This window comes from Botryllus schlosseri, chromosome 3 (genome assembly GCF_051294905.1).
Source record: "Botryllus schlosseri isolate E-star chromosome 3, Bs_hap1, whole genome shotgun sequence".
Classification (NCBI taxonomy): domain Eukaryota; kingdom Metazoa; phylum Chordata; class Ascidiacea; order Stolidobranchia; family Styelidae; genus Botryllus; species Botryllus schlosseri.
In genome coordinates this window covers 2,390,767-2,493,621 of record NC_137238.1, presented here as the reverse complement: position 1 = coordinate 2,493,621, position 102,855 = coordinate 2,390,767, and the positions used below count along the sequence as shown (strand labels likewise).

Genomic DNA, 102,855 nt, shown 5'->3' with positions numbered 1-102,855 from the left:
TATAATTTGATTGCCCCAGTTGATACATTTGGCGACATTTAAAACGTCAATATGTCTTCAGCATTGTAGCATTATGTGGTTCGAGTCGTCGGTAGATATCGTGTACGTTAATATACGGTATCACTTCACTGAATGTGGGGTTGGAATTAGCAATATGACGTCACGTGACGTCATGAGGTTCACGTTCGCGTTCACACAGAACCTTCAAAAAAGGTTCGCGTTCAGAGGTTCACACCATCCCTAGTATCTACCTAGCCTCACATTACGTGGAACTCAGATTACAACTCTAGCAGGTTATCAGACGGCATACGCATTCCATAGCCGTAGTAAAAAATTGGTGGGGGAGATGTGGTACAGATGGATCAAAAATTGCAAAATGATCTCTGGCCCTCAAATCTTCAGCCGAGAATAGCCGATATTTTTTTGTCTCAACACTTTAATACAAGCTCTAACAATCGCGGGCATTTACATGGATATCCTCCTTTTCCAAATAATATTTATAAACGTTTGAAATTTGTTGCTCGAACGTGTCATCGGTCCCCACCCGGTGGGTCCAATGGCACACGACCATGGTACCTATGCGACTTAGGCTCAAAACTCAAAATTTTTCAACTTGTTTTGTTGTGTACTCTAATCTAAGCTACAGCATGCCAATGAAGAATGTTTCGTCACCTACAAGAATGAAATAGATTATATCAACTCGAATGTTGGGATGAAATCAAGTTTTGATTTCCGCCGAAATTTACAAAATTAATGCCACATACATATTACCGGAAAACCGACATTTTGACTTTCATATACCTCGTAATAGCGATAACAAGCCACAGGTAACTATAATTTACAGCCTCTGCATATGTGGGCGTGTTTCTGTTGTTAATTGATTAGTTGGTCCAACTATTTTGCTTGATTTGGCTATGGTACCATAGGTCCCCCACCCTACAAACATTGTAATTGAATTGAAAATAGTCCACTTGAGGATGGTATTGATTCAAAAAATATGTGCCATTATGTGCCCTGATACAAGCCCTATAATTAACATCAAAAATTATTGCGGGTTTGTTAGTCTGGAAGGTGATATAGAAAAATTTATATGTCGATCCAAATTTACTTTGCACCATCTAAAACGTAAATCATTTTTCACAGACCCCATAACTCACGCAGGTCGAAGTTTTTTGCATGTGAGGAAAGATTCTGCCAGCATGCCATTGTAGACAAAGTCGCGTATTGTAATCATGGGATTATCACAGAGAATTTTTCAAGTATTTTCGGTCCCAGTGTTTCATCGGTACCACATCTCCCCTATTCTAGGATTAGTTTTGCCTGAAAACTGAGGACTGCCAAGTAGTAGTAGTACCACAAACTACTACTACAACAACAACAACAACGTGGGTGATTTAATTCCTATTCACTCATGGAGCGTCAAGTCGAACATATAGCTCATTATAATTTCTTAACTGCAAGAAGTACTTGAAGTGTCCAAACACGAGATGGTTATGGTACCACGAAATAAATATTGCCAGTTAAACGTATTTACACTAATCAATTCAAATTTGCGAACAGCAATATGTCATTGCGATTTTTTACAATACTACAGTTCGGTCACTACTGTACATAAGGCTCGTAGCTATATACCCTGGCAGCGTTCTGCTGCATGCATTGAATGTGTTGATCTCGTGTATGGAGGCATTCGATGTGGCAAGAAAGTATTTTAACAACAAATTTAGCACATAAATTGAGTACCACAGAACTTCGATACCAAAACACAGTGGATCTCGTCACCAGATGTGGTCTAAGTAGTCAAGAACGCTACTCAAGTACGAGTAGAAGTAGTCCTTCTAAGAGCATCCTAAAACTACTTCAGGTAGAAGTAGAGGTAGCGACGCTAAAATCTACTCAAGTAAGCAAGTAAGTAAGTAGTTGCGAGAAGCAGTCGTAATTACGCACTCATAGACTGTCAAAAGCCGGAATGTGAGCCCTTCGGGCGGTACAGAGAACTGAGTTCGTGGTGCTTCTCAGTTCAAAGTAAGTAGTATATACGATCGGTCGCGAACTAGCGTGGGGTTCTTATGGGCCCGCTCGCACGGTGCCTCGAAACTCGTGTTGGCACGGTGACCCTTTTGACCCCCCCTATCTCTCGCACGGTGCCATTGTGTCTTATGGAGCCTCTCACACGGTAACCCTTTTCGGTATAGGCATCTCTCACACGGTGCCTCGAAAACTCGTGTTGGTGAGTCGTACTTTCGAGTATAGGCATCTCTCGCATGGTGTCATTGTGTCTTATGGAACCTCTCACACGGTAACCCTTTTCGGTATAGGCATCTCTCACACGGTGCCTCGAAAACTCGTGTTGGTGAGTCGTACTTTCAAGTATAGGCATCTCTCGCACGGTGCCGTTGTGTCTTATGGAGCCTCTCACACGGTAACCCTTTTCGGTATAGGCATCTCTCGCGCGGTGTTGAATATGTACGAGTCACCAACAATAACCGCGCAAACGGAAACGTGGCTTGTTGTGAGGATTAAGCAGTGCGTGCGACAGACGGTGATTCGAATATCAACAATAGTCGCGTTCGCAAACTAACACTTCAAAAAGATGTGAAATATTTGTAAAATCCTACGATCGCTCACAAGATACCACTTCCGGCAAATCGATCTATCACTCAATACACAACCGAAGTTGAATTGTAATTGAATGCGTAAATTTATCACCTCGACATCAAAATTCGAAAACAACAACTTGACGCTTTATGTTCTCACTCTAATTTCATGATAAGTGTAATAAGTGCCGAATAACAGATACATCACCGGCGAGACTTGAATACCAACAAATTGTCACTTATTTCTATTCTAGCCGTAATCCTTTGTGAAGTTAATGCTTATTCAAAAAGGTGTGAAATAGTTTGCAAAACCCCGCGATCACTGACAAGATAATGTCTCGGACATACCCATCTTTCGCGACTTGGTGTCATAGCCATACCGATCGCTCACGCGGTGAAATTTTAGTAATCAGTTTGTCACAGAACTAGATTTCACTGGTAAGATTTAATAAATACCGACTATCAGAACCATCAGTGTGGGTAACTTGAATAGCAACAAATTGTCACTTATTTCCGACGAGAAATTCACTAAACCGCAGTACATTGTGTGATTTTGAAAAACAGATGTTTGCGCTTGCGTTTTGATATGTGCGACCCACTAACTACATCCGTTTTGCGAACACGGCTTGTTGTGAGGATTACGCGCGCGCCCTATATTTCGAATGACCTGCGCGCTGAAGTGCGAAATAGTTTGCTAAATCTAGTAATCAGTCGCAAGGTGTTACTTTAGTAATTAGTTTACCATAGAACCGGCGTAGCCGGTGATTCGAATACCGACAAATTTTCACTTATTTCTGACCCAACCCTAATCCTCTGTGAAGTTGACGCTTATTCAAAAAGGTGTGAAATAATTGTAAAATCCTAATCCGAAACCGATTATTTTGACTTTGGCGTAGTGTGCATTGAAATAGGATTGACAAACATGACTAGCAACTTCCCCACAGTCCCGTTTCGATATTATACACACATTGATTTGAAACAAGTAATGTAACATTACAACTCTATTCCCGATCCAGCTTTCCGTTTGTCAAAGAGACATTTTAACATCTTACCATACTCAAAAGAATTATTCACAACATTAACAAGTGTTTAAAATCTAGTTTTCACTTACTTGGCTATATCAGTACAACTCGCAAACTTGAATTAATTCATCTGGTTGTATTCATAGGACCGATAATTTTTATCCAACTGTAAAGGTCGTTATACTATTCTGTAAGACAGAGTATTTACTAATCGGTGCATATACGATTTGACTTGGTCATATTATATTTTGAGTATACGAGATTTGAGTGTCAGAACAATAACTGAGAATTAAATTATCACAATTGAATCCATATACGACAGCGTGAATTAAATTATCACAATTGAATCCATATACGACAGCGTAAAAGATATTGGGATGTCAGCATCTCTTTACGGTTATAGTTACAACCACATTACCTAATTTACCCGACCAACTCGTCATGATCATTCCCGAAATCAACACAAACATGACTACTGACTTGAGTCAACCACAAAACAGCATCAAGTTTTAAATCCACTTGTAGCTTACGGCTTATTTGAATGCGGGTTATGTTTTGTTGTAATTGAGTGTACGGAAATAGTATTACGTCTCGACATCTCACCATCTTACCATACTCAAAGAGTCAACCACGAAAACATTGTCAAGTAAATCCGTTTGTAACTTACCCAACCAACTCAAACAGTATCAGTATGAAAAACAGCCAAACATACACGAATCCATACAATCACTAAAACCTAAAATCCATAACAAGCTTGGTTGTATTCATATCCCTACACATCTTTTTTTATTCAGCTTCACATCCTTGCGTGCAGGGTGAGGGTGAGACAAGGGGGAATCCCCAAAAACACGCCCTATCGCTCAACCGGTGCCTTGTAAGTATAGTGATCGTTGATGAGGTGACGTCTCACCCTCACCCTGCACGCAAGGATGTGAACGCTTATTCAAAAGGGCGTCATATATTATTTTAAAATCCGACGACCACTCACCGGATAATGCTTCACATCCTTGCGTGCAGGGTGAGGGTGAGACAAGGGGGAATCCCCAAAAACACGCCCTATCGCTCAACCGGTGCCTTGTAAGTATAGTGATCGTTGATGAGGTGACGTCTCACCCTCACCCTGCACGCAAGGATGTGAAGCATTATCCGGTGAGTGGTCGTCGGATTTTAAAATAATATATGACGCCCTTTTGAATAAGCGTTCACATCCTTGCGTGCAGGGTGAGGGTGAGACAAGGGGGAATCCCCAAAAACACGCCCTATCGCTCAACCGGTGCCTTGTAAGTATAGTGATCGTTGATGAGGTGACGTCTCACCCTCACCCTGCACGCAAGGATGTGAAGCATTATCCGGTGAGTGGTCGTCGGATTTTAAAATAATATATGACGCCCTTTTGAATAAGCGTTCACATCCTTGCGTGCAGGGTGAGGGTGAGACAAGGGGAATCCCCCAAAACATACCGTTTCGTGGTCAACATATTTATTATAAAGAGGCGTTACAAAATTTACAATCACCACCCTCATAATTGCAATAACCATTTTCTTTGACAAACATATCATGATAACGTGAAGATCTTAAATATTTGGCATACTCTCTAACCAACATATCATTAATAATTTCATCAGCAATCATAGGATAACCATTATTTTTTAAAAATTCAGCAGTTTTACGAGTACTATAATTATGGACACAAGGTACTTTATGAGAGTGTCTAACATGCTTGTGTACTCTACCACCAATTTTACGAGGCCGTTGAGCCCTAATACCTTGGATATAAATAACAACACGCAAATAATGCAAAAATGATGTAATCTTTTTACGCCTACCCCACCCTTTACCACAATTACGCCAAACAGTCGAGGAATTTTTACTCTCAAGACTGATATAATGGCCGTGATCAATCTCAATATCATCATCATAACAACACTCACACCAATGATCATTGACTGGTACAATATGTTTTTTTACTCCATCCTCTTTTTCTTTGGTATAGATGACATGATAAGCGTGATTAGCCTTGATGACCTTTTTAATAGTGTCATAGTGCCGACAAGTCTCAAGGATGAGTCCTTGTATTTGGCTGTCTTGATCTTTATCCTCATTAACGTAACCCCAATCTAGTATAGGTAATTTGCCCTCGGCAGCTTTGGGTTTATTTGGTCCCTTTAAACATTTTTTAATATGGCGAGCAATACCAGATTTGTTGATCTCTTTAACGCAGTGAGGGCACGACCTCTCTGCCTGTATTGTTTCATTGGATGCGTAATTTGTTAATTATTTTAATAAAAAAAAAAACTCAAAAAGTATATAAGGAGGGTGATTTGCAATCATTTGTCATTGCCAAAAAGATTGTCAAAGGGTGAACATCATGAAGATTACAAAAGTATCGTGCCCTCACTGCGTTAAAGAGATCAACAAATCTGGTATTGCTCGCCATATTAAAAAATGTTTAAAGGGACCAAATAAACCCAAAGCTGCCGAGGGCAAATTACCTATACTAGATTGGGGTTACGTTAATGAGGATAAAGATCAAGACAGCCAAATACAAGGACTCATCCTTGAGACTTGTCGGCACTATGACACTATTAAAAAGGTCATCAAGGCTAATCACGCTTATCATGTCATCTATACCAAAGAAAAAGAGGATGGAGTAAAAAAACATATTGTACCAGTCAATGATCATTGGTGTGAGTGTTGTTATGATGATGATATTGAGATTGATCACGGCCATTATATCAGTCTTGAGAGTAAAAATTCCTCGACTGTTTGGCGTAATTGTGGTAAAGGGTGGGGTAGGCGTAAAAAGATTACATCATTTTTGCATTATTTGCGTGTTGTTATTTATATCCAAGGTATTAGGGCTCAACGGCCTCGTAAAATTGGTGGTAGAGTACACAAGCATGTTAGACACTCTCATAAAGTACCTTGTGTCCATAATTATAGTACTCGTAAAACTGCTGAATTTTTAAAAAATAATGGTTATCCTATGATTGCTGATGAAATTATTAATGATATGTTGGTTAGAGAGTATGCCAAATATTTAAGATCTTCACGTTATCATGATATGTTTGTCAAAGAAAATGGTTATTGCAATTATGAGGGTGGTGATTGTAAATTTTGTAACGCCTCTTTATAATAAATATGTTGACCACGAAACGGTATGTTTTGGGGGATTCCCCTTGTCTCACCCTCACCCTGCACGCAAGGATGTGAAAAAGGTTTCTTACTCTGGGAAAAAATAGATTTCCAAGTGAAAATGATATGTTTAGCCAGGTAAACGACGGACTGCCAAGTGAAAACGGTATTGGTACTCAGGTAAATGATAGTTTTCCAAACGAAAAGGGTTTGTTACCCAGGGAGAAAATATATTTTTAAAAGAAAATGATTAGTTACTCTAGGTAAAAGTATTTTTCCAAGTGAAAATAGTTTTTTGTTGTAGGAAAAAAAAATAGATTTGTAAACGACAAGGGTTTGTTACTCTAGGAAAGGATAGATCGCCAAGTGAAAATGATAATTTTACACAGGTAAACGTCAGTTGTCCAAACCCGTATGATATTTTTGACTTGGGTAGGTATCTTGCGTTCAACGCTGGTAGTGTGATTGGTCTTGTTAAACGTAGTTGCCGAGTTGTACAATATACTTTTCGTGCGTGTACAATTACGAAGGGGTGGCAAATGAAATTGCTATTATGATCGTCAGAAGATTGTTGTTGTTTGTTGATTTGATTTGTCGGAGTAGTAAACCTATCATTCGCATATGACAAGAAAAATCATTACCGCGAATACATGTAACTGGCTCGCTCGGTCTCGACCAATGCAAAATAGATGATGCGTTTTTTGAAGCCGTAGCGAAGACCACATGTAAATCGATGCGATAGACTTCTATCCCCTTACATTCAGTCGTGTCGTGTCCGTTTTAATATTTCTTGACTACATCGGAATGTCTATGTTGTAGAAAGTAAATACTTTTATGGAGTTGTGTGTTTAATGAAAGCGATTGGTTACAAGTATGTGTTGGGGAAAGAAAATTTATTTTTCTGTATGTGACGAAATGAAAATAGATTCGTGGTTTTAATTGAATTGTGACTGTGTTGTTTTAATGCACTTTTCAACAGGTAGACTTGACACTGAACAACAATTCGACTCACAAAAAATGTTTGTTGTATGATTTGTCACCGGTGTGCAAAGGGTTAGGAATATTTTTGATTTACTGCTATGGCATTGACATAACCCTCTGAAAGTGAGTATGCTTTTCTTTCACGAAAGTTTACGTGGCTCTGTTGTAATAAATTTGTGTTAACTAAACTCGGATGGATACCACAATTGTGCTGGCCTTGCACCACCAATCATTCTACAGGTTTGTAGCATGAGCGAATATTTTCGTGCATCATGAATATCTTTCGTAAACACTTAGTATGAAATGAGATGTGTGGAACAATAACTAGTGTCGTACAAAGTGTTGTGTTTGATTGCTTACTTTTTATCAATGTCTTTGTGATGTTAAAAGACGACTGAGTTTTCATTTACATTAAGCGGAGAAACTCATGTAATAAATTTTACTCATTTGAAAATCGACTCGCGTGAAAATACCGATCAATGGAGTAGCAATATCAATATGGGTGGTATATTATTTTTCGCGATATGCACCAACCTTCTAAGTATAACTTTTCAAAAATTTATCATGTCATAGAAAAGTTGGTTTTTATGAAATCGAAACAAATATACTTCGATTATCACGACAAAGGAATTGAGATCAACGCAGTATTTCGAAATGGTATGTTCTGCAATCGCTAAATATCAAACTGTGCATACAACTCGGTTAGGTAAACGACCCAGTTACAAGGTGGATGTATTCTTGATGTACAGATGGCAGTCTGATGATGTAAAGCTCAACCACTCTAGCGATTCGAAGCAATTGTACTTCGATTATTATGATGATGGAAATTACGATCAACGGAGTATTTCGAAGTGACTGTGTATCGTTCGGTATGTTCACCAATCGCTAAATGTCGGTTAATTAAACGATACAAATGACAGCTTGATGATGGCAAAGCTCAACCACGCAAATGTGTTCATTGCAAAGTATATTTGACACAAACAAAATATCGAATGGAGACCATCACATTGGTTTCATTTCGAGTGAGTGAAAATTGTTTTCTGTTGGCCAGGTAGGACACATTTGACAATCATCGTGCACATTGTATCTTCGTGATGGTAACGACTTTCAGCGGCTTGGTTTCATGTCGGGAATTATGATTTGGGGGTTCAAAAACAATCAATACTACAAATGAACAACAATGCAAAACACGTTTAGCAAATAACAGTGTGGCAAGTACTTTTTCGATATTACGATTGTTGTGTACCAGACACTTCTAGTTGAATTGAATGCATCTAACAAACATATCACAATTTACTTTTGTAATGATCAAAGTATGTGAAATGGTGCGAACGGATTAGGTATTATTCAAGCGGCGGTATGTCAATTCACCTAGTGTGATATCTTGACACCGGGTAATGCGCGAAAGTGTTTCAATTCTCACCGCGGATTATGATGATAAAGTATTGTACCGGTTGTTAATCAGCAAACGAAATTGTCGTTTCATCTTTAGTCTTGGGTACTGGAAATATTTTCTGATATCCGCAATACGCAGAGTGATTTTTACCAAGGTGGAGTAATTTTCCTATCAAGAACATTTCAGACATACATAGTTTTACAGCTTAATGTGTTAATAACATTGGTACTGAAAAGTTTGTTGCTGTCATAACATTTACCATAACGCCGGGTCTAATTAACGCAAATAATTTAATAATAAAGTAATGATCAACTATTACAAATCTCATATGTCAAATCAATGTGTCAATCTTATGTTCACAGCATGATAACTTTGAATATAACACCGTTGTTCGATTGTAAGAAATGAATTCTCAACTACGTTGGTCGGACTTTCAAATCTCGTATACTCAAACATATTATGTTAATCTCAAGTCGCCGACACTGAGAAGTAATTACTTTTGTCTTACAAAATATACCGAGTAGTAATTAGTTTGTCTTGCAGAATATACCGCGTAGTAATTCCTCTATCTTACAGAATAGTAACGACTTTTGAAGCTGAATAAAAAAAGATGTGTAGGGATATGAATACAACCAAGCTTGTTATGGATTTTAGGTTTTAGTGATTGTATGGATTCGTGTATGTTTGGCTGTTTTTCATACTGATACTGTTTGAGTTGGTTGGGTAAGTTACAAACGGATTTACTTGACAATGTTTTCGTGGTTGACTCTTTGAGTATGGTAAGATGGTGAGATGTCGAGACGTAATACTATTTCCGTACACTCAATTACAACAAAACATAACCCGCATTCAAATAAGCCGTAAGCTACAAGTGGATTTAAAACTTGATGCTGTTTTGTGGTTGACTCAAGTCAGTAGTCATGTTTGTGTTGATTTCGGGAATGATCATGACGAGTTGGTCGGGTAAATTAGGTAATGTGGTTGTAACTATAACCGTAAAGAGATGCTGACATCCCAATATCTTTTACGCTGTCGTATATGGATTCAATTGTGATAATTTAATTCACGCTGTCGTATATGGATTCAATTGTGATAATTTAATTCTCAGTTATTGTTCTGACACTCAAATCTCGTATACTCAAAATATAATATGACCAAGTCAAATCGTATATGCACCGATTAGTAAATACTCTGTCTTACAGAATAGTATAACGACCTTTACAGTTGGATAAAAATTATCGGTCCTATGAATACAACCAGATGAATTAATTCAAGTTTGCGAGTTGTACTGATATAGCCAAGTAAGTGAAAACTAGATTTTAAACACTTGTTAATGTTGTGAATAATTCTTTTGAGTATGGTAAGATGTTAAAATGTCTCTTTGACAAACGGAAAGCTGGATCGGGAATAGAGTTGTAATGTTACATTACTTGTTTCAAATCAATGTGTGTATAATATCGAAACGGGACTGTGGGGAAGTTGCTAGTCATGTTTGTCAATCCTATTTCAATGCACACTACGCCAAAGTCAAAATAATCGGTTTCGGATTAGGATTTTACAATTATTTCACACCTTTTTGAATAAGCGTCAACTTCACAGAGGATTAGGGTTGGGTCAGAAATAAGTGAAAATTTGTCGGTATTCGAATCACCGGCTACGCCGGTTCTATGGTAAACTAATTACTAAAGTAACACCTTGCGACTGATTACTAGATTTAGCAAACTATTTCGCACTTCAGCGCGCAGGTCATTCGAAATATAGGGCGCGCGCGTAATCCTCACAACAAGCCGTGTTCGCAAAACGGATGTAGTTAGTGGGTCGCACATATCAAAACGCAAGCGCAAACATCTGTTTTTCAAAATCACACAATGTACTGCGGTTTAGTGAATTTCTCGTCGGAAATAAGTGACAATTTGTTGCTATTCAAGTTACCCACACTGATGGTTCTGATAGTCGGTATTTATTAAATCTTACCAGTGAAATCTAGTTCTGTGACAAACTGATTACTAAAATTTCACCGCGTGAGCGATCGGTATGGCTATGACACCAAGTCGCGAAAGATGGGTATGTCCGAGACATTATCTTGTCAGTGATCGCGGGGTTTTGCAAACTATTTCACACCTTTTTGAATAAGCGTTAACTTCACAAAGGATTACGGCTAGAATAGAAATAAGTGACAATTTGTTGGTATTCAAGTCTCGCCGGTGATGTATCTGTTATTCGGCACTTATTACACTTATCATGAAATTAGAGTGAGAACATAAAGCGTCAAGTTGTTGTTTTCGAATTTTGATGTCGAGGTGATAAATTTACGCATTCAATTACAATTCAACTTCGGTTGTGTATTGAGTGATAGATCGATTTGCCGGAAGTGGTATCTTGTGAGCGATCGTAGGATTTTACAAATATTTCACATCTTTTTGAAGTGTTAGTTTGCGAACGCGACTATTGTTGATATTCGAATCACCGTCTGTCGCACGCACTGCTTAATCCTCACAACAAGCCACGTTTCCGTTTGCGCGGTTATTGTTGGTGACTCGTACATATTCAACACCGCGCGAGAGATGCCTATACCGAAAAGGGTTACCGTGTGAGAGGCTCCATAAGACACAACGGCACCGTGCGAGAGATGCCTATACTTGAAAGTACGACTCACCAACACGAGTTTTCGAGGCACCGTGTGAGAGATGCCTATACCGAAAAGGGTTACCGTGTGAGAGGTTCCATAAGACACAATGACACCATGCGAGAGATGCCTATACTCGAAAGTACGACTCACCAACACGAGTTTTCGAGGCACCGTGTGAGAGATGCCTATACCGAAAAGGGTTACCGTGTGAGAGGCTCCATAAGACACAATGGCACCGTGCGAGAGATAGGGGGGGTCAAAAGGGTCACCGTGCCAACACGAGTTTCGAGGCACCGTGCGAGCGGGCCCATAAGAACCCCACGCTAGTTCGCGACCGATCGTATATACTACTAAAGTAGGCTATCCACATATAAGAATTAGACCGTATCCTGGGACGCAAATGATAGTTTTGTTTTGGAGAAGCGGCCCTTAACTTTGTTTGCCCGACAGCTCCATATCATAACATGTTATGGAGTTGTGCTCTCCGCTGTATTATAAGGCTTGTAGCTCAGGCGAAAAGCAACACCGAGTTGTATCAGAAATGACATTGCCGTTTTGTGTGATGATTGCTTCGTGAAATAACGATATAGTAACCCCTAAAATACAATTTGCATTTAATTTTACTTCGTATTTTTTAAACTTCTACGTGAATGTGCTCCAGACAAAATTAATTCAGATTAATTAGAATACTTCTCTGCAACGATACCGTGCATAAAAAATACTACTGCAATAATTTTAAAAGGTTAATATATTTCAGGTATTTTGACCATACAGTTTCAACTGTGGTTGACGCTCAACGGTCTAACGGTAAAAAGTCAAGTACCACTTTTTCCCTATTTGAACACCCGATGTGCGGCTAGAATACTAGGTTACGATTAGATAGTTCCAAATATTTTACCGAGTCATATTGACCGTGATTAAACATGTCATATGGACGACAATACGGTATGAAAGGAACCTGTTACCTAAATGATACTGACCAGCAATTTCGCGAAAACATATTGGACCCTCAATATCTACTTCGCGCGAGGCACGACGAAATTTCTGATTTTGTGTGATAGATAAATTACACTGGTCAACACATATTTTTAGGCAGTCAAAGTAAGAGTGGTTTTGGGGGTTTTGAAGGGCACTGATTCTGAATATGACCTTAGTTTTTTTCAAATTCGCTCTTGTTAAGGAGATAACCCATGGGGCTATTTTGACCAAAACATCCCGTTTTCGCGGTAATGACTAAATTTTAAAATCGGCTCAGTCGTACTATAAAGTTTAGAAATTAAATCTACTTGTTATTTTTACACACAAAAGACTCTTTTAAATCAAAATACAGCAACAGCACTATACTTAAAGGTAATAGATTTATCATAGTTACATACTTTCACGGATATCATGTACATAAATATAATCCTGTCATGTATATCAATATTTACCTAGATACTCAAGTAACGTGGCATTAATTCAATCAGTTTTACGTCAACCACCTATTGTAATTTTGAAATAGTCAGTTGGAATATAATATTATTAATTTATCTGAAAGCACTATTATTTTTTGTACGATTTTTGCCTGTTAGTGCAGTTTGTCGAAAGGTTCCGACAATGGTTTGCCATAATATGTTCAATTGTTCGTCTCATCTGCCCTGATATCGTTCTTTTGTTTTTCTGGTGTCTTGGAAAAACTCCCCTTGCTAATCAACAAGATTATCAGGAAGTATATTAGATGAATGAATAGGAAGTGAACTTTTATGCTCATGTTTGTGCTCAAGTTTTCGATATGCAAATACGAATTTTCGGACCAACTATTTGTAGTTGGGTGCTCTGGGATCATTTAAAAAGTTTCATTGACTACATCTTAGGAGAAAATACATGCAGTGAACTCCTTTCTAATGTGAAATTGGAATCTTTCATCGGTATTCGAATATACCAGATACCAGATTTAGCCTTCTCGTTTGATAGGGTTACTAGGTATACCTATACTTTGTTGACTCAGCGGAAAATTATCCATTTACCAGTCAAAAGGAATAAGACGCATATCAGTATAGTATACTTATGCTTTTTAAGGAAAAATTGTGTAGTTTTTTACTACTCTTTAGTCTTGGTAGAATGACCATTTGATAAAGGAGAATATGTATCTCCGTTGAACTAGAGTACAATTTTTAGGCTTGACAAACTGCTTTTTTGACAAACAAATATTTAGCATCATGCCATGTTAATATTGATAGAATGACTGAGAACGACATTAGGGCTATCTATTTATGTGCAGTAAACACGTAGAAAAAACAACGATTTTCTTACTACCAAGTGAAATATTTAAGGATATAAATATGGGGGTAGGGGTATAAATATATTTTGACGAAGAGCCACCCGACAAAACTAATGTGATATTCGTAATAAGGAGAGGTTTCGGTGCATTGCCGTAACTAGGAACGACAAAAGGGGCGATGCCCTCCTCCCCACATTTTCGTAAATATCTGTAAATTAACATAACTTAAGTATTTGGAGGCAGATTGATCCACCTATATTTTTTTTCGCGCTTGGCGCGATTATGTACCTCTGTAATTCTTGCCTTTAGTAACCACCCTGGAAGATACGTCGAATATACAAAATTGAGTTAGGACCTACCAAGAAATATAAAATGTCACCAAACATGCGACTCCATGAGTGAGTCCTAGAAGGAGCGTCAGTTATGAACTTTTGGCCCAAATGATCGCTTAAACCTGTCGCATACTCCTACCATTGCAATCTGAGGGCTGTGGTACAAATGGGACCCGCAATACATGCAATATAGGCAAGTATAGGCCTACTGATATTATTGACCTGTAATTCATTCGTTCACGTTGAAATAGTGCCGTCCATCACGCGGATAGAAAATTGATGTACATGTACATTGTACACTGATTCTTGATGTCCTGTCAGCGGAGCTCTAAGCGAAACTTCATCAATAAGAAAGTGGCCCGTGCAATGGTTTGGAAAGCCGTGCGTGACTCGTTGGTCAAAAAGGTTGGCCACCCCTGATTTAGTCTCCAGTCTAATTCTGGCACAGCTGCCGTGGTTCACTGGTTAGGGAGCAATGGTCTCGCAATCCTACAAATTGGGTTCAAACTGCATTCCGCAGCGAGTCCAGAGCCAGGTAAATGGTAGGATGTGGTCAAATTACTATGTAATGTAAGTGATGAATTATCACAGTCTCCGTAAGACTGCGTTTTGCAACGATTGTACACCAAAACAGTGTATACGTCTTCGTAGAGTCCTTTACCGGCACTAGTCTGATGATCCATATTGATTCTAAAGAAGTTGTATTACAGAGGCACTTTGAAATCAGGATCACGAGATCGACTGTCATATATTCAACGGTTGTGGCATCTTCATTGGCGATACTTTCTACACAGTATCGAATTTCTTTAACTCAACTACTGACCATGTCTTACCAAGTACTAATCTGGCCCATGATCCCGCAATGTAATATTATAATCCTCAACCCCAGGCAAATGCAAATTGTGCCACAGTATAACTATGGTAGTTTTTCCTCATCTGTATTAACCCGCGAAAAACTTACGCAAATTTGCAAACTTTCGCGGACCCCAATTTTTGCAAAATCATGGAGACAGAAATCTAACGACAATGCACGCCATACTTTACACCTTATGCAATCAGCACCGTAACTGCCGCACCCCAAACCCCCCAATTGGGGGGGCGAGCTCGATGAAGGGCCCGAAATTATTTCGTGAATTAGCATAAATCATAGAGTATTTTTTGAAAATTTATGCAATTTTTTCAAAAAATTTTCGTGCCCTGCGCGAATTCAAGTAGCCATTTATCTTTATTATTGGGTATTGGGCCATTACCGCGCCCCGACCCACCAAGACATACAATCAAGTTTTAGGCCATATAACATGCGACTCCAAGAAGTGTGCCAGAACGATTGGCAGCGAGAAAAGCTTGGCCGAAAAGGGCTATGCCCTTATGCAGATCAAAGACTTCGCTATATATACAAAATACATATAGGTTTAATTGTCCATAGGCGTCTACATGACTGGCGCCGAATGTTCCTGTCTTTGCAATCTGAACCAGTGAAGAAATACCAATTTGAAATCATGTGCTTCTCTTAGTTTAGAAGCCTACGTTTGGGCGGGTCTATATTTTTTGATATAGCAGACTGGAAGTCACGAAATAACATCATGTAACGAAGTCATATCAACGGTTCTGCCCGCCCGAAGATGTTTAATCATTATTTACGATCCCTCCCATTTTCAAGACACTTCACTCAGCTCTACCGGTAAATCTACCTACGTGAGTAGAGAGGACAATAAATTGATAGCATATTATATATGCAGTCGCCGATCTGATTGAACGATTTTATCATAAATTATCCAATATTTTCGCGATTCGCGCTGGCTCACAATACAGTACGGGTAATTTCGTGACAAACGCGAACAACGTGATGAGGGGGGTCGTTTTATCACCCTATGGGAGCGCAAGACCCACGTTTTGGGGGCCTGACGAGGTGCTGTTTTGTTCCTGCCAACGGGTATACGCCCGAAGATGTTTATTTATTATTGAGTTTTCCTACCTTTTCAAACACACCTCACTCAGCTCTATCGGCTAATCTGATTACGTGAGCAGAGAGAAGATAAAACTTGATAACAATGTATGCTATTCCCGATCATACTGACCGATAAAATCATGAATTCTAGAAATTTTGCGCCCTTCGCGCGCTTAGGCGACAAAGGCCGAGTCACTAAAGAAACACCCAACGAACATGATGAATAGTGGTAAACAGTGTATCGCCGGAGTGGGGTCTGGGGGGCTAAGCCCCCCAGACGTTCGGTCTATAACCGTATGGGGGGCCCAAGACCAAAGTTTTGGGGAGGCTGGCGAAGTGCTGTTACGGCTCTGTATGCAATACTATGGAGTACTGCTGCACAAAGTGAGCCGTGTATCAACAGAGTGTTGAAAGAACAACCATGAGTACCATGACATTCAATAAACAACAGCACTTAAGCGATCAATTCGCTTTCGAAACTTCAAGCCGGTGACGTCATATTTGATGATGCGATTGTTGATGTACAAAGTTATTTCCAATTCTCTATTAGTTGGTTACGGTTACCCCTGATAAGTGTCATCCGAAAATATTGGGTTTATTTCAATGTGAATGTATTATTTCATTGTATATTGAAGTTCTATACTTCCAAGAAGCTCTTCAACAACGCTTTCAGCAGCGTCATATCGCAACGGGGTAGTAGGAGCGACTATTCGTGGACAGAGGTAATACCTTTGACGTATCCCATATATGTTTTTAAGGCGGCATGGGAACGGACTGAAAACCATGAGTTTTTGAACATCGGCCAGTTCTAAACAACCCCGGTGATTACCTTGATTCATTTTCAATTTTTATCAGTGGTCCTGAGCGCTATGCAAAAGTATTGTTACCTCTTCGCGAACTAGTAGTCTGAAAAATTTCATTGTTGGTTATTGAATATAAATTAAGGAGATATACATTAGAAAGAAATGAAAATTCAATATGATAATGGAAAGAAGTCAAATTGTGATTTTGAATTGCATATTAAGGCCTTATTAAAAAAAATCAATCACGTTCATAAAAACATTCATTTCGTAAGTGAACAAGCAACGTCCCCCCTCAATCACTCTAACTCGCAATTTGGCAGCTTGTGTCTGACAATAAATCTTTTTTACAGTTACGTTAAGTGTCGTCAAGAATGCATTATCCCCAAATAAACTTTGTGAATTCACTATTAAAGCTTTAATCACCTTCAAATTCGAGCATAAGTTGTACAGGTACCGAACTACCGATCCTCACTATTCGGTTTTTAATGCCAACATTGTAACTCGCCTTACACTCAGCAAAAACAAGGCGAAACCGAAACGATAGAAGTATTACATAGCCATGTATTATTATGTAACCGTGTACGAAAAAACATTTCGAATCAATATTCTTCTCACGTCTGTAGTCTTTCACTAGGAATTTATCACCAGACGATTGAACAGTTATTGCTACAGACGCATATATTGTGCTCGCCAGTAGCGAGCTTCAAAGTTTGACATTGTCAGTCGCATTTGAGTAAGGATGCACATGCCCCATAGCCACTTCGTAACATCGAACCTAGATAGTCACAAGCTCCATTCCACCACACGCGCGCTCACAACAGCTACACCAGCCTTTTCGAAGTGAAGCGACCTCTGAAGTCTTCAAACTTCCCATATCGATGAACAGCTGTTTAGTAAATCGGTTCAGATAGGCAATGCCGTGATCGATTTCCAATCCATGTATGAAAACACAATCCAGGAATCTTCCAAATTCAGCCGAATTAACGTACACTGTAAAAAATAAAAACCTCGATTTACCGCGAAATGTTTGGAAGCACGGTAGCCAGACATTTCGTGGTAATCTAACATCACCGTTAGTCAATGCAAATTCAACTTACACTCGTCCGGTAATCTCACTTTACACGCCAGACTGTAATGTTACAGTTCCCTCCGGTATACCCAATCTACATTTTCTCCCGTACATTTGCGACCGAGACTGTCATTTTACCGCCTACCTACCTACCTACATGCTGTCCCTGTAAATCAGGCTTACATACCAGCTTGTAAATTCACATACATCCATACCTATCGCAAAGCAACCCGATGCTTAAATATTGCAAAATTTTCTTCACACTCCCAAAACGACATTGGAACAAACTGTATATTCATTCATGATATCACCATGAAGTGGTAATCGATGGAAAAGTATTGCTGCTGGAGGTCGAATTCTTCTTTAGGAGACATGCAGTAACACGAGTGGTCGCAAGAAAAGGTGAATTAATTCCATCACCGGCCAAACTTTCAATTGTTTCTTTTTCTCTTCCTCATTCCTTCTGTGTAACTAGTATCTTGCAGTTCCACTAAACAGAATTCATGAGTAAGTCGCTATATAAAGCAAAGTTCCTAACCTAGACATGACATTATAAAGACTACTAAGACAAATAGGCTAACAAAAATATACGGTAACATGTTTTGAAGTACCGGTACTGGTACAATATGTGATGAAGGCTCCGCCTTGTACATGATGTAGCAGAGATTCATGACTTACTCTATCTAATGTATTGAAGCAAAAGGTTCCTCATTTGATGTGGCATGTGTGCCGAACTAATCCAGCAGTGGATGAAAACATCTCTATGCTATGGCCCAAAAATGACATAAACAAGCTAACAGTTTCAAGTCCTCGGCGGCGGAGTATGTGGTGTCACAGGTCACTCTATAAGTCGACTGATATCCCAAAATAGAACAGAGAATGCGGAGAATGAAATATTTCAATCATGAAATCAAAGTGGTGTGCACATTGCACAGTCGCAGATAGTCACGGTAACAAATACTATGTCGTACTGTACCTTTTACGATGCGTATCCCATTCAGCGTTCCTAGGAATCGTCCACGATCGTGTCCACGATTGTGTCCACTTTCTTCAAGTACAAGCTTCGCTCCACCCTTTGCTCAAATCTCAATAATGGCCGGACAACGATACGACACTCGAACGATTTCGAAATAAGTCGTATTCATCCGCTGACATGCCGCCAATAATATTTGCAGGACACGTTATAATGTAAGACTTAGGTTATTTCTCTTTCATACAGAAACATTTATCATTACATATAGTTCCTTTCTTTTCCATCTAATTTCGTATAAATTGATATTTATCCCAAGTGTTGTTCACTACTTACCGTACTTACTAAACGCGACGCTGCTTGTGATGTCACAGTTGTGCGTTGGCTATTTACTACGAATCTCAGAAAACCAGTAACGCGTAACGGTAACCTGTTGTAACCTATTACAGGTCGCCTTGTCCGCCATTAGCAAATGGTCAACTGAACATGAGGTGCTGATATTTCTAGTTTCCCGAACGATATTATACATCCTAAACTGATTTTCCAACTTATCAGCCCTATCCGTACCAACGAATGTAACCAGCGAGAATGGTCGTATAGCCATATAGCCTTATATTATAATATAATGGCTATGGTGTAATCACATTAGCTACGATTGTCAGTTGTTTCTTGTGCCCTACTATGTATAATACTGAAATTGGTACTAGGGCCAACAATTTCCGTATGACAGATCCCAGTATCGCGAACGAGGTTGAATCAAGTCAAATCACCACGAGAATGATATATCAGTAACGTTCATTTCCACGTATATATTGGCTGCAGCGATTATGAAGCTAATCAATCTTCCCAATAGCCTGGTAAACTGCAGTTACGAGTAACTGTCAGTAATTTTGCGAAGAAATTCTGGTAACTTGATTTCACAGTTAAACTAAGGTAATATTACATATCAAAATGTAAAATTACAAGCTACGCACAGTTATTGGCTGCGACTGGTAATTCGTTGTAAAATTTACAGAGATTTCCCAGTAAATCTACCAGATTTTTTACAGTGTAGAAACGTTTTTAGCGTGCTCGTCATCATTAAAGACGCCTGTGTTTGATCACTCACAACACAAAATCTGCAGCGGATACTTTACTAATCGTCCGTCCGTCGAATCGGCAGGACACCAAACAGGCAAATTCAACACAAGATAACACCAATATAGCTGTCACAGGGAGCAGCATAGAGCACGACTCCAACAATTATATTCCATGGTTTCAACAAACAAGAGGCCGGATTGCCACGAAATGTTGAATTACACTATTGTAGAGTCAAATGTCGTTGTTAATTTTGCAAGAATAAAAGGAAACTGCGTGACTCTCGTTTGGTTGACTTGATAAGTTCAGTTTGGAAATTAGCATAGCGCAACTTAGGGCCGGCCCTATAGTATGATTCTGTTATAGAACAATATTACCATAAATTTATATTGTATTGAGCATCGGTTCTTACTTGGTGTTCCATGTAGCACTAGGGTAGGTTTCCATAAGCCAGTCTCATGGGATGCGTTTAGGTCAAGACGAACAGTCAACTCATACATATGATTTGTGATGGTACGCCCGTGTTGGCCATCATTGCATGGTTGCTGGTGAATGTGCCCAGTCAGTAATCAAATTGTGAATCCGTGTGGTCAGGGTTCCCAGACATCTTTTGAGAAAAAGGGCCAAACAGCGCCGAAAAGGGGCCAAAAGGACCAAATTGTTCAATAACGTTAATAACGTTGCAACATTACCCAGAGACCGTTTGTCAATCACCAGGAATTCCAGTTTGATATTGTTGATACTATCATAGGACACCAAACCCACTACTTACGACTACACTGGATCCAACTTTAATACCTGCTAATATTTCAGGCCTTTTCCAACTGAATACAAAATCGTAAAATAAAGATTTTTGTGCTATAATATGAAAGTGAATAAATATCATGAATTTCAAATATAAATTGTGAGAATAGTTTCTTTACATTTGAAACTGACTCTACTTATATACCTAATTTTTAGGTTTTTCACCAATAAACTCTCGGTTATGTTGAAGTTTTTTCTTTCAAATTTCTATCAATCATTAAGCATTTAAAGGTCATCATCTTCAGACTGTCTCAGCTACTCAGTTACAAAAGCAATTCTAAATCTATATCATCTACACCAGGGGTGGGTAAATCCGGCCCGCGGATAGTTTTCCGTCTTACATGATAGTGTGGCCCGCGGCCCCAGTCTTCCGAGATTCCCCACTACTTGCTTACATAGGCCTACGTCAAATTTTAGTGACTGTATGTCATTATACAAATGTTGCAGCAAACAATACGTTCATATTGTTAAATTTATTCCAGTGGAAGCTTTTCGACTGGCTCTCTTCAGCAGTGAACGCCAGTAAATGAGGTTAACCAAATTCGAACTTGGTTAATCTCATTTACTGGCGTTCACTGCTGAAGAGAGCCAGTCGAAAAGCTTCCAGTGGAATAAATTTAACAATATGAACGTATTGTTTGCTGCAATATTGAAGTTCTGTACTCCGAAAAGCTTATACACATGCATGCGCACTTGCGCAGCGAGCGAGGGTGGAGCTTACGCGTAAATTCGTCGAAGCGAGAAGACTTGTTGCATTATCGGCATTTACGATGTACTCCACCCTATTGTCATTTGTGGTGATCATGATGGTGTTTGTCGACTACAATGGTCATTTACACCAGGCCTATATTTCTTATTTTTAATTCCGTAACCGTCGACTTGTAGCACGGAACACTTCTAGGCTTCTGTAAGGCACCGCTTATGCCGTTGTCGCCAACTGAAAACGGGTCGGGGACCACTTTCAAATTTCGTGGAAGCCGCGGACCGCATGAATTCGAGATAGAGATAAAATTTAGGCCACATAGTTGAACATAATGAAAAACCACGCCATCTCGTCACGTACTAAACCCTAATTATCTTGGTAAACTTTGGGTACCGGGCTTATCGAACGCCTTGAAATCTTAATAAAGAATTGCACCGTGTGTTGATTGATCAGAGAGAAGCAGGCATGGTGGTGCCTGTATTACAATGCTGTTCTCAAATCCACACTATCTTCGTCGTTATTGGCGGGAAATGGCTTTGAAGCTACATTGCTACATTCATTAAATACGATTTATTCCTTGTATATATGGATGAATGGGCGAATAATGTATCGATTCAGCAATCCGGCCCGCCAAGTTCCTAATTTTCCTATATCCAGCCCTGATCTACACTGTTTCCACTCGAGTCTTTGACGTGGCATAAACATTGTCAGGTCCATTTGCGAAATACATTTATTTGAATAGCTAGTTTGATGGTATGTCTCAACTGCTATATATTGAAAACAAAGAGACAAGGCTCCAAATTATTTTGGGGGGCCAACTGCCTCTAAAACGGTCAAATTTGTGAAATTTGGCCCAAAAGGGCCAATCTGGCAACCCTCACCTGTAGTGGTTCGTCTTGTGCAGTGGCGTATAAGGAGTTAGTTTTGGATTCGAAATCGGTACCCCGTCTTTTTGAAATGTCACTTTTATCTCCAGTATTGAAAAGCTCGTTGACAATTAAACAATTGCTATCACGTGTAGCGCTTCGACTGAACAATACGATGACATTTTCCAAGACAAAGGCCTCTATTTCTGAACTGGTATCTGAAAGGAAACAGCAGAAGTTACACTGATGTGCATAAATACTCAATATAAGGTTTTTCTTTCGTGTAAATATTAAATGTTACTTGTTCTTTCAACACTATGATTATGTATAACTGTTCAAGTGTTCATAGTAGGCAATGTATAAGATGTTGTGATAGATCTGTGTGGTGATGACTCCGCGAAAATGATGCTGCTGTACAAATGAACAAGATTACTAACTTAGATAGATTTTAGATGTTAATATTTTTCGCCGTCACTGTATTCTCCAAAAGTCTGCGAAATAAATGAGTGGACTACGTACGATAATTTTTGGTTTGAGAGTCGAATTCCAAACTGATCACCTTTCCGCGTGATATCGACTTCTTACTTAGATGGTTATTTCTCGCGTTAATTCTAACAAAATGACTATACCCAAAAAATATCTATGGTATTTAGATTTACGTCGCGGCACTCCTACGAGCCTTTCACGGCCAGCACTGTGCGGCGGCATGCTGGTTGATGTGCCCTGTTGTCGTGCGACCACAATGAAGTAACATTTTCGTGTCATAATGCTCCATTTTGAAAAAAAATACTGGAGTTTATTCCCCTGCCTCCTTCTTTCGATCTTGTGACGAGCCGTCACTGTAATACATCACTGTAAGATGCTACGAATATATGTCTGGCATAGGATTACCTAACAAGTCGGTCTGTTTATGTCAAAACTCAAATCAGCTATTCAGAATAGGTGCTCAATTACCTTTACGGTCACGAAGGTGATACTGGCATTTAAAATGTCCGTGGTGCCCGGAGGACTCAATCGACAAATGTCCTTGGTACGAGGATTGATAAACGATAGATCCACGCATTCCATACTGCATTGTTCCGTATGTAAGTGGACAATATCAGATGTTTGTGATCATAATCAGATGTATTACAAGTAATTGTATCATCGTTTGAAGCAATATCTCATGGTGATTACGTATACAGTATTAATGGACAGCTTAAAGTAGATAAGACGATTGGAGCTAACATGCTTCCAGGGAATGGTATCAGCTCTCATAAGGCAATATGACCCAGGTGCATGTTAGCCAAGTATCGCAAGCGATAGCTAGTGCGAAATCGTTGGAATGACGTAAATCCGACTTTGGAGTCAAAAAGAAGTCGGTGAATCATTGTGAAATAACACACTTGCGCGATGCATTCCGCATGAGTTTGACTTTTATGATCTTCAGTCAATAACTTTTATGATATATTCCAGCATCGCGTAAGCACGTTGTCCGTTATCAGATGTTTTGTTGTCGCAAATTTATTATTGAAAGATTTCGAAAGAATTTGCGTAACGACACAATATGGTTTTATATTATCGGTTTTGCATTCAATCGTCATACATTTGTGTTACATCTTTCCGATTTGCATCTCAAATTGTGAGTTTGTATTTGATTGGCTTATCGTACGGCTCTCCTACTTTTGCTAATACTATACATTCTCCCGGTAGATCTTATTTTAAAACCCCAATCTGTAGCTGAGCGAGTAAGCATTATTGTTGATCTATAACGTGAACTACCTATTAAATTTCATTATATTCCTTTATCCAATACAATCCGAATTCAAAGTAGTCCTGGATTCGGACGTATTGGTTGTGCAAGGTAAATATCATTGTTCCAGCGCCACAGAAAGTTTATGAGGAACAGTCGTGAAAGTAGAATTCGCGAAATCGCTACTGATTATCATTGCGGCTGGGCGCAGCGAGTCGAGTATTGGCGTCAAGTATTGACTGTAATGATTGGCGCCTGGTCACAGGAGCTGATGTTTTCGAACATTGACACGATGCAATCTCAATCATTTCGACAAGAATTGTTTCAACGGCTGGAAGTATGTGTCTGTTCACATTACGTTCCCATCATCGATATCGAAGCTTTGAAAACTACGGTTGATGGTATGATATCACTCATATCAGGCAAATGACGCACGATGATGCGCAATGCGCATGTTCGCGGGGACACGAACATTTTGAGCATTGTCACATACTGACAGTCTATGCAATAATTATTGGTAAGATAAAACACGAAATACATATTTGTACTTTAAAAATCACTCTTACGGTGGATGACGTCACATTGAGTGGTGCTCGATTCAGTTGAATGCTCGATTTTGCCCAACCCAAATTAGCATTGAAGTATCGTGACGAAACCCCTATCTCAATCACATGCAATTATTTAATCTTGCACATGCGATCAGATACCCCTATACATTCACTAGCATGTAGTGTCGATTGAAAGATTTTGTGTCTCCGCATCGTGTCACTGAGCATGACATTGCAATCTATGTCCGGGAGCATCGATTTGCAGAGATATCAAATGATCTGCATTACGGAATGATCAGCATTACGGAAAAGGGATTTCTCCGTCCCCAACTACACAATAACATCATCATCCGAGATTTACAATCCCACGAATCGATAATTGAAGGCTCCAAACTGTTGCAAGTTCTCTCCAAACAACAACTCCCCAGCAAAAAAAGTTGTCACGTTTGCGTTACAGGACAAGACGGTTCTGGTCGCAGTACGGTATTAGCAGAGCTGAAGCACGATCTGGCGACTGAACCACCACGATCGTTGAACCGTGACGTTGACGTCATCATATCAGTGAGCTGTGGTTTCCGTCGATTCCCCAGCAACGGGCACCAAACTGTATCTAATATAATCTTCGACGATATAGGAGACTCGGATACTCAGTTCTTAGTTGAATGTCCTGAAACTACCGTATATCAAAACGACAAGTCTCATCCCGACGAGTTTGCAAGAAGAGCAGCAAATTGGATTGCAAAATATCCTTCGAAAGTATGCTTCATATTCGATGACATAGATCGTATTTTACTCGGACCCATCACTCGAGAAGAAAATCAGTCCCGCGAGACTTTAATTGAAATATTATCGGGTCAGAAATATCCTGGGTGCTTCGTCGTGTCCTCCTGTCACGAGGACAATATGAACTCCGTTAATGCGATTGGAATTGATATCGATAGATCATACCATGTACAAGGATTAACCGTAGACGCGGTACAGGCGATTGTTAGTCAATTTCCAAGTGATGAACTTAATTTATACGAAACCAACTTTTCCAAAATGACACCATATTCAACGGCGCTATGCGAAAATCCAATGATATTACTTTACGTTCTTCATGCTATCAAATATGATTCCGAAAAGATTCTTATAGGAAAAGCGGGCATATTTCTGCAGCTTCTCAGCGCGATCAAGCGGAAAAATTTAATCCAAGACTTTCGTAAATTCATGACCGCATGCTATGACGCAAGAAAAGATGGTCGTTCGACATTCACCGCCGAGGACTTCGCGAAACACGGAATAACCAGTTCGGACACAAAACGATTCGAACTTGATTCTCTATTCTTGACGAAAACTATTGCGATTGGGGGTCAAATTTTGATGTCATTTTGTCATCCGATTATTTTAGACGGGTTCGCGGCGCTGTATCTTTACGATTGCGATAGATCAAGATTAAAAGATGAGTATGAAGCTGCAGTGGACAATAAGAATTTCCATGGCGCCTGGCAAATACTGAGTGGACTTTTTGCAGATAACGAAATGACAGAAACGGCTTTTGACCTGATTGATCCCGGTCAGAAGAAACCCATTTTCATTCCTTGTCTTTGTGTAATAATTTGAAGTTATATTTAGATTGCGAGAAAAGAGCCGAACTGTTAACTGATCACTACTACAAAAAACGTTATATCATTGGATTTAGTGAAATATTGATTCGTCGCTGGCTAGAATCAGCGAAAACCATCGACGATCAGCTTCGCGCCCTGCATTTGTTTGCGGAGTCCAAATGCCTTCTTGGGGATGGTGTCATTGATGAATTCGAAAACTTGTCCATGATTCCCAGCAACTCCATCAAACTAAATCGAGCAGATGCCAGCGCTTTATCGTCTTGCATACGTGCCCGTGGTAGGGTGGCGCAATTGAAATTTGACGGTTGCCTTATATCGAGTCGTTTCCTGGAAGCACTGCATGAGCAACTATGGAATGTAGAGGATATTGTCAAGGTGAAATTCTGTACACCACTCAACCTGTTACACTTCGCGGGCTGATAAAAAGTTTTTCCAAGTTATATTATAATTAAAATTACAGAATTCTCAATAACTTTGAAATTGAATGGAATTGTGAAACGGAAATAAATACAGCTAAAATCAGGTCGATTCAAATCATGAGAATGGTCAACTTCTGTACACCAAGACTGGCACGTTTTGTGCTAGGGTTCACCGCAATCGCGACCGGCGATCTGGTTTGTGTTTTTGGAAGAACGCGAAACAAAGTATTTTGAAATGCTAAAATTGATTTCAGTTTCAAATTATTAATATTATTGTTGTTGTTTAAAAATAAACTATTCGCCCACAACACTATTCCACACTAGCTGAAGCGGCTTCCGCGATGGAAAAAGCATTCCATCGATGGAGAGTCACCTTATGTCAATAAGCATATTTCCTTGACGTGCAATGGCCCAGACACTGCTAAGACCGAGGCGCTTAGAAAACGGCCTATAGAAAGTCCCCACAGCATCGATCTGTAGGTTGAGATGGTCTTTCAGCTAGTAACATGTCTGGAAAGCGTTGTCGGGTTTCGTGCTCAGCTCATAGTACAAAATAAAATGACGTTATGATCATGATATTTCCTGTTGTATATGTACTACTTTAATAGGTTATTGCTTTTTTGTGGTAACCATGAGTATTACCCATTTTCGTCAGAACGTCGTTGCACAGCTGTAATCTTTATTGTTCTGACAAGAGTCGCCTAATTGTATTGTTCGTTTAAAGGTCTCGCCAGGTTGAACATATAACTTGTCCGACCCGAGCTGTAGGCTACTTCTTATCAGCCTCGCACAACACTTACAAAATTGATACGTATGCCAAAAATAAACTATGACCTATACTACGACATCATGCAAGAATACGTCAGAAACTTTCAATCAAATTAAAATTTGAAATCATATTTCTCTACTTAGTGGAACATCGTCCAACTTCTGGCATTTTCGAATTGAGGTCCAAAGTGCTAATATATTTGTCGGGCCCGCTGGTGACTTGCCATGGACCGGCGGTCAAGAACCACCGCTATAGACTATACTAGAGGTATTTATGATTGCGAATATTTCAAATGGTCGACGTTCTGCACGAAATTCTTGCAAGGCGTATATGCCACCTTGGGTTCATTACAGGTCAACTGTACAACGTTCCGCCAACATCGCAGAGTGCCAACAGATGAGGATATTCAATCTTTAACTCACTTCTTGCAAACTGTATCGGAGTTCTGTGATTGCACAGGCTGGGAATTTGGCGAAAACGAATTGCAAACGATACAACGAGCTTTGAACAATATAAAAAATCCGGTAAGTATGTTTATATTAAATGGTTAGGGTTACAAATGAACAAAATAGAGGTCGCATAAACTGTTTAATATTATGGAGAAAATAAATCTAATTGCATATAAGCTAACATAACTGTTATCCTAAATCACCTACGGTTATTGCAACAATTTCCAAATATCCAACGTATTCGATTAACAGAAATGATAGAAAAATTCTCATTATGAGTTTCAAACACGGAAATCAAAATTACGCTTCTACCTCCGTTTATTCTGTTGATTTTAGTTTTGTTACTAAAAAGTTCCAATTGTTTTCGTCGGCAGAAATTGAAAGTACAAATTAATGATGGTGAAATCTTGGCGTCGCAAAGTACGTGGGTCGACGTAACAGGTATTGGTAGTACAAAGTGCATAGTGCTTGTCCAACCCATATAATCTGGTAACTTCTTTCCTTAACTACTGCAGAGTCGACCATCAGGAACACGGGCGATACGATTACTTTCCGAAGCTGTAGATTTCAATTTCCTTACGACAACTCGCTGCCAAACGAATGCCAGGTGAATATATTATTACTTGGCATGCCGAGAATGGTGATTGGTAGCGGACGTGAGTAATATGACTTTCGGCTTCTGATGCATATAATCGATCATTGCTTAGTAGGACATACACAATACGTAGACCTCTGTAAAGATCTAGGGTTACCTATGTTCAATGGAGTGCCTCTGTTTAGGTCACATTCAGACACAGTATGCGATCAATATACCTTATCACGTGTTGTTGTATAATGAATTAGCAGTTTATGATTGACTGCGAGAAATAGGCCTGTGAAGGAGACTCAACTCTTCAGCACTTAATGAACGCAGCCTCATTTCACCAGTATATGCAAACAGAACATACTGTGTCACATGGCATACTTTTAGATATACGTTTTTTACGATGCTTCAGTGTTATAGTTCATAATCTGTTGTTGCCTTTTCATATTCAAATAAACCCGAATATACCTGTCAGGATTAAACGTCAGCAAAAGGACAGCAACTAGTGGAGAATCGAAAAAAAGATGAATAATCATCAAATCTGACGTAACCTGAATGAAATTTTGAATATTAAGGACGTTGGAGTTATTTTTTTCGGCACAGTTTATCGACTTTTGAGTCCTGCGCATGTGTTACTTGATATCCCCGTGTCAGTCGAATACCCTGATAACGTTGAAATAAAATTTATATTATCGTAATATCAAGCGAATAGTGGTAATGTAATTTATATGGAGGTTTCAAAGGAGTTACCTATTTTACAGTTAAAGCATTTTTCGAATCATTACAATCATTACAGTAAAATATCTAATGTTTATACCCAATATAATCGCGTACCCGTATGAAATCACATTGAAACTAATTAGTCGGTGCCTCATGTAATAAAGATAACGATATTACAATAATGAATCAGATGTGTGTCTCCTGTGAATTCCACTACTGCAGGATTACCATAACATTGACGAAGTCAACACTTGTATTCAACCAATCTCTGTCATATCCTATGCAGGTTTTCCTTCGTGTGAACAATCAAGCCCCAGAACATTCAGCTGAATACATACCTATCACACCGGCGGTAAGTGTGTATCTCGACGCCGATCCCAAGAAAAGCATCACCATTAATTTGGTCACATACCAAAAGTACGATGAGAATTCAATAGCCGAGATATTTCAATGTGAAGATGGATTTGACGCATGGTCACTAGTCAAGAAAGCTGCAATGAAGAAATTGTTGAAGTTTGAATGTAAAGCGTCCGGCACCATTAGAGCGTTCTGTAAATCTGTACGTCAATCAACGAACATCCGGATATCCGGGTTCATATGGGCAAAGAACGATAAGATCGTTGTCACTTTTCATCAATATCATCCCTACTTCGAGATGGATGTCGAAGCCACGATGACTCATAATGGTTACAGCCGTCTGTGTCGCTTCGAGCCTATTGATATGAAAATTACTAATGATGTTACGGTCAACATGAGAATATTAACCCCGGATGATCAAGTATCATTTGATGGAAAAAATAATGTGTTGTCGAGATTTACGCTCACCAAAATGTTTCTTCGCACCGGTTCGTTCTTCGTGTCCAGGATATATCGACTAAGATCACGGCAAACGGCAGACTATCCAATTAATGTTATGTATGTTGTGAGTTCAAACGATGGACAGACATCAAACAATGTCGACATAATTTCTCATCGAGTGACATTCAAGGCAAAAAGCGTGTTAGGTGAGTAACTATAATTCAAATGCCGTCAGTTAGAACTGGTGATGCGTGTACGATATTCATAGTATCCTATATGGTGTCGACACAGACAAATATCACGCCTCAATGAAATTGTATCATGTCACAATTTCCATTTGGTACGCAACAATGCTATCTGGCGAAACGAGAGAGTAGCTCAAGAGAAGAAAAAAACAGAGAGCATTGTTCAGCATTGTTGCGTTCCAATGCCAATCTGATTGTGGTAGTTCCAGGGCCACGAGCGGAATAAAATGTATATTTTCGTAATCAGTGCAGAGTCAGCTTTCGATTGATACCCGTTTCACCAAATTTAATGGTCGGCAAGCCGGTCAAAAATGACCGTCAAATTGCTTGTAGTCAAATGGAAATGGTGACGTGATACAATTTCACTGAGGCGTGAGATTTGCCTGTGTCGACACCATATAGGACACTATGCTCGAACCAACATAACTTTCCATGATTTAAGTATTGCGTAACAATACGTTATTTCGTATTTCAAATTGGATTTCAAGTTAAACAGCATTTTCTTGATTATTTTATGATGTTTTGTTCTGCTGTTGCGTAATTGTTTATTTGTTTGATATCGCCCGTCTGCTAATGGACTTCACATACCAAATATTGAAAATAACTAGGGATGGTGTGACCGTGAGGCTCACGTTTGCGTTCTATGTGTGAACCTCAAAAATTTAGGCTCTCACTTTCACAAACGAACCTTGGTACGTTCTGCACTGTGAACCTTTTTCATATTTTACAATTTTCACTTCATTAAGATATCTTCACTTGAAAGTTATTGCATTTCAACTGCTGGCCACTCTATGCACGGTGCTGGCAGCATAAAAACTCAACACTAAACGAGCATGCATCTTGCGTGAAATATCCAGCTTTCCGTTTGTGAATATTTAGTGACTCTCTGCTGTGAGCTTGACCCCCAATTACTGTCATTCACACAACATCAAAAGAGAAATACTCTACATGTAGGTGCAGTCAGCGAATGAGACTTATTCAACCATTCAATCAAATTGATATCGTTGTCTGATAAAAAAAATAGCAGGCGTAGGTAGCCAATCTTGATACCATATGTTCATTGTACCATAAAAACCAAATCCATGCGATTGGGTTGCTGGTTACTGCTGTGTAACTTGTTAATGGAGTAATATGATCAGCAAGTAGAGAGGCAGACGCCGAAAACATTGTCCGGTCTGGCCTAGACCGTTAAGGGGTAAGCTGATATTCCCTTGCAAGTCCTCGTCGAAATTGTTGGCAAAGCGACGGAATATATTGATTTTATGGGATTAACATATCATTTGATTGCCCCAGTTAATACATTGGCGACGTTTAAAACGTCAATATGTACTGCTGCGTTGTGATATTATGTAGTCGTCGCTAGGCATCGTGTACATCAATATTGACTATCACTTCAATGAAATATACGGGTTGGAATTAGTAATATGACGTCACATGACGTCATGAGGTTCACCTTCGCGTTCACACAAAACCTTTCAGAAAGTTTCGCATTGACACGAACTAGAAAGTTTCGCATTGACACGAACTTGAACCTTTAAGGGGTTCACACCATCCTTAAAAATAACATCATATGGCTGGAATAATTCATCCAATACGTGTTCGAAAATGAAGTATTGTTGCGATTTTCCGACTCGGCCGAATACCGTAGATTTGCGAGTTCGTTGGATGGATTTGGTATACATATATCAGAACAGAAGAAGTTGTTCAAATTTCCATCGGTACGGGAACAGGAATCTGCAATGTTCGAATATTGGAAGTCTGTGAACGGTAAGTTATGGAACCTATCTGTTTTTCACCGAGTACAAAATGAATGAAATCCCTGCAAAGCCTAATGCATTGTATAGTTACCGATGCACTGCGGAATTCATAGGTCATGACTTGCATTTCAACACGGAGCTATTGCCTAGTTCACTCTGAGACAATGCAGTCAGTTAGACAACATTTAGTGTATAAATTTTACGGGCATACATAACAGAATCAATGTATAAGAAACCATTTCACTTTACAGTAATTTGAACTGAATATGCCAGACCTGCCGTCTACGCCAAATATTCCGACCTGATATTTCTAACATCTCGTAGTAATCAAGGTTCGCTAGCTATATTAAACCATCGTCTATTACACTGGACAACAATTTTGAACGAAAAATTTGATGACTTTTATTTTGCACTTGATCTAGGCTGATTTGGTATGCTGATTCCAAAAATGCCGATGGATTTGTTCCATCACGTCAATTTTTTATTCTACGACATATGCCGGAAATATCAAAATTTTCACAAATTTAGTCATATTACTTTTCCCCACCATATAGAAATCCACACTTTTATGATATAATAAGTTATATAGTCAAGGGGTCAATTAAATTATTGTGAAAAAATGGTACTGGTATCGATATAGGCCAGTGGTTTCCAACCTATTTCGACTCATCGCCCCTTTTCCAGTTCCACACCGACCATTGCCCTCAAAAAATTAGGAACTGAAAAATGTGCATTCAAATTGTAATCACCGGCGAGTAGGCTTTAAAAAAGAGACCATTTCTCCGACTTGACTCCAAGATAGCCGTTTTAACGCGCCATCGCCCCCCTATCGCCCCTTCGTTATTTTCACCCCGTTAGACCGCCAAATCGCTCCTTGGTTGATGATATCGCCCACGTTGGGAACCACTGATCTAGGCCGATGCTTTCACTCATTTTCGGTTAGAGGATGCAATCGTACGAGGATATTTCAGACATATATATGATGCAAACTGCAGGATATGGTAATAAAAAAATACCATTACGTTTACCATCAGCTATAGCTCCATTCAGCATATCCAGAGCAACTTGAAACTTCAATAAGTTCGATAATTTGGATCAAGATTAAGATCTCAGGGATGGCAGGCCTAATAATGAAGATTTTGAAATTGAAGATGGTTCAGACGCAGAGCAGTCCTCAACACAAACTAAATGATCTGACATAGGCTTTGGGACTTGGAAGAGAAATATCCGGAACTTTTAGCATCCTTGCGAATTGAGAAAAGATTACGTGACAAGAGAGCGAATATATCTTACTTTCGATAACAAGAAATGGCGTTTTCATCGTATATGGTTACTTTCGGTAGATTTTTGTATTGCTGTAACACTGACATTGGCATGATACTGTGACCAAGGGTTGCTGGAGGGGACATGAATCCCGATTTACAACTCAAGCGAATGGAAAATATCTATTGGCAGCCCGAAAAGGATTCTAAAGTTTGACATTCTCCAGAATGGCAACGTCTTAGGTGCAGTAGCAATTGTACACTCAGTTAGTCTTCGTAAATGATACAGAAATATTGAATTGTTACACTCATTGCAACCACGATTCGGATTGGATCATGTGTGTCAGCTTTGAAATATTGTGTTTTCTTAGTGGTCAGACAAGAAGAATGCACATATAACCCTGATACACATGTGCCACTACTACATGTTTGTGTCGGACAGCAGACATTCAAAAAAGCTAAAATATATAAATAATTTCCCGGAAAACCTTGGCATAGACAGCGATGGGCAAGGAAAAATTATCCCCCAAAATCTGAAGATGATGGAGGTAAGATACCAGAGTAGATTGGAGCTTACATATGTTAGCTGACTATTGCTCGAGTATCAAACAAGACAGCCCGCAGAATTATGGGTTATTAGCGTAAATATGGCCCTGAAACTCACACTTTATTTGTCCTTCAGAAGCAATATCAGTTTAAATCAACCAAATAAGGCAGTGCAAATGTTTATTTCGAGTCTATTGATTTACTTTCGAATGCTTGTGGTTTTTGAAACGTTTTATACAATAAACACAAAATATTACAGGTATAGTACTTTTATGTGCATTATGAGACAATGGGGTGGGTGCCTACCCCAACAACATTACGTGATAGAGAAAAACGGAAGTCATTTCTGAATTCAGCGCCCTAAAGTTAATCGAAATTAATTGTCTGATCAAAGTCAACAAAAATTGTGTTTACCAGTGTTATGGGTTATTTATGAATGTGTTGATCAGCATTGTAACTATACACGTTAAGAAAACTCCGCCACCGCGAACAATCTTCACAAATTGGTGGTACGATATTCGAAGAGAGAAGAGCTCCTGAAACGTCACAAGCAAAAAGCATCTGACGAGGCGTTCAATGAAATATTTGCGAGGCTAATTGACTTGAAAGAACGGAGTGAATTTTTCAAGTCTTCAATTGGAATGAGAATCCCGGTCGAATTTCTTGATAGCACAACCGGCGAAGATCTGACAGAAACGCCGTCTCAGCAGTCGCTTATATTTAACAAATGGAAACAACTGCACGGTAATACATTTGTTGACGCATTCGTATTCGGCGTATAATGGTAAAACGGGTCTGGGAAATGATGAGACGTCAGATATCTCGGCAACATTTCAAATTACTTCAAAAGTACTACTTACACTGAATACTAGGGATGGTGTGAACGTGAGGTTCTGCGTGTGAACCTCCGAAATTTAGAGGTTCACGTTCACAAACGAACTTTGGTAGGTTCTGCGCTATGAAAATTTTGGATATATTACAATTCTTCACGTCATTATTAACATCTTTGGTTGGAATTCTTTGCATTTAAACTTCGGGGCACTCTATGTATGATGGTTATTGCACAGGTAGCCTAGGAAGAAATCAACACGAAACCAACATGCTCCATGCCAGTCTCAAAAATTTCACTTGCTTTGTTACAAAAGTTTGCTCAAATATTCAGCTTTCCGTTTTTGAATATTAAGTGACTCTCTGCTTTGAGATTGACCAGAAAGCATACAGCAACAAATTTTATGGGATTATTATATTATATTATTGGTCCAGTTCATACATTTGGTGACGTTGAAAAAGTGTGGCCTGTGTCGTCTCTAGGTATCGAGTCCATTAATATATCACTTCACTGATATGTGGTCGGAAATAGGAATATGAGGCCACGTGACGTCATAGGTTTACAACATCACTACTAAATAAGTTTAAAATATTTTAATTTAAGTTATCAACATTTTTAGTATTTTGTCTATCAGTTCGGGTATATGTACAATAGTCATGACCTGTATTACTGTCTTACGAATGCGATGCATTCGATAACACTCTAACGAAGTTGTGAAAAATTGAGGTGGGTCGGATTTGAACTCAAAACTGAACAAGTGGACACAATGACTTGAATTCGGGCTCGAGTATCAAAAATGTGATCGGAATCGGCCCTTCGAAATGCTATAAAAATGTTTTGTTTGGTTCATCCTGTTTGGTATATTGTTGTATTGTTGGTCGCACAAGCCGTAGGTATTTTTTTATTTTTCCCAGGATATAATGGGTCAGTAGACGAAGTCCGTCAGATGGTCGATCGATATCAGAAGCAAAGACATGAAGACTGCTTCGAGAGAATATATTCACAGTTCAAAGGTTTTGAAGAATGGGTAGATTTCTTGACGTCGCGAGAAGGGCTTAATTTGCCTAAAAGCTATGTTGCCAAATATGAACATCAAGAACAAAGTCTCGCATCGTTCCGGGAATGGATTCATCTCAGAGGTAGAAATAAATATAAATGATTATCTGGATGTGACGTATCTGGTTTGCAAGTCATCTTCAGATGTAACTTAATCACCGTGATCCGAAAATAAGATGGCATTCGAACTTTTAGGCAGAAAATTCGTTCGACTACCTTGGAAATCACGTCCACATACGGTCATCATTTTTTTGTTGTTGCAGGTAAAAATGTATCACCGAAATATGTGCGTAACAAGGTTGCGCGGTATTTCACCAGAAAAAGAGAACGCCAGGAGCTTCACGAAGAACTTGATAACCTGATCTTATCGCCAAGATTGTGTGACGACAAGGGATGGCTAAACTTCGCGCGATCTCCGGAAGGGTTAGACCTGCCACAGCATGTTATTGATGACGTGATCACGGAGCCAAATGATGTAGGTTTGGTCAAAAGGTGGAAACTGCTTGACAAGTATCTTGAACTCGCAGGTGAGCTCACACGCTGAGAGTGATCTGCGTTACAAACAATGCCTAATAACAAATAAGACATGATACGACGTGTATATATAAGTAGCGGATATGTACATACGTTAGAATTATTCAAATCTATAGGAGTACTCAAGTAGGATGATTCTGCTTTCACAACTTACGACCTAACAATATTTGACGGCAAGATAGTTTCGATTTACAATTGGTCTATACCTAGTTCGATACTAGGTATGTAGGCCCTACTTGACAAACTTAAGGCGATGGCGAAAACAAAAAGGCCGCTAAGCGCAATGCTAGCCCAGTCGCTTTTCCCCATTATCTCGCCTCACTAAGTTGGTAACGAGCTTTATTATTCAAACCCGTGTTCTCGTACAACTCGCGCAACCACCAGACTCGCAAGAATATTTGCATGCACAATTCATCCCATTATTCAGTGAAGGCTAGCATACCCTTATTAAGAATACGTCTACAGCAGAGGTCTAAAATACGCTACTCGCAGCTCGCGGCTTGCGGCTCGGTTGTTAGTTATTTAGTCACGAAAGTCACGCTTATCCATAAAGATTCTGACAGTATCAGAAATTATTTATCATGCTCCGGCAGTATCAAAAAAGTACTTATCCGGCTCCGGCCAAAATTGAAAAATATATATAAAATATATCCAATCCGGCTCCGGTTCATACTTCGCACTAGTGCGTGTGTGTGTGTTCTATGTGTGTGTGTGTGTGATTGTATGAGTGTGTGTGTGTGTGTATGTATGTGTGTGTGTGTGTGTGTGTGTGTGTTTGAAATTTGTGCAGTCGGTTTCCAAAGAAGAACATAGGAACTTCAAAGTTTCTTAGAAAGTAAACGTGACTTCATTGCTATTATATGTTGATCAGTTTTCAACTTCGTATTGATTCGTCGAACTCTTTGGATATCCATTCCGAATCACAATTTTTGCAACAGTTGGATTTTATTTTACTTCAAGCGTCATTGCTAACTCCTATCAAAAGTGATTTTTTAAACATCTGATTTTGTTTAAAGGGGAATTGTCAATAAAACATCGTTTAATATTACTGATTCCAGTGAGTCACTGATAATATCACTGTGGAGTTTGCAATTTTAGGCGCGGTAAGGGCGAAGACACTTATATCAACTCTACAAGCTAAAGACGTGAAAGAAAACGTTAGAAAAGTACCAACTCAAATCAAAACAGTTAACGTAGGAACGGACGGTTGTGAAATCGAAGTGGGGGGCTGCTTTGTCTCTTTCCCCCCCGGTTGTTTCTCTGAAGCTCAAACCATCACCATAGCTGCGGAAATAGACAAAGAAAAATGGCCAGAAGGGAAAGAGGCAATTACTCCGACTCTATACGTGGACGCCAAAAGGCTGCGTAACTCAGCAACTGTAAAGTTACACACTTGGTGTCCTTATGAAAATGACAATCAAGTCGTGGATTTGATGCATTACAATGAACGCTTCAAGAAATGGGAAAACATCGCAGCTCTCCCCGCGGAAAATTCCAGATTTGTCGAGCTCAAAACCCGCCATTTTAGTCCTTGGGTCGCCACGCTGCGCAATATTTTCAACCAATCCTATATGATATTGCCAGTAATTTTTTTCAAGGACAAAGAGTTTGTGGTAGCGATGGTTCTTGACACTCATCTTGCCAAAACGCAGTTGCTGAACGACATGAGACAAGACTTGGGAGATGATGTGAGGATGAGGAAACTCAGTCCACAACCGTGCAGAAGGAACCAGAAAATCCGAATGTGTATGACGTGCGATAACCATAAACAGGGTTTTCGGTTTGTCGAAAGTGGCTTGCTCACGCCTGATATTCGCAAAATCGTTAAGTATGCAACCTCATCATTCCGACGTTGTCATTTAAGAGGCGACGAGCCTATGTCAAATATCGAATTCACTATTCGGGTTGAACTTAAAGACGGAGAAAGGGAGTTGCGAAGTCCCGACTGCTTTCCATACAGAATTGATCCAGGTGGGAGATATTAAAAGCGAATGCACTACCACTATTATGATGATTTTGTAGGAGTTATGTAGACTTCAACTGCTTATTGAATATCAATGCAGTATTTATACGATGAATTGCGGTAATTTATGTGGCCTAGCATGAACTTTCCTGTTTCGTTGGTTCCATTCCACTATGGTGCTACTGAATTTTGACTGAACGGTGTGCAGTTTCACAGAGCTCTGCACACTTATTTTTCAGCAGATTAACTTAACACGTTCCAATTTTACTGATAAATTTATCCACTGAGTTCTCGTGTTAAGGGACAACCATGTATGTCTGGTTGTTATTTTGCCGGGATAACCATCAGAAATATCATTGATTGTAGGCATATGCTATAACTATTTGTATTATCGTTAGGAATGGTCTGACAATAACCCCGATTACCAAGAATAGTGTTAGGATCCGGTGCCAAAATACTCCATTGTTACAAGTACCTTACAATGATATATTATATCTTTTTGTTTCATAATATCAGTGATGGCTCGCCATATTAACGGGTAGGCGGCAATTTGTTGTCAAAATCCCGCTACAGTGACGAATTCTGGTATGAAATTATGACTTCGTGTTAGCCACATGAATCCTCCAAATCAATCATTTTCAACTATTTTGCCGTGAGATGTAGCCTACCTTCGAGAGTACCTAACCCATTGATACTGTCTCAGTATGATTCTTGCTCGAAACTACTGTGTTATCAATTAAATTCAACAATACACCCCTACTGAGAGAACGGTCCTTCTCGTCGTGGCCACGAATGATCAATTCATGAAATCCTGTAAATTGAATCATAAAATTACCTGAGAGTGGGCATGTCGATTCAAATTTATAAAGTCATTTTGCCGGCATAGATACTGTGAAGCTGGGAAGTGATAGTGATCAAGTTATTCTCACTATAGGTCAAGACCATTCAATTTTCTCAAAATTCTCTCAAAAACGACTACGAATTTTTTTATCTTCCCCTTAAGATGGGACCAGTGAATAATATTTAGACTGATAAGGACAGAGTGTGTTAACCTCTAATTTCCGCTATAAGGCACCTGCTTGATCGGTGTACGGGTCAAAGATTCCATGCGATTCATGTGCTCTCCTGCCGGAGATCACAAATACTTGAATAACAATCCTAAGAACTTGCTACAGTAACTTGACGATTCGGGAGATAATAGCCTAAAAAAATAAAAGCCAAAACTCCAGCAGCAGACGGAAACTATAGCGATATAGAATTAAGACCGGTATATTGTTATATTCTAATTAGAGTAGGTAAAAATCGAGTATACCTCGGCGATTCGATTACGAACACAGCATTTGGTTTGGAGTCATCTGTATCAGACTATCATTCATTACGTCGTAATTCCAGTATGGATATACAGAGTGTGGAATTATATACACTTTATGCGTCAACAAAGAAAATACTACCATGTACTATGCGCAGTGTACACATCATATTAAAGAAGATTTGGTATTTATTTCGACCGTACGTTGATCATTGTACTTGTTGCTGTGCGCTGATGGTGTGGACCTATGAAAGGTTCTGGTTTGCATGAACCCCAACCTTTTTGAAACATCCTGTCTGAACGCAAACGTGAACCTCTGTCGACTAGGGTTCGATTTAAAACAAACGGTGTTTTAAAACTGTTTGTTTAAAACATGCTCTAAGCAGTGTTCTGAACATATTCCTTGTTTTGAACATTTCTGTTTTAAATGCAACCGTAATCATGACACGTGACGTCATATTGCCAATTCTAACCCTACAATCCTACATTCATTCATCCATGTTTCTTTTCTGACTCCCAGCACAAATGGTTTAAATGGAATGAAGTTTAACAAAAGATGTTATAATGACCTGACAAATTGTAATAAATGAAAAAGGTCCACAGTGCAGAACATACCAAGGTTTGTTTGCTAACGCGAACCTCCATATCTAGAAGGTTCACACACAGAATGTGAACTTGGTCCTCACGTTCACACCATCCCTACTTTGCTGCCAATGCTGACGGCTTGATCAAGATTTCACATAAACTAGATGCCATTTACGCACCTAGGCCTATGCTTCTCGCCACATGCTCTTTGTGATATGACTAATCGAGGCTGCAAGGATCTTTTGGTATGAAGCAACTATCGAATATATAATTTCCGTTGTTTATATACATCTGAGTGAATACGATAGTATATATTTAGTGATCGAGAAAATTGTCACACCTTCTACCGCTAGATCATTACAATTAATACTCGATTTGGAGTGGAGCATATTCGAGCCAATATGCTTCGCCCTAATTATAGTAAAACTATATAAAGTGGATCGTAATTGATGAAGATGTCTGGTTCATTTTAGGATCTGATCGTCCAAATCAGGATCAGCCACTCAGCCATGTACCAGTGTTGGTGCGGGGTGACCTGCATATCAACGCACGCGGTATCGAAATGTTATCTGTGATTGTAAATAACACGGAGTGATATATTTAACCTTCACACATTTCTTCAATCTTCTGCCATTGTCAATAAGAACGGATAATGAGAATTATTTCGCCATATATATACAATTATACATCCAATATTATAGTTATCAATATTGATATATACTAAGCTGTGCGAAGATTGAAATGAGCTACATTGTTTCAAATATTGACTTTTGTTAATTAATGGTGACTGTAAAATAGATAGCATCGTAGTGAATCAATGTAACAATGTTAGGTAATATCCTGCGGGGAAGATGAATTGAAAATATGACGTGAAAGCTCGTCAGGAATTTAATGGGAATGCATATGAAATGATCTATATAGTTATGGCTTTACTTTTGTTCGCATGACTTGATAATTACGTGACGGGTTGTAATTGATTTGATATTGTCTAACCCTGAATAAATTTATGTTACAGAATAACTACCGATATTTGGAGCATAGTGTTATTTTTTTTCTTTCTATAATAATCAATATAAATATTAGAGCATCAATGTTGTACATATTTTGCCTATCTTCGTCATCGGCAGTGCATAGTAGACGCCGCGGTAAATCCAGGCTATAAAAAGAGTGGTACGCAGTGATATTTGGAAGGGTAAAGTCGAAATATATATTGTTTTCAATATCAGGAAACCGAATGATAGAGTAGCCGCCGCAGTATTGCACGTTAGGAATATAGCTGGAATAGCATAAAAATAAAACAAGTTGTACTTTTCATGAAGCCTAAATCATATAATGCCAGCACTGCGTTACATTAGCGATATTAACGACCACTAGTTTCATTGCACTTTTCGACAGTGTAGTAGTTGCATCCTGACTTTACAACTAGATCATTTACACTAACGTAGGTATGTTTGTACCACATGATCCTATATATGCTACAACACAGTGCTGTGGTGAGATGGTACGTTCCACAGCTGCAACACCAATGGTTTGTGGGTTCGAGTACGACCGAGTTCGACTCCTGAATTCCTACCTAAGTGTTGGAGGTTTAAGTAGATCAGGGGTGGCAATCTTTTTGCTATTCACGGCCGCATTTCGAGTAGTCATGTAGCCTTAAGCCGCATTCCAGGACATAGTTCGTAATGAACAAACTGGACGTCAAATACCCAATTTAAACTGTCCGTGTCCATTTTGGGTGAGCTCAATACTAACCTATTTATTCATATCGGCTTACTATATAGCAGTGGTCGGGAACCTATGGCTCTTTTGGGCATAAAGTATGGCTCTTTGCAAAAATTTTAATTTTGTGCATAATTTATCAATATTGCAGCAACTTGTTATTAAATCCTCAGCACGACCAGTATAATTATTCTTGTGGCAGTATAAACATGTCTTTGAGAGGTGAATAAAGTGGCGTATTCAGGGTTACGGGCTCGGACCCCATTTCAAAATCCTCAAATCTAAGTTGCTGTCTCGCCTGCGCCACGAAATCTCGGATTGCACGATGCGTTGATTGCTCAATGAGAATAGCAGACAAGGCGACGCCTGTATGACAATGTAGTTTTCAAATACACATTTTCTTCCTGATCTACGGCGAGAAATGAACTCCGTGGAAGTGACATTCACAATTACAAATTCAAATTACAAACAACGCCATAGTGATCCACGTTCTTGATTGACAACGTGACTTTGCAGCTGCCGTTCAGATGTAGGCGTGTGGCACAACGTTGTGTTACCGCCGAATACTTTGAGGATTTAGAAATCGAATCGGAATCGGTGTGGCTATTACATTCAATTTTGTTTGAAATATTTTATTCCGCATGGATTCATGAAATGAAGTATGCGATACGAATAAATATAATCGCGACTTCGGTCTAAGAGCCGTTTCTGGGGTTTTCGAGGTTGCTGATTGCGAATATCACATTAGTGATTAGAGATTGGCTCTTGTACCCCTAAAAAAGTCTAAAATTACTGTATTTACCATTGAATATTTCCCTTGGCAAGAAGAAAATCGTAGTTTGTTCCAATTTTATACTGCACTTCAATAGATAATAATTGACTATGAAGAAACCTCATGTCGTCCCCATGAGTTATCTCCAAAACAAGAGCCAATTTGAAAAAACTAAGGTCATTTTCGGAATCAGCGCCCTTCAGAACCACCAACCCCACTCTTACTTTGTATGCCTAAAAATATGTGTTGACCAGTGTTATCAGTTATTACAAATTCTCTGATATTTACGAAGAATTGCGCTATGCTAATCCCGGCCGTGCCTCACCAATGCCTTACCTCCCGTTTCACGCTATATTTTCGAACAATAAATAGGTAAGTTGCGTGATTTTCGTAGTAAAAATGTTCAAAATCTAGTAGACAGGTAAGGCACTGCCTCACGTGCCTCCCCTGAAACCACGTCACTGACACATCACACATTACAGTGGGTATGCATTAGGGCTGTTCAAAAATAACGTTTTTTCTGAATTCCATTCGGTCAGTCATTAAATTGTCAGGTTACCCTAAAAAACGCTGTACACCAAATTTGGTTCAATTCTAACAAGTATAGGGCTCCGCAGATCCAATAAATTTTTTTAATTTAACCAGGAAAATTGAAAAAAAAAATTCAAATTTCTCTGTCAACCCCATAAAATTGTTGAGCTGTCTTCATGGACGATGCAAAACAAATTTGACTCAATTCCAACTAGTAGAAGTGGAGTTATTGGAGTTTTTCGTCGATAATCCTCGTATTATCCACCAATCAAGGATAATCCGAGAAATATCAACGAAAAACTCCAATAACTCCGTTTCTACTAGTTGGAATTGAGTAAAATTTGTTTTGCATCGTCTCTGAAGACAGCTCAACAATTTCATGGGGTTGACAGAAAAATTTGAAATTTTTTTTTCAATTTTCCTGTTTAAATTAAAAAATTTAATTGGATCTGCGGAGCCCTATACTTGTTAGAATTGAACCAAATTTGGTATGTAGCGTTTTTTAGGGTAACCTGACAATTTGATAGCTGAACGACTGAAATCCACTAAAATAAGTTATTTTTGGACAGCCCTAGTATGCATGCTGCTGTGTAGTGACCATCATTTTTGGCTCCGCCTACTTATGTCCCCATGGGTCCTCGCATTTAAAAATATCGTGAAGACGAACCTACGATTTCGTACAACTGACGAAAGTCGACGAATTTACGCTACCATGTCGTCACAATTTTTCAATTGTGACGTATTAGCTGATTAAAACGTATGGCTCTTTGGAAGTTAAGATGGAAAATATGGGGTCACTATGGCTCTTCGGACAAAAAAGGTTCCCGACCACTGCTATATAGGCTACGCACCAAAATCGCATGTGATCATATTATGAACGGATTCTTAATGGTGACATGGTCGCGCGAAGCGCCAAAAATCTTGAGATTCACGAATAAATTTTTTCATTAATATTCGTAGTGTCACATTTTACTATCAAACATTTATCTTTTCTCAGCCAATGTGATCAGATTCCCCGGTAAAATTGATGGAGGGGGTATTTTCGAAAATTTAGGCCAATTTATAAATGATGATGCGCCTACGGATATCGAAATCGCCAAAACGCACCATAGAAACATTACTTCTTAAGTGAGGAGGACACGATTCCAAGTTGGTATTTTTTATATGGGGCGCATGATTTTTCGTTGCTGTTTACATCTGTAATGTGGTGCTCAGGTTGCAAAGAGCGCTGCTATATTAAAATAATAAAATAAAGTCGCGTGGAATCGCGCGCAGCGTGAAGAAATTATCAAGGTTGATCAAAGTCTCCTAAAAATTTGGGAGTAAATAAGCCAATTCCATTTTCATGTCGACAGCCGCCAACACATACTAATGAAAATACGTGTCCATGGCCACACAAATTTCCTTCTGCGGCCGCAGGTTGGCCACCACTGATCACTCCCTGGTCAAGTTATCCACGTAAGCGGTGTGCTCAAAAAGTATAAAAGTTGTCTTCCTTTTACAAGAAATCGAAAATGTCCTCCGAGGTCGCCTAAGTGCCCGCTTTCTTTTAAAATACGCCATCGTTTACAGATTTGACAACAAGGCTAATGGCCAGGGTCAAATGAAAATCGCCATAAATGACGCGAAATACGTAATGTGCCAGTTCGAGCAGATGACATCCAAGAATCGAGTCAGATCGATGGCCCTTTTTTTAAGTCAACATAAGGTTTACAAAAATATTTCAAAATCAGCTGTTTCAAATTCTGGTAAACCAACTTTCATGATTTACCGAAAGTGTCATCCTTTCCCGATACCAAAATATGGTAACCCTAGGTAACAGGGTTGCAACTTCGAGTCCGACCGACTCCACAATATACCTTCCTAAGCTTTGTGGGTCATTTTATGTATATGCTCCGCATCGCCATCAGCATCGCATGTGCGGTGACGTATAAAAGCCTAGAACTAACGAGGACCGTGCTACAAGACGGCACCTCAGGAATCATACAAGCAATATCGGCTTGGTTTAAAATGACCAATTGACCATAGATGTCGAAACACCGCGAATACAGAACAATAACAACATGAAAATACGGTTTTGTCGCGCATTAGTGCAAAGCACTATCCAAATGGCGCATGTTGTATAATTTTGCGGAGAGCAATACTACCTATTTTGATTGAGTGAATGTTTTCAGGCGCAATCTCCCAATCTTTCCTCTTCAGTTGTTGGGTGCAACGGCTAACTCAACTTGTGTCGATAGTCATAATGTATGAATTGGCCAAGTCATATGGCCCGAGACTCGGACGGCCCCGATAGGAGTTTGAAAGTAGCTTCGAATAGTAAAGTCGCCACAATATACGTAGCCTATTTAGTATGTCACTATACGATGGTGATAGTGAAAATATTTGTATATTACGAATACGAGACATTCAATATCACCCAAAGTCGGAAAAATGGTTGGGACAAAGGAATATGACTCTAATGCGAAATTGAACAGTGAACATGATGACCTGGACTCTGACACAAGTCTCAACACTATGAATGAATCGACCGTGTGCTCCCCAACTTGGACTTTGACATGGCTCGTTGATGAGATGAAAATGACTCGACGTGGCTCGTTATAAACTATACCAAAGTGAGATTTACGTGTGACTCGGAACCTTGTGACTTGGTAACAACATGGGTAAGCTATTCACGTCTGATGAATTTGTTTACAATACACATTGCAGCCCGCTTTAACTCTGGGCGATGGTAATCAGTAATCAGGCGCGGGTAGATTATTATCTTGGTTATGTGCACGGAGGTCCCAATCTTACTTCAGTACCAGTAAGGTCGACTCCAAAATTCCTATCCATGTGTTGGAGGTTTGTCTAGGCTGCTCCTTGCCATCTCCTCCGTGTAAGCGATGTCTCAAAAAAGTCTAGAGGTGGGCCGTTTTACATGTCGGCCGCTGCGGAATAAAAAAAATGAAGATAACTGGCCTTGTGTAACTGACCATAGTCGACAAACACCATGAATACCACGAACAACAACAACAAGTAGCGGATGAATTCTGATTTCGTTATCTGATGTAAGGGATTGAGGATTGTCAGGGCAGCAAGCATCAGATAGATGGACATTGCACAATCAACTCGACGTCTCCAGTCATAGGCGCCGAGTTACGGGGTGGCGGGGTGGCGCAGCCACCCCATGACATAATTATGGGGTGGCGGCCACCCCATACAAAATGCTTAAACGCCCGCCGTCTGTGCTGTCAATTAGCGAGTCTGTGATTATCGCGTAAATGCCAACTATTTACTATTAACCGATACGCGCGCGACTAATTGTATACGCAGCTTAAACTAGTGCTTAACGGCCAAATAAATTGTAATCCGTGATTAGTAATCATACAATCGACGCGACCTCGTTTACGACGTCGATTTCGACACGCGTGCTCTGAGAAACAACAGCTCTCTCTACCGGACGAACGAATTCACGTTATACTTCTCTCAATTAAATTGTATTTATACACATATTCGTTTACAAAATAATTCTTCAGTTAGTTTTGTGATAGCCTTTCACTAGAACGATCAAGTGGCTTTTTTGACGCATTTTCATTTTTGAAGAGCTGGCATTCAGTCAAATCTTACGCTGTTCGGCTGAAACTTCTTGACTTCTATTTATTTTATGTAGGCCACCTTACCCATGATTTTCATCACTCATCTAGTACAAATGAAAAAGTTATACACAGAACTACCTAGAACTACCGAGTGGCTTTTTTGACGCATTACACTTTTTCTACCTTCAGGCATCGCAGTTTCATATTCTTGAAAGTGGTTATGTATCTGATAAACGCAGAAAAGCCGTTTGTAACAACAGAACTTTGTTAATATCGACTCGGTCTAACTGCTGTGTTAGCAACAACATCCCTTGTAATAGAAGGCCCTGGATCTTCCTCGTTCCAAGTCACCAAAGCTCTGTAATATTATATTTCTGAAGCTCAGCGTGTTACAGGACATGAAATTTGAAATGTACCATTAGACCAAGCCGACATCTGTATTGTCCATACTAATATACTAGGGTTGTACAAGGGCAAAGGGTCTTTGCTCCGGTCTACGAGATGGATCTTCGGGGGGAGAGTGAGCTGAATCTAGTGAATTGAATGCATGTGAGGACTGAGGGCATGGGTGCATTATGTTTAGTCAGGCCCTCTCGAAGAACATATTTATGGAAGTCATGATCATTCCATTGACATAAGGAGTAAAAAAAGGTGTGGATTCGATAAAGATAATATGGTTTCCGTTCATTACATGGTCGAAATGCCAGCAAATAATTGGGGTAAAATGTCAGATGGTGGAAGCTGCTGCTACCAAGTATCTGTACAAGGGCGTCTCATATTTAGGCAAGGATAGGACAGGACACCTCTTGCATAATCTATACCAGTGTTGGGATCAAGTCACTACCTTCGAGTCACGAGTCATTTCGAGTCATTGCACATTTTGACTCGAGTCAAGTCAAGTCAATCGATTTTCAAAGGTGACTCGAGTCAAGTCAAGTCACTCGATTTTTGGAGGTGACTCGAGTCAAGTCGAGTCAAGTCAAGTCAAGTCACGAGTCAAGTCACATTTCAAGTCAAGTTGCCTTTTCGATGTATGTATGAGGCATGATTACGTCATTGCAATTTGCTAGCTGTCTGAAATACAGTTTGAGTGGTCATTGGTCATTGATTCCGAACCGATGAACGAATATAGAGTTATACACGCAAGAAGGCGCTTTATCGCTCACATATACGTAGAACTGTGAAACTACGTAATTGCATAGCCTCAGTTTATAGTCACCAGCCAAAACAGAGAATAGGGAAACGAATTGATAACATGCAATACGTTACCCATTTACAAATAGATATGATACCATTCGAGCCTGTGCCAATGGTTGGGGACTATATAAACTATATTCGACTTCAATTTCAATAAAACAATCGGTTTGGTTAAGGTAAGATGAGAACAAAAATAGACATTTTGCTATTCTATTACTTTACCACTAGAGTTACGACAGCGTAAGCTTCGATCACTTCGTTTGCAGACAATCTATTTGTGAGAGAACAATCGAGGCTCGATGAAATGCACGCTTATTGAATGATTGGTCGCTCTCACGCGTTACACATGCATTTCGCGAACAATCCGAACATATCCAAGATACAGTGATTTTTATCGACACCGATTACTTGATGACTTGAAATTGACTCGTGAATTTTGCTCCGAGTCACGAGTCAATCCACATTTCTGATACGCCGAGTCAAGTCAAGTCAAGTCATTTTGGCAAAGTGACTCGAGTCAAGTCAAGTCATGCGAAAAAGGTGACTCGAGTCTGACTCGAGTCAAGTCATGACTCGAGTCATCCCAACACTGATCTATACATTTGCCAAGCATAGTAATGTGAAGAGTCTGATGTAATCCATCTCGAAACAATGTTACATGAATGAGGCTGTATACGCTTGGAGAAGCAAACGAAGTCTCAGTTCACACTATTGTCAAAAGTTGCTTGAAGCTACCCAGGACCAGAAGTAACACAGGCAGCTTCATGTAGCCATACTTTTCAAAGCTATCATCTTGTTGATAAGCGTAACGGCGAGATACCAGTGTAGAGATCGAAGTTGTACACATATATATTGAGTTCACTGCAACCTGAGGTAACTATTTCCTTCGGAAACAACACAAACAAGAAACCAGTGACGGTTAAATGTTATAACTAGGGCAATTTTTTTTTGACATGTCAAAAAAAGTCAAAATTAGGTCAAAATTGTAGCGTTAGGTCAAAATTTGTCAAAATTGTTTACAAAGTCAAACATTTTTTGACATCTGCATTTCGTTTGTATCGTAGATTTTGCGCCGTCGGTGAACTTATCATTCGGTATTTTACAGCTTGTAGCCTACTTTATAGGCCTACCGTTGTAAACGGACCATCGTCTGCTCATTGTGAATCATAAACGGTCAAATGAAACAAATAGTGACATGGTTTTATGGTCAACGTACCGCAATATCCTAGCTGAAGCAAGACTGCTTGGACATTGCATGGTTCTTATACCATGAAGCGCAAGCTGAAAAATTGTGATATAGACAACATTGTCAGAATGAAGCAACACGGTTTGTCACCAGCAGTGTGCACACAACTTGAGTGTTGTCAGCCAACAAATGCTGCTGTTGAACGTTCTTTCTCCGTTCTTGGCAAGCTACGTAGTAAGGACAGACACTTTCTACCCGAGAATGTAGGAAAGGATCTTTCGTTGTACTACAACAAATTTTAATTATTTCCACCAGAATACGTAATGTAACTACTGGAATTCTTCATAGGGTCAGATTTCGTTAAAATACTAGTTTTTCATGTAAAAATCTGTCAGTTTTTGAGCCAAAAACGTTTTTTCAGGCCAATCTACTTTGTAAGGACAGACAGTTCCAACCAGAAATGAAGATAAGTAGTACAATTTTAACATTATATGCGAAAACACCTAATTTGCATACGTGAGGTCAAAATTTGGTCAAATTTCAGTTTTTTTAGGTCAAAAAAGGTCAAAATTTAGATTTTTTAGGTCAAAATCTTCCGTTTTTTAGGTCAAAAAAAAATTGCCCTAGTTATAACGAAACAAAACCAGGGGGATATTATTGGCCAGGTTGCAAGGCAGTATTCTATGAGGGTACCAACAAGTCGACGATGGTCCGTGCATGTTTTCTTAGAATGTGAATGATCGTCTACTTGCCAAAATGCCGATAATCTAAAAATATGCAAATCGAGGATTAGTTGCAAAATTGAATTATGCAAATCTTATGTGATAAGCTTTATGACATGTCAGCAATAACCAACAATGATGATGTGGCTAGCGGATCTGGAACCTACTCTAAATTTATAAATGAACGTGCTCAAATACCAAATGCGCACCAGAGCAACACTTATATGTTACACCTAAAAACGGCGATTTGTTTTATAAGTGTTGACTTAAGGTGTATGTAAAATATTGCAAGTAGCTGTGAGCGCAATAAACAATGGTTTCTGATACCGTTTGTTGAAATTTGTGCTGATTTTTAGCTCTGGTAAATGCATTTAATCGAAGAAGATTCAACATGCGTCAAAAAAGCCACATGGTAGTTCTAGGTAGTTCGAAGTTCCGGTAGTTCTAGTGTTAATTGAACCGCGAAAAAGGACAGTGTGTTTGTGTATGCCTGCGAATTGAAAGTCATTCCTGCGCTAAGTGCGCATATTCAATTGCAAAGAATTGTCGCGATGTCATAGGCTACTCGGAACTCCATTGTGCCATACGCAAGTTGAGGAATTACGGATTAGATGCGCGCTTTCTCGTTTGCTATCATCTCTAGGCTACTAATTCTTCTCTGCTTTACACACTCGCATACCCTCGAAGACACTTATCAGTGTTTGATCTGTTATTAACACTGCACATTGTGCAGTGCACGGCGTTGAATTATGTTGTCAAATATTGATGCAACAAGAGATTCTCGGTGGCGGAAATTACGAATTTATTCGATTATTTTGAGCGGGAACCTTTTAAGTTCCAATAAACTTCATTGCTGGACGGACTCTATCGGGCACAGCTATATGTCGCGGATCGAATTTCAAACCATCGGGATTTGTATTTCCATTGATAAGGTTACGGCATGTGCTTGTGCAGCCATAATGCTCTTGCAGCAATAACACCTGAATAATTAAAATCGCATCATTTCACGATCAAATTCGACTGGCTGATCGGGACTTGCGTCTGCCGTAGGTCCCGGGCCGAATAACCAGCGCGTTGTCGGTATTAAAACCCTAGGTGCGTAGCCAGTGAGTTTCTCACTTAAAACTAGAAATCCAGTCCTTTTGAAATGCCAATTCACTAATTCGTATTATCGATGCTGCGTACTCAAATTTAGCGAGAATCATTTGTATGCGAAATGGGTCATCGATGTCTCATTGGTACTATCGGCGGTGGTATGATTTAGCGCCCCCGCATGCAGGCCTGCTACCGTCTGCAGAATCACTTTCGCCAAACAGTAACAATATCTGAGTGTAATATTGTTAGTGTTTATGTATCTTTTTGATTGAAACTTATGTCCGCGTCTGAACAAATTGTGCTCGTTGTCATTGCCGAATCTGGGTATTTAGGTATGACTAGCGCACCCTGTAATTGTAATTGTTGAAGGTTTGCGGCATGTCTGCAGTTTCGTTATCAGCGCAACCTTGCCGGCCGATTGTACGTACAGTCCGATAAAATTGATCATATACTAAGTATTTCGCGCAGCGTACTGATGCTGATTTCAGCATACTGACGATCCTTATTAGATGTACAAATTCGACCTCATCGCTAGAAACGTAGATTTCATCGCGCGCTCTGAGACACACCATCTCCTATCGCGATTTGACGACCAAATATACGTTCACCTTCTACAAATTAAAGTGCATTATTTGCATCGTTGAGGGCCGCAAGCCGCGTTTAAAATATTTTGTGAACCATTTTTGTGATAAATATTCTCGTAGCGCGAAGTTGAACAGTGTTTTATTGTGTGTGCCTGCTAGTTGGAATTTATTCCAGTGCCCATAATTCCAATTATGATTTGCGAACGTAAATCGGGGAATGCAGCAATGCAGTCAAAATCGATGTTTTAATCAGCAACCAATTGTAGCGATGTGAGCTAAAAACCTATTGCGTTAGCGGTAAGGGTAAGGGATAATTACTGATTGGCCGCGCGCGTTTGTAATCATCATTCTTGCCTGTCTTTTGTGTTCCAGAATTGTCGCGTCGTGTTACTGCTCAGTCCAGCGACGAATGCCGAGTGCGCGACAATCAATGACCTACTTTCGCAATAATCTCAGCGGAAGATCGCGTCGCGTTACACTGTGTGATGCGATATGCGTGCACAGAATAATCTCGCTAATTGGCCCCGCGTAACACTGATAACACGGCTTGTTGAATTGCAACTGAATATTTGCGTCAGAATGGTCATTTCAAAAGGAAGGGGTTTTGCGTTTCAAAAGGAGGGGTTTCGACACTACCCTGGCCACGCGCCTGCCGCCACCCCATGCAAAAATAAAAGTCGGCGCCTATGTCTCCAGTAGAATCTGTATTTTGACTTGAATGCCGTGCTATGACGTCACAATTGTGTCAAAGATTACATGGGCAATAACCTTATGACGTCACAACCATCGGATCGATTGTAAGACCGTTTGTGAACGGAGTCGTTATGACCCTATACTACACTATACGACACTATATGTCAGGGGATATTAAGGTATGGGTCGCTACCCAAACATGGGTTGCGAAGGGTTTAGATTTAGGTCGCGACCGCTCCGGAGTAATCGTGTACAAATATGTATGTGATATTTCTTGGATTTATTGCAACAACAAATTTTCACGCGACCCCTTATTGGTGATATGTATGTATCCAAGTGCATTGGGATGTGTAGGCTTCACCATTCCATTAGGATGTATAACTACGCACCAAAAGATTTCGAAGACACCGCCCACATCAGTTCCGCCGTTATCTGTTCATGCTGAATGAGTCACTTCATATTTTGTGGTACGATTGTTGATATACAATGTTCTTTCCAATTCTCTAATAGTTGCTGACGATTACCTATGACGAGTGTCAACCGAAAAATTTCTGGCTCATTTCAATATGAATATACTATCCATTTGTATATTGAAGTTCTGTACCTCCAAGAAGCACTTACAGTTGAACGTTCTTTCTCCATTCTTCTTGTTGTTGTTTGTATATTCATGGTGTTTGTCGACTAAAATGGTCATTCGCGCCAGGCCGATATTCCTTATTTTCGATTCCGTATCTGCCGAGTGTCTGCCGACTTGTAGCACGGCCCGCTTCTATGTTTTTTGTAAAGTCACCGCTTACGCGGATGAGATGACGAAGAGGTACCTAGATAAACCTTCATCACTTGGGTAGTAATTCTGGAGTCGACCTCGGTCGGACTAGAACCCACAACCCATTGGTGGATTATCCCACTAGGCTATCTCGCCACATCTCCATCCTTGGCAAGCTACTTAGTAAAGACTGATACTTTTTACCCGAGAATCACGGATATCTAGAATAGATATTTTGATATTCCTACCGAGAATGTAAGAAAGTATCTTTCGTTGTACCACAACAAATTTTCACCATAGTACGTCATGTACTGGAATTCATAATAGGGCCGGATTTTGTTGAAATAAAATTTTGTTATGTGAAAATTTGTCAGTTTTTAAGTCAGAAAAGTTTTTCCAGGGAAAACTACTTCGTAATTACGGACAGTTCAAACCAGAAATCAGGATAAGTAGTACAATTCTAACATTTTTTGGGAAAACGCCTAATTTGCATACGTTAGGTCAAAATTTAGTTTTTCAAAGTCAAAAAATGTCAAAATTTAGATTTTTTAGGTCAAAATCTTTCGTTTTTAGGTTAAATAAATATCGCCCTAGTCATCATCCTCATCATTATATTTGGTTTGATGTTTTATAAGAACAATCTGAAGCCTCCACGTCCGGCTATCTGAAGTAGGTTTCTGCTGTGAGTCCGAAGATTTGTCGCGGCACCGGCAGCATGTTCCAATGAATATAAGCATGTAGGGGCAATGAGGGAAAATTTAACTCGACTCCAGGGAGAGTATTTTTATATGATTCAATTGTGTATCCAGCACGATTGATAGTCAGAGATATTGAACTTTGGTATGAGCACAAAATTGTTATGCAATGTAGACGGATTTTTAATCATTACATGCTCGGAAATTTCACGGAATGTAGCCTACTGATTATCCAGTAACGAACCTCTGATTGGAATATTTCCTGAAATCAAATTACCTTATATCATTTTGCAGTTTTGGAAATGATTGTTGTATGCTTCTACATCAACATTAGATCGGCCTATGCGAGCACACCGTTATCCAGCCCAATCAAGCTTGAGAATTGGAAAAGATCCAAGTCTTAATAAATCTCTCTGATCTACCACTGGCTCATTACTGACTCCAGACAGTGCCATTTCCCCCTTGATCAGATTTCATCATTTCCGAAAAAGGATATATTCGACTCATAAAACTTGATGAATAGCTTATGTCCGTCAATTATAAGCGATATCTTTTCTCGCAACCAGAACTATGTTGGGACAGGGTAGCATCAGTGTGAATATTTCACGATAGTTTGAAACAGAGAGTACAACTGCGGAAGGCAGTTTTCCGTAAAGCCATCGCACCTAACTGTGCAGCAATATAAGTGTTCAAATCAGGACAGTGAAGTCGGTAAATTTTACCACCGACTCCAAATCCGACTCCACACATTTTCAATGGACCGACTCCTACTCCAACTCCAGAGTCTTTAATCCTACCGACTCCGACTCCAAACTTGACTTCAACAGTATTACCAATTTACTTCGAAAATCATATGCCACAGCGACGGTTAAATGACTATATCATATAACCATTAAACATATTCAAACATATAATTCAAGATGGCATGCAAAATTGTTTCATTGTTGCACAGCTCGAATTACTCAGCATGCATGAGAGATTGCCTTTCTACATATCTTATCAGTCTTTATAACATGGACTCTATAATACCCTTATATGTATGAATCATTCAACAGCGACATATATCCCATACTGTATACTCAAAATGTAGTTAAAGCAATCGAAGTTTGCCTCTTGTGTATGAGTCAGCAACTAATACAAAGACGCATCTTACTAATTTCCTCATTACACACTGTACTGATTACAAGCACACACACTCTCACTACTAACACACATCGGACATACACGAAATTTAGGAAGTAGTCAAATAGAATATGTCTAGTATACATGCACTTAGTCAAGTATTCAAGGACTAGGACTTGCAGTCTTTTTCAATCATTTGTTCGGCCCAAGCAGTTAAGCAACACTACACATATTTATAAATTTGTCAAGTGGGAAGGAGCGCTCGGTTATATTTACATCAATTTCACAACCAGGCGATGTATTTGCTCTGTCACAAGATCATGGTATAATGTTAAAACTTGCATTAATTTGTGACTGCATCGCAAAGATGCAGATTGCTTTTTTCTTCCTCTATGCAACTGAATTAAAATTTCCAAAAAATAACTTCCAATTTTATCTCTATCAGACGTGGCCAACTTTTTCGGCCAAAAGGCCACATGAGATTTACGAACCATCGCGCGGGCAACTGGAATGTTAATAACCTTTTTTAGTCGTCCGATATTAGGTAACATTGAAAACAAGACTTATATGACTACGCTTTAAAATTGATAACAAATATGTCATGAAAACTCCGTGTCCAACTGTACAGTGTGCAGTCATGCCCTGGTCGCGCGAAGCACGATGTTTTGTCAAAGGTAATGAATGAATTCGATCAATAAATATATCACTTGCATATATTGGGGGTCGCCTCTGTATAGCAAGTGGCTCGTTTGGCACGGACAGGATTATTTGGCGTTTTAGACATAGCAATATCGCCAGTTTTGGGGAACTCAGTCATTTTGTGAAAGTGTTTCAATGCGGACGATCTCGCTGCGAGCGCATAAGCGAAGTCGCATGTTGGACGACGCGTTATCTCCTAATTGCGAGTATAGTTGGACTCAATCCTGTAAATTACGCGTATTTATAATTTCCAAGAGGGGTTCCAATACTAAATGCAAGAAATGTGACAAAAGATCATGCGAGATGCTAAGAAAAATTTCAAGTCAAATAAATCTGCTACGGAATAATCTACATTCTACTTTATGGTTATATGCCAAGATGTGCGATGAATGTGGCTTGGCCCTGGTTACGTCAATGCTTCGAAAACGATGTTTTGGTCATCATCAAATTTCGCGGTTAGGCTAATCAAACTTTGGTTCCCCATGCAATTTTACCTGATGTTATATCTAATTTCGATAATTACCTCACAGGCCACAAAAAACCTTCTCGTGGACCACATTTGGCCTGTGGGGCACGGTTTGGCCGTCCCTGATCTGTAACGTTACTAATAACAACGATTGATGATACAGAATAAATCCTAACATAGTTCTTATTAGAAATTTAAAGATACCTTTGAAATCAATTGTTTTCATTATAAAGAAGTTGGAGTCGGAGTCAAAGTCAGGGTCATTTTTACAAACTTCGACTCCGACCCCAACAAGCGAAAATAAGCCAAACTCCTACTCCGACCCCATCAAGCGAAAATAAGCCAAACTCCGACTCCGACTCCACCGACTCCGACTACGACTCCAGAGTGCAAATACATCGTAGTTTTCCCCCATACAATATACCACGCATTCTTGTAATTCTTCCGACTGCTGAATCAGTCTTTTGATGGGCAGGATATTCGGGTTCATTTCAATATTATTATACTATTCAATTCTATATTGAAGCGCTGTACCTCCAAGAAGCTCACACTTTCATCTGTATGCCTTGGGGTCGACCTTTATCAAAATACATCAGCCGAAGCTTGTCTACAAAAGGAGTTCGTGTACCATCTTAAAATAGTACATTGGACGCTCTGTTATTTGAGATCTCATTTCATGCTGGTGACGTCTTATTCTGTGATACGATTGTTGACATACATTGTTCTTTCCAATTCTCTACTATAGTTGCTGACGAGTGCCACCCAAAAACATTCGGGCTTATATCAATATGAATACTATTCAGGTGAGAGAGGAATGAAAAATATAACAGTAGTTTAAGCGAGAATCTTTTTTGTAAACAGAATTCATATACTGAACTTTAAAAAATTTGCTCCTGACGCGACTAGAGAACCAAATGCCCGCTAAATTAATTAATTACAATAAAATAGGGGATTTTGATTATAGAAACAAATAACTATGTCTAATGTTCGTAATTCTGCCTGTTTAATCCGTCTCATTCGTGAATCTGACTGTATTTAGTACAGAAAAACCGTGAGTGTATGTGGGTGTGTGCTTACTTAATTTTGTAATAATGATGTAATTTCAATGACGCTGGCCAACAATAAGTTTATTTCCGTCATTGATATGAGTCCGATTTTAATCCGTCAATTTGGGGTTCTCGGTATTCATCCATTCGATTTAGCCAGGTTCGGTCTTTTAGGAATTCACCCCATCACGAAGTAGTTCTTTGTGTTAAATATTTTGTCAGTAGGGACAAATCTACTAAAATCAATTTTTTCTGTCAACCCCATAAAATTGTTGAGCTGTCTTCAGAGACGATGCAAAACAAATTTGACTCAATTCCAACTAGTAGAAGTGGAGTTATTTGACTTTTTCGCTGATAATTCTCGGATTATCCTTGATTAGTGTATAATCGGAGGATTATCAACGAAAAACTCCAATAACTCCGCTTCTACTAGTTGGAATTGAGTCAAATTTGTTTTGCATCGTCTCTGAAGACAGCTCAACAATTTTATGGGGTTGACAGAAAAATTTGATTTTTTAAAAATAATTTCCTGGTATAAATTAAAAAATTTAATTGGATCCGCGGAGCCCTATACTTGTTAGAACTGAACCAAATTTCGTGTGCAGCGTTTTTTTAGGGTAACCTGACAATTTAATCACTGAATGGCTGGAATCCATAAAAAAAAAATTTTTGAACAGCCCTAATGTACGTACATATTCGGATAGCTTAATGCAGTGGTTCCCAACCGGGGAGGAATTCCCTCCTTGGGGGGAATTTTGCAATTTTTAGGGAGGAATTCCACTTTAGAATTGTACCGAATTTCCCAAATTGTTCATGTTCGAACTGTCATGTAGTCAACCAGTTATATTCGAACGTATTCTCCTTATGGCTGTTTTTTTGTTTGCTGAAAGTATTTCCAAATGCAATTTGAAATCTCTTTTGCACATACAAATCCCCCCCACCCCTTTTTTTGAAACTAGTTCCGATGTGCTGCAGTTCGCAAGACGCAATTTTGTAGGCCAGCGATGGCCACTCAATCAACTACGCGAGTAAATGTCGTGCCGAATCTATCACAACAAGGCCTCTAGTGAAAGTATTTATCTTCTATTTTCAAGTCAACATTTTCAGACAGTGACTAAATATTCCAACGTCATCGATTCAAATCAAAGAGATCGCTAGCCTTGGTTTATTTTTAGTGAACAGCTACCCGATCGAAAAAAGACTTGGTAAACTTGGTGCAATGTTGCCGAAACGTAATGGGTTTCCTAAATTTCAATTAGCTCCAGCAGGGAATCTGATCACGTGTATGGTATATATCAGAGCTGTAACCCAGTCACGAGGCTCTGAGTCACAAGTCAATCTCACTTTCATAGTTTTGACTCGAGTCAAGTCGAGTCATTTTCAATTCATCATTCAGTCAAGTCTGAGTCCAAGTCACCGAGCAGACGGTCGAGTCCGAGTCATGTTATTATGACTCGAGTACGAGTCCAAGTCACATTCAAGTCAACACTGTTGGGTGATATTGGATGATTTGGATTTATGATATACTAATTTTCCTCACTTTGAGCAGTTTCTTGTCGCATTGTCAAGTACCAGGATCAATAGACGAAATTCCAACAGAGTGGTCACTTTACTGTTCTTCGAAATTACAATGAAATGTCGGTCTTGGCCGTTTTATAGTCTTGAGTCATATGGCTTGGTTCGAGTCATGCACAATGACTCGAGTCGAAGTCGAGTCAATACCCAGATTGTCTCGAGTCGAGTCGTTTCCGTATTTTGAGAAAATGACTCGAGTCAAGTCGAGTTATCAGAAAATGGTGACACGAGTCAAACTCGAGTCTGGTCAACCCTGCTATATATGAAAGTACCACTATTGTTGGCCAAATGCATACGCAAACTTGACAAAAAAATCGCGCGAACAGTAAATTTATGGATACTGATTTTTCACAGCTGTTATATTAGCGATTGGTGCATGGTAAGCCGAAAACACAAATGAAAGTGTGGGGGTCTGTTGAGTCAAGCCTTCCATAATTTGTGTGATTGGGACCATGCAAGACCATGGTTTTTGGAGGTATACAAAGTGTTATTACAGCACTTCTAGAAAAAACACTCGGTACCGCTCGTCTTATTCTCTCAGTCAACAGGTGTTTGCGCGGTAAAAATGACCATTTTTATTCATCGGGCAGATTTATCCCAAGGGGGGAATTTTGACTAAAATTTCGGCCAAGGGAGGCACGAGATGAAAAAGGTTGGGAACCACTGGCTTAATGGAATTGCCGCTCAGGTCCTTTTATGCCCTTCCGTATAAATCGAGCGAATGATGCGGAGCTGGTAGTTCTTTGTATTTCATTACCGCAGTAATATGTATACAATCTATATGGAGAATCATTCACAATCATAGAATCACTGTAGCATTGTGGTAATGTGATTATTTCGCTACATTATAAAAGGATTGTCGTTGTTTGTGAGATTCATGGTGCTTTGCAAGTGCAATGGTCATTTACATCGGTCATATATTCTTTATTATGTTCCTGTATTTACCGACTAGTAGCACGGCCCACTTTTAGTCTTTTTCAAGACGCTTATCCCACGCAGATCAGATGAACAGGAGGAGTAGGATTGCATAGAAAACTGTGCTTCGAAACACTTTGTTTAAAACACTTTTTAAATAGTGTTTGAAATAGAGGCCTTTTAAATTTCTTTTTTCAAGTTGTGAAATCATACCATAATTGTGAGAATACTTTCCAAGCACATGTTGTGTGAGCCTAGAGGCAATTACCACCCGATTTATATACGGCGTATGCGATATGGGATGGTTGCAAACCTCAAAATAGTATAGGTTAAACCAGTGGTTCTTAACCTTGCCTCAAGCGCCCCCCAACGGGCGCTGGCAATTTTCAAGGGGGCGGAAACGCTCAGGGGGCGGAAACGCTCAGGGGGCGATATGGGGGGCGCTGGGCTCAAGGGAGCGATAAAGGGGCGCTGAAGAAAAATGGCTTCGCCGTAGATGATGTGGTAGTAGGACATATCCTTAATGACTATTCCGAACAAATGAACATCCAACAAAACATGTCAAATCCCGATATTTTTGGTCGCGCTACGCAACGATGTTACCTACATATGTTTTCATAAATGTAATGGGTTATTATAATTGTTATAAAACGAATTGAGCGTACTTTTAGATCGCCAATTTTCCGTTATGTAAAACACTGCCGTCACGCTTGCTAGGGGTATTTTCAACAAAATGTTTCGCATTAGGTATTATATCCCGCAACGCACAGCATGTGGAAATCGAAGAATAGGGCCATGTATATCACTTTTGATAGTGAGATCCCCTTGTACATAAAATAAGTTTTGAAGCTTTGTGCACGAACTGAATAACGAAATATACTTGTATTCGATAGCTGCAAAATTAAATCGTCAGAATATTTCTTCATCGTGTCATAAAGGATGATATACGATCTCGTGTTGTGGCTCACAAACTCACATGAACGTTATATAATATGAGTTGCTTTGTTTGGAATACATTCATGTTAAAATTAATAACTGGGTACAGTACTATATTCAATGTGATCAGATATATGCATCCCATTCTCAGTTGACTTAGTTATAGTTTCACGAAGCGCACTAAGACAAAATCCAATACCCTTAATTTCTCCATATTGCCAATCGCCGATGTGAATTCGCGAGGGTTCGAACCACAGGGTATGAGACCGTACTCTATTGTTGTCATAACAACCTTGATTTGACCCTGAATATACCACACACAATTATTAATGGTTTATTATAGTCGACTGGTCCTCGAGCGCGATTAAAGCGCGAAATATTTACAATACCAAAGTCCCAAAAATACCGACTGAACGTTGTACTCGAGACTGCTGCAACCCAAACCCCCAATCGGTTAACTCGAAGGGTACTCTACATTATTTCGGTTAATGAACATAAAAATTAAACATCATGTTCTGACGACTCCCCCACTGAAGAACACGCATAATTATAGAAAATAGAAATTGGCATTTCGGCGTCGGCCATTACCACGCCACGACGCACGAAGACATATGAAGTTCCGGTGAATATGGGACTCCGAGAAGTCTGTCAAAAAGATCGCCACCGAGAAAACCTTAGCTGAAGAGGATTGTCCTTATGTTGAGCTTAAACTTCGATGCATATAAGTCTAATTTTCCATTGGTGGTTAAATCGCTCGTGCCGAATTATCAGGTCGTCGCAATCTGAACCCCACAGGACAAATAACATCCATCAGAGAAAATTATTTGCCAGTGACAAAATACCAATTTTGAATCGTGTGCTTACTTTAGTTTAATACGTTTATGCGTTTCAATATCTTTTGACTATATAGCGGACCAGAGGTAACAAAATAACATGAAACGATTTAATTGTACCAACGGGCACGCCCGAATATGTTCAATTATTAATTACGTGGCCTTCATTTTCCAATACAACAGCTCACTCAGCGCTACTGGTAAATCTGATTACGTGGGCTAAGAGGATAAAAAGTTTATAGCAACATATATACGCATTTACAACCTATTTCATTCATGCATTATAGAAAATTTCGGCCCCTAGGGCGACCTGGCCACATAAACTTTGCTGACCGTCGAAATCACGCGACGGGGTTTTTGGGGGGCGAGGCCCTCATGAGTTTGGTTTATCACGCTATGGGTTCCCAAGATAATCGTTCTTTTAGGGGGCTGACGAAGTGCTGTTACGGCCTCCCTCTCACCCATTGTCTTTATTGCAGTCCTTGCAATATGAGGTGGGGGGCGCTGGAGCACGATAATTTTTGAAAGGGGGCGCTGGAAGAAAAAAGGTTAAGAACCACTGGGTTAAACAGAGGTTCGTCAAAGGAGCTATATTTACGCTATGTTTTCAATTGCGAATGTCGATCCATTATGACATCACCATTGAACATTCGGGACGTCATGGCTTAAAAAACAACATGCTTTAAATTAGGGCCTTGTTTCAAACGTATTTGTTTTTAATTGGTTTTTGTTTTAAATGCAACCCAAAGGAGGAGCCTAGATAATCCTCCAGCACCCACAACCAGGGCAAGGTATGGTATGGTAAGATATGGAAGTATGGTATGGTACGGAACGAAATTTCGGTATGGAATATGGAAGAGCGCAAGTATGGTATGGTATGGAAATTTGTCAAGTATGGTATGGAACATTTTCCCATACTTCCATGCTTTTTCCATACTTTGACAGATTCACCTAAAACCATGACAATAATCCTACTTTCGATTTGTCAAATTGATTGCATACGACAGAAAATCGCTCATTGTATGTGTTCAGATCTCATATTGTGATTCATGACTCACCCATCTCGGTCGACATTAGGGTTGGATTATCCGGATAATGGTTAACCGGTTAACCGGTTAACCGCAGGTATTTTCACTATCTGATATCCGGATATTTTTCTGCCGGTTAACCGGATAAAAAAAGAATCGTTGCTAATGCATTTTACACGTTTTAGTAAGCTTCAATAAGTCGTATTCAGTGTTGGCGCGGCCGATTAACGAGAAGCGTGTTGCCAATTAGCGAGATGCGTCTGTACACATTGCACAATTTAATGTGACCAATGTTCCCTCTAAGCTGCGCACGTGCGCAAATGCGCAGTGCTGACACGGTCTCTGCGCACAGAAAATCTAAGTTGCGCACAAAAAATCCGCAGTGATGACCTTTTTTTTAGTCGTTTCGCACTGCTGTCCAAGGGTCTGCGCAGTAAAGGGCGGTGTACACTGAGAATAAGCTAAGCTAGGCTAAACTAAGCTAAACTATGTGAAGCGAACCTGAGGTTCACACTGGCAGCGTAAATTGTGCTCAGTCAGGCGTCACTGAGATCAGCTGATTGTTCGCGCGCTAACAACAAACATTCCCGGCACGATGTCTATTACGGCTGTGATTTTGCAATCTGCATTAATGGATCCGGAGGTACTGATCGAATTGGTAAGGCAATTCCCAGCGCTGTATTTAAAGTCACACAAATCGTAAAGGGCGGTGTACACTGAGAATAAGCTAAGCTAGGCTAAACTAAGCTAAACTATGTGAAGCGAACCTGAGGTTCACACTGGCAGCGTAAATTGTGCTCAGTCAGGCGTCACTGAGATCAGCTGATTGTTCGCGCGCTAACAACAAACATTCCCGGCACGATGTCTATTACGGCTGTGATTTTGCAATCTGCATTAATGGATCCGGAGGTACTGATCGAATTGGTAAGGCAATTCCCAGCGCTGTATTTAAAGTCACACAAATCGTAAGGCGACAAAGTGGCTATGCAAACTGCTAGGAACGCGTGAGCTGGGATGTACAATTTCCAGGTAATTATAAAAAAAACGCGTACAGTACTTCGAACTACTCACCAATTGCTTTGCTTATTTTTTCTCATAGTTGATGAATGTAAAAGAAATGGAATTATCTCCGTGATAAATATCGACGGGAGAAAAAGAATATGCAAGAACAAACCAGATCTGGTTCGGGAAAGTCAAAATACAGGCCGTGGCAGCTAATGCCAATGTTTGATTTTCTGGATGCAGTTGTTGAAATCCGAAGGTAAATGACTATTAGTTACGGTACTGATTAGATACGATTTCCTATCATGAAATAAATTCATATGTTTATTCCAGCACATATTCAAACGTCGACGAATATTGTAGTGAAGAACAGGATTCCCTGGAGGATACACATAATGCCGTCGATACATTACACATGACCCCATGGATACACAAGATCCTCTAGATCAGTGGTTCCCAACGTGGGCGATATCGCCCCCCAGGGGGCGATTTGGCGATCTAGGGGGGCGAAAATTACGAAGGGGGCGATAGGGGGGCGAAAATGGACAAAGGGGGCGACGGGGGGCGAAAATAGCGAAGGGGGCGATAGGGGGGCGATGACGCGTCAAAACGGCTGACCTTTTTTTTTTTTTTTTTTTTTTTTTTTTTTTAGTCATCCACCTAGCCATTCGGAGAGAAAAAACGTTATTTTCAGCTCTGAGCAGAGAAAGATGACCTTTTTTTTTTTAGTCAAACCGCCGGTGATTACAGCCTGTATGCCCAATTATCGGTGCACAAAATTTGGGGGGCGATGATCGGTGTTGACCTTGAAAAGGGGGCGATGGGTCGAAAAAGGTTGGGAACCACTGCTCTAGATACACATGACCCACTAGTTACTTTGACCCTGACTGAAGTTCTGAATGGCGGTTTGCAGAATCAAGGTTAGTACAACATTCAAATTTCACGTAACATGAAAGACGTTGGTCAAGACCAATGTTCCCTCTAATTTTTGACGAGTCTGCGCACACTCACCAACTCACTGCGCATACCCTTGGACAACAGTACGTAAATACCAAAAAAAGGTCATCACTTCGGATTTTTTGTGCACAACTTAGATTTTCTGTGCGCAGAGACCGTATCAGGATCAGCGATGCGCGTTTGCGCAGCTTGGAGGGAACATTGGTCAGGACTTTAGTTACCAGCAGCTCAGTTCAGTTACAAATATTAATTGTGAACACCCTGTCAAATTGTATTTCGTTATGTATATAGAATAGATGTATATTATGTGCCTATCACTCTACAGGACCATTGCATTCTGGAGATCCAGCACCACCGTTGCCAAGTGATTGCAGCACGCCATTAAGCAAACTGGTTCCAGGAAAGCAAAACAAACAAGACTCACGGTCGTCAGATCGTGAGCGAATCATTCTTTCTGCGATTGAACGCCTTACTGCAGGTAATTATTACAATCTTATTTATGAAAAAATATCCTGAATGCATCTAGTTTAATTTTTGTAGATGAGAAAGAAGACGAAGTTGACTTATTCGCACGCATGCTTGCACCGCTCTTGGAGAAGTATGAATCCAGAGAAAAGGCTGAAAGTGGAAATTGAAATTATGAAAGTAGTTGCAGAAAATAGAAGTGAAGATTAGTTGGAGACATGGAATATGTAGTAGCCTCATCCCTTGCCAGTTTTCATGGTTTTACTGGGATGCGCAAATATAATGTCTGTAAATAACATGCAGTTCCCTTCTTTGACTGTTTACTTATGTTTCAATTGTGATGCACCCATATACTTTGTGTATATTGGCATGCAGTAGCCTTCTTTCCTGTAAATAACATGAACCATTTCTAACCTGTTGTTATTTGTGTCAACCTGCAGAAGGTCTTTACTGTGCAAAAAGGCCCTTACGACTGATCAAGTATTGGTGTCCGGCTTTCAGCTTCAGTGTAAACCAGGGTCCATCACTCGACAAAGGTTAATAGGAATACATTTATTCTACAACACGGAATGTTTTCGTTCAGCTCACAGTATAACAATCAGATAAACTCATATTAGTACGGTCGTGCAGTAGCCTACTTCATAGGAAATACAACATGAAAATGGAGACCAGCATGCATTCTACTAGAGTTGCATAAATGTAGGCAACTTTCTCAATGCCACACATACAGCAACAATTCCGTATATCGTAACAGTGGAATCAAAGTATCTATTTTTCAAAACTTGAAGAAATACAGTTTTTGAAAATTTACAATAATTTTCGGCAATATCTTAACCATGCTAATGTCTGTCTCACTAATTCAAAGTTGATCATGGTGAATATATGTCTGCAAGAAGATGAAAACTTTACTTCAAGTCAATTTTCTCAAAATGTGTTAAATTGACTCAAGTCATTTTGATACCACTGTTCAACATTAATGCGAGAGTGAGAGACAGTAGATACAATTACCAATAGCAAGATGATATTGCACAGGAGCATACAACAGTGTTTGACAGCAAGACGCCTAAAAACTTCCAACGTGGCAATAGTTTCAATGTTCTCTCATTAAGAACAGACTTCGACAACTTGAAAATTTTCAGCTTCTACAAATTAGATTAGAATTAGATTACCAGCATTTCATTCTATAATTTCATTCGATAATTGTATACTCTTTTTGAGTTGTCTAGATCACAACCAGGAAAAGGCCTTAGCAAATTGGTTTCAAAGGGAATGCTTCATCCGCAATGAAAACATGAGGGAGAGGAGCAACTTCCCCAGGAAGCGGTTTATCTGGGGGTACACTCAATGTCTTTCCCAAAACATGTTTGCCAAAGGCCGAATTCGCAAATATCGAGCTGTCGCATTGAGCACCGTACGCACCAATGTCAACCACTCTGAACTTGTATGAAGCATCAGCAACTGCTAGTAGCACAATACTAAAATATTTCTTATAGTTGAAGAATAATGAGCCAGAGTTGGCTGGTGCTTGCGACATGACATGCTTCTCGTCTATTGATCCGAGGCAATTTGGAAAATGCCATATTCTATTAAATTCTTCAATTCTTCTTCTTCATTATTGTGCCGAAGCTCTTGAACAAGTCGATGATATTCGCCTAAAAATATAATAATACATCAAATGGTTTCTAATCAATGATCTGTTTTTCAATGTAAGCAATAGGAGCGTACAAATTTTTTTTTCAAATTTCATCGGCTTAGTCGTCAAATCGTCATGTTACCAAATTTGACTCAATTCCAACCAGTAGAACCCGAGGTCAGTCAAATTGGAATTTCGTTCATTTTACAAATAATAGTATTTACGGTGACCAATTGCATCACTCGGTCATGACTAAAAATCATGTTCCAGGCAATGTTACCTCTAATTTTTGACGAGTCTGCGCACACTCACCAACTTACTGCGCAGACACTTGGACGACAGTGCGTAACGACTAAAAAAAAAGGTCATCACTTCGGATTTTTCGTGTGCAACTTAGATTTTGTGTGCGCAGAGACCATGTCAGCACTGCGCATTTGCGCACGTGCGCAGCTGAGAGGCAACATAGGATTTCCAGGTATGCCTGTAGAGCAATGATTCCCAACCGCGGCCCCCAGTTAGCCTTCTTGCGGCCCCCAGAAAATATTAGGAAATCGAGTTATGACAACAAATAAAATTTATATTTATAAAATATACTTGCTTGGCTTGGAGTCTGGAGTTTTTAATTAGGATTGCAGGAAAGTGAGTAGATTGCTATCGTCACTAGGTAAAGACAGGACCATAACTGCCGCATGTGAAACCCCCAACGGGGCAAAAAATTATTTCGTGAATTAGCATAAATTATAGAGTGTTTTTTCAAAATTATGCATCTTTTTCAAAAATTTTTCACTCTAGGCGTGATTTCATGCTGCCAAATATCGAGATTTTTGGGTAGTCATCCCCAAGAAAAAATGCGTAAAATTTATAAAAATAGGCATTGGGCAAATCGGCGTTGGCCATTACCGCGCCACGACGCACCAAGACATATTAAGTTTTAGGCCATGTAACATGCGACTCCAAGAAGTGGGTCAGAACGATCGGCAGCGAGAAAACCTTGGCCCAACAGGACTGCCCTTATGATGACTGAAGACTTCGTTATATATACAAAATACTGCCTAGGTAATCTGAACCTCACGGGACAGGGAAAAATTATATTCCAGTGAAGAAATAACAATTTGAAATCGTGTGCGTCTTTCAGTTCAGAAGCCTACGTTTGGGCGATTCTATATTTTTGATATAGCAGACAGGAGGTCACGAAATAACTTGTTACGGAATCATACTAACGGGCCCTACAGTTTCCAAGACACCTTACTCGGCTCTACCGGTTAATCTGATTACGTGAGAAGCGAGGACAAGAAATTGATAGCAATATATATGCAATTCCCGATCATATTGAACGATTTTATCATCAATTATCGAAAATTTTCGCGCTTCGCTCTGGCCCACTTAACAGTACCATTAGTTTTGTGGCAACAGCGAAAAGGTAACAGGGGTAGGTTTATCATCCTATGGGAGCCCAAGACCCAAGTTTATTTTATTTTTATTTATTATTATTTTTGGGGAGGGGGCTGACGAAGTGCTGTTTCGTACCTGCCAACGGGTATACGCTAGTAGATGTTTAATTATTTTTGAGTAGTCCCACCTTTTCAAACACACCTCCCTCGGCTCTACATGTAAAACTGATTACGCGAGCAGAGAGAGGATAAAAATTGATGGCAATATATATTCGATTCCCGATCGTATTGACCGATTCAATCTGAATTATAGAAAATTTTCGCGCTTATAGGCGATAAAAGCTGACTCACAAAACTGCCCCGAAAGCAGCATAATTGGTAGTCCTACAGCTCACGACCGAAGCGTCCGAATAATTTAATAGGTCTGGTCATTATCGAAAGCTAGTGTTGCAATGAATGCAAAAATACGAATTGAAATCTCGCCAGCGCAATAAAACTACTCCTAAATAGCCACCAAGGGTCGATTGTTCTGAGCACTGGGAGCGCAGCAGCACAATGACCATAACAATAACGATTGATCAGAATACTGCCGATTTTCATATATTGATGACTATTTTGGGTATGTTTCATTGCCCTGGTATTGGTGCGACCCCGACCGACTCTGAAATTCTAAATTTGGCCCTGACACCGAAAAAGGTTGGGAACAACTGCGGTAGAGGTAGGGATGTCTTTCCTATTTGTTTTGATCTTGACAAGGGCCTATGGTGGTGTTTGGATGGAGACATCGCCAATAAACAAAAAAAAAAGATACGGCACGGATTAGCAGGAAATTGGTCCACCTCATTGAAATAGCCAAGTGGAAAGGATAGTGAGATAATTGAGAATTGGCTATGCCATTGAATAGTATTTATGAGTTGAAAAAAGCATTTATGGTACTTCACATAAGTGCTGAGCAGTGGTTCTCAAATTTTCACCTAGTGGACCGATAAAATTTTATAAGGTATTTGGCGGGCCGGTGAAACATCAAAAATTGAAATCAGCCAAAAATGATATCGCTTTTGGCACGGATGGTTCTAGAGCAGGGTCGTCAAACATACGACCCGCGAGTCGCATCTGGCCTGTCAGACAACTTTTTCCAGCACACGAACCGATTCTGAGTAGGTTAAAATTGGTACTGGGAAATACTTCATTTCATAAGAGTAATATAAAGCATTAGTGGTCTACCTACCTAAAGTTTCTCTTTTCTTCAATATTGGGTCAACCCTCAATCTTTTCTTTTCTTCAGTTTCAGTCAAAAGTAACAAAGTCAACGCCAAGGAGTCGTTTTTTCTTTCCGTCTCTACTCATCAATACCGGCATCGCGATATACTGATTCGACTACGACCGCGAGTCCGAGTTGCCGCCGCTGTGCGCTTCCCTACGCCACGAAAAAAACGCTCGGAGATCGATTTTCGAGCGCAGTGAGGCGAAGCGTAATGAAGCGTATTGAGGCGTAATGAGGCGCTCCAAATTATAATAAACAAACAGAGCCTTCGCCTTCAATGTAAACTAGTGTCCATCACCCTTAAGTTGGTGAGTGGTCGCAGACTCGTCGAAAATTAGAGGGAACATTGAATGTGATGCGATCTCCTGCTGAGAAGATCGTTAAATTAGGTCATTGATTGCCGCGCGCTCGGCTATCGTATCTGACCTGATTTATCGCGTCTTCAACAAGCCGATAGTTCCACTGGATTGAAGAATCGCATCTGCAATAGGCCATGTGCATTGTGCAGTGTACACACTATTCAATCGCTGACCTGCACAATCGCATCTTCATTGGCTTGGTGCTCACGATATTATCGTTGACCTACACCAGGGGTCACCAACACGCGGCCCGCGAGGTCATATTTTGCGGCCCGCGAACCCATTTGAAATTTTGAATGAACACCGAGTAAATAATATTGAAATGCTGAAATTAATTCCAGTTTCAAAATGTTGTTGATCAAAATATTCTATTCTCATGTGACCTACATTATTTTCACTCACTCGTTGAAAACACATTGGCGATGGTAATTCCACTCCCTCGAGAGATGATCAGCTGATAGGAAGTGGTACACTTTGTGACGTAATAATGGACCAGACATTGACAATGATCGAGACGCATAGGCCTACAAAACAGTTCGATACTTCCTCATACGCGTACTAGGTGAGTTGGAGTCTGGAATCGTGTTTCTCGCGATTTTTCTTCCCTACATACTTACGATGCCCAAAAGAAAGATATCGGACGAGAACAGGACATTTCAGGAAATATGGGAACTGAACTATTTCGTTTCAGAGTGCAACGGCCAAATACAATGTCTCGTCTGCTATTCTACCATTGCTGTCCGAAAGGAATACAATGTTCGTCGCCACTATGAGTCTTTACACAAGGATAAGTTTCAAGACTATACTGGAAAACACCGTGAACAGAAGTTGACGCAACTAAAGAATTCTTTGAATAAGCAGCAGAGCCACTTCTCAAATCTGAAAAAAGCAAATGAACTGTCAGTTAAAGCCAGTTTTGCCCTATCTGAAATGATTGCGCAGGACTCGAGACCATTTGTCGAAGGAAATTATGTGAAGCGATGTCTACTGAAGGCTAGTGAAATATTATGTCCAGAAAAGATCAAGCTCTTCGAGGACGTCAGTCTTTCAGCCAGTACAGTTGCTCGTCGTGTCACGGAATTGGCTGCAGACTCGTATCAACAACTATCCTCAATTGGAAAGAATTTCCAATCATTTTCATTGGCACTGGATGAGAGTACCGACATCACCGACAGCGCTGTCTTGGCTGTATTTGTCCGAGGAGTCGACAGAGATTTTAACGTCACGGAGGAACTTCTGGAGGTCCTGCCAATGAAAACTACGACGACAGGGCGAGACATATTCCGCGAGCTAAACAAATGTGTCGACCATGCCGATTTGGATTGGTGTAAGCTGGTCTCAGTAGCCACCGATGGAGCTCCAGCCATGAGGTCAGAAAAAGTAGGCCTAGTTGGGCTTCTACGAAACAAGATGACGACATTAGGCGTTCCTATCCATGCCATACATTGCATTATACACCAAGAGGCATTGTGTAGCAAATATTTGGGAATGAGTGGTGTTATGAACGTAGTAGTAAAAACCGTGAATTTCATTCGCTCGAGGGGCCTGAATCATCGTCAGTTCAAAGCTTTCTTAGAAGCCACCGAGAGTGAGTATGGCGAAATATTATACCACACGGAAGTGCGATGGCTCAGTCGTGGTAATGTGCTGAGACGTTTTTTCGCATTGAGAGATGAGATTGGTTTATTCATGGCGCTGAAAGATGCAGACGTGCCAGAGTTGGGAGACGCACAATTCATTTCTGATCTTGCGTTTTTATGCGATATTACGGCACATCTGAACGATTTAAACACCACATTACAAGGTCGAATGAAAGTTGTAACTGCGATGTACGATTCAATCAAATCATTTAGGCGCAAACTGATGCTATGGACAAAGCAACTTGAAGTCGGAAACCTTGCTCATTTTGCAACTCTCCGGTCGTTGACAACAGTCGAGCTCGGGAATATGAAGCAATATTCTGATAAACTCATGTTGTTGAATACGGAATTCAATTCAAGATTTCAGGATTTTGTGACTCTGGAAAATGAACTTGCTCTTTTTGCTACACCAATGACTATTGATGTCGGATCAGTCACCGAGGAATATCAAATGGAATTGTTGGATCTCCAATGTGACTCGGCAATGAAGGAAAAGTATTCGGAAGTAGCCTTGCCTGAATTCTTCAAGTACTTGCCGCAGCATTAGTTTCCGAAGCTTTCTTCGCACTTCCGGAAGATCCTCGCAATGTTTGGCAGTACGTATGTCTGCGAGCAATTTTTCTCGACCATGAAGATCAATAAATCAGCCTTACGCTCGCGACTAACAGATGAGCATCTCAAAGCAATTTTGAGACTTGCGAACCAACGCTCCATCAGCCCTGACATCGATTCTTTAGTCGCTGGAAAGCGTTGTCAGGTCTCAAGCGCAGCGTATAATTTAATCATATTTGAAGTGATGATCATGATGTTTTTTTCGTTGTATTGAAATTTCGTTAATAAACAATGTTTCTTTTGTCGTAACTATATGCCTATGGCCACGTTAGGAAGTGCACGATGATGTAGTAGACTCAGTAATGTTTCATAAACATGCTTTCTAAGATGTATGGCGTGTTTGTCTCGCTACTACATTATTGCGGCCCGCGACCTCGTGCAAGTCTAAAAAGTGGCCCGCGACCCCTTTTGAGTTGGCGACCCCTGACCTACACAATCGCATCTGCAATAGGCCTACGAACGATATAGTCGCTGGCCTAACCATCTCGGACCCAGCATGCATTGGCTCCTATCTCTCGATGGCTTGTTGACGATATGCCTTTAAGTGTATTCTAATTAGTGATTCCGAGAGTGACACCGCGAAACTGAATGACATCGAATGTTCGCAAAAATGTGCGTGCGTGCAAGCGTAATTGATTTCCGCTGATGATTAATTCGAAAAAAAAATCGAAACCCCCTGATTTTATTTCAATCCCCCTACATTTTCGGCTGGCTGCGTGCCTGATCACGTGAATTAGAGCGAGGTATCATGTCGGCATCAATTCCAGTGTCAGCTAGTCGTCCTTCTAGAACTCCAAACCTAAACATAAGGATGGTCAAAAGGATGTAAAGCCGTTGAAGTTTCCGGCGTACGACCTGCCAACCTTTTGACTCTCTACGAAGCGCTGCTTTCTATTCAGCCCACTTCTGTGGAAGCTGAAAAAGCATTCAATGAACGTGGACTCTTTGTTACAAAATTCCGGTCCCGGCTACAGGATCCCACAATTGATGCATCTGTGCTTTCAAAAGAGGGCATTGCAGAAGCAGTGAACATTAAATTTGCGTGGTTTTTCTCGTATTCGCTCATACTGCGCGCGTAGGTACTTAGGTAGGTACTCTACAATAACACTGTGTAATGATTTTGCGATCCGTTTTACATGCAGATCTAATGAAATCGATTGTCTCACTTAGCAGTTATTATCCGGTTAACCGGTTAGATAAATTCCAAAATATCCGGATATATCCGTTATCCGGATAGTGAAAATTATTGATATCCGAACTAACCCTAGTCGACATCTATTTGAAGACAACAAAGTTGCGCGACGCGCATACGAATGAAGATGACATTATGGATGATATTCATTCCAAGTTAAATAGCATAAAATAAATGATATTCGACCGCTGTCGCGTTACAATTGCATTTGCTTATCTTAATTTCCACTACGTAAATAACCAATGAGATTTTAAAATCGTAGACTCTAAGAATGTAGAAGTCATATGAATATTTTTATCAATTTGTTGAACTTTGAAATAATTTTCTGTGCTTTGGCAGGATGATCACCAAGCAATATCAATTTGACAGAACCATAATTGTAATTCAAAAATATGTAGCTTGTCCTGAGGCGATATTACGATATGTCGGCCTACAACACGCATTGTTACTTCATGAAATCAGGTTATTTCTGATATAATGGACCATTGGACAGCGGACACCTTGATGTTGGCTAATGAAGCTATTGAGTGTGGCCCATGGTTATAAACAAGTCACATGGCTCCGAGTCACAAGTCACTCTCACTTTTATAGTTTTGACTCGAGTCAAGTCGAGTCATTTTCACTAAACGGAGAGTCAAGTCCGAGTCCAAGTCAAATAAGCAGAAGGCCGAGTCCGAGTCATGGTATTATGACTAGAGTCCGAGTCCAAGTCATTGTGTTGACTGTTCACTTTCCAGTTAAAGTCGTGTTAAACTCACTTTTTATAACTCTGTTTGGTGATATCGAAGGGTTCGCATTTATAATATACTAATTTTCCCTACTTTGGGAAGTTTCTCGTCGCATTTTCAAGTACCAGTACCAATAGACGAAATCCCAAGATTGTGGTTACTTAATTCTTATAAAAATTACAATGAAATGTCGGTCTTGGCCGTCCGAGTCTCGAGTCATATGACTTAGTTTGAGTCATGCCCAATGACTCGAGTCCAAGTCGGGTCAATGAAAAGATTGATTTGAGTCGAGTCATCAGAAAATCGTGATTCGAGTCGGTTTCCAGTGAGTCATGACTCGAGTTATTACAACCCTGGTGTGACCCACAAATTGGCGGGGAAAATATACATTTCATCAGCTGTCGCGAAATTATTGTAGTGATGTAAAATTATATTTAAAGATATATTCTAATGCAAGTGTTTCCAACCGGTGGGGAATACCCCAATTGTGGGGCTTCAATTTGATAATAGACTCACTTGAAAAACAAATTCTTTACATTATTAACTTCGTTTATTAAACGCCTGTATGAAATGCCGATCGTATATATCTCTATATTTCTTCGCTCATTTGTAATTCAGCAATTCGTACTATCAGTGCCACCAATTAGTGAGAATCGATTGGACAGCGGCACGAGATCCTACGGATAGATACGCAACAGCCGTCGACACGGTCTCTTGCCCTGAGGAAATCAGTGCTCAGCAATCTGAACGCAGCATAATTGCTATCCCATTTCAAATTACATTCCCCGTTATGTGCGTGTGCTGCATGTCGCTTCACGATAACAGGAATTCTAACGTGAGGTATTGCAATCGGGTTTCCGGTTCATTCTATAGGCAGATTAATCACTCTATCATGCGAGTTGCTTGGACCATAACTGCTTGCGTAGCACAGTCCGTGTTCGATAGCCCGTTCTTTTTAGAATATTCACCTACGCAGCTTGCCACCCAACTGATTGACCTCCAGTACTCACGCTGAAAGTCTACACTACAGGAGTTCTGTAAAGTCGTCGTGCCATTATAGCGCAGAGAGCGATTAGAGTGCGTAATATACCAACAGTCACAGAACGTTTTAAAAGTACGCCCCTTTGCTTGTTTGTTTGTTTATTCGTCACTTCATCTTGTTGGTTCTCCCCTAACAACACGTATTTGGAACTGCACCCACGCAGATATATTTGGTTTGCTGTGCAAAGGGGTGTTCAGACACCGTTTGGCGTGACCCTTCCAAATATATTGTAATTGAACATTTGGGTTAAGCTCGTGAGGACTGGAAGAGGAGGCGAATTAACACTGAAGATGATTCATTTTTTTCGATAACATGAAAATAATCCTCGCCCCACCACCGGCTTCCCTTTGGGTATTTAAGATTTTAATGTGCAGTGATAAGTTTTCCCGGCATAACATGAAAGGTCCCGCTATCGCAATCTGCGTTTCGGTCCACCTTTTGCCTACCCCTGATACCGTTAGCTCATAGTTAGGTGTTTTCTCCAACATATATTCAATTCATATTATTAACTGGACATTAGTAGCAGAATTAGGCCATCGAGCGTACTAGATTGTTTGCGGGATAAGGGCAGTATTCTTCATTGACGAGCAGGACCGTAACTGCCGCACCCCAAACCCCCCAATTGGGGGGGGGCCCGAGCTCGAAGGGGGCCCAAAATTATTTCGCGAATTAGCATAAATTATTGAGTATTTTTCAAAAATTTATGCAACTTTTTCAAAAAATTTTCGCGCTGCGCGCGCTTTAAAGTTGCCAACTTTCTTAGTTATTTGGTAGCCTACTCTTCCCTAAGACAAAATACGCAAGATTTATTGAAATGGACATATCGGCGAGACATTTAAGGTTTTAGAACATGTAGCATGCGACTCCAAGAAGTGTGCCAGAACGATCGGCAGCGAGAAAACCTGGGCCAAAAAGGACTGCCCGCTTACGCTGACCGAAAACTTCGTTATATATGCAAAATGCATATAGGTTTAATTGTCCATAGGCGCCTAAATGACTGGCGCCGAATGTTCCTGTCTTGGCAATCTGAACCTCACAAGACAAATACCATTCCGCATGGAAAAATTGTATGCCCGTGAAGAAATACCAATTTGAAATCGTGTGCGTCGTTAGTTTAGTACATTTGGGCGATTCTGTATTTTTTGATATAACAGACAGGAGATCACAAAATGACATCATGAAACGAAGTCATACCAACGGGGCCGCCCGCCCGAATATTTTTAAATTAATATTTACGGGCCCTACAGTTTCCAAGACACCTCATTCAGCTCTACCGGTAAATCTGATAACGTAAACAGAGAGAACAAGAAATTGATAGCAATATATATGCAATTCCCAATATTATTGACCGATTTTATCATGAATTATCGCGCTGGCTCACTAAACTGGGGACCTTATTTCGTGACAAAAGCGAACAACGTGATGGGGGGTGGGGGCGGTTTATCACCCTATGGGAGCCCAAGACCCAAGTTTTATTGGGGGGCCTGGCCAAGTGCTGTTTCGTTCCTGCGAACGGGTATACGCCCGAATATGTTTAATTATTATTGAGGGGTCCTACCATTTCAAATACACCTCACTTAGGTCTACCGGTAAATCTGATTACGTGGGCAGAGAGAGGATAAAATTGATAACAATATATATTCAATTCTCGATCATATTGACCGATTCAATGATGAATTTTGAAATTTTCCGCGCTTCGCGCGTCTACAAAGCTGGCCCACTAAACGGACGCTCAACACACACGATTAGTAGCGGTAAACAGCGTATAGCCAAGGGGGGTCTGGGGGGCGAAGCCCCCCCAGAGGTTCGGTTTATCACCCTATGGGGGGCCCATGACCAACGTTTTGGGGGGGGCCTGACGAAGTGCTGTTACGGCCCTGTTGACGAGTCTTAGTAACTGGGGACAAAACGATTCCGTGATTGGCTTGTCTATAAGCTACTCTTCCGTATATGCTCAGTGAGCATATACGGTGAGCATTGCTCACCATTACTTCGATATTACGCATTATAGTTTAAAAAAAAATTAATCACTTTTCCACGTTCACGAAGTTGTAGGTACGCTAAAAAAAATTATCGACTGCTGCTACAACATAAAACATCAATAGTCGACACTCTGCGCGTAAAATTTACAAAGGGATCACAATACTACTTGTCGTACCAACCAGAAGGGACACCATGGGATCACAGTCTTCACCACCTAATCTAGTGGTTTTCAAAGGTCCCCCCTGGGGTGTTAGCGACCTCGAAGATGCACTATAGCTACTAGATGCTGGGCGGCTGGGGTTTTTAAACAAAATTGGACGTTATATACTCACTGCAGAATTCAGAGCGGTAAATCCATTAGTTAGTATCTATATTTGTGCACCAAAAATAAATAGATGGATATATGGTGACGTCGCTCCCTGTTGTACGATGCATGTATTCAATCTGAAATCATGACGTCGCTCACGCACACGTAGAACTACTAATAAAATACGTAAGTTACTGTATAGCTACATGCTGCAGTCCGTTATTATCAGTTAATATAGAGGATCGAATACGAAGCCTCGAGAAGTTGAGCGAATTGATGTGGTACAATACACTACCGGTTCGTGAGAATATAAGCTCATAAACCATATTCGTTCGATATAAATCATACAAGAGTATTGGTAAAGGTGAGCACTGCGCAACGTAAGCACTGGGCCGTCTAAGAATCAAAGATACGTTGCTATTAGATTAATCAACTGCTAGTGCTAGTACGACAACGGAAGCTGTGATCGTTGCGTTTGCGGTCAATTTATTTGCGATGTAACAATGGAGGATCAGTGAAACGTACAATCAATCAGTGAATGACTGGTTGCTCTCGCGAGTGACGCCGGCGTATCACGTAACCCCGACACCGACATACATAAGATAGAATGATTTATTCGACACCGTTTACTTAATGACTTGAAAATGACTAGTAAATTTTGCTCCGAGTCACGAGTCAATCCACATTTCTGAAGCGCCGAGTCAAGTCAAGTCGAGGCATTTTTATAAAGTAACTCGAGTCAAGTCAAGTCAGACGAAAAAGTTGACTCGAATCTGACTCGAGTCATCCCAACACTGGTGGAATCTGATATCTTTGTTGATCAGCCAACTGCAACCTCAGTCCCGCGCACACTGTAAACAAAATAGGTGTCGTTCCGTAGTATTACTTCTCACATAATCATGTGAATGGGTGATTTGCAGTCTATAAATGGTTTAGGGGTCAAATGTTGAAATTTTACTTCAAAATTTTGCGTGATAATTGTAACTGCAGAATTTTAAAGCCTATTCTTGGTACACGACCACGTGGCACTGTCAGCTGCCTATGCTTCGGTTGTAAATAAAGTACGTGTAGTGGTGAAATACAGTAACTTATTCATGCGTCACAATCACGAAGCAGTTACGTATGGCGAGAATATTAAAGGGTGAAATTCTGCGGCAACAATAATTGCAACTATACACACGTAAACCGACAAGGGTTGCGAAAGGTTCACTAGAACACCTACTAGGTGTTCAATAGCACCTGTCTGGTGTGTGTGTGAGATTCGTCAACGAAACCCGGTCTATGAATTAACTAATTACCTCGATTACACGCTTCCTTTATGTAGCTGTGAAAATGACTAGTGGATAAATCGATAACGTATGGAGTTAGGTGTTTTCACAGCTCTGGCATCTGGTTCCTGAAATACCAGACACGTCTATGTCTGATACTAGGGAACTAATTTGAACATGCATTTGGCTTAATCGATTTGAAACGCTGTACAGCAATCATACATAACAGCACCAATAAAATCATGCCCATCTCGATTCCAGAGGTGCAAATGAAATCCAGTGGCAGCGTCATAAAGTTGTGAAGTAGCGACCCGACGAACGGAAAGAGTAACGCTCCAATACCAGTAGATAAGGTCCAAACTCCAGACAGCGCGCTGTGCGACGCAAAGTCACTCTGTAAGTTGACATCGTCCCCAACCGTTTGATATATCAACTCGCCGAACCCGCTAACCAAAGTGAGGGCAGATGAAAACCCACACATACTAAGCCCTGCAAACATGCCAACCCGTGTTTGGTTTGGAGTGTATATCACTGGGTGCGATATTAGACCAGTCAAGCCAATGGCCAAAAGTAAACGCCTTGAATTACGACCAGTACTGGCGATGATTCCAGCGATGGGCGACGTAATCCCGTTCGCTACCGCCGACGCTAGAACCGCCAACGCAATGTCTACTTCGGTCAATCCGCGATAGCATATACACGCTACCCAGAACAACCGACAGCCCGGCGGTCCCGTCCGCCAGGCAAGTACATCCCAGGATTAGAATAGAAGCCGGTTTGTGAATGACGTTCATTATTCGTGAGCTTCTGATTCCGCCAATTTCCGCACAATATCTCCGGAGAAGAAAGTACCCACATGGGATGAGAGGAGCCATAACACACCCCGCAATTGCGAAAGGTAGCAACAGACCCTCGAAATTACGGTATAGTATACTCCCTATCAACGGACCCACGATATAACCGATCGCTGTCATGGATTGGGCCATCCCATATACCTGAGTTCTATGTTCGGGGTACTCAAGACAAATGATGGTAAGTTCGGCGACGAAATAAGCCGCTTGGGCGATTCCTTGTAGAGATCTGATCGCGACAGCCCCCAAAAACATCATGTCAACGCTCTTCGTGTAATCCAACAATCCGAAACAAGCTTCTGCGATTACGTAACAGGACAATCCACAGAGGAGCAAGCTTTTGCTGTCCATATATATTTGGTATTTTCCAAACACCAGACTACTGATTGCCATCGCCAGAGGAGTGATTTGAAGTGATATGGCAGCTGCACCTCCGTCCCCCCTCTCTCTAGTAGTGCTTTGGGCATGAATGGAATGGGGAAAGAATCGCAGAGGTAGACAAGGAGGTCACCCACGAGACAATACAGAAGTACAAGCCTTTGACGAAAGTTGGTGTACTTCCACAATGTCCATACCACGAGCTTTGGTCGCGTTTGTTCGCTTGAGCTGATGCGCCATCGTGGCCAGTCAGAGGAAGAGTCTCTGAGATATTTCTTTTCTCCTCCATTTTCACAGTAGATTCAAGCAGTTATTAAAGTTAGAATATCGCTTATATCAATAATTGATGAATATTAGTTCGCCCACAATAATTTTGTTTAAAAGAGATTATCAAATCGCTCGAAATTTGTAGCCCCCATATTTAGATTATAAATGGTGGCTGTTCAACATCACCATATATAGTAGGGCTCTTCAAAAATGACTTTTTTTCTCAAATCGCACTGGCTACTTGATCAAACTGTTAGGTTACCTAATTTAGGCCTACATACCAAATTTGGTTCAATTCCAACGATTAGCCGCATTGCTACAGGAGAAAAAAGTTTCTATTTATTATGTAAAAATAAATAACAAAAAATTTGAAAATTTTCTGTTCACCCCATGAAAGTGTTAGGTTGTCTATAGAAACGATGCTCACCAAATTTGGTTCAATTCCAACCAGTAGAAGCGGAGTTATCGCCGTCGAAAAATTGAGATTATGAATAAAATAGTATTTACGGTGGCCAATTCTTTAATTATTAATTATAGTGGTACTCGTTTGATGCTGAATTTCTTTTCATGCTGCTAGCGCGATACAGAGGGTGGTCGGAAGTTCAGCTGGAAAGAATTCCAACCGAAGCTGTTTATAATGACTGAAAAATGTGTAATGTATGAAAAGGGTTCACTGTGCAGAACCTACCTGGGTTCGTTTGCGAAGGCAAACCTCTAAATTTCTGAGGTTCACACACCAAATGCGAATGTGAATCCCACGTTCACAACATCCATAGCATATGCTATGCATGAACTGGAATTGCATACCTGCGTTTTGAGGGTATGGTACTAAAACATCAGAATAATATAGAACACCCTAATTACGTTCTGCTTTCCAAACTCTTATAAGGAATATTACATCCGATATGCTATGCTTTTCACGTCTCTGGTCTGCTGCCTATACGATAATCCCGATGCGGGGCGTTGTTCCTCTGCAGTAACATTACTTCTCCACGACTAGCACTTGCGAAAAGTGACGTGTTACAGTATTACGAAGTAATCAAAACTAGATCGACGTCCTGTGGATTATAAAAAACGGTGATAAAACGTGAATCGTGTCTTACTTCCTATTTCAGGAGTTTTTTTGCTTCACAGCTGTTCTTGTTTAATGCGCACACACTGTTCTTTCGCAAATTCATGTCATCTGATTCCAGTGTTGGGATCAAGTCACTACCTTCGAGTCACGAGTCATCTCGAGTCATTGCAGATTTTGACTCGAGTCAAGTCAAGTCACTCGATTTTCAAAGGTGACTCGAGTCAAGTCAAGTCAAGTCAAGTCAAGTCACGAGTCAAGTCACTAGTCGAGTCAAGTTGAATTTTCAAAGTACGATACTGTACATGATTCAAGGTCATTGCATATTGCTAACTGTTTTAAATACGGATGGAGTCCCCATTTATTCTGAATCGAGGAACGAATAAAGAGTTGATTATACACGCACGAAGGCGCTCGATCGCCCATCATATGTAGAACTGTCAAGCTTCACAAGTATAGCGGTATAGCCTCAGTCTATAAAAGGGGAGGGAAAACTGCGACTCGCGAGCCTCATGCTGCATGCTCTTTGAGTCTTTGATTGCGACTCTTCAATGAGTGTGCAGGTGATAATGAACGTAACCCACTGTGCCTTTTCCGTCAAGATTCGCCCAATAATCACACAGCTAGAATTGAAACGTCACCAAACACCAAAACCTTAATTTCCAATTCCAAGAGTTACCCAAAAAAGACATGTTTACGAGTTATTATGATTACCGAGCTCCGCACTGTTTGACGTCATATCAGTCCGATTTCAAACACCTTGCAGCGTAGGTGGAGACGCATCGTCTGATACCACACAATAATAAACTTCATTCGATACCCTACATTCCCTCGTGACGAAATATAGTAGTATATATCAATTTTTGTGTTGTGAGTCGTTTAAGGCAACGATTTTTGATATGCGGCTCGCGCGTGAAGCAGCTCTGCCCACCTGATCTATAATTTTCAGCCAAAATATAGGATAGCATATGAAGCATCAGACGGTTCAATAAAATGATATGGAGCAATACCCTACCCACATATATATATCCATGATATAAAACTATAAACGTATGGACAATATTCGTTCGACTTAAAGCACGCAACAGGGTTGGTTTAGGTGAGCAAGATTACGACAATGTAAGCTATAAGCTCCGATCACTGCGCTAACGATCAATTCATTAGTGATGTAACAATGGAGGCTCGGAAAAACGCGCAATCATTGAGTGATTGGTTAACAATCCGAACTTATACAAGATACGGCGATTTATCCGACATCGATTACTTGATGACTTGAAATTGACTCGTAAATTTTGCTTCGAGTCACGAGTCAATCTGCATTTTTGAAGCGTCGAGTCAAGTCAAGTCAAGTCATTTTTGCAAAGTGACTCGAGTCAAGTCAAGTCATACGAAAAAGGTGACTCGAGTCATCCCAACACTGTCTGATTCACGACAATGAATATTGTATTGCTCATAGATATTTGTTTTTGTACGCTTTAAAGACGTCTTCCACTCGCGCATTCTTTAGAACTCGCTTCTGCATCAGTTTTATTATTAATATCATAACTTGAAAGCACCACAATATTGCGATACAATGAAAGGATAGAAAGGAGAATCTTTGAAATCATACACCCACTCCTGCCTAGTACAATAAAGCTGCGCACAGTGGTACAAGCGATATTTCGTTAAAAAAGAGGGATCGTCATAGTCATCTCAGAAAAAGTGGCCGGAAAATACCACATTCTACGCAAAGTATTGTCACCGGTAATATATTATCTCCAGTCGACTAAACTTTGCATCAGTGATTCCCATACGTGTGAATCCTTTTGTAATTAAAAAAAGAAACTGTATATATTTGAGGCATACAGGCTTTGCATATGCGGCTTGAAAGCTGTCTAACTGCTTCAAAGCTGATAAATAAGAACATGTGAACATTACAAGGTAATCAATCGTGGCATTGCCGATGAGTTGCGTAATTGTAACGTCAAAATTGGGCTGGTATGTGTCGACGAAAGTCTTTAATCCGTTTCACGCTCCTACTGTATCTACTCATAAACAAAACATTGCTCCGCAAAACATGGGATTTCAACTTACAACGCAATACTACTTCTCTGGATTCGGTGTTCACAACTGTAGATGAGTAGTCTATTTGAAAGCAGTAAATCAACCAATCTCTATGCCCAATAGCAGCTCATTGATTAACGAAACGACCCTTTTTTTGAATCGCTGTTTCCATAAAAATGAATGAGGTATGGCTGTCTTCTTCCAAATCCTATACCATGCTAGATGCAAAGCAATCATAATTTTAGTGTCATATGCAATATAATGTAGATTATGCATCTCCATGACTACGTGAACGGAGTTTTTTTCTTGTTTTGATTGAAATTAAAAGCTGTAAATGAAAGAGACTGCATGCTTGGAATTAACGACGAAATGTATGTTTGACAACAATCCAATGCCGTTTCAGTCGTATATATGTTCGTATAAATAAGCCTGGTCACCGCATTACCACGTGAATTATTTTCAAAAAGCAAATTTCTTGATAGCGTGCCGCGGGTATTGTGATAATTTTTCTAGTGTGCCAAAAGCCAAAAAAGTTTGTGAACCACTGCGGTACGTATTTGAATTCATTCACACGGATATGACGTCATAATGGGTGACACTCGTAGCGCTCGAATAATCGAATCGAATCGAAGCTTCATACTCGATTCGAAAATCGAGTCACGCAAGCCATTTTGCGTTAGTTACGAAGATACCGCTCCACGAAACACCAAATCTATTATTTGAAAATACTTACTTTACTCGCGGTATCATTTTTATATTACTGATTATATATCTATAATGGCTATAATTTGTATCTGAAACAAATTCCGTTTGAAAAAGAACGTACGTTAATCATTACCTGAGCATTTACACGGAATTTGCGAATTACTCATTTCTGGCACACACTCACCTCAAACGTTATTAATGTTTTGAACTATATACTTCAAGGTTGGATTTCGTATGGTTGACTTGACTATAAAATGACTTGACTTGATATCTTTGTAGTGACTTGAATTGACTCGATTCAAGTCGTATAATTTGCAATCATAGTACGTTCGTGGCTCGATACGAGTCGTGTTCGTACAGTATTTGGCGAGAAAAGTGTATGTATCTCTCGATTCAGAATCGGACCTCAATTTCTTCGTCTCTACGCGCAAGCGTCGCGTAAGTGAAATGTTGTGTTTGGTTTATATCACGAAGTATGAGGTAGGTTTTAGTTCGTGTACCTAGGGGGTATATATTCAAATTCACACACTTTTGTTCGCTGAGAGTGTAGGATGACCTTCTATCGCGATGGTATTTGCGACAATTACTTCTATCGGATAACTGTTGACGGTTACTGAGTAGCAAATTCCGGTCTTATTCTTAACACCAGACTACATTCTCAAGTGATTTCCTGCCTAATTCGTCTTCAAGTATGTCATCAAAATCGTAATATTCACTTCTCAACAAACAGAAATATGCGGCAGTGTGTCAAAATTTCGCACTTGCATATCTACAATGGCTATGGTTTGACCAACTATGCAGTCTTTGTAGGTATGGTTTGTATGCGTTTAAACCCGTACAGACCAGAGACCATGACTGTAATGTTAATCTTCCTAATATTACATGCTTACTACCCAACGTTATCTATGTATTACAATGCAAGGCCGCATTTATACATGACACTATTCACAATGTACTACGTATTCTATATTTAGGGGATATCGGACTCGTGGGAGAGGTATTGGAAAGTCTTAAAGAGAGCGCATTTGAAGCCCACCCGCTCCGAACAGTTGGTATAAGACAGACGAAATGGCGAAAGCCATTCTCTTTTTGGCATCGGATGACTGCGCACTGTGACAACCCGAACTCAGTTTTTTAATTGACGGTGGCAGGGCTCTGACCATGAAATAGATGTGTTATAAACTCGCAGATTCACGAGACACGTGTTTTTTTAATAATTGTCGCGAATGGACGGCAAAACCATATGTCTAAGACCAAATTGACGCGAATGTTACCAGACACACCGGCACCGTCTTCCATTTATGTGATTGCCGACATGACCAAATCACAGACGATCCCGTTGATGGCGTAGAGTGGTGTTGAGTCTCGGGTTACAAGAGTTTACGACTTTACGTAAGTTGAAAGCGCCATTGCGTGACCTGGAGAGAGATGTTTTGAAATTTCAATGTCTGTGTGGCGAGATAACGTAATGGTATGATCTACAGCTGCAACACTAACAGGTTTACGATTCGATTCCCAAGTGTTGGCAGTTTATGTCATGTTGGCTCCTTCTCGCAATCTGATCAGTGTGACCATCGGGATAAAGAATAACGGCCTGTTGTATATGATCATTGAAGTCGAAAAACACCATTAATACAGAAAATATTAGCAACCAATGTTCGCACTATGCGGTAATCGCTTTTAAGAGCGGTTATTGTGGATGGCGGGGATCTGATTTAGCGCATTCTTGGTAATGCTTATCCCGATATCGACATGAAACGCTGCATTGCTTGGTCTATAAGGTATATTTTCACGTCTCGTGATATCTTCACGCTTTCAATAATTTTGTTGTTTTTATTCGTCACGCGACACGCGTCTTCGTAGAATGTAAGCTACAGAATAGTTAGGTCCATAAAACCGCGGTTGTTTAGTTACGCATTATGGTAGGCTTACCATATTTCGGAAATGAAAAAAGAGGACACTTTTTCAGAAATTTCAGACATGCAAAACTGGAGAAGAATTCTCAAAAACCGGTAAATTTTTCCCACTTCATGATCGGTTGACTAAAAACAAAAAAAAAAAAAAGGTCTTCACTTCTCGCTCAGAGCTGAAATCACCACTTTTCCCTCCGAAATACCCGCCGGAGCTTCACTTCTGCGCTAATTTGCGGCATATCACTCGCAATTACCTCTAAATCTGACCTAAATTTTCAAAAAAGAGGACAAAATCTCAAAAAAGAGGACAAAAGGGCGTCCTCCGAGGACACTTTCAAAAAAGTCAAAAAAGAGGACAAATCCTCTTAAAAGAGGACGTATGGTAAGCCTACATTATGGTATGTTGCATAGCTATACCTCAAAATTTGATATAATACGAAGCTGTACACTGTACAGTGTACATTGTACATTGTACATCAGCTGTGTCGATGCATAGAGTCATATGTGATATATTCATAAAAAGAACCGACTTGGCCCCATTATTTCAATTCATTCTACTTTGCTTCGCAGTTTACGAATGGATATCATGACATATAATATGACCGGATCGCTGATATTACAAGACACGCGTTAACGAGATCAGTATGTCGTTGTGTATGTTTCCGCTATTATTCACGTATGATCTAGAACGCGATAAGGTACGAAATACGAGCAGAATACTTACTGAAACGAAATTGATCATTCAGGACGCGCAGTCGTATCGATTATATAGCCTGACAGCGCTTGCGGCCACCGTATCGGCTCGTCAAGTCTACACAGGCTCGTAAACAGCGCATATATCATACGCGACGTTTCGTATATAGTCCGACTGAACACAAGAGCAGATACGCTGACTGAATAGCTGCGGCGACATGAGTTTTACTGGCAAGGTTGTGTTAGTAACTGGCGCGGCAAGCGGCATCGGTCGCGAGACTGCAAAACGTTTCGCGAAGCAAGGCGTCGCTTTAGCTATCGTGGATAAAGATGAATTGAACTCCGCAGAAGCAGAATGTCGAGATAACGGAGCTAAGGATGTTCTGCAAGTACGCGCGGATTTCAGAAACCAACAGCAAGTTGAAGGTGTGGTGGATAAGGTTGTGACAAAGTATAATCGTCTGGATATACTCGTCAACAACGCCGCAGATTGCAGGCTAGGGGATCTACTGACCTCATCCGCTGGGGATTTCGACCTGCTATATACCGTCAATGTGCGGGCAATGTACATTTTGACTCAGAAAGCAATACCGTATTTGGTGGCGTCTAAAGGGAACGTTGTAAACGTTTCCAGCGTTGCCGGGCTACATCCGGTCTCTGGTTCTCTTCTGTACAACATGTGCAAGGCTGCCGTGGACCATTTCACCAAACTAGTTGCTCGGGAGTTTGCGCCGAAAGGAGTTCGTGTTAATTCAGTCAACCCCTCCGCCGTGGGTAACACAAATATTGCCAGGTATGCCTTGTGTTATTACTATTGTCCAGATGGGATCAGTATCGAATTACTACTGTTCTGGAGTACTCCGGCGGACTTTGCGTGCATGTACTATTTATTTAACGGGTGCTCCGTTTAAGCCACTTCCACTTATACCGTAACAGTTTAAGAGACAAAAACTGCTTCTATTTTACAACTAAGATTTTGAGAAGTAAAAATTCGTTTTTGCGTAAGTGTACATTAGGGCTGTTCAAAAATATCTTTTTGTCGGATTCTACTGATTCACGGATTAAATTGTCAGGTTACCCTAAATAACGCTGCACACTCAATTTGGTTCAATTCTAACAAGTAGAAGCCGCCGTAGAGCCAATTTAAATTTGTAATTTATTATGGAAAATTAAAAAAAAAATTCATATTTTTTTGTCCATCCCATGAAATTGTTGAGTTGTCTTCGATAACGATGCAAAGCAAATTTGACTCAATTCCAACCGGTAGAAGTGAAGTTATTGCAGTTAAAAGTTCTGGATTTGCAAAAATAGCATTGACGATGGGTAATCTCAGAATTATCAATGAAAAACTCACATAATTCCTCTTCTACGGGTTAACATTGTTTCAAATTTGTTTCGCATCGTTTTTGAAGACAACTCAACAATTTCATTGTGTTGACAGAAAAGTTTGATTTTCTTTTAAATATTTCATTTTAAAATAAAATTGGATCAGCGGCGGCTTATGCTTGTTATAATTGAACCAAATTTGGTGTACAGCGGTTTTAGGGTAATCTGACAATGAATTCAGTGAATCACTGGTATCCGAAAAAAAAGTTATTCATGAACATTGAACAACCCTAGTGTACATCCCTTTTGTGGTTCAAATTGTCATGAGTACCGCATGAGAACGCTACTGTGCCACAGTAAATGAATATATATTCTTTGTACTATATTAAGGCTATGCAAATTGATTCGATTAGTCGAATCTGAATCAAATATTCATTGTAGCGAACTTAGTCGTGTAGGGAGAGAAATAAATTATAACCCCTTGTCATAATTTCTTATTGTATATGTTTTATGGCCCCCATAATTTGTTCCTGTCGTGAAATCACCCCAGCATCTAAATGTCGTATAAAGCGGCGTAATTTGGCGAAAGCTAGATTTCTGTGAAATATTGTGATTACATGAAGCGATAAGAAATAGATAAGGTACGAAAAGTACCATTATAAATGCCAAGTAATTTAACCAGTATAATATTAATTTCGGTAACTAAAATATACGTATTTGAATGGATTCATACTGTTATGAATTGATTCGAAATATTATGCCCTTGTATATCTGCAATGGCTACGCGGTTTCCGTATTACTTGTAAACCGAAATAAATCATTCGGTCTAACCCGACCATTACATGCGAGCGTTACAATTTTAGGTATAATAATGTTCAAGACCACATTTCGAGAAGACAGCGTTCACAGCGTACTCCGCTTTCTATATTTAAGGGCTGCCGGACTCGTGGGTGAGGAATTACAAAAGCTAGGACAGAGAGCCATGGAGGCCCATCCGCTCGGAAGAGTTGGTACAACGGACGACATTGCAAAGGCCATTCACTTTTTGGCATCTGATGACTCATCCTGGACAACAGGAATCAATTTTTTGGTTGACGGTGGAAGAGCTCTGACCATGAAATAGATGTATTATAAACTCGAAAATACATGTATTGATTTTCTAATAAACTGTTCCGGTGATCAATATTCATTCGAAAGAAGTTGTTTTATCTGGAGAAACTTGGATTGGGAATTATCACGTCGGCTGTCATAGATGCAACGGTTGTGTCATCTTGATCAGCAATACCTCCTGCGTGGTACCAGAGTTCTTTAATTCAACTATATTGCACATCTTTCACCAGTTTCCAAGTTTCCAGTAACCATGTGATGTAATAATATTATACTCCCCGGCCAAAGTCAGAACTACAGTACGAGCCTTCGGTGAAAGTACCTTATCACAATATGAACCTGGTGATGTTCGCTTTCACAAATGAAAATTTGTAGAACATTTCCACAACAGTTCCGCATTTTATAGTAAATCTTCGATCTGAATCTCTTGAATTTCATGTTCCAATCACTAGCTGCATCTTGGCTGTAGAATGAAAGGAACTGTGATAGAAAACTGGCGAAAAGAACCTTTGTCGTCAAGAATCATATTGCATTCTAGAAATATCATCAACATGAAATATCACGCTTTTCCATTTGTGAATTGTAAAATGACACTATTCCGTAATTTCTCGAAACTTTGGTCTACATTTTATTCATAATTAGCTCTTGAATGCAGAACAGGAGCAACATCACGCGCGCTGCCGTCACATTCAGTCTATCGGGCAGCTGCAAGGGAGCTCTGAAGTGGTCGCTATACGGCTATTCGTGTTTAGCATCTAATGGCTTTTCCTGGACCAAAAACACTATTGTATTGATGGATGACGGCAGGGCACTCACACTAAAAGCCGCAATATGACGCCGTATCTATACTCAGCTTCTCGTTTAGCTAGCTATATTTGCGACCTCTTTTGCGGCATTCAATAATCCATCAATGTTCGGACGAATATTGTTTCCCCTGCCATCGATTACAAGTGAAACCAAAACTATATTGTGGCTATGACCCAGGAAGGTCATTTTATTTTTCAACAACAACTTACAACATTTACAACTACCTAGCAATAAGCACTACTACAACAGTAGAGTAAAAGAGTAGAAATAAAGAATATTTGTGCCAAATTCAAGTGACAGAAGGCGCTCAATCGGTAGCGAGCGCTAGCAGGCCTATTATAGTCTTTGAACATTGTCATCATTTACAATAGGACAATCAATGCCATGCTGCACAAGAGCACATGCAGCTGACTCAAAATATTGCCACGAATGTAGGCCTAGCTCAGCCTATATGGGTATCAGTTTCTCACGACACCGTTCTCGTGGCTCATCTTCTGTTTATCGGCGCATGGTACGCACGTCTCAGGACAGAAATAGAATCATCATTTCAAAACTGTACATATATTGTTGGCGGTGATATAATATAAATATACGCGGTGCTGATTTCGGCGTTCGAACTTTCCAAATAGCTCTGCGACCAACTATAAGAACCATTAAAATCACGCCTATGTATTAGCCGTGGGATATACTTCATGACTGGGTTGCTGAAGAAGAATAGAACTTTGTATGTTTTTGTCCTCCATGTTTTTGCGGCATATATAATAAAGACATAAACCCACTCATAATCTGCGCATATGAAGATCTGGGAGCATGATGTGCGAATGCCGCTGAACAAGGAAGATGCTGATGAAGGCTGTTTTAATACAGCACACCTTCATGCTATCATGGAAACGCTGAGGGCCAAGCGTGCAACCCACAGATACCAGTTCTATTGATCACGTCTTTGTCCCAGTATTTGATACCACGACCTACCGACCAATAATCCTGTCGCTCCACCAATACGCCACCTTACCGGTGCTGATGTTACAACACCGCAGTGGTTCTCTGCTTCCTGTGTTCGTTATTGATCGCGTTTGATACAGGATGCGACAAGATACGAAATACGAGCACTAGGCTCTTATCACTTGTCGGTCTCGCTGCAAGCCGACTCAGTCCGTCAATGAGATCTCATCGAGCGTGACGCACGGTAATCGAAGTTACATAGGCTGCATCCTATTTATGTAAACTAATTCAAATATATGACGAGGATTTTTGACAATACTACAAATGTGCCAGCTGTTATGAACAATTAAATTCAAATTGTACTGACTACTCGATAAATTTGTTAGGCTATCTAATAAACGCTGCACACCAATTTTGACTCAATTCCAACCTATAGTGGCATTGCTATATTAAATTGTTAGCTTGTCTGAATAAAAAACGACGCAGAAAAAATTTGACTCAATTCAAACTGGGTTTTTTTTTCGGACAACCTAGCAATTTCATGGGTTAGCCAGTACAATTTGAAAAATACATATATTTATTTTTATAAATAAATCCAAAACTTTTATCTTTTATAGCAGGGGTTCTCAACCCGCGGCCCGCAGACGTTTATTTTGCGGCCCGCGAGATCTTTCATTATGAACGCAATTATTACTGACATTATATTACTGACATTACTGACACGGTATCGAAGACCGTTGTGTCATACTTGTCGAAGAACAGTTTTCGTAAGTCGTAACGAAGCGTAGAAGTTTAAAATACGACAGTTTCGTCTGGAGTTATTCATATCGCCTGATCTTACAAATAACGTTGCTAGATATGCGTAAAACCCAGTAATCCATATTTCGAGGCATTGTAAAATTGCCGACGACGTTGCAGACACATCGTTCAAAATTGCTGGGAATATCGCTAAACCCACAAAATTTGCTAGAGAAGGTGTGATTTCAATAAAACTCTGGGAGTGTTTGATGTTTCCGGAACTTAGCAGCAACGACAACATCACCTGACATATTTCGAAGCTACAGTTGTCTGATTCAACCGTGACCAAAAGAGTAACCGCAATGTCGGTCGATCTTTTATCGCATGTTCTGAAACACGTTGTCAAGTAGACTACTTCATCATCATCATTGGTTTATTAGCAATTTTATCAGTTCAATACACCACAAAAAAATGCGATACAATGAATAGACAGGAAGATGTCGAAGCGACTTGGATTGTCTATGGAATCAGACACCCACCTTGGCCTAGGCGATGTAAAGAGGAGGCATGCACACTGAATGTAAGTAAATAAGACAGTATAGAAAAAGAAAGCGACAAGAATAGCGCGGCATGTCATGGGAAGCGACATCCATTGGTCAGTCGTGGTCCGGTAATCTTGAGGATGGACTGTATTTATTTAATAGTAATTGCTTGTATTTCGACTTGAATGTGGACATGCTCGTCGACTGTCGGATGGCCGGCGGGATACTGTTCCACACATCAGGTCCGGCATATTTTATAGAGCGCTGATCTTTTCGGTCGATCATATGATATTTGGACGACGTGGACGCGCGTATGTTGTATACAACATACCTGTGCGCTTTTGATTCCGAGGTAAAGAAGTCATTGAAATATTCGGGGCAACGACCGCAGTGGAACTGATACATAAACTTGGCGATTCCTAGCATTGGTGAATTCACCAACTCTACAGACTTTGCATAGCTAATTATCTGGGTGCAGTTTGTCAGAATGGACATATTTACAGAGAAAATGCAGGCTGGGCCAACGTGGGAGGGGGACCAGCGAAAAACATCAACTTGACAAAACTAACTTATGTAACTAATGATGCAGGGCCCCCGCCATGGAATGAAAGGAGAAGAGTTGATCGGTTTGCTCAGAAATCACCCCGAACGCCAGACTTCTTCTCATATCACTGAAAGCTCAATGTCATAATCGCTTCTGTAACGAAAAAGTTACCGTAATTTTATACTTGCTCTCTTCCGCTTTGAAACAGAGAGTTCGGTTCTTTGTTGAAAAGGTTTAAAGGTGCATATACTGGCCTGCATACGACTGGTAAATAGGCTACAGTAGCCTAAATTTAATAGTAGCCCACAAATACACTGTGATAATGTTCTGCGGCCCGCGGCGTCTTATGTTGTTAAAATGCGGCCCGTGGCACAAGGGAAGTTGAGAACCCCTGTCTTATAGCAATGCCTCTATAGGTCGAAATGGCACCATAATTGGTGTGCATTTTTTTTTGTAACCTAAAAATTCTATCAAGTAGACAGTACCATTTGAGAAAAAAGTCATGTTTGAAGTACCCTAATGAGCAAGGGTAGTCCTTTGCGGCATGTATCGAATAGTTTCATACTTCGTATCGAGATTTCAAGGCATTGGCTGCGACTAAAAAGTATAGCGACACGTATTTTCGTTCATATATTAATTAAGAGCATATAATTTCGGTACTAGGAAACAGTGACCTTGTTATAAGATGACCATGCAATGCGAGCATAGTTATCTGCAATGACTCATATCAGTTTTTCAATGCCACCGAAAACAAACATTAACCTACCAACTACGCAAGCCCGTTGCGACGGCGGAATGCAGATAAAGACTGAACAAACAAAACACGACATCGATCGTGACACTTCGTACTAGCAGTTATATTATCTACATGCTGTGGGGGCCAGTGCACTAGTTGATCAAACATTTACGAATGCGTTAATAGCGCATTGTAGATAGACCACTGCAACACAAGTGCATATTCAATGCGACGGAATAGGTGAGGAGGCACCATGAGCTTTTCGGGCAAGGTTGTGTTAGTAACTGGCGCGGCAAGCGGAATCGGTCGCGAGACTGCAAAACATTTCGCAAAGCTTGGCGCGTCTTTAGCCATTGTAGATAAAGACGAATTGAACTCAACGGAAGCGGAATGTCGTGATAACGGAGTCAGGGATGTCCTAAAAATACGCGCGGATTTCAGAAACCAACAGCAAGTCGAAGATGTGGTCGGTAAGGTTGTGGAAAAGTATAAAGGTCTGGATATACTCATCAACAACGCTGGAGGTTGCAGGACTGGCGATCTACTGACCTCGTCCGTTGAGGATCTCGATCTCCTATTCACTGTCAATGTGAGGGCTATGTACATTTTGACCCAGAAAGCAATATCGCATTTGGTGGCGTCAAAAGGGAATGTTGTAAACGTATCCAGCATGACCGGGCGTTATCCAGTCCCTGGTATGCTATTGTACAGCATGTGCAAGTCCGCCATGGACCAATTCACCAAACTCGTGGCTCGGGAGTATGCGCCAAAAGGAGTCCGTGTTAATTCGGTCAACCCCGCCTACGTGAATAACACCAATATTTTCAGGTATTCGTTGTATTGTTTATTACTATTATGCAGAGGTGGGCAGTAAAAAACTACTTTTCATATTTTGAAGTAGATACGTCGAGGGATTTTGCCCATACGTGTGATCGGGGAAATGTAGTACCGATGAGACACTGGGACCGAAAATACTTGGAAAATTATACATGATAATTCCACGATTACACTCAGTGAATTTGTTTACAATTGCATTTTGGCAGAATCTTTCCTCGCATGCAAATAAATTCGACCTACGCGAGTCATGGGGTCTGTAACAGATGTTTCCTGTTTTAAGGGACATAAAATGAATTTCGATCGAATTACACAATTTTCTTCATTCACCTTTAACGCGAACAAACCAACAATCTTTTTGATGTGAAGTGTAGGGCTTTTATCTGGCTACGTAACGGCACGTACATTTTTCATTCAATGCCATCATTGAGTTGGCTTTTTTGAATTCAATTACAAACTTTATAGCGTTGGGGGTCGGTTATAACGTGGCTAAATCAAGCAAAATAGTTGGACTAACTAATCATTCAACAACACAAACATGCCTACATACAGGGAGGATGTATGTCGTAATTACCTGGGGTATAATATCGCGATAATGAGCTATTTAGAAGTCAAAATGTAGATTTATGGGCAATAAGTGTGTACCCTTAGATGTGTAAATGTGGTAATGACTCGAGTCAAACTCGAGTGGCGATTTTTTGGTGACTCGACTTGATGACTCGATTTGCTTGTTGCTATATACGTTGCATTGTTGCTATGGTTGAATTTCCATTCATGTTATTTATAAATTTTCATTAATGCGTCACAATTGGACATTTGGTTTTAAATCCAACTCAGTTCTGTATCCTCTATCGTGCCGGTAGCTCTTGATAAGAGGCACGCGAAAAGTTCTTCGTATCAATAAAAATAGGAATGTTCTGTTAACATCTTTATTCGCTTTCATTCCAGAAATGCTCATTTCATTCTAAATTAGGCAGCGCCACGCTCTCCACAATCCCACTATACCACAAACACTGCCATGTTTCCGGATAATAGTGGAGCAGGGAAACAATAAAGCGTTCTCTAATGTTTGTCTTGTGTGTGCGAGGAGGATCTCAGACAAATCTCCGACTACATAACATAGTCAAAACAGGAATCCTTGCAATATGGTACCTGTAGTGCTGGCAATATGCGGTACTATCCATCCCGTATCAATTGAACCCCGCATCAGATTAGACCTTGATAAACGGCACTCGTATGGCATGTATACTTCTATTTCGTGACCTCCTATCTGCTACGTCAAAAGATATTGAAATCGCCCAAACGTACTAAACTAAAAGACGTACACGATTTCATATTGGTATTTATTTACTGCCAAATAATATTTTCTCGAGATGGCATTTGTCTTGTGGGGTTCAGATCGCCAGGATAGGAACATTCGGCTGGACAATTAAATATATATGTATTGTGTATATATTGAACTTTTCGGTCAGAACAAGGGCGGCACTTTTCGGCCAAAACCTTCGCGCTGCTGGTCGTTCTGGCACACTTCTCGGAGTCGCATGTTACATGGTCCATAACTTCAAAGATGTCTTGGTGCGTCGTAGCGCGGTACTGGACGACGCCAAAGTGCCCATTTCTCTAAATCATGCGTGTTTTGTGTTGGGGGAAGGGTACCCAATAATCAAGATATCTGAAAAGATAAAAAGTTGCATAAATTAACAAAAAATACTCTATGATTAACGTTAAAACCCGAAATAATTTAGAGTCCCCTTCGAGCTCCCCCCATTATTGGTGGTTTAGGGTGCGAAAGTTACGGTCCTGCGTTCTAGGTTCATATCCAGCAGTGACCAGGAGTCGTCGTTCTACGGTCGAATGAAAATTCGGAGCGATTAGAAATGTTTTGTTTTATACCGACTAAATGTGCTCACACGTGTCAATAGCTTCTCGACGTTAAAAGTCGCACCAATTTACAAATTTAGTCACACAAGAAAGTCTTCAAAAATATGGATCATATACACGGCATACAACCTCAAACACTAAAAGTTTCAACATTCAGTAGAGTCGTTGCTGGTTGGAAAGTTTTATTTTAATAAGAGCTGAAGCTAGTCCTTACATGACCGTGTCGACGTATATCAAATTTCACGTACATGCTCAAACATTGTTTGTCTTCCACACATGTGAGTTTGGCATTGCCCAAGTGCCTATAATCTTTATGCATCATTTCAACAACACAGATCGAAAATATTAGGTGATATCGCTTGGAATCTCTTGAAATACTTGAATTGACTCGAGTCGAAATGACTCTTGACTAGAAGTTAGTGACAAGATTTCAACACGGTATCACAGTAACAGAATGGAATTCCGAAGAGTACACACATATTTGGAAACTGTTATCGGAGTTGACAAACAAGAGTCCGGGACGACTCGTTCCGATCTTATGCTTCAAACTACATTACATACACGTGTCATTTCCTGTCTGCATCTATTACAGGAATGTCTACAAAATCGGAAAACTTTTACTTGCAATTGAGCAGACATTTGTGGTAGTACCCAGGGTTGGAATCAAGTCACTACCTTCGAGTCACTAATCATCTCGAGCCAGTGGACATTTTGACTCGGGTCAAGTCAAGTCAAGTCAAGTCAGGAGTTAAGTCACAATTCAATTCAAATTGAATTTTCCAAGTATGGGGGATGGTTCAGAGTCATTACATTTTGCTAGCTGTGTGAGAGACAGATTAACTGGTCATTTATCGTGAATGAAATAACGAATATAATGTACACGTCAGTGTTGGGATGACTCGAGTCATGACTTTGCTCGAGTCAGACTCGAGTCAACTTTTTCGTATGACTTGACTTGACTCGAGTCACTTTGCAAAAATGACTTGACTTGACTTGACTCGGCGCTTCAGAAATGTGGATTGACTCGTGACTCGGAGCAAAATTTACGAGTCAATTTCAAGTCATCAAGTAAACGGTGTCGAATAAATCACGCTATCTTATGTATGTTCGGGTTGTTCGCGGTACGCCGGTGTCGCTTCTGAGAGCAACCAGTCATTCACTGATTGTACGTTTCACTGACTCCATCGTTATATCACAAATAATTTGACTGCAAACGAAACGATCACAGCTTACGTTGTCGTAGTACCGATAGATTAATCTCATAGAAACGCATCTTTGTTTCTTAGAGTGCTCAATGCTTAGTTGCTTACCTTGCGCAGTGCTCACCTTTACCAACACTCTTGTATGGTTTAAATCGAACGAATATATAGTATATGCGTTTATATTCTCACGGATGTGTAGATGGGTAGTATATTGTACCACATCAATTTGTTCAGCTTCTCGAGGCTTCGTATTCGATCCTCTATATTGGCTGATAATAACAGACCGTAGCATGTAGTTATACAGTTACTCATGTATTTTATTAGCAGTTCTTCGTGTGCATGAGCGATACAACACCTTTTTGCATGTATATTCAACTGTATATTCGTTATTAGATTCAAGATAAATGGCCAATTAATCTGTCCTTAGCCCAGCTCGCAAAATGTAATGACTTTGCATCATCACTTATACTTCGAAAATTGAATTTGACTTGAATCGTGAGTTGACTTGTGACTTGACTTGACTTGACTCGACTTGACTCGAGTCACCTTCAAAAAACGAGTGACTTGACTTGACTCGAGTCACTTTTGAAAATCGATTGACTTGACTTGACTCGAGTCAAAATGTGCAATGATTCGAGATGACTCGTGACTCGAAGGTAGTGACTTGATCCCAACACTGGACACGTACAACTGCTAATAAAATACTTGAGTAGCTGTATAGCTAAATGCTATGGTCTGTTATTTATCAGTCATAATAAAATACGAAGCTTCGAGAAGTTGATACAAATTGATATAGTAGCCTTTAATACACAACGCAGCTACACATCCGTGAGACTATAAACGCGCATGCTATAGTCGTTGGATTTGAATCATAAAAGAGGGTTGATGAGCACGGAGCACTGAGTCGTCCAAGAAAGAGATATGCGTTGCTGCTAGATTAATCTACTACTACTACGACAACGTCAACTGACGAAAAAGTTGACTCGAGTCATCCCAACATTAAGTACATCTATACTTTGACCAACCATGAATTTTGTGGTTTGCACAGGTGTAAACAAAACAGTGCAAACCATGACTGCCGCCTCACTTTGCCTAACACGAACATTGCATGCCGACAAAAAGTCATCATAGATTAGGGTTACCATATTTTTGTGTCATAAATTCCGGACAGGCTTTAGCGCCCACTAGCGGGCTTACAATTAGGTATGAACACATGTAAGTGAATATGACGTCACACGAGCAAAGCTTCGCCTATCGACTGTATACGGGGGTGGGGGGAGTGGAACAAAGGTTCTGAATTAGGCCATCTCTAATGTGAGCTCTAGTGATGGCTTGGGTCTGCAGCAGACTTCTTCACGGGCCGGATGGTGGACCTTTTACGGTCCGCTGGTCGTGTGTATGGCAGCCCTGCTATACTGTTAGGTCGGTGCGGTTATCTGGTTGTGTGTTGAAACCAGGTCCGACAAAACATGTTTCAGCTCCCATCCACCCAAAAAAGCTCTGATCTTGGGCCCCCCATATGGTAATCGATGCAACTTCATGGGGCTTCTGCTTGGTATGTAAATTTTGTGAAATAATTCTGTCAATAACATTGGTTCTTCCATATATTCCTATAAAATACACGAACAGGTTGCACAATCCGATGGTTTCCAACCTTTTATGGTCGTGACCTTATTTCTAATGTTAAAACGTTCCGTGGTCCAGCTCAAACCTTAATAGGCTGATTACTAAAAAATATCAGCTAGCCCGGGTTTACGCATGGCCTATTTTGGAAGCTAATAACGTCCAACATCTCCGCGATCCCCAGAATAAAGGCAAACGACCCTCAGTGCGTGGTCACCATATTAGTATAAATACAAGTTGCACTAAATCGCGCGCAGCGCGAACAAATATTTGAAAAACGTAAATCTGCCTAAAAATATTATTGTTTATGTTGATTTACGAAATACCTTTGAGCCTACTTCAATCCTTCAAAATTCCGGATATTTAGGCATATTTTAGAATTTCCGCCCGGACGAAGTTTTTACAGTAAAATTCCGGACATGTCCAGGAAATTCCGGACGTATGGCAACCCTATTATAGATATATTAAAGTATAATGCCGCATTCATTGATGACATCATTCGCAATCTATTTCGTTTTCTATTTAGGGATACCGAACTCGTGGGAGAGAAATTGGAAGACTTCCGAGAAAGCATAACCGAATCCCACCTGCTCGGAAGACTGGGTAAAACAGAAGACATTGCAAAAGCCATTATCTTTTTAGCATCTGATGACTCCGCCTGGACAACCGGAGTCAATTTTCTGATTGACGGTGGCAAGGCTCTGAACATCAAATAGATGTATTACAAACTCGCAAACTCTCTGGAGACGTTTTGATTTTCAAATAATCGTCGTTATTGACCAGGAGAACCATCTGTACCTAATAACCATAAATGAACCTGCTGAATATTGCCGAGGGGAATTCTCTATGATTTGCTTGAGATTTGGGCTAATTGGTAATAAGTAGGGCAAGTTTTTGTTGCACTAAAAATGCGAGAAACTTGCATTTAATTTTGAAAAAAGTTGCAGTAAAAAGTTGCATTTTTAATTTTTGTTCAATTAGTAGTATATGGGACACCCGAAAGGTTCTGTTGCATAACCTAGTTCCTGCAGAGCTGTCAAATTTGTCACTTTGCCATTTCACGGACATTCTGGCGGGACCGCCTAAAAATCACATTTTTTCCCGGTACACAGCGAGAAAATGACACAATGCGGCAATAATTTCCTCCCAAAAGCCAGACAGCATAGCGATAACCTCCTCCTACTAAAACAAGTCAAGTAACGCACCCAAAAACCCCTAGGTCTGCAAACTTGACCCAAGGCGTTCCAAAAAACTCACACTTGGCGACAACAACAAAACCAATAGTCTTAGAAAGGTGACCCAGTGAAAATGTTATTTTCGGTGGTCTCGCCTGCGCGTTCGTGAAATGGGAAACTGTCTCAAATTTAAAAGACAGAATTAATAACGCGATCTATTAATATGTTGTTCGGGCACTGTCGTGCTTGGCAGGCGTAGTTGAACTTGCTTGCAAACCATTGTGTCATACATAGTGAGATGTAGCTAACTAGGGTTACCATATTTTGGAAATCTAAAAAGAGGACACTTTTTTAGAATTTCCAGACTTGCAAAGCCGGAGGAGAACTCTCAAAAAATGGTAAATTACCCACTTGGTGGTCGGTTGACTAAAAAAAGGTCGTCTTTCCTCTCAGCTCCCGAAATACCCGCCGGAGCGTCACTTCGGTGCTGATTTACGGCATCTCAGTCTGATTTTGCCATAAATTTTACCAAAATTCTCAAAAAAGAGGACAAAGGGGCGGTCCTCTGAGAACACTTTCGAAAAAGTCAAAAAAGAGGACGAATCCTCTTGAAAGAAGACATATGGTAACCCTACAGCTAACCCATCAAATGGCTATTTGTTATGCAAATCAAAGAGAATAGAACCATACTATATACATAGTTTATCTTTATAGCATGTTTTTAAATCATTCCTTTACATTTTTACGAAATATTTGATAAAAATTGCAGTAAAAATTGGGTATGAAAAATTCAGAAATGTTGCAAAAAGTTGCACTATAGAATTCATTCAAACAGCTTAAAACATCACAGTACATAGATTCTGAGTATCTACGAAGCTGTCGGAAGCTATAAAAAAGTTGCAAAAGCTGCAAAAACTTGCCCTAGTAATAAGTAAAGGGCATGATTTTGTTTCAGTCAAATCCGAGGAAAGTTGCGCTTATTTTTCACAAAAGTAGCAGTGAAAAGTTGCATTTATGGACAAGTTCCTTGAAATTGATCCGTATCCAGGCACTGTAGCAAAACTCAGCGTTAGCGACTTCCACAAAATCAATAGCTTATAAAAATGGAACCAGTGAAAATAAAATTTACGGCAGTCTGGCCTGAATGTACCTCAAATCAGAAAGGACCTCAAGTTTAAACGACAGTTAATTAATCAAGCCATCTATTTGCATATATTGCCAAATATTTCCAGTAAAAAGTTAATAGCATGAAAAAACGGAGAAAATTGCAAAAAGTTGCAATATAAGATTGCTCCAAACAGCTTAAAACACCATACTACATAACTTCTGTGTATTTAGGAACCTGCCGGAAGCTGTAAAGAAAAGTTGCAAAATCTTGCCCTAAAATAAGATGACTGATGTCACCAAATACTGGTGGCTAGTTAGGAGAGCGAAATTCCTTGAGTTTTCCTTGAGATCTGATTACCAGTGAATGCTAAATTGTAATGTGGCTATGACAGAACAAGGCGATTGTAATTTGACGTCTGGGCATTTGTAATTGAAGGAACACTGGTCATAAGTAATACTTTGACGTAGACGTAGACCTACTTAAAAGGAGGGCTGTGCAAAACCGAGTATCGGAGTAATTCGATTCCGAATCGAGAATTAGGCGTCGGGTGGAGTATTCCGGTATCTTTCATTATAACGAAAGATTGATGTGGAGGATATGGGAAATTCAAATATGTACTTTTTGTGAGACCACAAAGAAAATGGTGCTCCAGTCCTACACCGCATAAAGATAGTTTCGTATTTTGTGGTCCATAGCCAAAGACAACCTGTTCACGATCAACGCGGTCGGAAATACTGCAGTGCATTGCAAACTGCTAGCGGCTTGTGTACCGCTAATGCAAATATACAATTGAATAGTATATTCATATTGAAATGAACCCGAATATTTTCGGCTGACACTCGTCAGGGCTAATCGTCAGCAACTAGTAAAAAATTCAAAAGAACAGCGTATATCAACAATCGCAACACAAAATATGACGTCACCAGCACGAAATGTCGAATACGAGAGCGTTCAATGTACTATTTTTAGATGATACACGAACCCTTTTTGTTGACACAGCCTTGGCTGGTGTATTTTGATAAAAGTCGACTCCAAGGCACACAAATGAAAGTGTGAGCGACCCTTTCCGAGTATGCGAAATCTGTCGTCTCGATAATTTTTCGCACAGGCGGGATTATCCAACAAGTGTTTGCCAATTGCAGAATTTATGGCCTTTGATTGTTCCGCATCAATCTTGAGCGGATGAGTTAAGGGTGAGCTTTTCACCGAGCGTGTTCTAATGAATCTAGGGACATGCTGATTTATGCGTTCCTGCAAGCGCTTTGACGTTCTTCCCACGTAGCCACAATCACAATGACACTTAAATTCGTAAAATACATTGTGTAAATGTACTCAAACGCGTAAACAACGCGAAACACATACGCGGCTCATGGTAACATTGACAGATAAAACACAAGAGCAGATTCGCTGCGATACGAGTTTTTCTGGCACGGTTGCTTTAGAAACCGGAGCGGCGAGTGGCATCAGTTTATATTTTTTTATAGTTGCACGTGGCCGTTCTCTTTGTCCTTTGAAGATCCTCGATTAAATGAAAGCCGATTCTGTTTAATTTGAAATGGTGCATATAACTGCTAATGGGTTTTTGACACCACGCCATCTCAATTTTGACACTTCTATTCTATACTATACATGAACTATCATGATGTCACTAAATCACTCATCGGTGCTACCGCAAGTCAACATACACATCAACGCGATCACAGATAAAACGTGAGACCAATCGAGCATGGCGCAACGTCACAGAGACATAAAACTGCTGGCGTCCGTTGCATCGCTTCATCAAAGGTACACAACTGCGTAAACAACGCTAGTGCATACGTGCGCATTGAAGATTGGCCGGCGAACATGCACATTGCACAGTTGTACAGTACACACAACAGCAGTTTCGCTGCTACAGAATAGGTGCGCTGACATGAGTTTTTCGGGAAATGTTGTGTTAGTAACTGGCGCGGCGAGCGGCATCGGTCGCGAGACTGCAAAACATTTCGCAAAGCATGGCGCGGCTTTAGCCATTGTAGATAAAGACGAATTGAACCTCGCAGAAACAGAATGTCGTGATAAAGGTGC

General features: G+C 40.2%; 7 protein-coding genes and 2 long non-coding RNA genes across 10 annotated transcripts in view; 8 read left to right on the top strand and 1 right to left on the bottom strand.

Annotated features, from left to right (window-relative positions):
• Positions 1–18,406: 18,406 nt before the first annotated feature.
• Positions 18,407–20,197, bottom strand: LOC145435540 (uncharacterized). Its single transcript, XR_013913881.1, has 2 exons — positions 19,146–20,197; positions 18,407–18,659 (listed from the first exon to the last, which is right to left on the bottom strand). It is a non-coding gene; the product is annotated as an uncharacterized LOC145435540 (long non-coding RNA).
• A 3,516-nt stretch (positions 20,198–23,713) lies between these two features.
• On the top strand, positions 23,714–30,487 carry LOC145435539 (uncharacterized). The gene is made up of 6 exons (XM_080312809.1): positions 23,714–26,424; positions 26,484–26,851; positions 28,018–28,188; positions 28,488–28,554; positions 28,629–28,720; positions 29,703–30,487. Exons 1-6 carry the CDS (start codon positions 25,161–25,163, stop codon positions 30,426–30,428), a joined length of 2,688 nt encoding a protein of 895 aa, XP_080168935.1. The 5' UTR covers positions 23,714–25,160; the 3' UTR covers positions 30,429–30,487.
• A 1,530-nt stretch (positions 30,488–32,017) lies between these two features.
• On the top strand, positions 32,018–41,391 carry LOC145435538 (uncharacterized). Of its 2 annotated transcripts, XM_080312806.1 has the most exons (6): positions 32,018–32,226; positions 34,496–34,768; positions 35,768–35,992; positions 36,173–36,436; positions 37,542–38,414; positions 40,774–41,391. In XM_080312806.1, exons 1-6 carry the CDS (start codon positions 32,199–32,201, stop codon positions 40,893–40,895), a joined length of 1,785 nt encoding a protein of 594 aa, XP_080168932.1. In that variant the 5' UTR covers positions 32,018–32,198; the 3' UTR covers positions 40,896–41,391. The 2 variants fall into 2 exon arrangements, with proteins under 2 accessions (XP_080168932.1, XP_080168933.1); XM_080312807.1 differs by lacking the exons at positions 32,018–32,226; positions 34,496–34,768 and adding an exon at positions 35,650–35,711.
• Positions 41,392–63,156: 21,765 nt separating this feature from the next.
• Positions 63,157–63,957, top strand: LOC145435537 (uncharacterized). The gene is made up of 3 exons (XR_013913880.1): positions 63,157–63,487; positions 63,558–63,719; positions 63,794–63,957. It is a non-coding gene; the product is annotated as an uncharacterized LOC145435537 (long non-coding RNA).
• Positions 63,958–64,015: 58 nt separating this feature from the next.
• Positions 64,016–65,295, top strand: LOC145435536 (uncharacterized). Its single transcript, XM_080312805.1, has 3 exons — positions 64,016–64,380; positions 64,743–64,895; positions 64,958–65,295. Exons 1-3 carry the CDS (start codon positions 64,251–64,253, stop codon positions 65,050–65,052), a joined length of 378 nt encoding a protein of 125 aa, XP_080168931.1. The 5' UTR covers positions 64,016–64,250; the 3' UTR covers positions 65,053–65,295.
• Positions 65,296–69,945: 4,650 nt separating this feature from the next.
• Positions 69,946–73,055, top strand: LOC145435534 (general transcription factor II-I repeat domain-containing protein 2-like). Its single transcript, XM_080312804.1, has one exon. The coding sequence runs from the start codon at positions 70,148–70,150 to the stop codon at positions 71,714–71,716; it is 1,569 nt and encodes a 522-aa protein (XP_080168930.1). The 5' UTR covers positions 69,946–70,147; the 3' UTR covers positions 71,717–73,055.
• A 13,217-nt stretch (positions 73,056–86,272) lies between these two features.
• LOC145435533 (3-oxoacyl-[acyl-carrier-protein] reductase FabG-like) lies at positions 86,273–88,734 on the top strand. Its single transcript, XM_080312803.1, has 2 exons — positions 86,273–87,016; positions 88,483–88,734. Exons 1-2 carry the CDS (start codon positions 86,442–86,444, stop codon positions 88,670–88,672), a joined length of 765 nt encoding a protein of 254 aa, XP_080168929.1. The 5' UTR covers positions 86,273–86,441; the 3' UTR covers positions 88,673–88,734.
• A 4,428-nt stretch (positions 88,735–93,162) lies between these two features.
• Positions 93,163–101,968, top strand: LOC145435532 (3-oxoacyl-[acyl-carrier-protein] reductase FabG-like). The gene is made up of 2 exons (XM_080312802.1): positions 93,163–93,793; positions 99,032–101,968. Exons 1-2 carry the CDS (start codon positions 93,219–93,221, stop codon positions 99,219–99,221), a joined length of 765 nt encoding a protein of 254 aa, XP_080168928.1. The 5' UTR covers positions 93,163–93,218; the 3' UTR covers positions 99,222–101,968.
• A 693-nt stretch (positions 101,969–102,661) lies between these two features.
• LOC145435356 (3-oxoacyl-[acyl-carrier-protein] reductase FabG-like) overlaps positions 102,662–102,855 on the top strand; it is a 2,948-nt gene continuing 2,754 nt past the window's right edge. Inside the window, exon 1 of the mRNA XM_080312636.1 lies at positions 102,662–102,855. This exon is cut by the window's right edge and continues 675 nt beyond it. Coding sequence (XP_080168762.1) covers positions 102,701–102,855 — 155 coding nt within the window. The 5' untranslated portion in view covers positions 102,662–102,700.

What these genes read in the sequence shown, in the direction of transcription:
- LOC145435534 (XM_080312804.1), top strand. Translation starts at nt 70,148, where the DNA reads ATGCCCAAAAGAAAGATATCGGACGAGAACAGGACATTTCAGGAAATA.
- LOC145435539 (XM_080312809.1), top strand. Translation starts at nt 25,161, where the DNA reads ATGATCAGCATTACGGAAAAGGGATTTCTCCGTCCCCAACTACACAAT. An exon ending in TTTTGACCTGATTGATCCCG is followed by an intron (nt 26,425 to 26,483) that starts GTCAGAAGAAAC and finishes AGTTATATTTAG; the next exon opens with ATTGCGAGAAAAGAGCCGAA. An exon ending in CGCTGCCAAACGAATGCCAG is followed by an intron (nt 28,721 to 29,702) that starts GTGAATATATTA and finishes TATCCTATGCAG; the next exon opens with GTTTTCCTTCGTGTGAACAA.
- LOC145435533 (XM_080312803.1), top strand. Translation starts at nt 86,442, where the DNA reads ATGAGTTTTACTGGCAAGGTTGTGTTAGTAACTGGCGCGGCAAGCGGC. An exon ending in GGTAACACAAATATTGCCAG is followed by an intron (nt 87,017 to 88,482) that starts GTATGCCTTGTG and finishes TCTATATTTAAG; the next exon opens with GGCTGCCGGACTCGTGGGTG.
- LOC145435538 (XM_080312806.1), top strand. Translation starts at nt 32,199, where the DNA reads ATGTTCGAATATTGGAAGTCTGTGAACG. An exon ending in CAAGTATCTTGAACTCGCAG is followed by an intron (nt 36,437 to 37,541) that starts GTGAGCTCACAC and finishes TTGCAATTTTAG; the next exon opens with GCGCGGTAAGGGCGAAGACA. An exon ending in TCCATACAGAATTGATCCAG is followed by an intron (nt 38,415 to 40,773) that starts GTGGGAGATATT and finishes GGTTCATTTTAG; the next exon opens with GATCTGATCGTCCAAATCAG.
- LOC145435532 (XM_080312802.1), top strand. Translation starts at nt 93,219, where the DNA reads ATGAGCTTTTCGGGCAAGGTTGTGTTAGTAACTGGCGCGGCAAGCGGA. An exon ending in AATAACACCAATATTTTCAG is followed by an intron (nt 93,794 to 99,031) that starts GTATTCGTTGTA and finishes TTTTCTATTTAG; the next exon opens with GGATACCGAACTCGTGGGAG.
- LOC145435536 (XM_080312805.1), top strand. Translation starts at nt 64,251, where the DNA reads ATGATCGGTGTTGACCTTGAAAAGGGGGCGATGGGTCGAAAAAGGTTG. An exon ending in TGGCGGTTTGCAGAATCAAG is followed by an intron (nt 64,381 to 64,742) that starts GTTAGTACAACA and finishes ATCACTCTACAG; the next exon opens with GACCATTGCATTCTGGAGAT. An exon ending in GATTGAACGCCTTACTGCAG is followed by an intron (nt 64,896 to 64,957) that starts GTAATTATTACA and finishes TAATTTTTGTAG; the next exon opens with ATGAGAAAGAAGACGAAGTT.